The 144,179-nt window shown below is 35.6% G+C and overlaps 3 protein-coding genes across 6 annotated transcripts; all 3 read right to left on the bottom strand.

Moving 5' to 3' along the window:
• Window positions 1–4,272: 4,272 nt before the first annotated feature.
• LOC142350733 (uncharacterized) lies at window positions 4,273–19,196 on the bottom strand. Of its 4 annotated transcripts, XM_075402684.1 has the most exons (12): window positions 19,009–19,196; window positions 17,302–17,487; window positions 16,928–16,942; window positions 13,762–13,956; window positions 13,152–13,331; window positions 12,602–12,835; window positions 11,959–12,141; window positions 10,758–10,775; window positions 10,149–10,317; window positions 9,526–9,656; window positions 6,125–6,358; window positions 4,273–4,556 (listed from the first exon to the last, which is right to left on the bottom strand). In XM_075402684.1, the coding sequence occupies exons 1-12, from the start codon at window positions 19,067–19,069 to the stop codon at window positions 4,399–4,401; spliced, it is 1,764 nt and encodes a 587-aa protein (XP_075258799.1). In that variant the 5' UTR covers window positions 19,070–19,196; the 3' UTR covers window positions 4,273–4,398. The 4 variants fall into 4 exon arrangements, with proteins under 4 accessions (XP_075258799.1, XP_075258813.1, XP_075258806.1 ...); XM_075402698.1 differs by lacking the exon at window positions 10,758–10,775; XM_075402691.1 differs by lacking the exon at window positions 16,928–16,942 and having other exon boundaries at window positions 19,009–19,195.
• Window positions 19,197–34,319: 15,123 nt separating this feature from the next.
• LOC142341731 (endoplasmic reticulum transmembrane helix translocase-like) lies at window positions 34,320–124,230 on the bottom strand. The gene is made up of 16 exons (XM_075392905.1): window positions 124,217–124,230; window positions 100,104–100,469; window positions 89,470–89,981; window positions 88,895–89,117; window positions 88,152–88,365; window positions 87,347–87,672; window positions 86,673–87,104; window positions 85,861–86,080; window positions 64,324–64,508; window positions 61,994–62,540; window positions 61,366–61,545; window positions 58,672–58,712; window positions 58,388–58,600; window positions 51,275–51,735; window positions 35,132–35,387; window positions 34,320–34,727 (listed from the first exon to the last, which is right to left on the bottom strand). Exons 2-16 carry the CDS (start codon window positions 100,371–100,373, stop codon window positions 34,617–34,619), a joined length of 4,191 nt encoding a protein of 1,396 aa, XP_075249020.1. The 5' UTR covers window positions 100,374–100,469; window positions 124,217–124,230; the 3' UTR covers window positions 34,320–34,616.
• LOC142350725 (uncharacterized) lies at window positions 105,100–118,808 on the bottom strand. The gene is made up of 6 exons (XM_075402671.1): window positions 118,062–118,808; window positions 117,817–117,969; window positions 117,037–117,567; window positions 115,773–116,037; window positions 115,369–115,563; window positions 105,100–105,395 (listed from the first exon to the last, which is right to left on the bottom strand). Exons 1-6 carry the CDS (start codon window positions 118,311–118,313, stop codon window positions 105,223–105,225), a joined length of 1,569 nt encoding a protein of 522 aa, XP_075258786.1. The 5' UTR covers window positions 118,314–118,808; the 3' UTR covers window positions 105,100–105,222.
• Window positions 124,231–144,179: the final 19,949 nt, after the last annotated feature.

Raw genomic sequence — 144,179 nt, 5'->3', positions numbered from 1 at the left:
CAACGACCTTTTTGAATACAAACTAACACAAAATGAATTTAAGGAAATAATAGAGAGATCAGCAGAACGTAATCTGGAAATCTCTTGTGAATAAGTAGTAAAAATGGACGAATGCTGTGAATTAAATTAACCTCAACCGCAGCGTGAAAGTCAAGTTGGGATTATCGTACAACAACGTCAAAGCGAAAAAATCTTAACAACTCTCCATTGATCGATTAAAAATATTGAACTTTTTCCAATGGAGCCCCACAATTATCAGCCTAAAACGCAATGGCTTGTAATCACACGAAAACTTATTAATCAAAAATTGCCCCGAAATAAAAAAATTAAATCAGTTCTTCAAACAAAAAATTCTTTGCCCACGTTAAAAGCAGCTTTAATTTGTTTTACGTTTTTAAAGTACTCGTTCTTTTAACTTTTTACAATTCTATCGTTAAAAATATTACTGCTTCAGTTATATTTTTCATTATTTCACTTGTGGGGGAGGAACTATATACTCAAAAGGGTTTTTTGTTGAGATAATTTTGGCCGATCGATATATTCCTCGTAGAGAAATGTGAGTGGTATCAAAAGCTCGTCCAGCGTAGAATTGGCAATTAAAAAGGTTTTCAAGAATTTCGTTTTTTTTCCGAGGCGCAATCGAGGTTAAAAATTTCATGAGAACACGGGATATTTGGTTCATTTGTGCAATTTTAGCTTAATTTTTGTTCGAATTGACATCTTTTCTATAAATATTTTAATTCAAAAGTACTTTTCGCGCTACAAAGTGCATCAATTTGGTGTTCCTAATAGAGAAAAGAAGATTAAAAGCACTAGTTCTTGTCTCATAGGGAAATTTATTTTTAAAAAATCGAATTCTATTTGAGAGCTGTTTTAAAAGTCAATAAAAGAAAAGTGGCCTTTCATGTCAATTTTCCGTTAGTGACAAACCTCATTTACAGTCCAATGGCGCCCAATGAACAGAAAGTTCATATTTTCATGGCTTCGACACTTTTGTCTAATTTTTTAAGAAACTTTGTCTCATTTTTAAGCTGTTTTTTGCTTATTTATGTAGTCGTAAAACGCCGAAAGGTCTCATAGACCTCTTATTGAGGATTGAATGAATGATATTTTTCTATGCAGTCCAGTCATAGCGAATAGTCCTAAATTTGATATTATTCGTTTTCAACTTGTTTCATTTTTTCGGTTTTGTTATTAGTATAGTTTTGGAATATTTTTTGTTGTTCTTTTCGTCACCTTTTAATTTATTCTCATCATTGAGGGATCCCATCCAACTCCTTGTATTTCAAAAATTAAACTTTCTACTGTTATTATGTCGTAACTAATGTTTTGTTTGTGGGACATTATAGGTTTTGTGAGTGGTCAATAATTGTGATTTTTTCTCTTCTTTTACCACAAGAGTTTACGATAAAACTCTATTCAGTCAGTTCATAGCGAATAGTCTTAAAGTTCATGATATTAATCGTTTTTAAGTTTTTGATTTCAGTCTTTGTTGTTCTTTTCGTCAACTTGTAATATATTTTCATCATTGAGAGGTCCCATCCAATTCCATGTAACTCAAAGATTAAAGTTTCTGTTGATATTGTGTCATAACTGGTGTTTTGTTTCTAGGACAATATGGGATTTCATAATTGTTTTGTGGGTGTCAATATTTGTGTTTCTTTTTCTCTTCTTTTACCACATTCGCGTAAAAACGGAGCTCAATTATTTTCAAATGAAGCCCAAGTGAACTTATTTAATTGTTCAGTATAATTTTAGCTCGATTAGTATAGATAGCAGCTGAAATAAAGTACAATATTGAGATAATGTCTAATGATAATGGCTAATGGCTTCAATAACTTGTGTTTTCACAGATTGTTTGTAATTTCTTAAGTTTTTCGGCATCTTTAGTTCCTTTCGATGGCTTAGTCTATCCAAAGACAGGTCCTATCGGTTTCGTAATGACTTTTTAGTAAATTTCTCGAGATTTATTTTGTGAAAAGCTAATGAATTTTAGGAAGTTTGAATTTATTTGGTTTAAAAAATGTTGACAGATTTTTGAATTTAACCCCATTATTTTTTTTTACTTGTTACCTAGTCTCATTGTGGAAAAGTCCCATCGTCTGTACAGTTAAGCTAAAAGAAAATTTGGGCAGTTGAAATTTTATCTGATCTCATTTTGACGTTTTTTTGCTAGGTGCTTTTACACGTAGATATTTTAATTTTTGCGTTAATTTTTTAGTTTTGCTTATTTTGTTTGTTTTTTTCTCGTAGTCTTTTTACTGGCAGCTATGCTGCATTTGAATACTGGTGAATGCTGTAATGAGGCACGGCATTATGTAATTTATTCAGTAGTTTGGGTGTAAAACGATTTTTTAAAATCAAACATATATTTCTGGTTATCTCTTCATTTGGTTGACAATTAAGTCAGAAATGTAGATCAGCTCGGGTCGGAACTTCACGTGCGAACGCACATTTACGAGCCTCCTTGTTTACATTAAAGTCAAAAATAAGCGTGAAGACATAACTAAAGTACCAGGCTTGTCAATTTAATCCCAATCATTTTGAATGTAAAAACCACAATGAGACTAAATAGAATCTGGCTATTAGATTGCGTTTTTGTTAACGACAAGAATAGGTGTTTAATAGTGACATAATTGGGCAAAATGATCTGAAATTGGTCCAAAATTACGCCAAAAAAGTATATATATATATATATATATATATATATATATATATATATATATATATATATACATCGGTCGGCCACAATTGACTGGACAAAACATCGTTGAGCATATAGTCTCAATCTCATTTCTCTCTCTCTCTCTCTTTCTCTCTCTTTTTAATCAACGAGAATATTTCCGACAATGTTATTGCTATATTGTTTAAATTTTTGCTGTTATTTAATTCACTTTGTTTTATTTTTTTTTTGGAGATGGAGTATAAGCGCGGTATTTTTTACCGTATGCTCTGCTCAAAATCTCCTAGAGTGGTTTGTTTGTAACTCCGCCGTAGCCGGTCCCCAGCCTGGATGAGAAAGGAGGAGGGTAAAACCACCAAAAAACACGGGAAAATCTCAAAAAGATGGTTTTTAAATCAACTTGAGAATATTTCCGAGAATGTTATTGCTATATTGTTTAAATCTTTGCTGTTATTTTAATTGATTTGTTTTATTTTTTTTGGAGATGGAGTTTGAGCCCGGTTTTTTTTACCAAATGTTCTGCTCAAAATCTCTTATAGTTGTTTGGTTGCAACTCCGCCGTAGCCGGTCCCCAGCCCGGATGAGAAAGGAGGAGGGGAACACACCCAGAACATACTGGAAAAATCTCAAAGTCAGTTTTTTTAAACAGACTTGAGATAATTTTCTGACAGAAGTTTGCTATTTTATTTAAAACCATGTTTTTCAATTCCCCGGCGATTAAAAATGACGAGAATCTCACAAGAGAAAACGCCTATCTTGTAAGATTCTTGGAAGAGAAAACGCCTATCTTGTAAGATTCTTGCAAGATAAATCGCCTATCTTGTAAGTCTTTTACAAGATTACATGCTTATCTTGTAAGAGTCTTGCATTTAACGCCTATCTTGTAAGATTCTTGTAGGAGAAACGCCCATCTTGTAAGACTCTTGCAAGAGAAAACACCTATCTTGTAAGATTCTTGCAAGATAAATCGCCTATCTTGTAAGTCTCTTACAAGATTACATGCCTATCTTGTAAGAGTTTTGCATTTAACGCCTATCTTGTAAGATCTTGTAAGAATCTTGCGAGACTCTTTTAAGATTATACAATTTGGTACAAGAGTCTTGCAAGATTCTTACAAGATCATACAAGATAGGCGTGTAAGCTCGACTAGGGCCCCCTCCCCCACTAAATGGGGTCAGAAAATGTGCTTTTGGACTTGACACTTCAAGTAAAGATAAAACGGCCAACATTATGGTCAATAACAGATTCAAAATTTTAATTGTTAATTTATCCTGAGCGTTGTTAGTTAGCTTATGTACGTTGTTAGTATTGTCTATGACAAATTTGCAGGAAATTATGTATTTATGATTGCAATGACATTTAATAGGTTTCTTCAAGGGCGCTCATTCAATGACTCGGTTACTTTACGAACTGTGATTTAAACATGGCTGGATAGAAACGCATTGAACGTGATTATCATTCGAGATTTTTTCTAACATGATAATCACGTTCAGATTTTTTCTCAGATTTCACTCAGAACACGGTGTCAAATTCAATGAACTCACTGAACAATTGAGGGAAACGCGGGTCTCAAATAGAAGTGAAAGACATTTGGAATTTTCAAGTTAAATTAGACATTTCAGATACATTATATTCAGATATTGACCACCTTCAAACACCAGATTTAGATCTTATTAATTTATGTGCCGGTCTGTATTCATCGTTTCAACATTTCTCTATATCTGGGAGTAGAATCTTCTAGAATGTCTGTTAGCAATGATGCGGAATGCGAGGCCAGCGATGAGAGCAACCATGGCTACGATACCCAGAGCAGCACCCACTACAGTTGCACGGTTAGTCATCTTCACTCTGTACGTAGGCTGTTCTAGCTCAGCTAAAATGAAAAACAAACAAATAGAAACTGCAGGACAAAATGACAAAATCTTGCCAAGAGCTTGAAACGCCCAGAGTTCTTGGTATATCCTGTATAAGGCTTAATCAAAGTAAACAAAGCAAAATTCTTGACATTTGCTGAACACAATCTCGGTAAACCCAAGAAGCGCCGAAAAACCAAAGACTACGACAAAAAACTGTTTGCATACCTGATCAGTCTCACCTTGTATGAGTATTGCATTGTGAACTCTAAAATAACTGCGCCTCGTATGTATTGTAGACTATTAATGGGTGTTATCTATTGAGGCAACGACCTAAATGAGGGTTATGGCGATTTGTGACCATGTATGAATTGTTTATAATCCCATTATTTCATCGGAGTTGTATAAAAATATGTACAAAAATCAAAATTCAATTGTTTTTGTCAATGTGTAGCCTACATTGTACAAAATCTTTTTGTTCCTCAGTAAAGGTTTCGTGAATCCTATTTCAAATGTATTTGACGGCGATGTTGTTGAGTTTCTTTAATATTCTATCTTTTTCATAGCGGGGGCCTTCCCATTAGCAGTCCTATATACCGAGCTTGCATCCACTTAAGAATTTTATTATTCTTGTTGAGAAAAGTAGAACCTCAATTGCTGTTTAGAAACTATCGGAAACTGAGGTAACTCTCCAACACTTCTTGATAATTTTTGATGACTCTCAATAAATCTGGATAATTCTTGCTTAATCTTATGCTTTTGTACTGAATCCTGTTTAGAGTTGATTTTTAATTTTTACAACTTTGTATGTATCGCCATGTCATGGTTCATCCTTTATGAATGTCTTGCCAATATCTTATTGCTTGATACCCATGCAAATATCTGGCTAGTTTTTGCAAATCTTGCAATGTTCATAGCAAGGGAAATGTCACGATCTTGGAAAGATTTCCACTGTTTTTAGTATTTTTCCGAGCAAAGGTGTGTCAAGTTTCGATTCGCTGGCCACCAACTTCCGCTCCTAGAGTATATTTCCTAACTACGCCTTTGGTAAATCACAGCCTCCCATGTCGGAAATTTTTTTTAAAAAAACTTGCAATATTATGCAGGAATCATGCAAGTTTTTGATAACAATACGTAATTTATTACAAGATTCATGAAAAGTTTTGCAAAATTAGTAATCAGTTTTGTTTGCAAGATTCTATGTTTCTGACAGGCCTAATTATTGGCAACTCGGTGTTCCTAAGGGATTATGTGTTTATGTAGAAACCCTATTAAAGTGGAGCAAAATCAAGCTAGACAGAAAAAATTCGAGAACCAAGAACTTGCATGTAAATTTCCAAACATTTGCATGTAAATAAGCGATGCAGAAAAACCAGTAAATGAAAATTAACAAATTAACACTTTTACTGTTCAGATTATGCAGGGGAGATGCTTTTTGTGTAGAGGTAGTCATCACCTAGCCAACCCTCTTCGTACAACTTAATGGGACGAAATCCCAAGTGAACCCCTAATCAATATCAACAAAATCGCTTGCGGGCTATACGGGGCAAAATACAAAAAATGTTCCAGTTTTCAGAATTTTACTCACTTGCAGTCTGAATTTGTTTCATTGCCTCTCCCTGCTGGTGCAATCCAGCGCCCGAGGAGTCCTTGAGCATTAGGTTTAGGTTTCCAGGGTGGGCCACTAGGTTGTTGATCACTCCCAGACAGGTCTCCTTGCAGAAGACACTGGACACCACGTCATACACGCAGCCGAACTTCTTCATGTAGTCAGAGTTGCACACCTCTGGACTCTCGTAGTCGAACATCTCATCCGGAACTTCTGCAGAGAAGGATAAATGTGAAAACAGGGAATCAATATCGGGGAAACAAATAGCTGTTCATATGAAACAAATGGATCAGAGGTTTTTTGCACAAGATACATCATCTTATTCCATCTGAAATACGAGAGGTCACCCACTACCATCATTTAGCTCGTCTTGTCAATTTTTAAATAATCTTAAGATAAATGACATTTTTGCAAATTAATTAAGTACAAATTTTCCAACTCTTAAACTGAACATGTGATTTGCATTCTGCGTTCATTTATCTCAGATCCAATCTTTTTTGTATTTATTAAGTTAACTAGTAAGTAATTATTTTCATTCATATATTTAAATACACCGTAATTATGTCTTAATTTCTCACTCTCAAGATTTAGCCAACAAACCATTAATTGTGAAATAGACCCTAAAACAGGATGTAACATTTTGTTCATATTTCAATGTTAGTTTTCCTATTCATAATCCATCGTCACATGGTTTAAAGTTGACCTCGTTGACCTTCCGATATTTGATCAACTGGAAGAACAGGCCCTTCAAAGATTTGAACCTCAGCTGTTCATAATCTTATCGCAAAATATTTCAAGCTCCGACTTTAAGGGTCTTTTATGTCAAATTAAACGAAAAGTTTGAACTTGTTTTGCAATTTTAATAATTAAGTAATATTTAATATTTATGTGCGAATTTGCAGAAATTATCTGCAAAAGACCATTTAACTTTATAGTTCTGAACAATGAATTTTGTTTAATTCATGGTTAGTTCAAATAAAAAGTTGTAAGAGAGAATATCGCTCTTGAGTGCAAATAAAACATCTAAATGACGCAAATATCTGATAAATCTGTTCATCTAAGTGCCAGATATTTGCCATGGATACTATTTGGAGAAAAGTTCACAGTGAAACAACTTCAGATGGTCAAGCTAGTGTGAGCGAGCGTAGGCGGAACGAAGTCGTGGTCCTATTTATCATCGAATAGAAAAAGTCAGTTTAGAAAAGGCTTCTGTTAATACACTGCGGTCAAAATCCCAATACTGTTCCGCTACGTTTACTCAGACCAAAATTATCATTTGTAGAGCTAAGTAAACGATAAACTATTTTTTATCATAATCGCAAAAATTAATTGCCTCACATAACCTTATTTTGAGCCAGCGCAGTTTTAAAGCTAAACTTTTTGTTCCATCAGCTTTTGCTGATTACTAAGTTTTCCGTGGAAATGAACCTGAGAAGTTTGAACACCTGGATTACCATATTTCTTGAGACGCGAGGTTTCATTTTTTAACTGATTTTTTTGTGGTTTATGACTGCAAACTTAGGAAATAAGGTTTCTTTTGCTGTCTTTTTCCTCAAAGTCTATTTTGAGTTTTCATATTTTGTTCAATTTAATTGTGAATTTTATTGTGAATCAAAGCCTCCGGGTTTAGATTATATCATATAAATGAGAATAGCTCATTGAAAAAGTCAATAATTTTTACTTATAAAATAGACAACCCGATACTTTTTCAAAAGTTGGTGAGTTTCAGTTTTCGAAAGTCTCTGTAGTAAAAGCAAAAACACTTGAAAAGAAGAACAAATCTTCTTTTATTGTGCTCCGTCTAGTATCCAGAATTGTTCTAATTACAGAAATGATTTTAATTTTTTGTTAATTTATAATATTTCGTAATTATTAAACAGTAAAAAAATTTTTAAGGTTATTTTGTCATTTAATAAAGCAATCATTTCGCGGAGCACTTTTCAAAATTTTGTATCAAACGGACGACGTAAATAATTAATACATCCTTAATGTCAATATGCACTGATAATTTAGTCCTAGTTGACAAGGCGTTGAACGCACAAAAGTTATTGCGAGAATAACATGTTCGGTCGTGATAATTTTTCGGTTGTGATAGATTCATATCAAATCCCACGGGCCAGTATGGCATGACCATAGCTCAGAAGTCCTGGCCTTTTGCGTTTAATGTAGCCATTATGGATGCTTGTCAATATATTATGGATAAAACAGTCAAAATGTCAATGTGTTTAGCCACGACTAATATTGAGAATGCATTCAATTGTCGTCCAGTTCAAACAAAATTCAGTGTCATCCATTTGAAATGTCGTCCATCTGAACGGCCCCTTTATTTTTCCTTCAATTTTAAGTAGCCAAAATGTAAAGACCCTACAACTGATAAACCTTCCCATACCGAACTCCAAATGTTAATCAGTATGGGCAATTGTAAATGCAAGTTTCCCATGTAATATAATTTGCTCGCCTTCTCGCTTGAAATTTGATTCTTTGAAGCGCATTAGAACGGCGCAAAAGACATAATTTGAATAGTCGCCGTGGCGCAGTAAGAATGACAAATACCTAAGGAAATGGAGCGCGTGGGTTCGATCCCCGTACGTTACTTTATTTTTGCACTTGTATTAAGACTTGCCAAATCTGACAAGACTTAAATGTGTTATGATCATAGCTCTGAATCAGTACTGATATCTAGACTTGGACTCATACTTGCCCAGTGCTGATATTGACTTGGCGTTAAGTACGGGTAGCCATCTGACAATCATATTAGCTTATTCCATAGTTTTCCGAAAAATTGCTGATTGATTTATTAAACAGAAAATTGTTTGAAATCAAAACTATAACAAAAAAAAACATTTGAACCACTGAGTCAATGATCGAGAACATTTTTCAGTGTTTTCATGAAGGATTACAAATGTACAAGACCAAATTAATTAAATTTTAAATTACTTTGCTACTCGACTTCATTTCATCTGCATTAAATCAAAAAAAATTCTCGCCGTTAATTATCAATAACACTTTCATTCCCACAACAAAAATACAAATTTTTGTTTCTGGTTTAACTCAAAAACGGTGTTTTTCCATTAAAACAATTATTCATTGAACGCAAAAAAATTAACCTTATTTTTCTAATGTAGGTGAGATTTAGCTTCTTTGATGGCCAAAACAGCAGCTTAAAGTATTCGAAATGACTGAACAATTGAAATTCTTTGGCACCAGCTTGGTTTTGAATTATTTCATTTAACACTACTTAATTTCTGTTCTTTGGCAACTTAACCAAAGTTTGTAGCCTAACTCAAAATAATTCAGTAAATCGAGCGATGAGCTGACGTTATGTGTTTATGAGCGTTTGAGCAGAATCTCAAAGAAAAATAAAAATAAGAATGTCTTACGTTCTAGTTTGAGATAGTAGTGAGCCAGGAGTGCCTCTAGTTTCTGGAGGTCAGCTGATTTCAGAGAGTAGCTATTCATTGAGTCCAAGTCCTCTGGCATATCATCCTCAGCTGCGCTAGCCTGTGGCAACCTGCAACACAATGACAAAGAGTTTTTCAGATCAAATTAAGATGACGCCAATTTTTCTTTCGTATGTGTAATTATTTAACATCCACTTGTTCAATAAAATTCGCATATAACTACAGACATATTTTCAAAGTCTATTGAAGATTCCATTAGAAGTTGAGAAATTATTGAGAAATTGCGTTTATTAGAACTGAGACCGCCATTTCTCATACATTTTTTGCGGTTCCATAGCAGGACGGTTAACTGCTACGATCTTACGCTAAGATGTTATCTGCTAAGGGTAAAATGCACAATCTTTGCTAAGGGTTTATGCATTACTTCTAGGCATGCAAATAACTAAATAAGATACAAACCAGCTCCATATCAGCTACGAATAAAGATCCCCGCATGAACTTCTAAGAAATCAAAACTACTAAGAATCATTTATGTCCTTATTTGTCCGATCGCCAACACGGGGTAAAATATGGACGTGTTATCAACAAAAAGCTGTATGAACCCTTGTTGGACTAGCGGGAGAGGCCAGTGGTGGCTTCCGGGGCACTGATTGCAGGACTTGCGACATTTGCGGGAGAACCCGCTGGCCTTGTTTGCACAAGCGAACTTAGCCCAGAAGGCTTGACACATGAATGAAGGGTAGAGATCCTTGCAGTCGTTGGCGGGTTCAGCTGAAATGAGGTCAAATTATTGAAAACTAGTCAATTTCCTCAAAATTATTCCGCAAAATAATTTAATTTAAGTTTAAGCTCAAAGTTCGAAGAAAATTGAAATCTTTATTTTGATTATGAAGCCAATTCTAAATTTGGCAAAACTGGCAAAAAATAATTAGTGGTAGATGCTTGGTAGATGATAAATATCAGACATTTTCCGTTGAATCCCCACTCTAACTACAGGGCTATATAAGACGCTGCAATTGCTTTTTTAAGTAAAAGGGGGTATCAACGGAAACAACCGAAAATATCTACCATATTTTCTCATAAATGACTTTTCCAATATCTCCAAAAAACGGTCAAATTGGCATAACTTTGGGTACATTTTTTGTAGTATTTATACACGAAGTGAAGTTTACACAAAGCACTGCACAGACGTTTCCAGTCATATTACTTACTGACGGGACCCGTTTCAGCTAAATACAACTCAACATTAAATAGAACAGAAACTGAAAAAAGTGCCCAGGTTGGTTGGCTGGGATGAATAGCGAAAGATTGAACCAGCACATCCCTGGCGACTGCAGAGTTTATAAATAGTCTTGCATGAATTTGCAAGCAGTCAAGCAAGGGAGTGTATACTTCTTGCAAAGTTGTTGCAAGAATTGAATCTGCTTATAACAGGAGTGAGTCGGAGTGCGTTGACCTGCTTATAGTAAACGAAAGTTTTTATTTCGAAAAATTGATTCATTTGTCTATGGAAGCGTCTTTAGATCAGCTCCTAAGCAAGCTTGGTGATAAGTAGTTAACGTAGATTCTTCTTAGTTTTAAAGTTGATTTTAGAATACCGACTAGTTTAATTACAATTTGCGTGGTTATCAAAAATCGTACTTCAGTTTTGTGTTGCAGTTTTCAAATAAAGATCTTTGTCGAATCAAAAGTTTGAATCTTGTCTCGGGAGTTGTTGTTTCATATACTTTCTTCTTTAACTCAGCAGCAATTTCCCAATTACCTTCACATTCAGTGGGTGTAGATAACTGGGGTCACAAGCTTAAAAATTTAATGATAAAAAATTTCAGGAAAAATTTTCAATGCCCTTCAATGGTTTACTGAAGTCATATAAAAAAATATAACAGATCTCTGGATCTCTGAGCATAATTCCCCCAATGGCCTTATTATCATATTTTTTTCTGTTTAATTTTGCTCACTTCTTTTTAAGACTGAATAGTCTAAAATCAATTCAACTGACAGGTTTTGTAAGCTTCTTTTTTAAAGCTACCATTTCAAATTTGACTGTTGTAACATAAAAAGTGATATTTAGTGGAATCGTCGTCGCCAGAGATGAAGACCCGGCTTCAATATTTTACCATAACAAAAGCTCAGATTAAGTTTGAAAACTGCTCTTTGTATATTAGTTCTCGAAAGGGTACAAAAAGAATTACTATCATATTTCGTTACTAATTTTGTAATTGGTCTGTGGTAAAAGTCTTCACTTGATAATCTTAAAGTGGCCGCCAAAAAAGCCAAAAAACAATCCACAGCTTTAATTGGAAATATAGCAAGCTCGAGCCTCTAAACATATCTTGCTTGTTAATGCTGCACATTAAGGAGATATTACTCGGTTCAACAAAATGAGAAACCCTGATAAAATGCATGACTAACTGGTGGTGACTAGATCCTTCGGACAGAATCCACAGCTCTTCTTGCACTTCACTCGGAAGTCACTAGTGTTGTCGGTACATGCAAACTTAGCCCAGAATGCCTTGCACAAGAATGGGGGCAGGAGATCCTCACACTCTCCATTTGGGGCTTCAGTTGTAGTCTCGATTGTGGTCGTTTCGATTGCTGAAAAAATTCTTACATGGTCAGAGAAAAGAGGAATTAAAAAAGACGATTGATCAATTTTTCTCTCGAGGGGAATACTGGAATTTTAACGCATTATTTCGTACTTGAAAGTGTACTAAACCATCTTTGGTAGAATTTTGAAAAAAACTAATAAGTTATCTTCGGGTGAGAAAACATCACATGTAAGCGTTTTAAGTATATAGGCTGATAGTGGCAATGGAACACCAAAAGCTCAAAAACTACTAAGAGAGAGAATCTTTGAAACAGTTTTCTTTGATTATAGTGCTGTTACAAGGTAGGTGGAAAAAAGATTCTTTTTTGTTGTAAAACCGTAACAACTTGTACTGCACGTTAGAGACTTCGGGTCAGTCTAGACTTGATCCGAAAACAAATCGTGCCCTCTTTTGGCACCTCTTTTGTATCTGGATATTAACACAAAATAAAGGAAAAATAGACTGACTGCTGCTTCCGGCAGCAGTGGTGGTCTCATTATCAACATTGTAGTCCTCCTCCCCGCCAGCCAGGAACTCGTCTTCCAAGATCAGTTCCAGGTCAGTCAACTCGTTGGACTGAGGTCCAGGGCACAGACCGCACTTGGCCGCGCATTGGATCTGGACGCCTTGAAACGCACACATGCTGTTGGGAATCCACTGGCAAGAACTGGCCGAGAGATCACTACATCCAGCCTGGACCACTGAAAAACGAAGTTCAAATTCAAAATCGGAACCTGTTAGGCCCCGCTTTAATTAAGTGCATATAATAGTCAATGACGCTCACAAACCCCCTAAACAGCATTGGTGTGTGTGTGTGTGTGTGTGTGTGTGTGTGTGTGTGTGTGTGTGTGTGTGTGTGTGTGTGTGTGTGTGTGTGTGTGTGTGTGTGTGTGTGTGTGTGTGCAAGATTGTGCGTGCGTATGTGTGCGTATGCGTGCGTATGTGTGGATGTCTGTGCTTTCTGAAGGAAGAGATTACACGAAAAAACGTAAACAACAATATCATGGTCAGACTTACATGCTGAGGTGGTGGGCGGCTGGCAAATTCCACATGTCTGGGGGCATTGCTGTCTGAAATGAGGGTCATTGAGACAGGCGTACTGGGCATACACGGTGAAACAAATGGGCATGTGATCTCCGCAGGTAGGACTAATCGGCACATCCGCATACGGCATTGCCCTTATCAGGTTTGTACTACCTGAAAAAAAGTCAATGGGTCATGCCAAATCTAGTTGGTGAGTCTGTGCATATCCAGATTTCAATCCATGTAGTAGATAGTTAGACCAGTGAGAAAAGATAAAAAGCAAGGAATTCTGAGTTCCAAAGAAAAATCCGAGCGCCTTTTTAACGTTCAATAGTATCATAAAAAGACTGCTCGGGGGAGGAGTCTACTTATAGATGATGAGTTATTTTTTATCAAATGATGGATACATCAAACAACCAAAAAAATTGGAATATCATTTCAGGTTCAAATAGTGTTATACACTAGAAGGTGCTGAGACATTTTTTGGAATTCAACATCAATTTACGCCAAATAAAATCATTTTTCATACTTTCAACAGGTTTAACATGGGCTAAAGTTTAGGTTTGATAAAATCAATTTTTCTGCGTTGCAGATTTATTCTCACCTGGTGCACCTGAACCCGCAGCTTCGGGACTACTGCCAGCGTTGGATTTGGGACACAGACCACATGATTCTGGACACTGGGTCTGGACTATGGCACTGGTGGTGCATCGGAAGTAACCCCCAATGTTCACTGTGATAAGGGGACAATAGGGGGCTATGTCCCGACACACTTGCCCACTGCTCTCATCCACAGATGCTGAAAATAAACAAACAGTTGCAATTCAAATTAAACTAAAACAATAGAGAGTTCTACGCACAATGATTTTTAAACACATTTTAGCGCAGTTATTTTTATGCGAGACATTTTTAAACAAACGCAATAGCCAGGCTGTTGTAGGCGAAGCTGACAAAATTTTCATTTTTCAACATTTAGCAGATAGGTTGGGTTTTTACCTTGCTTTTGTGATTGATTATTTAATACTTATTTCCTCAAACCCTAGCTGGACTCTTTTGAGTTGAGCAGCATAGTTTGCAGAACAATTTTCTTTTGAATCAATTTCTAAATAGTCCTTTAAAGCAAGTCGACATGCTACAAGAAACATATCAATTCAAACACAATCAAATCGGCTTAATTAGAAGCTCAGCCAGGCAGTTGCCGAAACAATATGAGATGTCAGGAAATGAAATTCAAATGGACGGAAGAAAATCAAGAAAATCGATTAAAGGAATGAAAATTAAATCTGAATGCTAATATACTATTGGGCGAATAATATAGCTGATTTAATAAAAGTTTGGATGGGCTGGTGAACAGACAAAACAGTCCCAGACAAAACAGTCCCGGACAAAACAGTCCCAAATAGCAAAATATTCCCAGACAAAACAGTCCCAGACAAAATAGTCCCAAGAAACCAGACAAAACAGTCCCAGACAAAATAGTCCCAAGGCCATTATAATAGCTCTCACACGTATGATTTAACAAGCGGATAATTTAATCCCATGTTCGGTTGTGATAGTTTCATATCAAGTCCCACGGGCCCCTGAGGCATGGCCATGGCCATTAAGTATGTTAAAACATACGGATAATAGCGACTGCTAATTTGTTGTCAGATTATTGATCGCACATTTCAAAGTACATTGGATATAATGGCATTAGGTACATTTTATTTGGGACTATTTTGTCTGGGACTGTTTTGTCTGGTTTCTTGGGACTATTTTGTCTGGGACTGTTTTGTCTGGGAATATTTTGCAATTTGGGACTGTTTTGTCTGGGACTGTTTTGTCTGGGACTGTTTTGTCCGGACACGGGATGGGCTACCTTGTTCTATTTATGGTCTGATCATTAAAGACTACTAATGAGCAGAGAATTGGAATTGGACTCTGAAGGCACGCTTAAGTGAGCTCATATAGCAATTTTAGTCAAAATTGATTTTTTATTTTGTTGTCTTGAATGTTTGGTGAATTTTTCAGGTTAACTTCTACTTGGTGTTCTTTATGATTCATTATTTTTCATTATTCACAGCAACTATTGGGCTTTTTAACGAGGAAAAAACAAGTCATTTGATATTTCCCGTCAATAGTTTAATTTGTTTTCATGTTCGACACAAGTCCTTCCATTCTGCATCTTTATAGGTTTGTCGATCATATTGTGATATTATAAATAACTCTCAATAATAACTGGACCAATAGGATTGATATGACATTAATAAACTTTTATATTGTCCAAAATTAGTAGTTTAAGCTTTTTCTCACTTAGAAGTCGTTATCTTAGAAAGATATAATTGATCATTAATTCTTGCATACATTTATTGTTTTTCTTTTCAACTTGTATACTGGTCTCATTAAAGATTACTTCAATTTGTTATAGTGAAACCAGGTGATTATGTTTATGGTTTGTAGTTTTAATTCTACGATTCTAAAATCGACACTGTTTTTATATTTTGCACTTTTGAGTTTCATCCGTTTTTTTTTCGATGTCTTGTCTCATATTCTCAATAATGTCTCATAAGATTTCCTATGTGGTTTCGGTGTGTTTTCAGTAAAATTTTAGCGCTACAGTTATTAAAGATGACACCATTCAGTTTTGAAACCTTTAGTAATTTTTATAGTATTGCCTTAATTTCTCTTGCCTTAAACTGCCTTGTTCCTTTGTTGCCTCCTGGTTGTTATCTTCCTCCAATAAATCATTTTTGGAGTTCTCAATCTCATTAAAATGTAAAATTTACAGTAGTTTAAACGGAGATTAACTCCTCTAATATGACGTTGAAAAATCTCGTCTAAATTTTACGATATTAATTTTGCGATTAAGTTAAGCATACTATGTTTTGTTAGGATAAATATAATTTCAATAAATTTCGTAGGATAATAAGTTCTACTTTGTCTAGTCTCTTTTTTTTCTGTTTTATTTAGCATTTATGTTTTTTGTTGAACGGCGAGTCATTGAATCGTTGGTTTGCGGAGTGTTGATACGTGGTTTGTGATCTTACATTTCTTCAATCAGTTCTCTCGCTCAATTTCCTTTCCAAACAGCTGAGCCGGCTTCAAGAAGTCGAAGAGCTATTCTCCTGCTGATTTACAAAAGCATCAATTTGTGTGGCATGTTTTTTGTGTTTCATTTGAATTGGTAGATAAATTTTTATAGAGGGAGCAAAGTCTGAATAATTTATATAGGAGTTAACCAAGCTCCTTCATCATAAAGCTTTTTAACTTAAAACATCTTATCGGTAGATGTTTTGTTTGAAAATTGGATAGAGATTTAACTCTGAGCTCCATTTTTGGTGCTAGTCAAAATTGGGTGTTTATTTGACCAAACTGTTGTTTTTTATCATGAACTTTTATTTATTTTGATTTCTTTTTTCAACAAAATGTGAGAGAGTTCTTTAATTCTAGTCAAAGAACAAGCAACCAGACTTTATTGAACCTCACTTCTAATTCTCTCTCTCTCTCTCTCTCTCTCTCTCTCTCTCTCCTCTCTCTTTATTTGAGAATAAATTATTTTTAAGTAACGAATCATGATCTGCTCTTTGTTATTTTGACTATTTCTTATCACTGCTAGTTTCGGTAGATATTTAAACAAAAAATATGGATGAGCGAGGTCTGAAAATTATGTGCAAATGCACATTACCGAGCCTCCTCGTTCTATTTGACTATTCTGCTCTGCGCCCTTTCGATTCCCCCTTTCGTTCGCATCCTCCATTTTTGACAAAGAACACTTTTTAAAAAATGCGCACCTTCGATAGCTGGCGCTGTAAATAACACTTGACAGATGTGACAATTTGTACTTAAACACCAAAGATACAATAAAGACAATCGGTTCTTAAACACTTAAGATGTAAATTTCGAAGAGGAAGTGTCTTAGTTCAAAACTAATAAGAGAAAAATTATTTGCATTTCCTGCTCTTTGTTGTTTTTGTTCTTGTCTCAAATCTGATATTTCCAATCTAAATCCAATCATTGCCATCTTTTTTTTCATCAGCTTGATTGATATTTGATCGGACACTGCTTAACCGGAATAAATGCAAAAAATCAAATAATCAACAGTAGGTATCGGAAAACCAATAATTTTGGTATTGTTATTACAAGTAGAGTCGAGTTTGTATCATACCTGCGCTGAGAACCACGAGGGCGGGTAAGGAGAAGAGTTCAGGATATCCCACTTCCTCTTGCAGTCTGTGGGAGTGTTTGCATGCTTCCTTGCAGTGGTACTGGAAGTAGGGGTCAACCAGACATGAGATGCCCTTCTGGGGAGAGTCACACATGAAGGGTTCCCCCGAGTCAGAGCCACACCTAACTGCAAACAAACAAACAAAGGAGTGCTTGCATTGACATATTAGTTGGAACTGCCATTCATTTTCCTCATCAACAAAATTTCCGTTTTCATAAACCTGTGGGATAAGTTGTGAACAACTCAAACAGCCCATCACTGCTAGTGATTTAAATAGCCTCACTGCGATGCAGAGCCGTTCAGAATTAAACTTTGATTAAAGTTGTATCATGTTGCGAAGTTCTACAATGACCCCCGAAGAAATAGTCGAAAAATGGGGAAACTGCATGGCAAGCAAGAAAGTTCACAATATTGAGCAATATTTTTTCTGACCATATATAAAAAATTTCCAATACTTTTCTACAGGTGCTTTTAATTGAAGAATAAAATTAGGTTCACTTTTCTACAAATTCTATTAATTTGAACTTATAGCAATTAATTTGAACTCCCGCTCAGTCTCCAAAAGAAATAAAACTACTTTCAAATATTAAAGAAACTAATTAAAGAAAATTAAATAGATTAGGAGTGGATTTTTATAAGTTGATTGAAAAATGTTTAGAAGACATTTATCAAAAATCTTTGAGCTTATAATTCCCGATAAATTTCAAAAAGGCACATTTGTGGGTTCCTATCAAAATGATTGATAAATACAATGCAGTTTATTCTCAGAACGCCTGAAAATTGCCAATAAAAATTACAATTCCCGCTGACTGTTTCCAAAAAATTGAGGAATTCTTTTTTTTAAAGAAAAAAAACATTTCGGAAAAAAACATTATGGAATTTTTATTTCTCCATTATAAATTTGCGAGGACCTCTTTCTCTGTTCTCTTTGAGCTGAAATTTTTTTCCAAAAAGACTTTTTCTCAAAATACGTGGTTTCTAAATACTTTTATAAAATCATTTATTTTATATATATTTTGAATATTTCCAAAGCACATTGTAATTGCTTTAGTTTTATTTCTGTCCGCTTAATTGTTTATGTAAATCAGTTGTCTCAAAATGTTGTACTGATATCCATTTCAATTTTCTTTCTTTTTTGTGCACACATTAAAATCAGAAATAAATTCTCCAATTTGGATGAAAAATTCAGAATATTTCAGTAAATAGGTTTTATTTATATTTCAGTTACAGTGATGTTAGAGATTTTGAGTTTTTCATTAATTTTTAAAAAGTGCTTCTTTGTGAAAATGAGGAAGTGCTGGCACAACTAACTATTTCTCTGTGAGACAATATTTATTGGTATCGATCGTTGTTAGAAATGTTTTCAGTTGAAGTTGGAACATGCAACAACGATGTACTTTGAGAATTAACATTTCTCTGTCTGGTTTTAATGTTTTTTTTAATATTTATAACTCTATGGAGGTGCAGATTCTATTCAGCAAAACGCTGTCTTTTGTCACTTAATTTTTTGGTACCGACACGAGAAATTTAAAGAGCTGCTGAAGAGCTGCCCGAAACAGACAAAGTATCACGGAAAAAGTTGTTAAAATTGATCTCATTAAAAAGAATTTAAGAAATTGAAAAAATTTAATGTCAATGAACACACACCTGTATATAAGATGAACGGAACAAACAGGATCGGATGTAAAACTCGAACTAAAATCTCCATTTTGATGCAAACTATGATATTACCAGTACTACCTCTGCTACTCAATTTCAACAAGATATATCTCTTTCTGGCACTAGCACAAACACTAAACTAATTAACAGGATATAAATCAGTCCAAATGAAACCAAATTTGTCCCCCTTTTGGTATATATAACTCCGACGTTGTACTAACTAGTACTAACTATCTAGTTATCAGTCTTTAGTCAAAGTGACATTTGTTCACTATTATCACACCATTGTTGTTTCGGTGCCAGTGTTGTAGATTATAGCATGGACAGTTGACAAATCATCGCTAGTTTATAAACGCCATTAATGGGTGTAAAAAGAGGGTTTTGTATTTGCTAATGAGGTGACATCAAGATACTTCCGTTTATTTCAGTCAAGTTTTGGGCTAGAACAGGGCGCCAATGACCCCATAAAGTTTGTATCATTCCTACACATCATATTTGCAGAAATGGACAAACTATACCATTAACGCGAAACACGCCGAACAAAACAAACAAATTCGCATCTAAATTTCTAAATTTTCAAAGACTAGAAAGCAAAATTTTGTTCAAGGTGAAATATAATTGAGCCGCGTTCAGTTTGCTTAAGCAATTTAAATTGGTATAAGTTGCTTTTGCGCTATCCACTTTATTGTCAATTAGCAACTATGATAAATTTGTTTCCACCAAAACTGTGTTGCAAAAGTGATTCAAAGCGAAAGGTAGATTAGTAGTCTCTTAGATGTCCGACTACTTACCAAATTTAGTGAAAAATTAAATTTTACGGAACTCAATTCTAAAGCTATATTTGGTAACCGTTACACCTTTTCCGTATTACCGATTGTCTTGCAAAATTTCTTGGTAGAAATGAGTTTGGTTCCTGGCAGTGACAGATACGCCTTCGATGGAAATAGTTTCCCCAATAAAAGAGCAAAATCTGAAACAGAATAGCCACGTGAGGAATTTTAGAGCCAGTAATTAAGTTCGTGGGTATTACGTTCTTTGAGGCTCAGACTATATTATTTCAACCCTCCAAATTTATTTGGAGGCTAGGAACTGTAACCATAGTTCATTTTTTGTTGAGCAATTTTTGACCAACTGATATTTTTTTCCGTGAAATATAAATTTGGTGCCATTAGAAAACCTTTAAAAAATGAATCAATTTTTCAGAAGGACATTTACGATTCCCGACAAAAAAATGAGGTTTGAATGTACCAAAATTCTTCACTATTCTTTCTTCACCTTTCAAATTGGCGTTCTATTTTACCTCTTTTAGTAAAAATCGATGTAACATTAAGATCCGAAAATTTGCCATTTTTATAAGATCACTAGCAGTTGGAGTATTTGTTTCAAGCCACATAATATTTGTTAGCCGAGTCGAAAACAAAAGTTAATCTTGTTAGATCTTGCAAGATTCTTGCAAGATTCTTACAATACGTTGTTAAATCTTACAATATTCTTACAAGATTTTTTTTTCTCAAAAGATTCTTAGAAGATCAAATATTCCTTACAAGATTATGCAAAATTATTTTTTTTTCGAAAAAACATTCTAATAACCCTAGGAAAAATGCAAAATACGCCCAAGAATAGTCGGAAAAGACCTATTGTACGTTGTAGGAACTTATATACCGAAAAAACGCTCTCCTATGTCCTATACTATAGCGTGAAGAAAGTTGTCGCCAAGAATAAGAATCCAATTTAAAGACAAACAGAGAGAGACATGCAACTCAAGAAAAATAAAGGCATCGTATTATCAATCTATCATAAAAATAAAACAATAGAAGGTCCTTCGCTCTGTTGCTTTTTTTCTTCAATTCATTTTTCTGTTTTTTTTGTTTCTTTTTCTTCTTTTCAAATTTTTGGCACTTTTCTTTGTTTCTTAAGTCGTTTCCTCAATCCCAGATGTCCTCACCTTGTCATCGTTGTGTCGCAAATACTTAACAGAAAAAAAAATTAGGAACACAGAACAGCAAGAAAACTTCCATGCACAAAGGTGCATGGATACCCCCTCACGCAGCAAGCCTAGGAAGACAAACCAGAAAAAGGCAACAGCAAAGCCCAGCGCCAAACGGCTAAGTAGGAGGGAATGAAGCAAGCGCAAAAAGTATGAAACCTAAGTTGGCGCCGGCAAAGCGCTTTCATGTTGATCTAAGATCTTGGGACAACCATTTACTCTTTTAAATAAGACACATTTAGTCTTTTCATTGGGGAGGATTTTGGAATAGTTGATTTTGTCTACCAAAAAACGTTGAACAGCTTTTGTTTACAAGTCTCAAAAAATTTATCAATTTTTCGATAAATTTTTCGAGCATTTTTGTCCATGAGCCCAAAATAATCGAAAGAATTTTTGAAAACAAGTCTTAAATTGTCTATTGTTTTTTCGATAGATTATCGAGTATTTATTCCGAATACAATATGGATTTCAACAAATTTGGCTATTCATTATTCAACTACGTCAAGATACATGCTTCCAGGTACGAACACTTCAATTCTGAAGTCTAATTCCCTTCAAGAAGGGAAATTTTTGGAAGCTCACTGTGTGTTAACTGAAGACAATTTATGGCGCACTGAGAGTATAATCACAGCTCTGGTGAGGAATAAGACACTGGCAAAGCTCAAGACTAACTCTGAAGCTTTTAAGAAAAAAAGAAACAAAAATTAATCCTTGTTGATCTAAGAACTTGCGCTAAACAATTTCTGTTTTAGGAGAAAATATTTTGTTGCGTCGAGGAATGTTTTTGAGTATATAATTTTGACTAACCGATTTATTTGAAAGAATTTTTTATCGAAAGTCTGAAATTTCAAACGCCAACTGTCTTCTGAAATGAAGTTTTTGATTTCATATGAGTTAAACATCTTTCTACGGGATTGGTTTGTCAAGTTCCATTAGTTACAAGTAATTCGATAAAATCATAAAAGTCTTTAAAAATGTATCAATTTTTCGATAAACTATCGAGCATTTACGTCCAGTAAAACATCAATTTCATTCAAGTAGATCGGGAAGAAAGAAATTATTGATTTTCTTTTGGAAGACATGCGGAAAATAAAATTTATAGTTTACAATTTTTGCTTTAAAAAATCTTTTGCAAAAATTAAGTCTGATTCCCTCTCTGAAATTCTATTTTTTAACTCACTATGTGTTAACTGAAGATGAGTTATGGCGCACTGTCGGTGATGTCACCGCTGTTGTGATGAAAACGACACTGGGATGAATCAAAACCAATTCTGAAGTGTTTAAGAAAAAGAAACAAAGGCTATTCCGTGTTGAAATAAGAAATGGATACAACCATTTTCATTTTTGGAAACGACTCATTAAGTCTTATCGTGGAGGAGGGATTTGGAGTTGCTGATTTTGTCTAAAATAGTCGAAAAATTTTTTGTACACAAGTCCTAAATTGTCTATTCTTTTTTCGAATAATTATCGAGGATTTATTCCAAATAAAATAAGGATTTCAACAAAGTTGGCTATCCATTATTCAACTACGTCAAGATACATGCTTCCAGGTACGAACACTTCAATTCTGAAGTCTAATTCCCTTCAAGAAGGGAAATTTTTGGAAGCTCACTGTGTGTTAACTGAAGACAATTTATGGCGCACTGAGAGTATAATCACAGCTCTGGTGAGGAATAAGACACTGGCAAAGCTCAAGACTAACTCTGAAGCTTTTAAGAAAAAAAGAAACAAAAATTAATCCTTGTTGATCTAAGAACTTGCGCTAAACAATTTCTGTTTTAGGAGAAAATATTTTGTTGCGTCGAGGAATGTTTTTGAGTATATAATTTTGACTAACCGATTTATTTGAAAGAATTTTTTATCGAAAGTCTGAAATTTCAAACGCCAACTGTCTTCTGAAATGAAGTTTTTGATTTCATATGAGTTAAACATCTTTCTACGGGATTGGTTTGTCAAGTTCCATTAGTTACAAGTAATTCGATAAAATCATAAAAGTCTTTAAAAATGTATCAATTTTTCGATAAACTATCGAGCATTTACGTCCAGTAAAACATCAATTTCATTCAAGTAGATCGGGAAGAAAGAAATTATTGATTTTCTTTTGGAAGATATGCGAAAATAAAATTTATAGTTTATAATTTTTGCTTTAAAAAATCTTTTGCAAAAATTAAGTCTGATTCCCTCTCTGAAATTCTATTTTTTAACTCACTATGTGTTAACTGAAGATGAGTTATGGCGCACTGTCGGTGATGTCACCGCTGTTGTGATGAAAACGACACTGGGATGAATCAAAACCAATTCTGAAGTGTTTAAGAAAAAGAAACAAAGGCTATTCCGTGTTGAAATAAGAAATGGATACAACCATTTTCACTTTTGGAAACGACTCATTAAGTCTTATCGTGGAGGAGGGATTTGGAGTTGCTGATTTTGTCTAACAAAATAGTCGAAAAATTTTGTGTTCACAAGTCCTAAATTGTCTATTCTTTTTTCGAATAATTATCGAGGATTTGTTCCAAATAAAATAAGGATTTCAACAAAGTTGGCTATCCATTATTCAACTACGTCATTATACATGCTTCCAGGTACGAACACTTCACTTCTGAAGTCCAATTCCCTTCATGAAAGGAAATTTTTGGAAGCTCGCTGTGTGTTAACTGAAGACAATTTATGGCGCACTGAGACTATAATCACAGCTCTGGCGAGGAATAAGACACTGGCATAACTCAAGACTAACTCTGAAGCTTTTAAGAAACAAAAATTAATCCTTTTTGATCTAAAAACTTGGGTTAAACAATTTCTGTTTTAGGATAAAATATTTTTTTGCGTCGAGGAATGTTTTGGAGTATATAATTTTGACTAACCGATTTATTTGAAAGAATTTTTTATCGAAAGTCTGAAATTTCAAACGCCAACTGTCTTCTGAAATGAAGTTTTTCATTTCATATGAGTTAGACATCTTTCTACGGGATTGGTTTGTCAAGTTCCATTAGTTACAAGTAATTCGATAAAAGTATACAAGTCTTTAAAAATGTATCAATTGTTCGATAAACTATCGAGCATTCATGTCCAGTAAAATATCAATTTCATTAAAGTAGATCGGGAAGAATGAAATTATTAATTTTCTTTTGAAAGATATGCGAAAATAAAATTTACAGTTTAGTATTTTTGCTTTAAAGAATATTTTGCAAAATTTAAGTCTGATTCCGTATCTGAAATTCTATTTTTTAACGCCCTATGTGCTAACTGAAGATGAGTTATGGCGCACTGTCGGTGATGTCACCGCTGTTGTGATGAAAACGACACTGGGATGAATCAAAACCAATTCTGAAGTGTTTAAGAAAAAGAAACAAAGGCTATTCCGTGTTAAACTAAGAACTGGGTACAACCATTTTCATTTTTGGAAACGACTCATTAAGTCTTTTCGTGGAGGAGGTATTTGGAGTTGCTGATTTTGTCTAACAAAATAGTCGAAAAATTTTGTGTACACAAGTCCTAAATTGTCTATTCTTTTTTCGAATAATTATCGAGGATTTATTCCAAATAAAATAAGGATTTCAACAAAGTTGGCTATCCATTATTCAACTACGTCACTATACATGCTTCCAGGTACGAACACTTCACTTCTGAAGTCTAATTCCCTTCATGAAAGGAAATTTTTGGGAAGCTCACTGTGTGTTAACTGAAGACAATTTATGGCGCACTGAGACTATAATCACAGCTCTGGCAAGGAATAAGACACTGGCATAACTCAAGACTAACTCTGAAGCTTTTAAGAAAAAAAAAGAAACAAAAATTAATCCTTTTTGATCTAAGAACTTGGGTTAAACAATTTCTGTTTTAGGATAAAATATTTTTTTGCGTCGAGGAATGTTTTGGAGTATATAATTTTGACTAACCGATTTATTTGAAAGAATTTTTTATCGAAAGTCTGAAATTTCAAACGCCAACTGTCTTCTGAAATGAAGTTTTTCATTTCATATGAGTTAGACATCTTTCTACGGGATTGGTTTGTCAAGTTCCATTAGTTACAAGTAATTCGATAAAAGTATACAAGTCTTTAAAAATGTATCAATTGTTCGATAAACTATCGAGCATTCATGTCCAGTAAAATATCAATTTCATTAAAGTAGATCGGGAAGAATGAAATTATTAATTTTCTTTTGAAAGATATGCGAAAATAAAATTTACAGTTTAGTATTTTTGCTTTAAAGAATATTTTGCAAAATTTAAGTCTGATTCCGTATCTGAAATTCTATTTTTTAACGCACTATGTGCTAATTGAAGATGAGTTATGGCGCACTGTCGGTGATGTCACCGCTGTTGTGATGAAAACGACACTGGGATGAATCAAAACCAATTCTGAAGTGTTTAAGAAAAAGAAACAAAGGCTATTCCGTGTTGAAATAAGAAATGGATACAACCATTTTCATTTTTGGAAACGACTCATTAAGTCTTATCGTGGAGGAGGGATTTGGAGTTGCTGATTTTGTCTAAAATAGTCGAAAAATTTTTTGTACACAAGTCCTAAATTGTCTATTCTTTTTTCGAATAATTATCGAGGATTTATTCCAAATAAAATAAGGATTTCAACAAAGTTGGCTATCCATTATTCAACTACGTCATTATACATGCTTCCAGGTACGAACACTTCACTTCTGAAGTCTAATTCCCTTCATGAAAGGAAATTTTTGGAAGCTCACTATGTGTTAACTGAAGACAATTTATGGCGCACTGAGACTATAATCACAGCTCTGGCAAGGAATAAGACACTGGCATAACTCAAGACTAACTCTGAAGCTTTTAAGAAAAAAAAACAAAAATTAATCCTTTTTGATCTAAGAACTTGGGTTAAACAATTTCTGTTTTAGGATAAAATATTTTTTTGCGTCGAGGAATGTTTTGGAGTATATAATTTTGACTAACCGATTTATTTGAAAGAATTTTTTATCGAAAGTCTGAAATTTCAAACGCCAACTGTCTTCTGAAATGAAGTTTTTGATTTCATATGAGTTAAACATTTTTCTACGGGATTGGTTTGTCAAGTTCCATTAGTTACAAGTAATTCGATAAAAGTATACAAGTCTTAAAAAGTGTATCAATTTTTCGATAAATTTTCGAGCATTTATGTCCAGTAAAATATCAATTTCATTAAAGTAGATTGGGAAGAAAGAAATTATTATTTTTTTTGAAAGATATGCGAAAATAAAATTTATAGTTTATAATTTTTGCTTTAAAAAATCTTTTGCAAAATTTGAGTCTGATACCGTTTCTGAAATTCTATTTTTTAATTCACTATGTGTTAAATGAGGATGAGTTATGGCGCACTGTCGGTGATGTCACCGCTGTTGTGATGAAAACGACACTGGGATGAATCAAAATCAATTCTGAAGTTTCTAAGGAAAAGAAACAAAGGCTATTCCGTGATGAAACATCCGAAAATTTTCCATTTTTAGAAGATCACTACCAGTTGGAGTATTTGTTCTAAGCCACATTATATTTGTTAGCTGAGTCGAAAACAAAAGTTAATCTTGTTAGATCTTGCAAGATTCTTGCAAGATTCTTACAATACGTTGTTAAATCTTACAATATTCTTACAAGATTTTTTTCTCAAAAGATTCTTAGAAGATCAAATATTCCTTGCAAGATTATGCAAAATTAATTTTTTTTCGAAAAAACACTCTAAGAACCCTAGGAAAAATGCAAAATACGCCCAAGAATAGTCGGAAAAGACCTATTGTACGTTGTAGGAACTTATATACCGAAAAAACGCTCTCCTATGTCCTATACTATAGCGTGAAGAAAGTTGACGCCAGGAATAAGAATCCAATTTAAAGACAAACAGAGAAACATGCAACTCAAGAAAAATAAAGGCATCGTAATTTCAATCTATCACAAAAATAAAACAATAGAAGGTCCTTCGCTCTGTTGCTTTTTTTCTTCAATTCATTTTTTTGTTTTTTTGTTTCTTTTTCTTCTTTTCAAATTTTTGGCGCTTTTCTTTGTTTCTTAAGTCTTTTCCTCGATCCCAGATGTCCTCACCTTGTCATCGCTGTGTCGCAAACACTTAACAGAAAAAAATTAGGAACACAGAAAAGCAAGAAAACTTCCATGCACAAAGGTGCATGGATACCCCCTCACGCAGCAAGCCTAGGAAGACAAACCAGAAAAAGGCAACAGCAAAGCCTAGCTAAGGCCAGCACCAAACAGCTAAGTAGGAGAGAATGAAGCAAGCGCAAAAAGTATAAAGCCTAAGTTGGCGCCGGCAAAGCGCTTTCATGTTGATCTAAGAACTTGGGACAACCAGTTACTCTTTTAAACAAGACACATTTAGTCTTTTCATTGAGGAGGGTTTTGGAATAGTTGATTTTGTCTACCAAAAAACGTTGAACAACTTTTGTTTACAAGTCTCAAAAATTTTATCATTTTTTCGATAATTTTTTTTGAGCATTTATGTCCATGAGCCCAAAATAATCGAAAGAATTTTTGAAAACAAGTCTAAAATTGTCCATTCTTTTTTCGATAGATTATCGAGTATTTATTCCGAATACAATATGGATTTCAACAAAGTTGGCTATCCATTATTCAACTACGTCAATATACATGCTTCCAGGTACGAACACTTCAATTCTGAAGTCTAACTCCCATTGTGAAATGAAATTTTTCAAAGCTCAATATGTGTTAACTGAAGACAATTCATGGCACACTGAAAAAATAATTTGAGCTCTGTTGGGGAATAGGACACTGGGATAACTCAAGATAAATTCTGAAGCTTTTAAGAAAAAAGGAAACAAAAATAATCCTCGTTGATCTAAGAACTTGGGTTAAACAATTTCTGTTTTAGGAGAAAATATTTTTTTGCGTCGAGTAATGTTTTGGAGTATATAATTTTGACTAACCGATTTATTTGAAAGAATTTTTTATCGAAAGTCTGAAATTTCAAACGCCAACTGTCTTCTGAAATGAAGTTCTTGATTTCATTTGAGTTAAAGTTTTTTCTACGGGACTGTGTTGTCAAGTTACATTAGTTCCTTATTTTAACGTTTTCAGTTTTTTATCCTAATGGCGAGATTCTTCCAAAAGAAGTTAGTCTTGCAATATGCTTAGAAGATTGATTAATACCTGCAAGATCTGGGAAGTATAACTCTGTCTTGGAAGATATTATAAGATTAACTTTTCCGCAAGAATCTTGCAAGATCTTACAATAAAACTTTTTGTTTTCGACTCGGGTAGGCTCTGATTTCCACACTAGCACAGCTCTTTTGTGAATTGAAAGATGTCTGTTTTGGCAGCGAGTGCAAAGGTATCAATGACAAAATCGTGATAAAATGAATCAACACCAGTAAATTTTTCTTCTATTTTGTTTATTTGTTTACTGATGGGCCAAAATGAGGCTAGAATTTTCCAAAATTTTTTACTGTTTTCACCTTTTTACCCAGCCATATTGCTAGAAACTGTTCAAATTTAAAACCTGAAGGCAGCTGTGAGACTGAGCTTAGCACAGAATGTTCTAGCATGCGTCTTTTTCCAAAAAGTTTTTTTATGTATTTAGTGGAAATGACTTTTGATAATTAGTTTTTCGAAACACAATTAAAATAGGAAAACTGAAAAATTTCAGAATACACCTTTTTATTTAGTTTTACAAGATGTGAAACCAAATGTAAATTCATTTATTCTACAATATGAAACAGTTTATCACCGAAACGTAAACTTGAAATTGCGCAATCACTAAAGAACAAAATTTACTACTAACTAACACAAGCAGTAACTAGCAAAACAAATTAAAGCGATCAGCTTACTAGCTAGAGATGGCAAACAATTAAATGACTGGGCATGATCTTAAAGATTAGCATCAGAAATCATAGAGAAAATAAGACGTCAAAATCACTTTTACAAATAAATTTTCTATTTTAAATTATTTTTCACCTGAAAAACACCGACTTTGCCAATCAGTTTGATTCACGATCAATTTGAAAAAATTTTCCTCCCTGGTAGCTTTTGTAAATTGTGATTCAATCGCTTATGGACCAATTGCGGATATGGTGTTTTAAATTCCACCAAACTTCAATTAACCAAAATATCGCTGCAGTTTCCTAATTAATTATTATTACTTTCTTCCTGTCGCAAATTAACTCATGCTGTCATTTCAGTCAATTTGAGAGTAAAATGTAACCATTAAAAAACTTAAGGACCATTAAAAAATGTAACCATTAAAAAACTGCTGCTCCTGGCTAGTCTTTGGCAGCAATTGAAAAAAAGCAATTTCTCTACATAATTTCCGTTTACTGGAACTCCGAAGCGACATGAGAGCAACTGATTTTGGTGGATTTTAGATTCTGAATCACATTTTACAGATAGGAAATCGATTTTTTCCTCAAGTGGTTGAGTTTACTGTTGTTTTATTCCTGAATGGCCGTTAGTGATTCAGTTCTCTTACTTTATTCTATAGACATTTCTAAGCTTCTGAAGACATGGAAGCAGACTGAAACTGCTCAAAAAATTACCTGAAAAAATTGGTTTCTGCTTTTCCAAAGGATTTTCTGATTTGAGTCCATAATTTTTTTTTCAAAGCTAAATTATGCAAGATACTCGTTTACATTTAGCTGCTATTGAAATTACTGTTTATCTAGGCAAAGGTAAAATTTACTGTTTATCTAGGCAGAGGTAAATTTTTATTTTTAAAGTCAATTGAAACATCAGGATCAAGTAACAGACTAATAATTGAAGAAAATCCTTGAGTTGTAAATTCGATTTTCTAATGAGTTAGAAGAGAAAAGTCTAAAATAGATATTCCTTTTCAAGACTAAAATGTGATCTATCTTAAATCAAAAAATTATTAACGATGACGTTCCTAGACATTTTCCGCCAACTGAATTGGCCTTTGATATACAGGCTCTGTTTTGCTTGTCCATCAAAAAACTGTTTAGGAAGGCAGGGAATCCAGAACAAATATCCAGATAATATCGATTTTAATTAGATCTCTGGAGACACTGTTTTCCGAACATCATAAGGATAACATATTTTAGTTTTGGTACGGTTTCCTTAGCATGCAAGAGAATTAAATTGCCAGCTCAACTTTCGAAAACTGGTTAAATTTTAAGAAAAAGAAGGAAGATAAGTTTTTTGTTTTTTTCTGTTTAAACGAACCTTGGTATCTACTGAGTTTTTGGATTCAGGTTTTACGTAATTTTCCAAAATTTGCCTTTGGAATCCTCCTTTTTGACAAAAATGAAAAATCACTGAAATGAACTTAGAGGTAGAAAAAAACTTCGATTGTTAAATCTTTTTTTTTACTAAAGTTAAAATGAAACTACCACTTAGTATTGTTTTCAAACAAAATTTTTTTAAACCCAATATAGTTCATTCAACATAAATTTAATACTCCATTCCCTTTCATCCGCCTCAACTATCTTTTGCCTGTTTTCCAGCCTTTTTGGCATGAAAAATGCGTAAGTGAAAAACTTATAAATCAAAAGTAGCCACTAAGCTCTACAGAAAAATGTCTCAAGTTATCTACGATGCGTAAACAAAAAGTGAAAAACTGACTAAAGGTAAACAAAAGGCCGGGCTCGAATACATATTGCCCCTTTTCAAAAATTAGTCTGAAAGATAATTTCAAATGACATCTTTCACCTTTTTGGTTCGCTGCAAATAATTAAAAAAAATAATGAGATAAGAAAAATAATGCTTTGAGATCACTAAATGAAGTCGATGCTGTTCCTCAAACTTTTGTTTAAATTTATGACTACTTTTTGTGCCCCATGATTTGGGAACATCTAGAAAAACTTTAAAGATTTGAAAAACAGCTTACGGATTCGTTCCTTAATTTCGATTAAATAAACGTTGAGATTTTTTTTAAAAAAGGCAACAGCAAAGTTTTTTATCCAAATTGTCGATTTGTTCAATTATAAGTTTTTTAAAAACAATTGTATTTTCGACTACTATAATTTCAGATCCGATCACGGCTATTAGCCGCTCTTTATTGCCTCAAAACCTTTGAGAGCTGCATTAACAAAAGAGTTCATAATAGAAAGTTCTACGCCTTTTTGAAAAATCTGACTATCTACTTCAATATTGTACTTTGCGCTATTCGAGACAGCCTGCTTTGCTATTAAGATAAAGGTGCTCCTACTTTTCTGTTTTAGGTACTGTAGAGTTATATAATAGTTCTTCAGTTTTCAAAAAAAACATCGAAACAAATAGCCGCACCTTCCGACAGCAGCTGTCAATCAGAAAGATTTTCTATTGCTTTTGACAGGCTGACCTAGTCACTCCCGTGCAAGTCACTACTGGTGCTCATCATTGTGTCTTACCCGATGAAGTAGGGAGAACTTCAGTAGATGAATGAGCCAGACCAGAGAAACCTCTGAGAATATGTTTGAAACTCCTTGAAGCACGAGTTTTTATTCTTACCTGGCCAAAATGGGGAGCACAAATAGAAACACTTCATGTGTGGAAAAATGAAAGACTGACGATATGTGATTCATGAAACTGTTGATCTGTTGTATTGATAGCCGGAAGATTGCCGGAAAATAGCCTCGATAGACGCTTGAGGCCTTCCACGAATTGAAACAACTAAAGAGATTAGATAGACAGATCGACCACCAGTCCTTTAATAGACCACAAGACATTTTGTGTTAGCTGTGGACTGTCATTTTTATGAGACACATAAGCTCTATAAGGAGAAAGCCCTAATAGGGCTTTTCAAATTTAGGATTTTTGACGTTTGTGCCCCCTCGCTTAGTGGGCGCATATTTTTTGCTCCCCTCAGATGCACGTGCAAAATTTTTTACATAATGACTTACTATGTAATGGTACTTGCTATGTAACTGGGGGGGCGTATAAGGTACTGGGGGCACAAACGGAGAAGATCCCAATATTAATATTCAAAATTAAAAACTCAAGACTCTAATAATCAAGAATTAGGGCAAATATATTTGGCACTACTTAGATGCACGCTATTGACCTTTAATAAGTAAATGTTCAAAAAATTTAAAGTTCCATAAGTGAGTTCACAAGTCATTTTTGTAGTGAGTAAGTCAATGAAAAAGTCAATTCCAAGAAGTCAGGGTAAGACAAAACAAAAATCTGTTAGACGAAGTAAAAAAACATAGCAGGACAAGTCCTGACGTACAAACTTCAAAGAATTTTCATTGACTAAACAGCAAACTAGACCTAGAACGGACTATGAATGGAATGGGAAAACTATTTAGAAAAAAAATCCGATCAAATCGAAAACAGTAAAATTTAAAGTGAAGTTGCCGCATGTGAACCAAAAACCACTAGCCAGAAAGCGTATTTTTGTTCAAACACCGTTCTCTCTAACTTTCGAGTGAGAAATTTTCACGTCGCAAAACCACTCACTTTTTTTCTCCACTTCCTGTTTCGGCGTGACCAAAATCACTACTCGAATTTGACTTCAAAAATCATGGAAATGTGAACAGATCTTAAAAAAGGACAGCGCCACAATACAATTCAAATTCTTTGAATTGTAAAAATTCTTTGAATTGTAAAAAATTCTTTGAATTGTAAAAATTCTTTGAATTGTAAAAATTCTTTGAATTGTAAAAAAAAATTAGGCGTGCTATAATAGCCGCCTGGAATTGAGGACGCGGTAATTAATAACCATAGTTATGCACTAATTGTCATTTATACATTTTTCTCCGTACAAAATATTAGCTCCTACAACAAATTTACAAGCATACCCGGCAGATTGCCGGAAAATAGCCGCCGTTGATTCCAATAAGCATGATTGGGATTGAAATAACAGAAGATATTGAAAAAAAAAGATTTTTTGTACAAAAACATTTTTTTAAGTCCGATTTATTTTGATGGCATTTCGTAGTTGAACATACTTCTGTTTCTTAGAGAGAGGCTACAGGGGCTACTATCAATAACAATAAGCATTAGAGAGAGGTAACTAATACTTTTAGGAACGACGTCCAAATAGCGGGCATCTAAAATTGGGCTTTATGGGTTTATCCCGTTTCTATTTCTGACTTCAATTTTTTCTACTGACTCTGTTCATTTTGAATTGCTTTGCTGAGCAACTGATGTTCAAAATCACCTTTAGCAGAATGAGAGAAGAGAGAAACTAGCCTAGAGAAGTCAAAAAGATTTAACGCAAAATGTTGAAAAGGCGGCAAAATGAGGTAAAGCGAAACATTTTTGTTCGACGAAGTAAAAAAACATAGCAGGACAAGTCCTGACGTACAATTCAAAGAATTTTCATAGACTAAATAAAAAACTAGACCAAGAACGGACTATGAATGGATTGGAAAAACCATTTAGAAAAAAAATCCGATCCAAAAAATCGAAAAAACTGTAAAAATCAGAGAAATTGCCGCATGTGAACAAAAAAATCACTAGCGAGAAAGCGAATTTTTGTTCAAACCCCGTTTTCTCACTCTACTTTAAATTTAGAGCAAAAAAATTTCACGCCGCAAAACCACTAGCTTTTTCGCTCCACTTCCTGTTTCGGCGTGACCAAAATCACTTCTCCAATTTGACTTCAAATATCATGAAAATGTGTGAACAGATCTTAAAAAAAAGACAGCGCCCCAATACAATTCAAATTCTTTGAATTGTAAAAATAGGAGCGCTATTATAGCCGGCTGAGAAGATGAGGGCGGCTATTAATTAACCCTTTTCCTTTAAGCAATTGATCTCTGAAGGAGCTGAAGCCGTGCTTGGGGCAGAATTTGGAGCACTGTCTCATCGCCACTCAGTGGTCACATAAGGTTTCAAACCAAATTACTTATGGCATGTACTAACTGGAGCTCATGTTAATGAGTGCAAAACCAACCATGGAGAGCTTTCATATAGGCAATATGCGGAACTTTTACTCCACTTATATAACTTCTATCATTCAGTGCCACAAAAATATGGCAAACTTTCCTAGTAACTTCTATATTAGGCATGTTTAATTATTTTAAGTCCAGTGTCTTGCTTCGCCTCCAGATAAATGTTACCAACTTGCAAAATCAGAAATAGGTTTGTTCAACTGAAATAATGCCCGAGCGTAAATAGTCACAGTTTAACACAACGCCATAAGAAGGCTCAACTTTTGTTACATTTAAACCTATTGCCAGCTTTAACACTGCCAAAAGCCTTCCTACAGTCTGTAATGCTAAAAATTTCTCTCCAATCAAGCTATGTTGGTTATTTAGTTCCACCGATGCCAACTCAGTGATTTACTGCTTAAGCTTTTTCAAAAGCCAATGAGAGGATTAACCCGTTCTTAATAATAAAATATTGCTATAAATTAGCAATTAAATTCAAACTTTTGTTTACTTTCATCTTGTGTGACATACCATTAGATTGAATTTAAATTCAGTTTCAGGATAAAATATAAAATATACGGTAAACTTATTAAACACGAACGAAGCATACAATTTAAGGAATAATTTTTAAGATATCTGAAATAATGCACGAAACAAGCGTAAGATGCCGCATTAAGCCTTAGCTATAAAATATCCAAATTTTATTTCGAAAACAACCAGTTCATCAAGAGATTCGTCGAATTCACAGTAGAAATCAAAGATCACCCGCATTCCAGTCTCCAAATTAATTAGAGAAATTAGTTGTTATGGCGCATTTGTCTGATTCCATATTATCGCACAGACTTAAGAGTTCCTCTTCCCAGGAAAAATCGAAGAGATCGGTCCAGCAACCAACAGCCAGTGGCATCGGCAATGACCACCCAAACCATTGTATTACGTAGCTAAAACACGTCATTAAAAAGAAAAAAGATAACAGACTAACGTATGAACAACTCATCTCAAAAGACCAGCTCTGGGGGCGGGGGGTTCATGCAAGTAATAGCAGCCATTTAGAGCCTCGCCTCGTTAGAGAGGCATAAATAAATCTCAAAAAAATTAAACGCTTCAAGAAATTACAAACATGAATCGAAAATCACAAACATTAAATTATGTCATCCTACCAATTTCATCTCATCATAGCTTCACAGACTAGTGAAACTCACTCAGTGAACATCACTCAACACAATACCATCAGGCTTTCTTGGTATTACCGGCAGCCAAAATTATAGGCGCTGAGTGCCAAAAAAGAATAGGCCCAACGCTTTTTTCCATGGGTGGGGGAAGCGATTTTGAATAATTTCCACACCTCATTAGAGAATGGCACGAGCTGGAACCATTCAGTCAACTCCGGCATCAGATTGGCAGCCAGAACAAGAACCATTCCGTAGGTCACCATGAGGGAGTTGCGGAGTGGCTTGTGGGACCAGAGGGACTGCATGAAGGGTTCTCCTCTGTAGTTCACTGCAAATGTTGACACCTGCATGCCCATGTCCACCAAGTAGACCACGCTATTGAGGGTGTTTGGCTCAAACTCTTTTTCCAAGTCCACAAACTCACCTTCCCTGGAAGACGTTATGTTATAGTTAAAAGAACTACTTTTAGCCGAAAATTCTCCGAGCCTCTCTTTCTGCGAAGAGTTTTAACTAGCCCTGATTTTTTTTCCGACCCATGACCGCGCCATGTACCACTTGGATATTATTTAGACAAAACAGCAGTTGATAAAATTGTAGACAGCAGAGTTGAGAAGGAGATCAGCTAAGTATGTAGGCGTAAAAAGTAAAACTTCAAATAGATATAGTAATAGTCAGTAGTGGATAAAACAAGGATTCCAACCACCAGTAAAATTTGTCCCTTTCTCCTAACGCTAATCGCGCATATCGAATCGGGACAAATTTTACTGTTTGTTGAAATCCTTGTTTTATCCACTACTATATATTAGCTCTAAATTCAATAAAAAAATCAATTAAAATCAAAAATCAAAACAAAAATCAAAAAATCAAAGCAAAATTTACATTTCACTCTTTAAGAGTGATTCACTCTTATTCGGAGTGATCCCCAGTCGAAAAGATCGCTCTTTTTCGCTCTTAAAGAGTGCATCTCTCTTTTTTGATATATTTTTATTTTTTTATACTTTTTATTTCAAATTATCTATACTTTACAACAAATTTATATTTTCTTTTATTTTTTCTATATTTATTCCATTATTAATAAGAAATGATACAAAATTATAGTATTTACATGAACAACTTTCCTCTGTTTGGTTAATAACTAAAGGACTTACAGCTCTAGGACTTTGCCAACTAGGATTAATTGTTTTATCCGCGAAGCGGTTACACCGATCAGTTATATTTCTACTAAATCCTCGAGTCAATTCTATATCTGGATGTTGTTTCTTTACATGAGCCCGTATCCCATCATATCTCACAACAGAAGTACAATATGGACAATTAACTTTAGCTGAAGTACAACTTCTACATGTATACTTACCCTCATCAAAATTATTTAGTGGTTTTATGTAATTACACTTATTACAACATCTAGTTAATACTTCTGAGCTGGGGTTAAGGTTAGGGATAAGGTTAGTGTTAGGGATAAGGTTAGGGTTGGTATTAGGATCTGAGTTAGAGTTATAGTCTTAGATAGAACCAGAACTAGAGCTAGAACTGGGGTTAGAACCAGAACTAGAACTAGGGTTAGAACTAGAGTTAGAATTAGGGTTAGAACTAGAACTAGGGTTAGAACTAGAATTAGAACTAGGGTTAGAACTAGATTTAGAACTAGAACTAGATTCATTTTTTAAAGAACAACCCCATGGGGAAAAATCATTAGCACAAATACCACTTATTATATTACCACACATACATTTATCAGTTTTATCTTTATGAAATGATTCATAATGATATTTTAAAACAGCAATGTTTCCACATTTATAGTTACACTCTAAACATTGTAAAAGCATTTTTAATAGATAAAATTATCAGTGAACGAGCTTTGCTCGTGGTTCTCCAACGAAATTTGTTCGTGGTTTACCAAACTGCTTCGCAGATAATATTAGCTATGCTGTAGAATCGGTGTACAAATATGTGGATAATATTTAGCCATGATTTCAATTAAATCTTTAGTATTATCTTTAGATGTGATACACTCTGCTAAATATTTATTTCCTAAAGTTATTGAGTGTATTAGTTTTACATCTCTTATCTAAGATCAAATCAAGGCCTAATTCTTTTTTATCTTTAACAAAAATTATAATCTCTTCTCTAAATTCTTCATTATTTATATATAGTTTGTTTAAAAACTTTCCTCCCTTTCTATTCAAAATTCCCATCTCTTCATTGACGAAGTCACAGTTACACTGATCAGTATAACTGCTTCCCTGATCAGTATAACTGCTTCCCCGATCATGGAACCTGCTTCGCAGATCGAGGAATCGGACTTTGTCCGTGTTTCACCTTCCAACTCTTCTCCATATCCAACATTAACTAATGTATTTACTCTACTCAACATTGTGCTTGCTCCCATTGCTACAGTTCCAGCATTTCTTGATATTGAATCAGGATAAAAACAATTAAATATAAATAAACCTGTGCCTATAATTCCACCAATATTTGATGAAATTTTCATACCCTTTCCCTTAATCATCTCTTTTGTTAAAACATCATTCTGAATTTTAATATTATTTAAAGTAAGAAGTTTATTAAAATAAAACTGATAATTATCATGATTAATAACATTTCTATCTGTTGCATTAATCATTAGTGGTTTCATATATGCTATAAGTTTATTTATATCTTCTCTTTCTAAATCATCTTTTAAACTAAGAGCTTTTAAATCAAGGAAACCAACTCTTGAATCATATATCATTGTTCTATTACTACTACTAATAATAAAAGTATTTTCCTTTTTATTATATTTAATTATACCATAACGAAGTTCATCTGACATTCCATCTGTACAATTATAATAGTTACTATTTAATTCAATAATTATTTTATTGAAGTCATGTTCACATTTATATATCTCATTAAAGTTTTTAAATAGGTCAGGTCCATTATAAGTTGTTAAATAAATAGTATCACAACTCATTCTTGCTGTATTAATTATTTGAGCTCGTTTATGACACATTACAATCATTTGAATATTATAATGTCTACCTTCAGTAAAATATTAACCTATATCCTTATTGAACCTATCACCCATATCATCAAGTACTATTACACAATTTTGAAATTTATGCATATTATTTTTTGTGATCATATTTATATCACATTTATTAAACCCAGTATAAAACTTATTAGACTCAGGATCTATCCAGTCTCTGTCATCTTTACAAACTATAACTATGGACCTTTGGTCTTGATCTTGAACTTGATCTTGAACTTGATCTTGAACTTGATCTTGATCTTGATCTTGAACTTGATCTTGAACTTGATGTTGAACTTGATCTTGATCTTGAACTTGATCATGGTCTAAGTATAACTTTAAGTATTGTCTAATAAAATATGTTTTACCCGTTCCAGTTCCACCATAAACAATAGTATGTAGTGGTGACTTTTCATATTCAAATCTAACTAGACTCCTATTCATAAATCCACCAAAGCTTTCTTCTAGTTTTGTATATTTACTTGGTCTTGAATCATATGTTATAATAAATTCCAATAATAATAATAAAAATAAAAACGGCACTACCTGTTTCCATTTTTATATAATAAATATAGATTTGATTTAGATTAAGACTTAGACTTATAATTAGACTTAGATTTAATAAATTTATTATATAAAAATGCTCATCCTAACTTTTGAGGAATTCAATAAAAAATTTAATATTGATAATAATGCTATGAGTGATATCAGAATAAAAGATATAGGTAAAGATATAAGTCTAACACCAATTGAGATTGTAATGAGAGATCAAACTCCAGATAGTATCAGGGATCCTAACTTCAACATTATTGTAAATCTACATCCAACTGAAGGTACACATTGGGTTTTAGTTATAAGAAGAGAAGATACGCGAAGCGCTTGGGGAACCAAGACCGAAGGTCCTTCCACCGATGGCCCTGTGTATTACTTTGATAGTTTTGGTGTAGAAACCCCACCATTATTCCTAGAAGAATATGTTGATCTAGGCTCTAATGAGAGAATACAACAATATGATGAATCTTATTGTGGGGCTTATTGTTTATATATGATCTATCTTATTGATAGAGGATTTAGAATTAAAAGTGCTTTGAATATTCTAGTTAATCAATGTAAATATCCAGGAATATATAATGAGTGTTTTTGATTAAGTTGTAGTAGAGGTGGTGATAAAGATAAGGATAATGTTAATGATAATGTTAATGATCTACGAAGTAGCTTTGCTAATAATGATAATGATAATGTTAATGATAATGATAATGTTAATGATAAGGATAATGTCATTGATAATGATAATGATAATTTTATATATCTATATGATGAAAAATATCAAAGGAGTAAATCTAATAGGAATAGCAATAGTAATAGCATTAGTAATAGTCCTACTAATAATATATCTGTAAACATAAATGTTGATCTATATTTATGGTTAAATCATGATGATATAATTACTGAAGCCGCATTCCCAGATAACTTTAGATGTATAATATCTGGTCCTAGTGAATGTGGTAAGACATTCTTATTGAAAAAACTAATTCTAGCTAGTATATACTTTGATAAGCTATACATCATTGGACCTACTGGTGATCAGTACCATGGTATAGAAAGAATAAACCCAAAAGCAGATGTTGAATTGATTAAAGATATAAAAGATTTACCATCTCCTGATAAACTACCCAAAGACTTAAGAAACTAATGATATTTGATGATGTTAGAGCCAAAGAACCAGTTATTAATGAATACTTTGTAGAGGTAGACATAATAACTGTAATATGATATATCTTAATCAAAACCTGTTCTCTCTGGATAGGCAGAGTGTTAGAGAGAACTGTAATCTATTTATTTTATTTGAACAGAGAGGCAAAGTCCTCATATCTATATATCAAGATTTCTTTAATAATGTTGAACTTAGTTATAATGATTTTGCTGATATATGTAATAAGGTATGGAAAGAGCCTTATAATTATATTGTCATTGATATAACTAAAAATAAAAATATTAATGGTAAACTAAGAATTAATTGGGATCGGAGAGTTTTGTAGTTTAGTTTAAGTTTAACTATCAGGGGACCTGCTTCGCAGATAAGTGTAAGTCTAAGTACAAGTCTAAGTATAAGTATAAGTATCGGACACCTGCTTCGCAGATAAGTATAAGTATAAGTATCAGGGAAACTGCTTCACAGATAAGTCTAAGTGTAAGTATAAGTATAAGTCTAAATCAAATGTAAAGTAAAACTTAATACATCACCTTTAAAGTCTATAGGTCTTCCATGCTCATCTTTAATATGAAATTCTGTATATTCTATTCTATCTTTAGTTACATTTTGATACAAGATATTAGTTGGTATAATATTTATCAAGTAACCTGGTGGCTCAGTTAGATTAAAAGTATATAGTATGTCTGTATCTTTACCATTATCTTTAGCTCCAGATATCACATTACAGTGAATGTTAATAGTACTAAAACCATAATATCAATAATTTTCTGAGATTTATATCTACCTTTTTTATAAATTATTTTTCTAAATCCTAGTAATGAGGCTAGTGAGTTTTCTATATCAAAGCTGAGTGCTCCTTGTTTTATTTCCATTAAACATTTCATCGTATTCTTATCAGGTTCTATTATAACATTACCATCAGTTTCTTCTTTTATTAATTCTAGAGCTCTATATAGAGTTAAAGCTAATCCTGGTGCAGTTGCTAATGATGGTAATAAAGAAATTAGAGATATATCATGGTGTGTGCCTAGTATTGATCCTAGTACTGATAATAGAATTATTGTGCAAAAGGGTTTAAGTAAAAAAGAATAATGTAGACTTTAGTTATTATGAAAGAAAGACATTTTATAAGAGTGTACCCAATGCTACTAACTTCTTGTTTGATCTAGGTATGGAAAGTGGCATGGAAAGACCGCAATATATAATAGTTGGTTTTGAAAATAATAATGTTAATGAACAAACTCATGATGCAAGTACATTTGATGTAATGAATGTTACTGAAAGTTATTGTAAGATTGGTAGTGAGTTTTATCCCGAGGATAGAATGAATATTAATTATGGAATCAATAATTATAATGAGGCTTTTAAAGAGATTGTTAGCTTTAATAAAGATTATAATGGGCTACCACATAATACAAAACCATATATAAATCATAGAACATTCAGGAGTAGTTATAGAATATATGTATTTGATACTCGATATCAAAGTGATCATATAGGTCCACAACCAATACAACTTAATTTTAAATTTAGTGCTGCAGTTGCTGATGTAATATGTCATGCATTAGTATTAACTAGAAAGGTTATTAGTGTTAATAGTGATGGTAATAAGATGGTTGATATAATATCATAGATATATTTTAAGTCATAGATATAATTTAAGTCATAGATATAATTTAAGTCATAGATATAACTCTAGCGATAATTATAATTTTAGATATAACTCTAGCGATAATTATAATTTTATATATAACTCTAGCGATAATTATAATTTTAGATATAACTCTAGCGATAATTTATAATTATAGTATAATATAGTTATTGTTATAATTATATACTTATACTTATACATAACCATATGCTTATACTTATATTTATAGCTAGTCATCTCTAATTGTTACTCTTGTTAATACCAAACTATTTCTTATTAGTATTAACAAAACCTTTAGCATAAATAATGTCTAATTTCTTTTTATTCTCTAGAGCCAAGCCTCTAGCTTCAAGCTTAACCTTGGGCTTGGGCTTAACCTTAGACTTAGGCTCAGTCTTCGAGCTTCGCTCGCGGGTGGAACCCGTAGGCTTAGGCTTAATATTAACAAAGGGATTATACTATTTAACGTCATTATTTTCTTATATATAGTATTGAGTCTTTTAAATAAGTTCAAAACTAATTCATATTGTGTTGGAGGTAGACATTATAGTGGTACTGTTAATATAAAAGGAGCGATTACTTCAAAAGGAACTAAGATGTTAAAAGGTAATTGTGTTTTATGTAGAAGGAATAAATCAATGATAGTATCTGATGCAACAATAGAAGCAGAAGGACTTAAAGATTTCTTTAAAAGTGTTGGTAGGGCTACAGTTAACTTTGGAAAGAAAGTAGCTAATAATCCAGTAAGAGCATTAGAAATAGCAAGTAAAATAGGAAGTGCAGCTGCATCTAGAAACCCTAGAGCTGCTTTATCAGCCACACCTGATTTAATTAAATTTGCAACTACTGGTGAAGGTATAAAAGTAGTACAAAAAGGAAGAGGGTTATACTTAGGTACAAAGAAAAGATAATTATTTGATTATAATTATGATTACATTACGTTTATGATTATATTACTGTTTACTTAAAATATACATTTGTGAGTACTTTATTATTTTATTTCTAATTTTAGTATTAACTGTTTTTGATAATGAACCACGAACAGTTGCTGTAGCAAAAGCTGTTGGTATAGAATAAGGTAATCCTATACCTGTTAATGAAACTGATGTTGTGGTTGCAGTTGTTGCTATTGATGATAATACTATTTCTGTTATCCCAGCTATGTTAATATAATTCTTATATCTACTTAACTCCTTATTATAGTTATTAGTTTGTTTCATAATAATTTCTAATATCTTTTATAATGTTAATATTGTTGTTAAATTTATTATTAGCTTGAATCTTTTCCTTCATCAATCTTTCTGATACTGATGACAAATCTGGATATAGTAATCTCTCACTCGGTGCTGTTGGATTGGTCATTGCTTTGCTTATTTTCATTAGTAAAAATTCTTTCTATTTCTTTCATTATATCTTCTTGATTAAAACTATAATGCATCTCAGGTCTGTCTTTCTCTTTATTATCAAGTAACTTACTTTGTAAAAGTATAGCAATTATATATTGTACTAAAACACCTCTAAGAGATTTATTGTAATCTTTCATTTCTCTCAGACCGTTAGTAAACATTTCATCTAAGTGTATGTTAGTTATATTCTGATTAAACTTATTATTATCAAATTCTTGCTTTAATTGATTATATTTAGAGATAGTATCTGCTGCAACTTTATTACAAAACTTAACAGTATTTCTGACTTCATTTGTTGATTCAATAAACTCATTAATTAGTTCATTAAGTTTTGTTTCATTTAGTTGTAATGTTTTAGTTGTAACTTTATCAAAGTCACCCTTTCTTAGTTCAGTTATGTTTCTACTTAAAATGTCTATTTTATTAGAAGAGGATAATAAGTTATTGTCACAATACTCTTTATTAACAACATCTTTTTCATCTATCGGAGGATGTACATTTGTGATTTTATAGGTATCCTTCATATCAATATTATCAATATCTTCTAGGAATAACCCACGAGCCTTACTTAGTAATCAGTTGTTTGTTGATGTTGATTTATGTTTAGCTTGATTGAATCTATTTCTTGTCATCTTTGTATTTGTTTACCTATAATTAGAATAACAATTAGTGTTGTAATTAGACTTATAATTAGTCTTACAATTAGACTTAGACTTAGAATTATAATTAGACTTAGGACCGCAGGTCAATATTTAATGATTCCAAAACTTTATTATTAGATTCAAAATCAAACTCGGATTTCAATAGTTCCTGTTCATAATATTTGCCTTCTATTATCTCTCCATTAATATCTTCTATTTTATATGTTGGTGGATGTGTTTTTAGAACTTCATTCACTTTAAACAATTCTCTATTCCAATTAGAAGTGTAACTTTTAGAGAAGATATTACGTTCATCTACATTTCTAACATAATCACCAACTTTAAATTTTGGTGTTGCTTTGGTAGAATTAACATAGTATTTAACTTTATCAGGATTATTAGAAGCATCAACTGGTGTCATATTAATTCTTGAGTGAATGTTATTGTTATATGTTACAACAGCATCATTTAAAATATTTACCCAATTACCATCGCCATTGATGAACATGGGTTTATTTATTATGTGTAATAATGTTCTATTGAATCTCTCTATGAATACAGCGTTCAAATCACTAAGTAGAATATAGTTTTCTTTCATATTCTTTAAGTAAAGATTTAAATGTTTTATTGTAAAACTCACTACCTCTATCTACCCATAACTTTTCTGGTTTTCGTCCTTCTGATAGGATTGTTTTAAAACCATTAGTTATAGATAAACCAGATTTATTCTTTAATGGAATAGCCCATGCATATTTTGTGAATATATCTATAACTGTTAATATAAACTTATAATTATTATTGTATTTACTTAGAGATGACTTATCAATTAAATCAGCTGACCATGTTTCATCTTCATATAATGGTATTATTCTTTGTCTTTTAAACTTAGTTATTTGAGGACTGAATACTTCTTTAGCTAGTTGTTGTTGTTGTTTTTCTATCGTTTTATTTATGGACATAGTCATCTGCGAAGCAGGTTCCCTGATAGCTTCGCTCATTTACCATAATTAAAAACAAAATTATCTAGTTGCTCTTGATTAATAATATCCATAGATAATAGTTGCTTAGATATATCTAGCATTTCATCATGTAATCCATCATGACCAGCTTTTGTTTCTAGTATTAATAATTCTAATCTTTCTATTAAACTATTTGGGTCCACGTAGTGGTGGCAACTTCGTTGGTCTGGGTTGCTATTTAATCCCCTACCAAATACATCATCTTTTGCCCCCATTATACGTTTTATTGTTCTATATCTAGCACTTTTCTTATCCCCCTTTCCTAAATCATATCTAATATCAAATAAAAACCTTTTAATTTTGTATTCATCTTCCTCAATATTATCATCATATGTTACATTTGATTTAGTAAGAAAATCAGTAAATCCTTCTGAAAACTCATATATATTATCACTAACTAAAAATGCACCCTGCTCTAGAGTTATATCAACACCATTCATTTTATATCTCCTAGTAGTTAAATCTATGAGTTCTAATTTTAATTGAGGATTAGTTTGAGCCCCCATGTCATGAAGAAGTTTCGCTGTCTTTGTATCAACAAAAACTGGTGCTATATCTTGACTCCCCTTTAACGTTTCACCAATCTTGGAAGCAGTTTCATTAAACTGGGAACCAGCTTGCTCGATCATCTTAGTTTGTTTATCTAACTCTTGATTTTGCCAATCTATTGCTCTTAATGTTTGTTCACTTAATGCTAGATTCTGTTCATTGTTTGCGTTTAAAGTTTTGGTTAGAGGATCAAATAAATCTTTTATTTCACCATAATATTCTTGTTGTTTTAATTTATCTTCTAATCTATTTCTTCTGTTTTGTTTTTCTAGATTATTTAATTCTATAAGTTTATCTAGTTTAGTCATTTTATATGTAATGAAAAATTATAATAAGAGTAAAAAATGGATAATGAAAACAGCTTCTCTCTTAATCTAAAAAGATATTTAGCTTGTAAAAGACGTTGTAATACTATAGATGAGTTTATTGATCATATTAAGGAACCAAATCATGATGATTTAATAATTTCAACTTAAATATGTAGATGGGGCTAAGAAGATAATAAAATTTCTAGAATATAATAAAAATATAATAGCTGGAGCTACACTATATAAGAATACAATCATGGGAGACATTATGGAAGACTATAAGGCTCAGATAATGATTTATAATATACTAACTACCAACCATATGGATGTAATGAATGAATTAGGTCTATAATTATTGGTTATAAAAATTAACAAAGCTCATTATATAATATAATAGCAACTTCGATTAACTTTCTATCATCATTAATGGTTAGTTCTAGAATATTATTAACCAGTAGGTCTTTGTCTCCATCTAATGATGCTTGGCGGATCATTTTTATTAAATCTCTTTTGAATAGATATAGATTCTCATCATGAGGATAGTTTTTAATATTATTTACATTAAATCTTTTATCATCAAATGTGTTTAGACTAATCTTACTTGTTTTTGTTGTCATGTTATCACCAACTTTTTGTATTCTACATTCATCTACACTTCTCTCTGTGTTATACATTAGTGCATTATAATACTCCTCATGTTTAGCTTTGTTACAATTCTTTATTCCTTTCTCTTTAGTTTTGTTGGGATAATCTTTAAAGCTATATGTCTTTGGTGTTAGGGTCACAAACTCTTCTATGATATTACTTCCCATTTCATGTTTGAATTTACCAGGAACTTTATTATTTGTTTTGATTGGTCTTTCAAGATTACTTAAATCCATGTGTTCATTGTCGACATTACCCTCGCTAAAACTTAATACAAAACTATCAGTATCCATGTAATGGAGTTGTAGATCTTTAGGAAATGGTTGAAGAATATTATAGAATACATCATACATGTGTAATTTGCTTAATTCTAATATAGTAACACCTACATATACTGGAGAGTCATATTCTATTTTTTTCTTTATATATTCAATTTGGCTATAATCTTTATATCTAGTTATATTCTTAAATGTTGGTTTACTTATACTTTTCATTATCTTTTCTTCATCGTGTAAGAACTTACTTTGAAAGAAGTGCAAGGGATTCATGCACATTCTTCCATATAGTGAGTTGTTCATTAGTTTCCTTACATCCTTCTCTGCTTCAGTTTTAGCTGTTGCTCTTTTGTTAGTGTTGTTTTGGATATAATCTCTACATATGTAGTCTTGTTTAATTTTAATTACTCTATGTATTTTTGTTACTTTTACCCCTATCTTAACATAGAACTTTAACATCCTATAATGAACCATATATTCTGTTTTGTTGTTTTGGTCTAAGATTAATTTCTCTGATCTTGCTTTACTTTTCTCTCTTTGTCGGTATCCCAATTCATTATCATTTATCTTTCTCTTATTAGGCATTAGTGCTAACTGTTCTGTTCTCTCTTTACATTCATTAGTATAATCAATATCACAAACTATATAGTAACCATGATCACTATCATCTGGAGTATTCAATATTGTATCGAGGAACCCGCTTCGCGGATCTAGAGTAGTAGTAGTAATAAACTCAAAATCCTTATAAGGTAACTTTTGCATCATTGCATAACCATATAGGTTGTTTGCGTCTATGTACCATATATTTCTATTAATAACTTTATCATTAGTATTAGTACTAGTATTAGTATTATCATTAATATTAGCATTAGTATTAGTATTACTAATATTTATATATCTATCTCCCATTCTTCCACGTATATCACCTCTCTTTGCTCCAACAAAATCATCTAGCATTTGTTTATCTTGTAATGTATCTAATGTAACACCACTTGACATTAACCAACAATCAAAACTATAATCTGGGAGACTTACATAATGTAGTGGGTTGAGCTTGAATTCTTTCAAACTTAGTTTAACATATTCATTCATGCAATAGTCTAATATTTCGACATCATTCTGTCAATACTCTATAGTTAGATCTTTACCAGTTTTATGACTGTTTTCATTATTAAAGATATCGACTTCTTCTTGTGTTGGTAATTTTTTATGTAGTGAGGATTTTAATTTTTCTATTTTTAGATTACCTATAAGATTATTATAGGAGTCTAAACCAAAGTATTCATATGGATAATGTTTTAGTTTTACACCCATATATCTTTGCCATTTGATCTAGAGGCATAGCTAGGAAGTTATAGCTATCTAAGAATTTGAGACAACCAATGCTAAACATCTTAGACTTACCAGCAGCTAGGGGTATGTTATCTACTTTTCTTTTATCATTATTCTGTTTAAAGTGTTCACTGTATAGTAGGTTGAAGTCATAGCCAGAGCCATTATGGAATATTACTGGAATGAAGTTTTGTTGTTTGTATCTTAGATTACATATTTTACAAGCTGGTCCTCTATATTTACCAGTTTCATGACAATGATCTCTTACTTTACTAATACATGTTTTGCTGCAGATATGACACGTGTTATTAGTTTCATGATATAATTTATCTTCTTCTGTGAATATCATCTTTTCATTATGTTACCGAAGTAGTGTTTGAAGTTACCTTGCCAGGTGTAACCCACAGCTATTGCAATATGTTCAGCTATTACATATTTTAAATCATTAGTTGAGACTTCAACAATGCAACATTCTATATCGACAGTTATAATATTTTTTAAATTCTGACGTTTATGTTCATTTACAAAATTATTATGTTTTTTCTCAGGACAAACAATCTCTGGTTTGAATGAGTTGTTGCATTCGTGTTTATCATATTTAATTTGTGAGTTAAACCAATAGGTACACCTATCACAATAATAGTATTTTATGTTATTTTTATTCGGTCGTTCTAACAGGGTTTCTATATTTTTTATTAGGGCACAGTGTTCTATTTGACCATTACTCCAAACTAGTATTCTTACATCTTTTCTATCTTTATTAAAATCATCCACTTAAACAATTCTATTTTACCATTACCACAAGGTGTGTATATCCAAATATTAATATTATACAAATTCTGTATTATTATATAAGCAAAATCATCTTCATGTTGTTGTCTTGGTTCAATTAGTTTATCTACATATTTACTTTCTCGAGTTGCATGGTGTGGGGCGGGATTTAGCCAACCAGTAATAGTTAGTTGTAAGCAGTTGTATTTATAACTACGTATATTTAATATCGATTTAGAGTTTTTGAGATCAGGAGGTAAATCTATATAACTACCAATAGATGCTTTAGTTGATTCAATGTTTAACTGAATACTTCTTATTCCAAGAAACTCAAAATCATAACCATAACCTTCATATATTGCCTTTTCGAAATCTAGCCACCGATTGAAGTCACCATATTCATATAATGCATTATTATTAATATAATCAGTATTGAAAAATATTTTAGTAGTTTTAACTTCTTTGGTTCTCTTCTTATAATCACATTCAGCCGTGATCTTATATTTAAAACTCTTAACTTTACGAAACTGGTAAGTTTTTAATTTCTTCTAAAGAGTAATTAGTTGCTTCATCTATATCTTCAATGTAATTCCCACCTTTATCAGTAATATAAAATTCTCTCATGTTCTGACTTGAGTTTATATCGAAGTCTTCTGTGTTTTCTAGATACATGCGATTGTGACTATATGAATGAGTAGTTAGAGCTACTTTAGTTCTAAATTCTTCATGACATTCTTTACATTCATACTTAATTCTGGTGTAGATATCCTCTTCAGTTTTAGTTTTAGGTTTGGTGGCTGGTTTAGTTTTAATAATATAATCATCTTCATCCAAAATATACACCCTCTCCGAGATTTCCTCTTCTTCAGACTCAAACATTTTCTCATATAGTTCCTTATGTTTGAGATCGTATGATTGATGCCTGTATAAAGCCTTCTTTGATTCAAAGGATAGATTACAGACATCGCAGAAGTTTATGACACTAGTATTAGTTGATTGAGACATGATGTATTTTTTTAGGGAAATAATCAAAAAATAACTTTTCGAAAAATGAAAATGAAATGCGATAAGTGTATAAATAAACCTTGGAAAGAATGTTGTAATAATTGTAAAGAATTAGAATATTCTTGTTATGTATGTAAAAATATGGTTAAGGTTAAAGATTATATAGAACATTTGGGATATCATTATTCTGATCCTGATCAATATCTAACGTGTAGTATGTGTAATGTTTATAAACATATATCATTATATAGATTTAGAAATAGGAAATGTAGACTGTGTATTTATCTTCATAGATATAGATATGGTCACACTAGAAACCAATTCAGAGAGCATGTTTATAAGTATAATATTCAAGAAGACATAGAAAAACACTAATCACTGTGTTTCCACCGATCTCAGTGTTTTTGACTGGGCTATTATTGTTCGCTTTCTTTCATATTTAGCAACCGCTAATAGTATAAGAAGTCAACAAGCTTGGTTTAACATCGCATTACACTGCTTAGCAGATCGAATGAAAAGTGCATGTCATGCTAAAATGGCCGCCGCCATTGACAAAGAAAGCCACCACCACTAACAGAATGAAAACAAGTGAAAATTTCGAATATAAGATACCCTTAAAAATTAGCTAGTAAAGTGAGTATTTATTAAAATCTTAATTTAATTTTTAATAGATTATACAAATCATTCAATTTAATAGAAGGATTTAATTATTATTTTACTTTAAAACATGTACTTACTTGGGAAATGATAACTAATTTTAAGTTAAAAATCATGTCAGAATATTCTAGAAAAAAGAATGTTCTAGAATAATTCTCCACGTGGGGACCTTTATTCTCCACGGCACTTTTTGGCTATTCATCATGAGTTTCACTTCACTACAAAAACTGTAAAATGATACATTAATATTGTTCAGTCAGCTTAATATTAGACTTCAGTCAGCCTAATAATTAAAATTAAAAGTGTTCAAGCATTCTGTAGTTGCACCCTCCCCCACAGTTGCCATTAAGAAAGGTCGAGCAGTACTGCCGTAGCGTGGTAAAGGCGAGTCAAACCTTTTATCAAGACCTCCCAAGACTCGGCTCAAAAATGTAACCAGGTACATAGAATCACTCAGTTAAACATCATAGATCAATCGTCTCCTGGTTAAAGTCAAAAATTTTAAAGAAACTTGTTTCTTATTATCCAATTCTAAGCAATTTTGAGTTATTTTCAGTCCATCCGATTCTATTGAAAAAAAACTTTGAGATGATTAACCTGATTTATTTCAGTATAGTCTTAAATCTAGCTTTGAGAACTTTTGGATATTAGTGTATGAATTGCATAAATTATACTAGGTATGTACATTTTTGTACACAATTGTGCGCGTAGTATGTATTTATAGTGGTGAATATAGTAGTGGATAAAACAAGGATTCCAACAACAGTAAAATTTGTCCCGATTCGACATGCGCAATTAGCGTTAGGAGAAAGGGACAAATTTTACTGGTGGTTGGAATCCTTGTTTTATCCACTACTATAGTCACAGAAATAAACATGACAGTAGTGTTGCAACGGATGGCAGAGCTATCTGATGAAGACTACTAAAATACATGTTTGATCCCGACAGCGTATGTCATGCTTGTTTCGAAAGACGGCATAAAATTCTTGAGGCTCTGGGGACACAATCCCTCAATCATTGATGCTCCCAGATCAGCAATGCACCTAAGCTCTGGTCTTTTTGTTTGAATTCATTCCTCTAAAAGTCAGTAGACTAAATAGTAGCCAAGGCCTCGGTTTCTAGAGTAATTTTAAAACTGCTGACGAAGGAGAAAAGCTGCCAATTGACTACACAACATACATGTATATGCAAAACATACATGTAGTAGCGAAATAGCTCTTCTCGGAGGAGACTTACAAAGAGGGCGGAACGTATAGCAAACTATCATTTAAACCGATTCTTATTGCCATCAATTGGAGACTACAGTTTCGGAGAAATTAATAAATTAACTTACTGCAATGGAGTCTGTCCAGCTTTCGCAGCTTTGACCACGTACACTAAACTCGAGAAATGTACACAGAACTGGGCGAACACAGTCATGATAGTGTAGAAATTGAAGATATTTGGAAGAGGGCGCTCTTTAGACAACACTTTCAGTGGCTGAGATCTGGACACGAATAAAAAGCATCCAGCCAGAAGAAGCCCTTGCAACGTCGCTTGCGTATCTGAGAACTTGACACCGTCCAGGTACAGTACACTCTGACCGTATGCAAAGATAAGAGCGTTTAATGCCAGTATTTTGAACATTTGTAAAGTTGTTACTAAAGTGCAGCGCCCTTGCTTCATGATATGACAAACACTCTCGATTGAGGAGGCCTTTGAGGTAAACGGAGACGCGATAGAGGCATCGCCTAACTTCACAATGCTGGGTCCTTCAGCATCTTCCAGGTCTTTCATCAGTTTCTGAGCCAATGCCTGAAATTATTGTCCAATACGAGTTAAGTAAAAAAAAATAGCGTGACAAGACCTGAAATACAAAGAAGAAATGAATAAAAAAAACTTAAAACTAAGGTACCTGATCCGCAGAGCAATTGAACAATGACAGCCGAACACGGTTAGAAAAATTTTGAGCAAAACAAAAAGAATTCAAAGTGTATATACTTATGGGATCATTGTAAAAAATATAAAAACAATAGCAGAAAACTCGACAAATATGAAAAAATGCTTCGTATTTAAGAGGCTATCGGAGACACAAAACAACAAATAAACATAACAGACTAACGTCGGGCGAATTGCTCTCAAACAACCGGCGAGCGGTTGGCTAAGTCAGTTTAGCCATGGTTTAGTGAGTCTAGCGTTAGCTTGATTCGAATTTGCAACTTTTAGTTTTCTAGCTTTGTTAGTAAACAAATAAAAAAACTGAAATTCAAAAAATTTGCAAAATATTGCAAAATTTAAAAGAAAAGCTTTCAGATTTCGCAGTGAAAAAGTTCAAAACTACTTTTTCTCTCCGGAGTTATGTCAACTAACCCATCTGAAAGACTTCAGAAACTTCGTTGGCCAGTAATGATCGTTAGACTCAGAAAAGGACAAAAATACCCAAAAATTTTACTATTACTAAAATTTTAACTATCGCAAATTTTAACAAAATCTTGCTAAAATTCAAGATATCAAAATCTTCCAAACAATTCAATTGTCTCGAGAGACTATCCAGTATCACTATTTCAAGCTTTAAATAGTTTCACCAGCTCATAAAGATCCATTAACTTGGAACATGATAATAATTTTCCAAAAAATTGAAAAAAATAAAATTTTATCAAAAAAGTGCTAAAGCTGGAGTCATTAAAATATTGATTACCATTCCAATAACTCTAGAAACTAATCAAGAGCTTACAATGAAGCCTTGGAGGAGGTTCGTAGGACACTGGTGCCGGAAAAAAAGATAGAAAACTCAAAAAGATTCAAAAACTTGAAAAAATTTAATATTTTTAAAAATCTGATATTAAAATCTTGAAAAACATTCCATTACATCTAGAAGCTATGCAGTAACCTATAATCAATTGCTAGAGGAGGTTATGTGGCTCTTGAGGTTGGAGAAACAAAAAATGACAAAAAATTTCAAATGCATAAAAAACTGCAAAAATTTGTGATAATAAAAGTTGTAACTAATCCATGGCCAACAAACATTTTTCAGTAGCTTATTATCAAACTCTAATGGAGGTTTTCTGTTAGGCTGAAAAACCTGAAAAATGACTATAAATGTTAAAAAAAATTTAAAAAAACTGCAAAATTTGTAAACAAAAAATGCTAAAATTCTTGGTGTTGAAATCTTGAAAAACGATCCATTACATTTAGAAACTATACAGTAACCTATGTTTAAAACCTGGAGGAGGTTTCTCGGCTCTTCAGGCTGACGAAACCTAAAAACTGACAAAAATTTTTGAAAAAGTATTAAAAATTGAAAGCTATTCCATGGCAAATCAAATGTTTTCAGTAACTTAGTAACAAACCCTTGACGAGGTTTTCTGGCCCCTGCGTCTAGAGAGAATTGAATAATGAAAAATAAACGTCAAAAAATGAAAAAAATTTGTATGTTTTGTCGAAAAAAATGCTGGAATTCGTGATGTTAAAACGTTGAAACCATTCCACTACCACTAGAAACTATGCAGTAACCTAATATAAAACCCCTAGTGGAGGTTCCTTGATACCTAGGGCTGAAAAAAATCAAATTTTAATAAACCTAGAAAAAAATGTGAAAAATAGTATAAAATTGAGTGTTCTTAGCGATCGGTTGTTCGCTAGGAGCCACGGGGAGTGGGGGGTGGTGCACCGGTGGCTGATGGAGAGGCAGGGGGTGGGGGTGGACAACAGCGCGGTGGGAGCAATTGGGGGAGGGTTCAACAGTGGGGGTGTTGTCAACCTCTAAGAATCACCCTTCACAACATAAGTATAAGTCTCCAAAACAGTTTGAGCTGAAACAGAGCTGAGAGGCTCTAAGAGCACTTAATGCCCACTGAGCGCTACATGTTTATCCCTTTTTTGAGGACGAAAAGTCAAAAGCGTCAGACGAAAAATCGGTAAAGCGAAAAATCGCATAAAAGACCGACAGGACTAATATGATTGCTACAAACTTCGTTTTTGAGAGCAATTAATAAAGACTATTCGGAATAATAAATACAAATAGAATAATGAACTAGATTAATTACCAACTAATGCCAGGCGAATGATCCCAAACGACCAGTGAGCTGTTGGTTTAAGAATAAGCCAGCTGAGGCGGGGATTAGGGGGGGGGGGGGGGGAACTGGACGAGAGGGGGTACACATTACAAGTGGGAGGAAGTTTAACTGGCGAATGCGTGTGTCTGTGTGTGTGTGTGTGGGTGACTGGGTGGACTGAGAGGTGGGGCTGACTGAGAGGGTTAAAGATCATGAAATGTGAAAAATATCTTTAAAAAGACACTGGAACAAGCTCGAGTTATTCACTATGGCCCCAGCAAACCACTCATTAAATGGTTTTGGTCTATTAATTATTTTAAACTGACAAATTTTCAAAAAAAAAACGAAAAAATAGCAAAAATTAGTATCATTTTGCGTGTTTGTGTTTGTAGTACCAAAACATATAAGCTCATAAAATGGTCATAACAAGTAATTTTGTCTCGCAAAAATAGCAGTAGTAGTAGTTGTAAAAGACTTCAATTTACCAATATAAGGGGTTTCAACATATCGTTTGATGAAAATCTAAGAATATGGTATTGATACAAAAAATTTAAAAAATTATATTTTACAAAGTTAAGATCGACAGAACGTACATCGGCATCTAATGGACCAAGTGCATGTGTTGTTTAAATCAAACTGAGAGTCACGAAGGTTAATGAAGAACTCTCTCAGGAGTCGTTTGTGGTCCGCTGGTGGTTTTAAAATATTGAAAGGCCCCATCTCGTTAAAATCATTTACATAAACCTGTACCCTTTTGAAATAGGACTTCGATGTTCATTGCTTTATTGTTGGGTTGATGACAAGTTGATTAGAGTGTTCGCTTCTTAAAATCCTGGAATTGATCTTTAGCGTGAAAAATTCCTCAAACTTAATACAAGTTTTCCCTAACATAATGGAAATAAAAAATCGAAGATCTCGCTCAATAAGCTGATAGCAGATGGGTATGTTGTCTGAAGATTGTACGGCTGAAATGTAATTGCGTTTTCCATAACACCAGCACAATCCTCTCCAGTAGAATTTTTCTAATAATCTCAAGTGATCAATATCGGGAAACCACGCTACAGAGGCGTATAGGAGAATAGATAAAACGCAGGATGTGTACAAATTTTGCTTGACTTTGTTTGGTAGGCTATATGGCACATTGTGTCTGAGACAATTGAAACTTCTTTGAGCTTTCGTTAGCTTATTACGTATATGCCTACTCCACTTCAAATTGCTACAAATTTCAACACCTAAATCGGTTGTATTGTGCACTTTCTGTAAAGAAATCTCGTCTATCTTGAAATCGCATTTATGTGCTTCTGAGATATGAATATAAACACATTTCTCTGCGTTAAATTTCAAAGAATTTTCTGAAGACCAGTCTACAAGTTTATTGAGATCTCTCTGACAGTCAGTAAAAAAGTCAGAGGTGGCACATGACAACTTGGTATCATCTGCAAAACAAAAACAGCTTGAACTTTCCGGTAGTGATGACATTACATCGATGTTAATTAAAAATAGCAGAGGTCCAAGAACACTACCTTGACGGACACCACTGGTAATCGTAACTTCATCTGACAATATTCCATTGATGTTAACACGCTGGTTTCTTCCGGTTAAGTATGAGAACATAAGCTGCAAGAAATCATGGTCAAGACCGTACAACGATAGCTTTTTAAGCAATATTGCATGGTCTACATTGTCAAAAGCTTTCGCAAAATCCAAGTAAATGATAACCTGTTCGACGTTCTTGTCATAGTTTGTATAAATTTCGTCAAGAAAAACGAGCAGTTGAGTAATTGTTGAGTGCCTTTTTTTGAAGCCGTGCTGCCTACTGCTCAATTTATAGTTGACTTTCGAGTAAAGGAAGTCAAATAGAATTTTCTCCAATATTAAAGATAATCGAAGTAATATGGAAATGGGTCTATAATTCTCAACTCTGTTTTTTGACTTCTTCTTGTGGATTGGGGTTATGAAGGAACACTTCCAAATTGTTGGCCACTTACGGAGAAATAGGATGTTACTGAACACTAAATGAACTAGAGGAGCTAATGTAACAGCGCAGTTCTTGAGAACGAATGGGGGAATACCGTCTGCAACAGCGATAGTGCTTGGAGGGACGTTTTCAAGTAAAATGCCGACCTGTGCAGGTGTCACGAGTAAATCAGACAGCTGGATATCAGGACTTTCAACTTCATTCGTTTGCGCTAATTTCTGAACACTCCTTATCATTTGTCGAGCTGGACGGCGAAGTTCCCTTAATGACAAGATTGAGAAACCATTACACTACCACTAGAAACTATGCAGTAACCTAATATAAAACCCCTAGTGGAGGTTCCTTGATACCTAGGGCTGAAAAAAATCAAAGAAAAATTTTCATAAACCTTGAAAAAAAATTGAAAATTAGTATAAAATTGAGTGCTCTTAGCGATCGGTTGTTCGTCAGGAGCCACGGGGAGTGGAGGGGGGGGGGGGTGGTGCACCGGTGCCTGATGGGGAGGCAGGGGGTGGGGGTGGACAACGTGGGGTGTGGGGGCAACAGCGCGGTGGGAGCAATTGGGGAGAGGGTTCAACATTGGGGGTGTCGTCAACCTCTAAGAATCGCCCTTCACAACATAAGTATAAGTCTCCAAAACAGTTTGAGCTGAAACAGAGCTGAGAGGCTCTAAGAGCACTTAAAGCCCACTGGGCGCTACATGTTTATCCCTTTTTTGAGGACGAAAAGTCAAAAGCGTCAGACGAAAAATCGGTCCAGCGAAAAATCGCACAAAAGACCGACAGGACTATTATGATTGCTACAAAATTCGTTTTTGAGAGCAATTAATACAGACTATTCGGAATAATAAATAGAAAGAGAATAATGAACTAGAATAATTACCGACTAATGCCAGGCGAATGATCCCAAACGACCAGTGAGCAGTTGGTTTAAGAATAAGCCAGCTGAGGCAGGGATGCTAGCATTAGGGGGGAGGGGAACTGGACGAGAGAGGGTACACATTACAAGTGGGAGGAAATTTAACTGGCGAATGCGTGTGTCTGTGTGTGTGTGTGTGGGGGGGGGGGTGACTGGGTGGACTGAGAGGTGGGGCTGACTGAGAGGGTTGAAGATCATGAAATGTGAAAAATATCTTTAAAAAGAAACTGGAACATGCTCGAGTTATTCACTATGGCCCCAGCAAACCACTCACTAAATGGTTTGGGTCTATTAATTATTTTAAACTGACAAATTTTCAAAAAAAAACGAAAAAATAGCAAAAATTAGTATCATTTTGCGTGTTTGTGTTTGTAGTACCAAAACATGTAGCTCATAAAATGGTCATAACAAGCAATTTTGTCTCGCAAAAGACCTTCATATCAACTTTTAAAAACTTCAACCTATGACTAATCATAAAAATAACACAAAAAAAAATAGCAAAAAACATGAAAAATCGCACCAATTTGAGCGCAAAAACTCCTAAAAATGACCTTTTAAGCTTAGATTAAGGCCATCCCAGCAGCTGCACCACTCTAAGCACTTGAAGGACTACTGAAGCCCACTTTGGGCTTTCAGCCTCAAATGACACTTAATGCCCGCTGGGCTTTACCTGCTTATCCCGTTTTGAAAGACCAAAGTAATTGAAAAATGTGTAAAAACATCATTGAAAAAATAGCGCCCTAATACAATTAACATTCTTTGAATTGTAAAAAACCCAAGAGAAGGCCAAGAATAGCCCCAGCTATCGCTATGCGGTTATTAATGAATGAAATTTCAAACATAACCGACTAAAGTCGGGCGAATTGCTCTCAAACGACCGGCGAGGTTGGCTTGGTCAGTAGCTAGCCACGGGGGGGGGGGGGGGGGGGGGGGGCAAAAGCGCGGTGGGGGGGGGGGGGGTGGAGCCAATAGTGGGGGTGGGGGGTCAACAAAGGGGGGGGGGAGTGTCAACCTCTAAGAACCGCCCCTCACACCATAAGTATAAGTATAAGTCTCCAAGACAGTTTGAGCTGAAACAGACCTGAAAGGCTCTAAGAGCACATAATGCCCGCTGGGCGCTACCTGTTTATCCCGTTTTTGAGGACGAAAAGTCAAAAGCGTCAGACGAAAAATTGGTCAAGCGAAAAATCGCATAAAAAAAAGACCGACAGGACTAATATAATTGCTACAAACTTCGTTTGAGAGCAATTAAAAATATCAATTCCAAGAAGTCAGGTCGCAAGAATCATCGATGGAGACGACGAATTAAAAAACCACGATGTCCCCAATAATAGCCGCTATCGCTTCGCGGCTATTAACAACCGCAATATTACTTGACTATTTTCAGTTCAAAGATAAAAAGAAATAGGATGTTCAACGGGATGCTTTGGATAAAAGATCAGAGACCCTGAATTTTCTTCATCTCTAATGATTTCAAGTGCTGATTAATACAAATTTTGCACTAAAGAATACTTACTGATTTTTTCATAATTTCATCCGCCTTGGCTTGTGCCCTGGCATTGGCTTGATTTCTGTGGCTCACAGCGTTATTGGTTAAGCTGGTACTACCATGGACTCCAGGTCTTTGTCTTCCTGAGGGGTTGTGCTGGACTGCAGGATTAGAGCCAGAAGATTGCGACGAGCCATTCTGGGTGGCCAAGGACATGTCTAAGAGCGGATTCGTAGATTTCTGCAAAATTAGTTTGTTGTAATCGAGAATCGGTCAATACTTAATAGGCCATAATAAGTTCCACCACTTACTCTAGCTGGTAGTTTGAGAGGTTTGGATAACAAGGCGACACCTGAAACAGAAAAACTCTAGCACATAAATCGGACTTAAAATACATCTTCTTTTAACTTCATTGATTATTTGCACATTTCAAGAGTTCAGGTGTCAAATAACAATTTAACTGCTGTGGCAATGTGATTTTGGCATTAATTTAACAGGTATACTGTTAACAAGACGGCTTACGCGATTCTGTGAGTGATACAGAAAATTCCTACATTTGAATTCGACTGCATTTGGTTGGCAAGCATACAAGCGCCAAAATTTATACAATTTTGTTTTATCAGGCTGCAAGAAAATTATTTTCGGTTATCACAGTAAAACAGTCTCTAAGTTCCAATCTTTTTCATATATTGGGAACTTGGGGCCATTTATATTCGAAATTTACGTATAAAAACGAACAGCTTAACATGAATTATGCGTTCAAATTTCTAATGATACAACGTGATTTGAATCATATGCATTGAAATGTAAATGGTTACCCTTTGATTATAGTCCACAAATTCAAATGATTGAATTGAAAAAAAAAATGGTTTGACTGCGCTTCATCAGTCCATCCTGTCTGTTTTTTTAACTTTTAACCGAGCTTCCAAGATTTTTCGAGTTAAAATTTGTGCATTTGGCCGCAGGAAAGAAATTTTGGGCAACTTTTTCTGAATGTGTTATGATTGCGATTTGGCAATTGCTTCTTAGTTTTATTCTCAAAAAAGCTAGCTTCTATTTGGAAGAAAGTTTCGTAACGTTTTTCGCCTGCCATATGCATTCTTTGATTAAAAATTGAGATTGAAAATGCTGCCAATATCGACCAATAAAATTTCATTTCAGCTATTAAAACTTAACATCTAACTGCTATATGAAAACATAACCGACTAAACGTCGGAAGAATTGCTCTCAAACGACTAGTGGGAGCTCTAATTAATTGCAGCCTGCTTCAGTCGGGCGGGGGGAGCCAAAATAGGACTAAAAAGTTCAATAGTGGGCTTCAAATAACCACATTAGAGGTTAATATATACCACTAAGATTTAAAGTGAAAAATGGCACCAAATTCGGCCCATTTTTCATTTGACTTTGAGTACTAAATTGCCGCCAATTGAGTTCAGCTGCTTAAAATTTTGATTCAGAGAGAATTTTAGATCACTGGAAACGCAAAAAGTCAAGGCCGTAACAGTCACTCGAAAAGTCAAAACCGTCAAGCAAAAATTTTGCATAAAAAGGACACACACGTTTACAATAATTGCTTCTCTACGAGAGCAATTGAACAACTGTTATCCACATCTGAAAAAAATGTACAATTTTGAACAACTGACACTAACTGAAAAAGTCAGGTTATGAAAGTTCCACGAGACTTCATCCCATCAATGTATTTGAATTATGTAATTATGTCTATTATAGATGTCCTTTTAGTTCATAAAAAAACTCAACTTCACCAAAATAGTTTTTATCGTGTTATTGAAACAAGCCATGTTAATTGTTATGTCAGCTACTTTAATATCGAAAATTCTCTCATTGAAAAAGAGTTTTGAATTACGTCTTGTTTGCTCAACTGCAAAAAACAAAGTGCACAAAAATTGTATTCAGCGGCATTTACTTGATAAAATTGTAGCAACCTAACGAGACTACAATTTTCCGTTCAAATCTTAACTTCCTAGTGTTAAGCGTTGTCTAGCACAACCACAGCTGTACAACTCCCTCAGGAAACTTGCGAAGAATTGAACCATTTTTTGAAAAACTCTATTTTCTTTGTTTCTAATGTGGCCAAGAATCTACATTTAGGAGCAAGGTGCTTGATTACCAGAATTTTTTATTTGTAGCTGCCTCTGAAGTTTTGCCTGTAAATTACGAACGACTTCAAAACGGGACTTTCTTATAACTTGGAAAATATAGCCGCAAATTCTTCTTTTCTCAATTTCTAATTTGATTTTTTTTTCAAAAAAACATTAGCATTTAGACAGCAAACTTTTGGCAGAATTACCCAGAAAGACGTGGTGGGTGCAAAAAAAAACAAATTGTTCAGAAACTGGAGAATTGTCCTGAGAATTTTGAATAAAAGTCGAAAATGGGCGAAATGAGTCGACTTTTTTGTCTAGATTTTTTTCTAGATGAAAACTCTTGATATTTCTCTTTGTAGTGATGAACTAGGAGCAGTTTTCTTGTCGTTTGCCATGACACAAAAATTTTGCAATGAGCTGAAATTAAGGTTTTTTAAAAAAGAGTTAAAATTGTTTAAAATGTGCTAAAATCTGTCAAATTTATTGTTGTCTTTTATCAGTAAGCTAATGCTTAGGCCAAGAACTCTTTGCAAAAAAGTGTCGTAAAAGATTCCACTGAGAACTTTTGTCTGATAAATTTGGTCAAAATTTAAACCAAATTAACTCGGCATGTGGCCAAAAATTGTTTAAAAATTTTTGCCAAAAAAGCTTGGTAATGAAATTCCCTTTGCAATGAAATTGTAGGCGTAGAGAACTTTTAAATGATACCACATAATTTAGTCTGCGATGCCTTCAAAAAGCCAAAAATTGTTTTAACAGAAAAACCGTCGGGCTGGCATGTAGTTCTCCTTTTTTTCGAAAAATGTGGGAGCAATAACAACGTTTATTAGAACTTAAACCTGACATCATATACTTTGTTGTTATGACTAAGAACTCTTAAACATATAGGTGTTCACGTACCACAATGAGCGTGCTTGAGCGCACCGACATCATTGGTTCCGTCTCCGCACATGAGAGTGTGGTATCCCAATTGTTTCAACAGAGTCACCACATCCTCCTTCTGCTGAGGAGACACACGTGCAAACACGCTGACTCTCGGAACCCACCTCGATAACAATTGTGAAGCACCTTTACTCTCACCTGGGCACAAGGCATAACGATTGATGATACAGTTATGGAAGGAAATATGACTTGGCTGAGAAGCTAATACGAAAGTGCTTCTCCATGAGGATTCCTTTCTACGCGATCATGAGATTTGCGCTTAATCTGGGATCACAATTACCGCGTTTCCGCTCGCTCAAACAAACTGATTCTACGTGTTCCCAAATCTACCAATAAACTGGTTTCTTGATTTTGATAATTTTTGGAGCAGTAACGATTTAAAATTTGCTGCTGATTTTTTTATCGAATTGTTTGCCAAAATTGCCGTTGCTAGTATAGTAATATTGGCTATTTTTTTCATCAATAATTAGTGAGGAATAAATAGTAAAGAAGCCGATTGACAACGCATTGATAATAAGTCATCAAATGTTCGAACGACGAAAATAAAAAAAACTACACCATCCAAAAATCCTTTGATATTACTTACTTGCACTGATGTCCTGAAGATACTGAAGTCCACTTCCAGTAAGACAGAAGCTATATCTCTTCCACCACATTGGACCATTGCTCTTAGTGGCATTGCGTTCATCCTTTTCTAACGGAATCATATGACTGTCATCAATTGACATCCAAGCCCATTTCTCATTTATCATTGATCTATCATCACTTGCTCTGTTAGCGTTGTCTACAACCTTCAAAACCATAACACGGCTGTGATCTTTCTCTTTCTGAATGATTCTTAACTCTTTCGCAACATGACAAGCCGTTAATTCGTTATCTCCAGTGATCATTGCTACATGATGCGAAGAATCGAGGATGTCTTTCATGACAGACTTGCTGTCTGACTTCAAAGGACACGATACGACAAGAAATCCTCCGAATTCAAGACTACATTCAAGCTCTGCTCGAGTCAATTGCTTCGCAGCAGACATAGTTGCATTTTGAATATATTTGTAGCCAATAGCCAGCACCCGAGATCCACTGAGAGTCATTTGACGACACACATCATCGTAGTAGTCGGGAGGTGATTCAAACTGAAAAACGGTTCGGTTAATATAATTTCTACAACCATAGTTTGAGAGCAGTTAAACATAAACGACTAGCGTCCGCCGAAATGGATGGGAGTCCGGGCGGCAGGGGTCAAACTCTAAAAACATCCTTTCAGAGCATTGTTTCGCTGAATCGCATTCTTAGAGACTATTAAAGCTCTGGGAAAACTGCTCAGCGACTTAATGGTCTCTGACCTCAATCTGTTTTCCTATTTTTGCGGACAAAAAAAACAAATGGTCCGACGAAAAAAAACATCGATCAGACGAAAAGTCGGTAATACAAAAACATAGCCGGCAGATTGCCGGAATAGCTGCGAAAAAGACTTGCGTGCCGTAAAATACAGATGGAAAAAGATACAGAAGTGAGTTGATAATAGTTATCGCCGCCGCCTATAAAACTTACAAGTTTATTTCAAAGGAGGTTGTTTTTGGGTGCAAAAAATTTTCCCTGTCGCGTCTCGAACCGGCGATCTCCGGATTAACCGCCAGTCGCCTTAACCACTCGGCTGTCGGACCATACAATCTGTTTTCTTACAATCAAATTTGTTTTAGGAACAGATTCTGTTTCTGAATAACCGCAATTTAGGTCACGCAGAAAGCGTGAAATCAAGCGCGAAAAATCCATTTAAGCAGTGACGAGACAGAATGTTCTAGAACAAATGTAAAACGAAAATGAAGCGTCAGACGACGAAACAAAAAAACATAGCAGGACAAGTCCTGACGTACAATTCAAAGAATTTTCATTGACTAAACAGAAAAACCAGACCTAGAATGGACTAAGAGTGAATTGAGAAAACCATTTTTAAAAAATTCTGATAAAAAAAACAGCAAAACAATGTGAAAATGCCGCATGTGAACAAAAAACCACTAACGAGAAATGAAAATTTAATTCACACAAAAAACTAGGCCTAGAATGAGCTTTGAATGGATTGGGAAAACCTTTTAGAAAAAAATCCGATCCAAAAAATCGAAAAAACAGTAAAAATCAGAGTGAAATTGCCGCATGTGAACAAAAAACCACTACCGAGAAACCGAATTTTTGTTCAAACACCATTTTCTCACTCTACTTTAAAATTAGAGCGAAAAAAATTCATGCCGCAAAACCACTCGCTTTTTAGCTCCATTTCCTGTTTCGGCGTGACCAAAATCACTACTCCAATTTGACTTCAAAAATCATGAAAATGTGTGAACAGATCTTAAAAAAAAAAGACAGCGCCCCAATACAATTCAAATTCTTTGAATTGTAAAAAACCAAGAGCACCGCAATATAGCTACGCTCAGCTTACAGCTTCGCAGCTATAAAAAATCTCAATAAAGACCAGCAGGACTAACATAATTGCTACAAACTTGTTTGAGAGCAAGTAATACCAGTAGAGTTGAGCAGATACCTCTATAAATTCTTTACAATCAGATCACTTTCCACGGCTTCAGAAGTTACAAGATAACTGAGGTAGAGTATGATAAGGCTAGAGAACGCACGAGACTAATTTTAATTATAAGTTCACTTTTTTATGCAGCAATAAATCCGTAAAGCCCCGCTTTTCATTTGAAGTACTAAGCAGTTGTTCTTAAGAACGCACATCTGCTCATTGTGTTCTTTCGGAACACTACAATTAGTTCTGTCGAAAGCAGTGTACAAAGCAATAAACTTATTTAGTCATTTCGCAATATTAGCAGCATGGTTGACATCGGAAAACTAGAGATCTGTTATGTTAATTCTGTCATCCGTTAGTAGCTCCGACCGTTTTCAGAAACTTTTGATGCTCACCATGCTCTTGAGTGTCTCGGGCGCACCCTTGACGGCGGCCAGGAGCATAGTCTCCCCACTGTAGGATGTCTGCGCAGAGAGAGTGGTCATCCTTTTTAGCTTGGAGGTGAAGTGGAACCGAGTTATGATCTGCCACGGCTTCATGTCTCTGTGAGATCCACCACTCGGAGGTGACACAACATCATCTTTAAAAAAAGTTAATGAAATCTCCAAGAAGTAGTCGTGATTCCATTGATTATTATCACTCTGATTCAAGATTAAATTACTATTTGAACTAAAATGCTGCCACGCACAAAAATAGCTACGGTAGACTTAGTAATGATTTCTGATTTCAGTAAATATTTAATTTGATAAATTTTCATTTATCAACTCAAACTAATTATTAATATGGAATTGCCCTAATATCTCAAGAGCTCGTAATATCAAGTTACACTCTAATTCTCTAGTTTCACTCTGGCAGCGTTTTTCTGCCGAAGAATGCAAAAATTTTCACACATCCGTATGGGGAGATAGGAACGATCGATGAGTCGTATTAGAACAACGCCAGCCAAGGAAAGTCGCTAAACATCGACAATCACTCAATAAATGGTCATCAACCACTTCTAAAAAGTTTTGCCTCCAAAGATCACAATCACTTGCCCATTATGCCACGTATTTCCTCCAAATATTGTCATAAATTTTTCTATATGTTGTTCTCATAAAGAAACTTATTCTGACCTGACCTATGCAACATCACAGTTGTCTCTCTCAAGCTCGGCATACATGCAGCAACATATAACAAAATTCTGGTGCATCCTCGGTTTCAAAACCGAAGCATCGCCCTAAAAACAAGCCACTTTTCTGAGTTGTAATTTTTCACCTAAACATTGAAAAACCCCACTAATAAGCTGAATTTAACGTGCTATAGATTTTTCAATCTTATATCAGCACTTCCAGGCATTCCAATTAGGCACGCAGTCAGCTCACGACCGTCCTCTAGTCGCTGCGGCAAGAGGTCCCACATTACCTGGGGAGGACAAGGTTTTACATTTCATAAATAAATGAGTGACTGGGTATTAGCACGATAGACTGCAAGTTCTTTCCTTAACACAACAGACGGGTAAAGTCGAACATATTTACACATAAGTATCTTAGCCTGAGCTTTCCCAAATTATAGCACGTTCATGTTCAGCTAAAACTATCTGACCTGAATACATTTCAGCAGTTACCTTATTACTCCAATGCAATTCGGGAATTAGGACCTCCTGCCACCCAAGTGCAAAAATGAATTATATTTTAAGCTAAGATCTTTAGAGAAGGAAAAACCATATCCTTCCTAGGTTCGGCTGTTTATCAGCGATCATGGTCAAATCTCCAAACGCTGGGAGTTCATGAAACATTGAAAAAGAGCATTTAAGCTAGATTTCCTAAAACCAAGACAACCCAACCGCAGATATCCGTTCGTTCATTACTCGAGATCTGTCCCAATTTGCAGTAAGCATAAGAACACATGAAACAGTTCATAAGTAAACACCTAGGCATAAAATAACAAACTGAACTCCTAAACTTAGGTATTGCCAGAAAAGACAAAACAAAGCGCCAAAGCAGTGCTTAAAAAAGTCGAGGTTGAAAGTCATAATTGGAAAATTTAGACCTGTTCGAGGAGCAACCCAAAGAGACGATAGACAAAGTGACGATAGAATAGACCTTCGTGGAGCCCTCGAGCTTCGTTTACAGAAGAAGGAACTTAGCCGCATGCGCAGTAAACTCATGAGGCATCAGCTAACATCAGTCGAATTTGATAACATAGCCGAGTAATCTGCCAAGAGAAGCAGCTCATGGCTGCGAGCAACGCAAAGATGCTGAAACTAATAAGACCTATGATTCTGTTGGTATTACTCACGTGAGCAAGGAAAGATCTGCACCAAAGTTGTTCTCAGTGGAGCTGAACGCCCTCAATCATTGACAACATCACAGCGAATCAACTCTCAGCAAAACCACTGAAAGGGAATTAATGGTACCAAATTCTCAAAGAAACTATTCAAGAAAATCAAGCAGTGTATAAGGTTCAAAGAATAACTTGCTCAACTCAGTCACTAAAAAGCAGGTTTCATTTGCCGGCGCAACGGTGACATCAATGGTGACTCATTGTACGAGCTGAAGAAGGTGGAAAATCACAAGTAGTCACCGACTACCGGACACAACTTAAGCAACGGCCTACACCCAGAATGGAACACCCTATCAACTTTCTCATATTCTCTTTTCTAAGAGGTTTGGTTCAGACATTTAGTATCCACAATTTTAAGATAATTGCTGGAGAAGTATTGCCGAGTTCAATGATGAATCACGGGAATCAACATGCCGATAAATTACAGCTAAATCAACACATTTTGAATATTGTAAAAGATTGACAATATTCTTTGGAAATTGTTGCCATTTTTGGCACCAACTCTGCCGCGATCTTTTGCCCCTCGCTAAGCAGCCAAAGGTCGTATCCGTTACGCTACCGCTGCACCTAGCTATTATCTCCTGCCCTCTAAATATCAGCAAAATATTGGAGAATGGCGTTTTTCACTTGCTTGTTCTTGATCTGCCCCACACTTAAAAAGCGCACAAAAATGTGCAGATTAGGAGCTTCAATATGGCGGTAAATCTCGCCTCAAAAAGCATGTATTACGATTGGCTCTATGGTTAAAGACCGTTAAAACATGTGGCGATAGGAGCAGAGTTAAACCATTGAGCTCAAGTGCCACTTAGGTATATTATAAAAGATATATAGATAGATGGAGAGAGAGGAAAGGAGGAAGATCAACAATTAGCCAACTATAGGGCCAAGAAAATTGTAGCCACTTTTTGGCACCAACTCGGCCGCGAACAAATTCCCTATCTTAACAGCTATAGGTCTTATTCGTTACGCTTTCGATGCGCATTGCTATTGTCTCTTGCACTTTGTACATCAGCAAATTTTGGTCACTGTATGTTTTTTGGCTCGGTTTCTTTTTGCAATGCGGCAAGCTTAAAGAGCGCAAAAACAAGTGCTGATTATGAGCTTAAACATTGCGGTATAGTCTGTCTAAGAACACATATATTACGCTAGGCTTCATGTTTATGGACCGTTAACATATGATGATAGGAGCGCCCAAGAGTCAATTACATTTAATATGAAATACATTTAAAATAATAATATAACACAGAGATAAAAACGTTTTTAAAAGACAGAGAGACAAACAAAGGACTGGATTGAAAACAACTACCCATTTTTGAGCCAAGAAAAAAGGATTCTTATTTGATATAAAAAAATCAGTTTCGAACCCATGCTTCACCGCTCAAGAACCATAGGTCTTTTTCCTCGCGCTACCAAAGCGTATTGCTAATATCTTTTGCACTTTGCACATCAGCAAATTTGGGTAAATGATTTTTGGCTCGCGGTTTTCCATACCGCATGCTTGATGCGGCATAAAAATGATGGTATAGAGATTCTCAAAACGCATATATTACGCTAGGCTTAAAGTTTAGTGACCATTAAAACATGTAAAGATAAGACTCCTGTTAACTATTCCGCTGAATTGCGACTTAGACTTAATATAATAGATATACAGAAAAAAGAAAACTAACAAAAAACAAAAAGGAATTCAAATGAAAGTGAGAAAGATAGAAAGAATAAAAAGAGGACAATTCGAAGAGAACATTTACCCATTTCTGTATCGAGCAAATAGGACCCATTAGGTCAACAACTCGGGCGCGAACTCATGCCCATCGCTTAACACCCGAAGGTTTTATCTATTACAGTACCCATGCGCATCGCTATGGTCTGTTGCACGTAATACGTAAGCCACTTTTTGGCCCATGGCCATTGGGGCCCGATTGTTTTTGGTACGCTGCAAGCTTAATAAGCACAAAAACGTGAGCAGATCAGCTTAAATATGGCAGTAAAGTTCTCAAAACGTAATGTGTGTGTTACGCTAGTTAGCATGATTACGGACCGAAAAAAAACGTAATAGGAGCGCTATCAACCATTGCGCTCAGGTGCTACTTAATTTTTTTATAAAAAGAAAAAACTTATAACCTGGAAAAATAAAAAAGTAATTGAAGAGAAAGACAGACAGAAAGACTCAAGCACTCTCAGAAAAAATTTGAGCCATTTTTGACCCGAGAATCTTGTACGCACTTTTGGCAACAAGTCAAGCGTGAAACCAGGCCCCTCCTTTATGATCCATCGGTCTTATCCCCTCACGATACTGATGGGTACTGCTTTTTACTGCCCTTTCTAGACCCGCAAACTTACGGTCAAAAGCTTCTTTGGTATGCTTGTTTTTGCTAAGCCAGATGCTCAATGAGCGTAAAAACATCAACAGATTATAAGCTAAAACATGACAGTACAGCTCGTCTCAAAACGTCTGTGTATTACAATAGGCAGCATGCTTAAGGAATGTTAACAAGCGTAATAGGGTCTCCGTTAAACATTGCGCTCAAGTAAGAATTACAATTAACACGAGGAAGGAAAAGTATTATAGCAAAGAAAGATAAGAACAAACCAAAGAGAAAAAGAAAAAGACAGACAGACTGGACTGTATTAAAAAAATTTCCCATCCTTTAGCCAATTCCGGCACCAACTCGGCCGCAAAGGTATACACCTCGCTTAAGAGAAGGTCTTATCCGTTACGCCACCTATGCGCATTGCTATTGTCTCTTGCACTTTTTACATTAGCAAAATTTGGTCACTGGCTTTTCCCACTCGCTCCATTTTGAAATGCGACATGCTTAACGTGCAGAGCGCAAAAACATGTACTGATTAGATATTTAAACAGAGCTGTAGAGCGCGTCTTAAAATGCATATATTACGCTGGCTACTTGTTTATGGACATTTACAACATGTGAAGACATAAACACTGTTACACCATTGCACTCAAGTGCCACTTACATTTATTATAAAAGACATTTAGAAGAAAAAGTTACAACAAAAAATAAAAAGCATTAGAGATAGAGAGATAGATAGACAGGAGTGGAGGAATAACAACAATTAACCAATTTTTGCGCAACAAAAAATGCAGCAGCTTTTGGCACAAACTCGGCTGCGAACCCATGCCCCTCACTTAACAGCCATGGGTCTTATCGGATACGTGACCACTAATTGTTGTTGTCTCTTGCCCTCTCTACATTCGAAAATTTCTGGACAATGGCGCTTTGACATGCTTGTTCTTGCTATGCCCAATGCTTATTAAACGCAAACTGTGCAGAAAAAACTTAAATATGACGATAGAGCGAGTCACAAAACCCAATTACAACGCTGTTTCATTGTAAATTTTGGGATAATGGTGAAGAAGCGGAAATCAACAGCTATAAAAAACCTCAACATGTCCGTAACCAAACGAAACCGTGGAGGAGAGACACAGCTCCATTTGATTCTACTAATTCAGCCTGATTGTAGCTCTTGGATATATTCTGTTTCGACCTCCAGTTTCTTGGGGGGATGCTCAACCGGTTTTCTTATACAGTTAAGTTTGGACAATCGATACATTCAGCGTGCAAAGTTGTCAGAGAAAGAAAAAAAGAAAGCCAGAGAAAGAAGGAATACATAGAAAAGGAAACAATGAGTGAGAGAGTAGAAGAGAGAGAAAAGCGAAACACGCACAGAGAAACAGAGAGAAACGGAGAGAGTAGAGAGAAACGGAGAGAGTAAAAGAAAAAGACAGAACGAAAGCGAGAGAAAAAGACAGAAACTAAAGAGAAAGCGAGAAATAAGGAAAAAAAGAAAATGTGTGTGATAAATAATTGCTCAAAAATTTGTTTCGGAGCAACAATAATGGAAAAGATCTCCACCGGTTTTTACAAAACAAAACACCGTTCAAACAACAAAATTTAAACATAGCCGACTAAAGTCGGGCGAATTGCTCTCAAACGACCGGCGACCGGTTGGCTTCGTCAGTAGCTAGCCAAGGTCCATTGAAGCTAGCTTGATTCGACTCTTCAACTTTTAGTTTTCTAGCTTTGTTAAACAAATCAAATAGAAAACTGATATTTAAAAAATTCGCAAAATATTGCAAAAAAAGCTAGCTTCCAGATTTCGGAGTGAAAATTTTCAAAACTATTTTTTTTCCTGAGTTATGTCAAGTAACCCATCTGCAAGAGTTAAAAATCTTCGTTGGCCATTAATGATAGTTAAACTCATAAAAGGACAAAAACACTCAAAAATTTTTTAAAACGATCGCAAACTTTAACAAAATCTTGCTAAAATTCAAGACATTAGAATCTTCACAACCATATTATTGACTATCCAGTTTTACTATTTCAAGCTTTAATTAGTTTTACTGGCTCAAAAACATCCATAAACTTGGAACATGTTAATTTTTCGAAAAGTTAAAAAATTAAATTTTATCAAAAAAAGTGCTAAAGCTGGAGTCATTTAAATATTGATAACAATTCCATGAATCTAGAAACTATGCGACAGCTTTTCATGAAGACTTGGAGGAGTTCCCTAGGATCCTGGTGCCGGAAAAAATGATAAATGATAAAAAAGATTAAAAACTTGAAAAAAATGCAAATAATTTTAAAAATTGCTCTTGCTCATCTTAAAATCTTGAAAAACCTTCCATTACATCTTGAAGGTATGCAGTAAACTCAGCTCAAACTCTAGAGGAGGTTATGTGGCTGTTGAGGTCGGAAACCAAGAAAATGACAAAAAATTGAGGCAAAGTCTTGAGGCTGGAGAAACCTAAAAACCAACAAAAACTTGAAAACGCAAATTTTATCAAAAATTGATAAAATTTGTCATATTAAGAAAAATTGAAAGCTATTCCATGGCAAATAAAACTGTTTCAATAACTTATTATCAAACCCTTAGGACGTTTTCTGGCCCCTGCGTCCGGGAAAGAAGTGGATAATAAAAAATAAATGTCAAAAAATTGAAAATATTTGCACGTTTTGTAGAAAAAAAGCTAAAATGCGTGATATTTAAATGTTGACGTCCACTACCATTAGAAACTATGCAGTAAAATAATATAAACCCCTAGACGAGGCTTCTTGATACCTAGGGCTGAAAAAACACAAAAAATGACAAAATTTTCAAAAAAACTTGGGAAAATTTGTGAAAATTAGTAAAAAAAAGTCGTGGCGCTACCTGTTCATCCCGTTTTTAAGGACGAAAAGACGAAAAATCGGTCAAGAGAAAAATCGCATAAAAAAGACCGACAGGACTAATGTAATTGCTACAAACTTCGTTTGAGAGCAATTAAAAAAGAAGGGACGAAGACACCGGACAAAAATTGCTACAAAGCAAAAAACGATTTCCATTTTTTAATTCCCCCAAATACACACACTGACACTCATACACAAAAACATAAACCGACTAACTTTGCAAGAATTGATCTCGAACGCCAGACGGCATAATGTAGATTAAAAATTTTCCAAGGCTAGAAAAGTGAAGGTACCCGACACGGGTTCGAAGCCTCGACCCTTAGATTAGCACTCCATCTTCGCAACTGTACTATAAACGCTACAAACCACCATCTCTCACAATCGCTTTTATGTTATCAATAAAAATATTCAAGACTGAAAGCAACTCAGATGACGCAGAAATAAAAAAGTAAAGCGTGAAAAACTTACTTGAAAATGAAGATTGTTCTAGAAAAGCGCGGAATCTGTGACGCTTAAGTTTTACAAAAAAGGTTTAAAATTATTAATTCAGACTTAGTTCGGGAGCAATTAAAAAATGTAGTATCTAGGACAGTACATCATCGCTCTGTGCGAGCATTCTTTCAAGCCCTCATAGCCTCGTGGTAAGTCTTTTGTCCCGGGTTCGGTTCTCACCTATTTACTTTTAGCCTTTTAGGTCAATAACCTCTCTCGATATGTTCGCTTAACCATGCTGCTCGATACGGCTCTTGAAATGCGCTTCGAGATGCTTCTTAAACATGCAAAAATTTTGTCCCATTTTAGAGCTCACGCGTTTAATATATAGGATTTTTATACAAATCAACTGAATTGTAAGTATCTTAGCTGCACAATTGAATTCTGGGTAATCAAGCAAATAATCAGTCTAAGCCATTGGGCAGCATATCACTCCTTGGACATTTCTCGTTCTACATCAATTGGTATCTATCGTTTTTTGCAGAGTTTTGTGACTTAAATCAAATTGGTTTAAACAGTCTTTCCGCTCACGTAACCATTATGGTCTACTCTCATTTAATGACAAAAGAAACCCTTACTCCCCTCCAGTTGGATATGCATTTAATGAGAAAACTCTGCACTAATCAGGTAAAAGCATCTGTTGTCATTAGTTAGGCTAATCGGGTAATTATCATATTTGCGTTCCCACGAATTAATTGGTTTGAAATTGATTAAGTCAATCGGTTGATCGCAACGCTAGAACCTTCCAAGAAAGCATCTCTTCCGTCACCCAGACAAGCTATTCTCTTTATTTTCCTTTGAGGTTTCAGACCAACCACGAACTTCAGATGACAGCGGCAAGAATTTCACTCCGGTTTCTCGGCAGTCAGCGGAATGGGCAGCTAGTTTGCGGTCGCCAGCATATGTTAACGCGTAACCGATTTTATCCGCCCCATTTTCAATGATTGCTGATTGCAGGGATGACACCACTGTTACCTCAAGCGCTGCTGGTTTTCCTTGTGTCCAGGAGTGTAAAAATACGTCTGCAGGTTGGGATTGGCTGCTTTTTCTTCGAGCGAAGGGCTCAAACTTGGAAAGACACAGGTAGAGAAAACTTTATCTCTGAGACGGTCGTAACGATGAATATTATCTCCTCGTCCTCCACATGTTAAAGAATGGTCCCCGTATATATCAATGACACCATTTCTACAGCAGGGACAGTTTCGGGTAGCATCATATATAGGGATACCCAGCATATATTTGACGCAACTGTGGAACTCTTCCGCTTCCAAATGCAGTCCCAGTGCGGAAATAGGAGGCGTGGTTAACCAAGCACCCGCATTAGGAGCAACAAGAGACTGCAAACGAGCTTCCTCGCACATTTTTGATCAAACTTTCTCTGAATTTTCCTCTGAATTCTCCTATCTACATCTTGAAATCCAACAAGACAATTCGCGTTAACTTCATTTTCCAGAGTGGGTTTCATCCCAACAATAGCTTTCACTATAGACGAAACGGACTCCACTGAACTAATAAAAGCAGCTAGAAGTTGATCACTTGAGCATCTCAAACCCCATCCACAACTTGATGGGCAGGTTTGCTTGTTTCCATTTGTTGCACGTAACGTTTCCCTTGATTAGTGTTTCTAGACAATCCCTCTGTGAACTGTCAAACTGAAGTAAAACTTTAGTAACTGAGGGGCTTGGTTAAACTCTGCGTAGAGAGTACAACAATTTGAGAGTACCAATACAAATTTTAAGTATGCCATAAGCTGCATGAGGATCGTCAAGTTGCTGTAAGCGATCTAGGAGAGGCTCAGTTTTCCCACCTTTTTGGATAAGACTTTTGCATGACCAGTCTCCGTTCCAATTGGCGCCCCGAGTACTTCAAAACCTTCAGGATCAGCACGCTTAATGTTTTGATCTGAACTGCTCATGGTTTGGGGGGACCACAACGTACATTTTGAGGTCTTTACGTTGAATCCCAATTCTTTGCCTTCACTTTCCATAATATCAAAGCTATGCATTAGTTCGGCTTTAGTTCCCGCCAAAATGCGGTCGTTAAGATACCAAGAGTTCTGCAAGAGCATGGGGACTTCCTGCTTAATCTTGTTAATGAGAGGCATGAGAGCCAAGGGAAACAAAAGTGGCCCAGAGGATACACCCTGTTGAACCCCACTTTCACTCTTTATTGCTTGCCCGTTGTAGAACAGTGAACTACTGTGTTTTGCGTAGCACGAGCTAACAAACGGATATATACATGGTATTTGTTTCAGGCATTCTAATAAAACTCCCTGTCGTTTTCAAAATCTATCTGGAGGACTCCTAAGCCTTCTCCCTCTCCATATATTAGTTTTGTTGCGTGGACAATAGATTCCACGCCTCCCTAATGGCAACTCCAAGTTGATTGGGACAGAAAATTTCATATGCTTCCTCCTTTGCAAATGAAACAAGACATTTAGCCACAAGATGGCGGAAAACTTCTCCGACATCAATAGTTCGTACACCTGTTTTCTTTTTCTTCAGAGCTGTTAGAGAGGCATTGCAGAAAGTTGCTATATCTCCAGGAGTTGGCTTCATCAAGAAAATTGGAGACCCGTCCAAACTGCTTAACCACGGCCGTTTGCCATTTTGTCTCAAAACGAGGATACCCTGGCGTTCTTTTTTTTACGACAAGTACCAAAAAGAAGACAAGTCGCAACTAAAATAATCTTCAATTTTCGCATGAGAATGGACAACAGTACAATTGACGATCAGCCCTCCTCGAGCACACAATTTTGACGCAGTGTGGTAAAAACCAATTCACACAGCCAGACTGCTTGTCTCGCCTCCATAAAGGTTGTCCATCAATGACTACAAAACAACAAACCCTTCATGAAAATTATAGGGAAGAGACTTTATTAAATGCATACCACAGCTCAGAGGCAAACCAAAGAGCAATAAAACTTATGTTGATCTGAAGGAAAATAAATCGTTTCGCTCTACAAATAGTACAATCCCAGGGCAATTTGACAAATGGTTCCACCCAATTTGGCACACGCGAGTAAAAACATAGCTGGCGGATTGTCAGAAACTAACCGCAATAGCTTCGTAGATCTGCAGTCTCGGAAAAGAGTAAAAAATGACAGACCAAAAAAATTTGAATCTTTTCATTGAAGGCTGAGAAGTTATATTTTGATTAAGAATCTGTATAAGTTATTGCTGCCTCTATTCGATTCTCTCAAATAACCGTCATTTAGAGTGACACATATTCACTTGACCGTATCTCTTTGAATTAAAATAAATAAAAGTCAATTTAAAGCCAGGAAGTCACTTTTGAGAGTGAGGTAAGTCACGTGTGACCAAAAATTTAACCACGCGAATGAACAAAAAACTCATTCCACTAAGAGCGAAAAATGAAGTCACGCACGCACTTCAGTTAAACATACATGAACGAATGAACAAAAAGCAGATTCGAAGTGGTTGTGACGTCATGTCATATGGTCGTAACAAAACTCTTGACGACGAAATCATAGCAGGACAAGTCCTGACGTACATTTCAAAGAATTTTCATTGACTAAACAGAAAATTGGACCTAGAAGGGACTATGAATGAATTGGAAAGGACATTTAGAAAATCCAATCCAAAAAATCGAAAAAAAGTAAGAATCAAAGTGAAATTGCCGCATGTGAACAAAAAACCACTAGCGAGAAAGCTTTTGTTCAAACACCGTTTTATCACTCTACTTTAAAAATAGAGCAAAAAACATTCACTCCGCAAAACCACTCGCTTTTTCGCTTTACTTCCGGTTTCGGCGTGACCAAAATCACTACTCCATTTGACTTCAAAAATCAAGAAAATGTGTGAACGGATCTTGACAGTCGGAAGAATTCAAGAAACGACTCAGATAAAATTGCCCAGACTTATGACTAAACAACTACAACTATTGTGAACCACAAACCTCCACAAATGCAATAAAAAATTTGAGAAACAAGACATTTAGCCATAAGACCGCGGAAAACTTCTCCGACATCAATAGTTCGTACACCTAATTTCTTTTTCAGAGCTGTTAGAGAGGCATTGCAGAAAGTTGCTATATCTGCACGAGTCGGCTTCATCAAGAAAACTGGAGACCCGTGCAGGCTGCTTAACCACGGTCGTTTGCCATTTTGTCTCAAAACGAGGATACCCTGGCGTTCTTTTTTACGAAAAGTACCGAAAGGAATACAAGTCGCAACTAATATAATCTTCAATTTTCGCAGGAGAATGGACAACAGTACAATTGACGGTCACCGCTCCTCGAGCACAAAATTTTGACGCAGTGTGGTAAAAACCAATTCACACAGCCAGACTGCTTGTCCTCGCCTCCATAAAGGTTGTCCATCAATGACTACAAAACAACAAACCCTTCATGAAAATTATAGGGCTGAGACTTTATTAAGTTCGTACCACAGCTCAGCAGTAAACCAAAGAGCAATAACACTAACGTTGATCTGAAGGAAAATAAATCGGCAATTTGACAAATGGTTCAACCCAATTTGGCACACGCGAGTAAAAATATAGCTGGCAGATTGTCAGAAAATAGCCGCAATAGCTTCGTAAATCTGCAGTCTCGGAAAAGAGTAAAAAATGACAGACCAAAAAATTTGAATCTTTTCATTGAAGGCTGAGATGTTATATTTTGATTAAGAATCTGTATAAGTTATTGCTGCCTCTATTCGATGCTCTCAAATAACCGTCATTTAGAGTGACACATATTCACTTGGCCTTATCTCTTTCAATTAAAATAAACAAAAGTCAATTTAAAGTCAGGAAGTCACTTTTGAGAGTGAGGTAAGTCACGTGTGACCAAAAATTTAACCACGCGAATGAACAAAAAACTCATTCCACTGAGAGCGAAAAATGAAGTCACGCACGCACTTCAGTTAAACATGCATGAACGAATGAACAAAAAGCAGATTTGAATTGGTTTTGACGTCATATGGTCGTAAAAAAACTCTTGACGACGAAATCATAGCAGCACAAGTCCTGACGTACATTTCAATGAATTTTCATTGACTAAACAGAAAATTGGACCTAGAAAGGACTATGAATGGATTGAAAACATTTAGAAAACCCAATCCAAATAATCGAAAACAAGTAAAAATCAAAGTGAAATTACCGCATGTGAACAAAAAACAACTAGCGAGAAAGCGAACTTTTGTTCAAACACCGATTTATCACTCTACTTTAAAAATAGAGCAAAAAATATTCACGCCGCAAAACCACTCGCTTTTTCGCTTTACTTCCGGTTTCGGCGTGACCAAAATCACTACTCCAATTTGACTTCAAAAATCATGAAATTTTGTGAACGGATCTTAAAAAACAGTCGGAGGATTTCAGGAAACGACTCAAGTAAAATTGACCAAACTTATGACTAAACAACTACAACAACTATTGTGAACCACAAACCTCCACAAATGCCATAAAAAATTTGAGAAACAAGACATTTAGCCACAAGACCGCGGAAAACTTCTCCGACATCAATAGTTCGGTTCGTACACCTGTTTTCTTTTTCTTCAGACTTGTTAGAGAGGCATTGCAGAAAGTTGCTATATCTGCACGAGTCGGCTTCATCAAGAAAACTGGAGACCCGTCCAGACTGCTTAACCACGGCCGTTTGCAATTTCGTCTCAAAACGAGGATACCCTGGCGTTCTTTTTTACGAAAAGCACCATAAAGAATACAAGTCGCAACTAATATAATCTTTAATTTTCGCAGGAGAATGGACAACAGTACAATTGACGGTCAGCCCTCCTCGAGCACAAAATTTTGACGCAGTGTGGTAGAAACCAATTCACACAGCCAGACTTCTTGTCCTCGCCTCCATAAAGGTTGTCCATCAATGACTACAAAACAACAAACCCTTCATGAAAATTATAGGGCTGAGACTTTATTAAGTTCGTACCACAGCTCAGCGGCAAGCCAAAGAGCAATAAATTTAATGTTGATCTGAAGGAAAATAAATCGTTTCACTCTACAAATAGTACAATCCCAGGGCAATTTGACAAATGGTTCCACCCAATTTGGCACACGCGAGTAAAAACATAGCTGGCAGATTGTCAGAAACTAACCGCAATAGCTTCGTAGATCTGCAGTCTCGGAAAAGAGTAAAAAATGACAGACCAAAAAAATTCGTCTTTTCATTGAAGGCTGATCTGTTATATTTTGATTAAAAATCTGTATAAGTTATTGCTGCCTCTATTAGCTGATCTCAAATAACCGTCATTTAGAGTGACACATATTCACTTGACCTTATCTCTGAATTAAAATAAATAAAAGTCAATTTAAAGCCAGGAAGTCACTTTTGAGAGAGGTAAGTCACGTGTGACCAAAAATTTAACCACGCGAATGAACAAAAAACTCATTCCACTGAGAGCGAAAAATGAAGTCACGCACGCACTTCAGTTGAAAATGCATGAACGAATGAACAAAAAGCAGATCTGAAGTGGATGTGACGTCATATGGTCATAACAAAACTCTTGACGACGAAATCATTGCAGGACAAGTCCTGACCTACACTTCAAAGAATTTTCATTGACTAAACAGAAAATTAGACCTAGAAGGGACAATGAATGGATTGGAAAAAAACATTTAGAAAAAAATCCAATAGAAAAAAATCGAAAAAAGTAAAAATCAAAGTGAAATTGCCACATGTGAACAAAAAACCACTAGCGAGAAAGCGAACTTTTGTTCAAACACCGTTTTATCACTCTACTTTAAAAATAGAGCAAAAAACATTAACGCCGCAAAGCCACTCGCTTTTTCGCTTTACTTCCTGTTTCGGCGTGACCAAAATCACTACTACAATTTGACTTCAAAAATCATGAAAAAGTGTGAACGGATCTTAAAAGAACATAGTCGGAAGAATTCAGGAAACGACTCAGATAAAATTGCCCATACTTATGACTAAGCAACTACAACAACTATTGTGAACCACAAACCTCCACAAAGGCCATAAAAAATTTGAGAAAGAATAGAAACGGCATTCAAAAACCAAAAACAAATTGAAAAAAAAGAAAAACTTAATGACTTTTTTTAATAGTACGAGGAAACCAAGTCGAAAAAAGTTTTTTTTGCAATAAGTGCAATGAAAAGCTTGCAAAACAATGGGCAAGTCATAATAGGCTAAGAATCTAAAACACAGAAAAACTGCAAAAATAAGAAATGGTTAAATATTTCAATTTTTCCGTGAATTTTCTTAAGAAAAAAAGAATTTATACCAAAAAACCTTAGCCTGAATATTCTTTAAGTAACAAGCTTTTATTCAAATCCCACTTAAAGCATTAAAACACCGTCTAAAATCGTCTAAAAATCAGCAAAACTGATCACAAACTTTCAAATTAGCATCAAACTCAAATTAACTATTTGAAACCTTCAATTCCTATCGGAACAAGCCTAAAACTAATACAATACCATAATCAAACCTCATAACCATCGAAAGTTGCAAAAGAACTGCTTTTATAAGCCGCACATGAAAAAAAATTCAATCGCTTAGAGAAAATTTTTTCACACATCAATTTCTCGCTCTCTCAAAAACAGCGGTTTGAACAAAAACCACTCTCTTTTCGCTCCGCTCTTCACTTTTGTTCAGAACCAAAATCACTCCAAATTTTTTCACGCGTTTCATTTCCCGCTTCAAAAATCACTCCAATAAAATTGATTAAAAAAGGACTTCTCCAATACTCCTCTTCGAGTCGTAAAAAAAGACAGCGCCCCAATCCAATTCAGATTCTATAAATTGTAAAAAGCAAGAGAACGCCAATAATAGCGCCAGCTATCGCTGTGCGGCTATTAAAAACATAACCGACTACCGTCGGGCCAATTGCTCTCAAACGACCGGCGAGAAGCTGGCTTCGTCAGTAGCTAGCCACGGTTTAGTGAGTCTAGCGTTAGCTTGATTCGACTCTGCAACTTTTATTTTTCTAGCTTTTAGTAAACAAATCAAAAAACTGAAATTCAAAAAAATTGCAAAATATTGCAAAATTTAAAAGAAAGCTTCCAGATTTCGCAGTGAAAAGATTTAAAACTACCTTTTCTCTCCGGAGTTATGTCAAGTAACCCATCTGCAAGACTTCAGAAACTTCGTTGGCCAGTAATGATCGTTAGACTCAGAAAAGGACAAAAATACCCAAAAATTTTGAAAACTATCGCAAATTTTAACTATCGCTCTCAAACGACCGGCGAGAAGCTGGCTTCGTCAGTAGCTAGCCACGGTTTAGTGAGGCTGGCTTCAGCTTGATTCGACTCTGCTTCTTCTTGCTAGTAAATAAATCAAATCAAATCTGATATTTTAAAACCTGAAAATTGCAAAATTTAAAAGAAAAGCTTCCAGATTTCGCAGTGAAAACGTTCAAAACAACTTTTAGTCTCTGCAGTTATGTCAAGCAAACCATTTGCAAGAATTGAAAAGCTTCGTTGGCCAGTAATGATCTTTAAACTCGGAAAAGGATAAAAATATTCAAAAATTTTAAAAACATTCGCAACTTTTAACAAAATCTTGCTAAAATTCAAGATAATAAAATCTTCAAAACCATTTCATTGTCTCAAGAGACTATCCAGTTTCCATATTTCAAGTTTTGAATAGTTTCACTGGCTCAAAGATTCATAATCTTGGAACACAATTATTTTCCAAAAAATTGAAATAAAATTTATCAAAAAATTGCTAAAACGGGAGTCATTAAATATTGATAACCATACTATTAACTCTAGAAACTATGCAACAGTTTATCATCAAACCTTGGAGGAGTTCCCTAAGACCCTGGTGCCGGAAAAATGATAAAACATCCAAAAAGATTCAAAAAAAATTGAAAAATTGCAATTATATATAAAAATTGCTGATATTAAATTCTTGAAAGACATTCCATTACAGCTAGAAGCTATGCAGTAACCAATAACCAAAACATAGAGGAGGTTTTTTGGCTCTTGAAGCTAGATACACCTATAAAAAAATTTCAGAAAACTTAAAAAATTGCTAATATCAAAAAAATGCTAAAATTTGTGATATTAAAACGTTGATAACTATTTCATGGTCCATAAAATTTTTCAGTAACTTATTTTTAAACCCTTAAGGAGTTTTTTCTGGCCCCTGGGTCTTGAAACACTTGAATAAGTCAAAAACAGTCACTTAATGTCAAAAAAATTGAAAAAAATTGCACGTTTTGTCAAAAAATGCTAAAATTCGTGATGTTAAATGTTGAAATCATTCCCCTACCACTAGAAACTATGCAGTAGCCTATTATGAAATTTTAGAAGAGGTTCCTTGACAACTATGGCTGAAATAACTCAGAAACAGACAAAAATTTAAAAAAAACTTGAAAAAATTGTGAAAATTAGTATTAAATTGCGTGTTTATAGCGATCGGTTGTTCGTCAGTAGCCACGGGGGGGGGGGGGGGGGGGGTGCTTATGGGAAGGGAGAAGGGTGGGTAACGGTGGCGTGGGGGGCAACATTGCGGTAGGGGGCAATATTGGGGGGGGGGGTCAACAGTGGGGGTGTCTTCCTTCAACCTCTAAGAACCGCCCTTCACATCATGAGTATAAGTCTCCAAAACAGTTTGAGCTGAAACAGACCTGAAAGGCTCTAAGAGCACTTAATGCCCGCTGGGCGCTGCCTGTTTATCCCGTTTTTAAAGGACGAAAAGTCAAAAGCGTCAGACGAAAAATCAGTCAAGCGAAAAATCGCATTAAAAGACCGACAGGACTAATATAATTGCTACAAACTTTGTTTGAGAGCAATTAAAAACCAAGAGAAGGCCAATAAGAGTCCCAGCTATCGCTGTGCGGCTATTAAACAAAATTTCTAGAAGCTTTAACATTCAAACGAGCACTGGTTTTGTACAACGCACGGCAGTCCGACTAGAAAAAGTCTTTGAAAATCAAGGTGCTACTTCTCAGGGAGCGACTGAGAGCCAAAGGTTGCTAATTCCATTAGCTCAGCAAGAGAAAGAAGAATCGAAACTGAAACAACAACAATCTAAACATTAAAATTTCTGTAGTACAATTAAGATGCTGATAGTTCAGATTCATTCAATCAAAATAGTGCTTCAACTCTGATGTTTCTTGACGGGAGTGTAAACGGTAGGTAACCACTTAACCCGCAACCATCCCCCAAAGCAATACATTCCCAATTCACATAGGTCATCTACATATTCTCTGCGGAATTCATATCTGAGCTTGGTTTTTCTTGACTTCGAAGGTCAAGTTTTTCAATTTCCATTCAAAATTTTTGCATAAATTCTAACAAGCCTTACTCATTCATCCTGAAATTACGGGCTTATACCAATTTTTGGAACTCATATATAAATAATCCTACTGACGTATACAGTGTCACTCAACAGAATTCGCTATTACAAAACAGTTCTCTCGCAAGCTCGACATACAGGGAACAACATAGCCAGCAGATTGCCGGAATAGCTGCGAAAGAATAGACCTGCGTGCCGTATAATAGAGATAGAAACAGAGAAAGATCTAAATTGAAAAAAAATGACGCATCTCAAAAAGACGCATCATCTAAAAACTTGTTAAAATTCATCCCGCAGAAGCCTCTTATTAGGGACCTTTACTGTACATATGAGTTCCTTTGACCTTAAACAAATTCAAATTAAAGTTAAGTTATAAAGTTCAAAAAATATTTAATTGAGTGAGGTAAGTCACGTATGATCAAAATCTAATCACGCAAAAAAATTACAATGTAAGAAAATAGCACGTGGGTCTGGGGGTCATTAAAAATTTATGCTCAGTAAGCTGGGGGGGGGGCGAAACAGAAGAGATCCGAAAATTCTTTGAATTGTACGTCAGGACTTGTCCTGCTATATTTTTTGTTTCGTCGTCTGACGCTCTTTTTCGTTTTACATTCTTTCACACAGCAAAGCTGAAAAAGTACAATTTTCTGAATGACTTCTTCTTCTCACTAACGGCATTTGCGCGCGTGACGCCATTTCTCACTCGCTTTTGAAAAAGTTTTTAGGTTATTTGCGTGATTAGATTTTGATCATACGTGACTTACCTCACTCAATAAAATGACTTTTGCACTTTGAAACTTAAGTTAAGTTTGAATTTATTTAAGGTCAAAGGAACTCATTTGTGCAGTAAAGGTCCCTAATAAGAGGCTTCTGCGGAATGAATTTTAACTAGCTTTGTTAATTTATCGCTGAATGTTTTTTACCTCTTTAAAAATTGATATGAAGGTCTTTTGCGAGACAAAATTACTTGTTATGACCATTTTATGAGCTATATGTTTTGGTACTACAAACACAAACACGCAAACTGATACTAATTTTTGCTATTTTCGTTTTTTTTTGAAAATTTGTCAGTTTGAAATTTTTAATAGACCCAAACCATTTAGTGAGTGGTTTGCTGGGGCCATAGTGAATAACTCGACCATGTTCCAGTGACTTTTTAAAGATATTTTTCACATTTTTCATGATCTTTAGCCCTCTCAGTCAGCCCCATTTCTCAAGTACAATTTTCTGAATGACTTCTTCTTCTCACTAACGGCATTTGCGCGCGTGACGCCATTTCTCACTCGCTTTTGAAAAAGTTTTTAGGTTATTTGCGTGATTAGATTTTGATCATACGTGACTTACCTCACTCAATAAAATGACTTTTGCACTTTGAAACTTAAGTTAAGTTTGAATTTATTTAAGGTCAAAGGAACTCATTTGTGCAGTAAAGGTCCCTAATAAGAGGCTTCTGCGGAATGAATTTTAACTAGCTTTGTTAATTTATCGCTGAATGTTTTTTACCTCTTTAAAAATTGATATGAAGGTCTTTTGCGAGACAAAATTACTTGTTATGACCATTTTATGAGCTATATGTTTTGGTACTACAAACACAAACACGCAAACTGATACTAATTTTTGCTATTTTCGTTTTTTTTTGAAAATTTGTCAGTTTGAAATTTTTAATAGACCCAAACCATTTAGTGAGTGGTTTGCTGGGGCCATAGTGAATAACTCGACCATGTTCCAGTGACTTTTTAAAGATATTTTTCACATTTTTCATGATCTTTAGCCCTCTCAGTCAGCCCCATTTCTCAAGTACAATTTTCTGAATGACTTCTTCCACTCACTAACGGCGTTTGCGCGCGTGACGTCTTTTCTCACTCTGTTTAGTAAAAGTTTGCTAAAGAGAGTGAGAAATGACGTCACGCGCGCAAACGCCGTTAGTGAATGGAAGAAGTCATTCAAAAAAATTTACTTTTTCAGCTTTGGTGTGTGAACGAACGTAAAACGAAAAAAAGCGTCAGACGACGAAACAAAAAATATAACAGGACAAGTCCAGACGTACAATACAAAGAATTTTTATTGACTAAACAGAAAACTAGACCTAGAACGGACTATGAACGGATTGGAAAAACCATTTAGAACAAAATCCGATCCAAAAAATAAAAAAAACCGTAAAAATCAGAGTGAAATTGCCGCATGTGAAAAAAAACCACTAGCGAGAAACCCAATTTTTGTTCAAACACCTTTTTCTCACTCTACTTTAAATTTTGAGCGAAAAAATTTCACGCTGCAAAATCACTCGCTTTTTCGCTCCACTTCCTGCTTTGACCAAAATCACTTCTCCAATTTGACTTCAAAAATCATGAAAATGTTTGAACAGATCTTAAAAATAAAAACATAGCCGGCAGATTGCCGGAATAGCTGCGAAAGAGTAGACCTGCGTGCCAAATAAGAGATAGAAACAGATACAGATCTAAATTGAAAAAATATCGACTCCGCTCAAAAAACTAGGCTAAGAAATATTCAGCGATAAATTAATAAAGCTTATTAAAATTCATTCCAGAAGCCTAATTCAAATTAAACTTAAGTTTTAAAGTGCAAAGTCTTTTTATTGAGTGAGGTAAGTCACGTATGATCAAAATCTAATCACGCAAATAACCTAAAAACTTTCGCTAAAGCTAATGAGAAAAGACGTCAGTCACGCACGCAAACGCGGTTAGTGAGAGGAAGAAGTCATTCAAAAAATTTGACTTTTTTAGCTTTGCTGTGTGAACAAATTTAAAACGAAAAAAGAGCATCAGACGACTAAACAAAAAAACATAGCAGGACAAGTCCTGACGTACAATTCAAAGAATTTTAATTGACTAAACAGAAAAACTAGACCTAGAATGGACTATAAGTGAATTGAGAAAACCACTTTAAATCAGAAAAAAACAGAAAATCAATGTCAAAATGCCGCATGTGAACAAAAAAAACACTAGCGAGAAATGAAAATTTAATTAAATTCAAACAAAAAAACTAGGTCTAGAATGAGCTGTGAATGGATTGGGAAAACCACTTAGAAAAAAAATCATATCCAAAAAAACGAAAAACAGTAAAAATCGGAGTGAAATTGCCGCATGTGAACAAAAAGCCACAAGCGAGAAAGCGAATTTTTGTTCAAACATCGTTTTCTCACTCTACTTTAAATTTAGAGCGAAACAATTTCACGCCGCAAAACCACTCGCTTTTTCGCTCCATTTCCTGTTTCGGCTTGACCAAAATCACTACTCCAATTTGACTTCAAAAATCATGAAAATGTGTGAACAGATCTTAAAAAAAGACAGCGCCCCAATACAATTCAAATTCTTTGAATTGTAAAAAACCAAGAGCACCGCAATATAGCTACGCTCAGCTTACAGCTTCGCAGCTTTAAAAAAGACAGCGCCCGAATACAATTCAAATTCTTTTAATTGTAAAAAAAAACCAAGAGCAACGCAATATAGCTACGCTCAGCTTACAGCTTCGCAGCTATAAAAATATAACAGAGTCATAAGTTAACTAAGTATGAGGGAAATAAAACTCCTCATTCGCTATTGCAAGTATAGGCAAAATTGTCACATAGCCATCCGTATTATGGGGAAACCGTTGTTCTGATTACACAGATGTATATTGGCTAAGGAACCTATCTTGATAATCCAGGACAGGCATTTGAAAAAGAAGTCTTACTTTTAGACAAGGAAAACTGTATGGCTGTAAAAGTTGCCTTCTCTAGCGGGTCCCCAATTAGTGTACTGCTGGCGTCTTTGCCCGACTTATTGCTCGATGATAAATTTGCGTCTGATGCAGCCGTGGAAGTCATGTGACCCAGACTGTGGCAAGTCGCCAAGGCCTCTAAGGTTGCTTTAGGGAGTTCATTAACTGAAGCTATTCTTCTTTCATGAGCCAGCTGAAAGAGAGGCCAACTTCAAATTAGGTCTGTTTTAAAATTTGCAAGTCACTTGGAAATTATTAGAATCTTTCATACATTTGTCGAATAAATAGCAATTTGTAACGTCAATGCACTAGTGCATTGCCGTCCGTATCAATTTTTTCGTGATGTTAAAATGTTGAAAATAATTCCATTACCACTAGAAAAACCTCAAAAAATTGACAAAAATTCAACAGTCAGTTGTTAGTAATTAGAATCTTTTTTACATTCGTCGAATAAATAGCAATTTGTGACGTCAATGCACTAGTTAAGCCAACCGTATCAATTTTTTTGTAATTGTGGTGTTCAATATAGCCATTGAAGCCTTTGCGTTATAAAGTCGAGAATTGTATTTTTAAGAAAAACTCTTTTCGTTATAAAGTCGAGAATTGTATTTTTAAGAAAAACTCTTTTCGTTATAAAGTCGAGAATTGTATTTTTAAGAAAAACTCTTTTCGTTATAAAGTCGAGAATTGTATTTTTAAGAAAAACTCTTCGAGTATCCTTTTAACATGGAGGAAGTTTTGACAATGCTATTTTAATTATTTTTTTAAAAAAAAACGGAACAAACCTCTTTCAAATCGGAACTTGGCTCCTGGTTCGACTCCTCTATAGACTTTAGTCCCGCAACGCCCTCAACGTTGAAAGTGTCCGAGGTCAAGGTGCCCGTCTTGTCAAAGCAACAGAAGTCAATCTTGCCCGCGAACGGAATTCTAAAAGGCTCTGTGCAAAATATGGCAACTTTAGCTAGAGCGATCATGGAGGAGTTCACTGCAAGGGACAGTTCTATAGGCAATTCCGGAGGAACTACCGAAGTTATTATTAGAGTGCATTCCAGGAGCAGTTTGTATCTGCTTCTAGCAGGGTTCTTTGTGCCCTGCACCCACACATAGCTTGCAGCTGAGACTGCGAATACGAGCAGAAAGAGAATGAAGAAGAAGGTCTCCAAGTTGTTGGCCGTGATGCGTTTCACACCAAACAGGATTGTACGCAACAGTTTTCCCTGAGCAAAAAAGATAATTAAGCTGGACTTCACTTGAAAGCTCTTGAAACCGTGTTTTAAACTTGCATTGCATGGATACTGATACATTATTTCTCCATATGCATTGCTTCATGAGTATCGCCAGACCGACCATTAATTAATTGAATTCTGCTCAATACTGAGCAAATGATGTTAACTGTCAGTCAGCTTCAAAAATTTGGCCTAGGGCTACAGTGAAAAACACGAAAACTAAACGAGATTACCTGAGATGTATTGAATCCAGTTCTTAGCACAAAACAAATGCAACCATGGTCTGGCGGTGACTTGATGCTAGCAAGACCACCATAGATCGCCGATGATGACAAATTCTCCCCAGAAGAATTGCTGCTGTTAGAAGACTTGGATGAGAAACTGCTCTGGAGTACTTTGGTGCCTCCGTAGATGACATGCAGCTTTCCATGAGTGGATAGATTGAAATGCGATTCGTCGGTTGAAACTTCATTGTTTGTCCCTGGTGGATCATTATGAGACTGCTTTAGATTGAGAAGCTGATCGCTGATTGGCTCTTTCATTTGAGGCACCGATTCTCCTACAAATTTAAGGCATGACAACTCAGATGACATTTTTAGACATGAGTTACAGTCTATTTTGATAAATTCCTTCCCTTTAACTACTGATACGCTTGGTGCAGATACCCCATCACCCCCCCCCCCCCCCTCGTTCGCCTTAAATAAACATTAATAGAATCAAATTAGAGTTGTTTGGACCAAACTCCTCCTGCTTTGGCAAAACGTTCAATTTAGTCCGAAATGAACAAAGTCCCAAATGAACAACTTTTTATCTCAAAAGTTATTTTTAGCATTCACTGCATCACTTGCGTTCCTGTCAAGAGATTTCAGCATTTTATTTCAACCTTTAAGAATTTATCAATATAAGACTAAATTTTTTGCATTAAATTACTGACGCGTCACTGCTTTGTGTGGTTTTGTCGACATATATTGTCTGAAATTGATTTCGGTCTATTTTTTAACTGTTTATATGTGGATATGGAGTTTCAGTCTATTTTACCTGTTAGCATGGCTTCATCCACAATGCACTGTCCTCTGAGTAACAGCAAATCACACGACACCGATCCACCACTTGCACCACCACCTCCTTTTTTGCCCAATCCGGATACCTGGCTGGAAGTGATCGTAGGAACTGTGGAGACTGATATGATGTCCCCAGACACTATCTCGTTACTCAGAGCTACCTCCCACTTCTTGTTGCGATAAACATAAACCTGTAAAAACAACTAGGCTTCGTCTTTCAGTATATAACTTTGAGAAACTATCAAGAAATGTAACTCACGGTGCCTAAAATTTATCATGTAAATTTGCGGATAAACTGTTAATATAGCAATCCATTGATTTAAATCCAAACAGCAGCCAGAGCCTTAGTGTAGAAAACTAGCTGTGGCATCCATGTATTGTGAGTCCTGCTACTAGGTTTCTCATGTTACTGTAAGCAGGCCAACAGCTTATTCGGTTAACTTTTGATTCAATATTTTGCTAAGTTTTTTTTGAGTGCGTGGTTTCGAGGCAAAACTTTCTGATTTCTGCTAAGTTGAATTCTAAGTAATTCCTCGGTGCTATATGAACCACCTGGATAGTGTAGTGGTAGTATTATCAACTAACTTTATGAAATTTTACCGCATGAATTATTAGTAGCTTAATTCACAGGATGCTAACACTGGATCAATGACATGCCCGATGTACATGATGCGATGAAACAAATTAGATCCAAATACAGGGGTATAATCTTCGATGTACCTGACTGGGTTTGTTGCCCATGTCTCTGATGGTGGACATGTTTCTGATCTGTTGCTGCACGAGAGTCGCCTCGAACACCACCAGCATGAACAGAGTGAAGAGGGAGTAGTACACAGCTTCGTCTAGACACCACAAACCAACGCAGAACACTTGGAACACAAAAAAGGGCGCAGTCGCTCTCTCCGCCATCAGACTCTTGAATTTGGGTAGCACCATCTCCATGCTAAACACACATGTAACGTTAAAAATGACAAAAAGGTACACAAATAAAACTATAGCATCAATTGCAAGTTCAAAAAACCTCTCTAACAACGGAAACGATTCTAAGAAACCAACTCATAACTCAGCGATTGTTTAATTTTTGTATCTTCCAGCGCCTTATTTCTGCACCAATAGATTGATATATAAAACTTTCGTTGATCAATAACAACTTCGGTATCTCTCCAGTTATCAAAATGCACGAAGATCGCATAATGGAATCAATTGCAAGAAATTGAGAGGTAAACAATGTCCTTCATTCCTATTTTGCTGCAGTATCTCAAAGACTTAGAAGGTTCAATCCGCATAAGACTAACTCATTCTGTCCATATTTCACTCTGGCCTCGTTTAGCTTCTCCACATTCTCATACCCTTTCCAGTTTGAGTACGCTTTAAAACTCCAATCGATAGGGAAAGAAACTGGTTCAAACTGTCCTTTGCTCTCATCTTCACATACCAGTACCGTCTTCTGAAACTCTATCCAGTGCATGTACTCATTCTGTTGACTACTACTATCGGATCCAACTTTCATACGTTTCTGGATAGGAACCAGCTCTTCAAATCCGTTGTTCGGAGTCGGAACAACTTTTGCACACTCTGCTTGGTTCAACCTTTTAACTCGGTTGCATGTCACAAGGCATCGTATGTGTACACTCCATACACAGGACAAGCACAATAGCATATGCAAAATGCCCAATAAAGAGGCACCGACCAGCCATAGCTCGTCTGGAGATAAGTTAGAAATATCTGGTAGATCATTAGCAGCCTCTATTGCCTGTGCCGTTTCATTATGAGACGTTGAGTTGGGGGACGTTGATGTACTTGTAGCCTGAAACAAACATCCGCTATATCCAAGACAATTAACCATCATCTCCATGAAAGATAGCAGAATATAGCTGCGAAATATACATTAGAACCGTAGAATATAACCAGTATACAGAACCTAGTTGAGGAAGTTATCGCCACGACTACACAACCCAAAATTCTAATTGAATTGATTAATTGATATTGCTTGCTCAATTTCATTGCACAAAAAAGCCTTTCGTTAGAGAGCTTCATTACTCAAGTGAGTTTCTTTCACAATAAACAAATTTAATTTAACTTCAGTTTCACACTCTTTTGTTGAGTGAGGTAAGGCAAGCATGATCACAATCTAATGACACAAATTAAGGGGCAGGTGTACGATATTAGTCGAAATTTCGATTAGGTAAAGCGATTAGGTAGCCATTAGGCGGAAATTTTCAACTAACTATTTGTGGAAATTAGACGAGAACGAATTAAAACACGCAGACGGAACCTCAATTACCACTTGTCGCCATAAAGTACTCAAGTAACCCTAACAGTTGCAACATGAGAGCTAACGAAGTTTTTTTTTTAAATTATGGATTTGCAGCATTTCAGTTCAGTTCCATCCCACAATTATCCCAAAATTTTCTTCACATTTTCAAGTTTCTCCCGCCCCATAATTCTAAACTACTTAAAATTTCGAAATTCTTCACCCATTCCGCTATAACTATTTGAAAAAATCCTTTTTATCAGATATTGCCGAGGGTTGAAAAAACTGTAAATCTTTGAGAAATAGTACATATTACTTGTAATCATTTTCATGTTATGACAATTCTTAGTGACACTTGAGTACTTTGTAGCGTCAAGTGGCCTTTGAAGTTCCGCCTGCAAGTTTTAAATGGTTTTCGCCTAATGGCTACAGAGATTGGATTCGCGTAATTGAGCCACCGCCTAATATCCCATCACCATAAATAACGTAAAACGATTTGATAAGAATAAAGAATTTACGTCATGCATGCAAATAAGTCAGAGAACTAAAAACTTTTCGGATGTTATGAAAAAGATTACAAAACTTCAAAATCTATGACCTGGCCAGCCGACCAGTAGAACATTACGAGCCAAATACAAAAATAACTTAATAATACACACGAAAAATAACTTGTCCGCTCACGGAAAAGATTGCTTGACTTAATAGACAAGCTTAAGATAACACAAAAACCATCAAATTGGAAATAGCAAAAACTTCCATAAGACCCCCTAAGTTTTGGTTTGATTTCTTCAAAAGCCAAACTGAGCTTGAAAGCTACACATCAGTAGCCGCAGAGATTCTAACTCACACAATTTATTTGTTCTTTGAACTCGAAACCACAAAGGGCAAAATTTTAATTTTCCAAAAAATAATTTGTATGATAAAGCTAACTTTACTGTTAATTTATTTATTTTTAATGTCTTTTCAACATACAATTTTTTTGCCAAAATTGGAAACAAAAATATTGTCCTACAGGCTATCATAAAACTGTCAGTACCTAACATTGAAAACAGTGGAATATACTACAGAAAGTTGTAGCAACCAAAATTCTCGATGATAACGACTTCAAAAAACACCAAGTAAAATAATTAAAAATGACAAACTTTAAAAACATTCCAAAACTCATTTCAGTTTGCATTACTCATTCATATACATACTAAAAACACACACACACACACACATAAAAGAAAATCCATCTTGGACAAAAACTTGAGGAACTGTGTAAAAACGTCAATTGAAGACGCATTTAACAAGAAACTCGACCTTTTAATCACGAACTGATGCTTTCCCAGCATTTTCTGCAAAGTAGGCATTTCAGGGACCATTCAGTCGTTTTAACTCTTATCAACTTAATGGCTCTAACTATTTGTCCCGTTTTGAAAGCAAAGTCATAAAAAATGTGTAAACACATCTTAGAAAAAAGACAATGCACCAATACAATCCAAAATTTTTGGATTGTAATTAGAGTCTTTCATAACCCATTAAAACTTGACAAACCAAAATAAACCTTTAGAGAAAAGTTAATTTTATATGGATTCACTGTGGAATTTCACTGGAAAACGATCAAATCAAACGCAGTCAACAAAAAAAAACATTTGAAAAAATCTAAGAAAAATAAGGCTGAAATCTTGAATGAGCAAACTGAAATCCTGAGCAAATAAAACTCACAATTCCAGCCAGTTTCTCATTAAACAACCGCAAAAAAAATAGTTGCTGAGAACTAGAACACAGAGGTACACGTACGCACACGAAAAAGGCAACTTATAAATTAGGAACAAAAACAGAAAACTAAAACAAAAACAAGTAAATTTGTTTAGTATTTAAATTCACTTATGGGGCTTCAAATAATGTCATTTTTGCTCACTTTCAATTCGACTTTTAGTAGTAAACTTCCGCCACTTGAGTTCAGCTGCTGGCACTTGTGAATGATAGATAAATTTAGATCACACAAAACGAAAATGTCAAAGGCATAAAAAACACTCGTAAAGCCAAAACGTTCAAGCAAAAATTTTTCATTAAAGAAGACCAAGAAAAATACGTTTAGATTAATTACTAGAAACTTTGTTCGAGAGCAATTAAAAACCTTTGCAATAGTCACTCCTCACAAAGAAAAGTCCATTCAGTTCGAAGGTTAAACATAGCCCGCAAATTGCCGGAAAATAGCCACCGTTAACGCGATCGATGCACACTGGGATTGCAACAGAAAAAGAAGAAGAAACTGACTAATTGTTTTCCATTTCTTTTTAGTGTTAAAAAGTTCTTAATTGGCTCGCAGTTTCAGTTAGATTCTAAAATATACTTAATTCAGCTTCTCTAAACTGAAAGCTTAATACTAATGTTAGCTAGCAATCACTCTAATGAACTTTGATAACCTGATGCCCTGACTAATGACCGGGCATTATCGGTTTATCCCGTTTTTTAATTTTCTCTTGTGACATTGGCCGTATTCACTAAATTGCGTGAAAGAATATAAAATCCATTCAGTTGAAAAAGCGAGTGCGGCAAGTCAGAAGTCAAGCGTGAAAATTCTGACTTATGTAAAATGAAAAACATGATCAAAAGGTAAGAGAAACTTAACAATAGGTGAGCGCCTAAATAAAAACCGATGAGAGACTGACGGCGGCTATTAAAAATGTTTTGGGCCAATTTTGCTATGAAACACTAGATACACTAGATAATTCATTTTTTATGAAAGTTCACATAAAAGCTAAAACATTGTTCAGTACAACTGATAGTAAAAACATTGTTTGGGCAAACTCAAGATCTAGAACAATAATCGCTTACAATAATCGGAACAATAATCAAGAAAGGCTACCAAACTACAATTTTTTACCAAAACAAAAGTTCGAGAAACGGACAAAAACAGCTATATTTTTCTAAATCTTTTGTCATTTTTCCCTATAAACAACTACGAAAAATACAACAGTTAGTTATAAAAAATTCCTACTAGCAAAAGACTTCACTTATGTCTCAACAGATGCAATAGAACAAAAACTTGCTATAAAACACTGTCACGCACTCAGAACAAAAATAACAAAAATTCGCTATAAAAGACTGTCGCGCGCCCCAGCCCGCTCTTCACACGATATAGCCCTATTTAATGCGCTGATAATCTTTGTAAGTCTCGACATTATTTTGCTCTTAATTCATTAGTTCCAAGGCCATATTTGGTTTTAATTTCCATATAGGACAACAATATTTATGTTATTCGATAACAACCGAACGGCCACTTAATTATTTTCTACGTAGTATGTACCAAATTACTCAAATATAGCTGGCAGATTGCCGGAAAATAGCCGCGATAGACGCTTGTGGCCTACCATGAATTGAAACAACAAAAGAAATAAGATTGACAGATAGACCACCAGCTTTTTAATTGACCACTAGACTTTCTGGGTTAGAGTTGGACTGTCATTTTATGAGACACATTTCCTCTACAAGGAAAAAGTCCTAATGGAGCTTTTTCAAAACTAGTATTCGATATTAACACTCAAGACTCTATTACTCAGTAATTAGGTCATATAAGTTTGTCACTACTTGGATGCACTATTGACCTTTAATTAGTAAATGTTCATAAAATTTGAAATTTCATAAGTGAGTTCAGAAGTAATTTTCTGAGTGATTTAAGTCACGTAATTGACCTAAAAGCAGAAATGACGTCACGAACACAAATTTTGAGTGCAAAGCAGTAGAAGTCACTGAAGTCATTGAAAAAGTCAATTGCAAAAAAGTCAGGGCAGGACGAAACAAAAATTTGTTAGACGAAGTAAAAAAAATTAGGAGCGCAGAAATAGCCGTCTGGAATTGCTGACGCGGCTATTAAAAATTTCCATTAAATTTCTTGATAATAATTTAAATAATTGGTAAAGACTCTTGGTAGAAATAAAATACTTGGCAAAGAAATTATACCGATAAAGTAGGTGCCAATATTCGTTTTTTTATATTTACTCAATGAAAACCAAGAAGCGTGAAAACCAGATAAAGGCCCGCTTGCGAGAACAGCAAAAATTTACGCTTCAGTATGAGGTACAGATCTACAGAACAACCGAAGAACAGTATTGGAGAAACTGTTACAGAAATATCCAACTATACAGCTTTAATCATATCAGTATGAACTGCAGGCGCAAAGAAAGAAGTCTGAAAAAAGATAGATCAGCGATAAACATAAACCAATTAATGTCGGAAGAATTGCTCTCGAACAACAGGCGATGCAATTTGATTCAGGGGCTCTAGCCTAGATAAATTTTTCTTTATAGGAGCAAAAATTGTTAAACACGCCGGATTCGAAACATTGACCTACCACTCCCTCACCAAAAGCACTGCCCACTCGGCTATCAGGCCCTCCTTGATGCTATGCTGGAATCGGTTTCATTCTAGCAACAGGCTTTACTTCGGAGTGAGAGCAATAGAGATCACTCAAAAATGGAGAACGAAAGCGTGAAAAAGTCACTTGAGAAGTCAAAGAATGTTCTAGAAGAAATGCGCAAAATGGTCACGTGAAAGATTTGCATAAAAAGGACCAACACGTTTGCAATAATTACTACAAACTTCGTTCAAGAGCAGCTAATTAAATTAGACGAACATTACCGAATAAAGTCGGGTGAATTGCTCTCAAACAGCCGGCGAGCGGTTGGCTTTGTCCCTAGCTAGGCACGGTTTAGTGAGGCTTTGTTGGAGAGCAATTAAACATAAGAGCATTCTAAATTTGACAATTGGACCATGATTAAGCTGCCTCTAGACATCTTAGATTTTCTAAAAAAAAACCTAGCAAGAGACAGCTAATGACAAAAACGCAAATAAGAGGCTAGAAAATTGAAAGAAGCAAAAAACCAGAAGACAAATAAATAGTCGAACTCCATCAAAAAATTTTAAATTTGCGCAATACAGTCACGCCTATATTCTCTTCATTCCCATGAATTGATCTATTAACGTGAAGTGACAAACAAGAGATGCTGAAGAAAAAACGTCGGGCGAATTGCCCTGAAACAACCGGCGACAGGTTGGCTTCGTCAGTAGCTGGCCACGGTTTAAGGAGACTAGCTTTAGCTTAACTGGACGGTCAATTTCTAAGATCCGCCCTTTATAAGTCTCCATAACAGCTTCTGTGAATAGTCTACTTGCAAACTAGTGAGCTGAAAGGCTCTAACAAAACTTAATTCCCGCTGGGGGCTACCTGTTTATCCAGTTTCTGAGGACGAAAAGTCAAATGGGTCAGACGAAAAATCAGACAAGCGAAAAATCGCATAAAGAAGACCAACATGACTAATATAATTTAGCCATTAATGACACACTAATAACACCAAACATATCAAAAGTGCTCAGCAATACAAAAGCGGCACAAGTCCGATTCAAAATAAGCAATTCTTATCGACAAAAACAACTTAAAGTCCACTCAAGCTCAATTTGACCAATGCCAAAGGCAACTAACTCCTTAAAGAAAATATTTACTTCACTATACTCTTCAATTTGAAAAAAATAAAACGAAAAGAAATAAGTCAAATGTTTCTACAGAAGTAATTGTTCTCAAGTAAATCAGCACAAATTGCAACTTCAAGAAATTTGTTATCAGCGTACCGTGGGATACCATTTTGAATCAATGACCAGCTAGAAATTTAGAACACAGCCGACAGACTACCGCTCCAGCTGCGGAATAGTCTTGCCTGCCATAGAAAAAGATTGATACAGAAATGAGTTATAAAATTTACGACTGCTTCAACAAATATGTAAAAAAAAATGCTAGGGGAGAAAGAAACAACCCCAGGCGCGCAAATTCATTCAACAAAATTTAACTTTTTCAGTTCGGTTATGCGAACAACGGTAAAAACAAAAAGAGCACCAGCCGACGAAAAAGTAGAGTAGCGCAATATAGCTACGCTCAGCTTACACCTATAAAAGAACAATAAGAGCGATACATAAGAAAACCGAGGACGGAAGAAAAAGAAAACAATAAAATCTTTGTATAATATGCGATGTTCAAACGATTATTCTTTTGAGAAATGCAGCAACCGTTCTAGCTCAATGACGACCCACAAAATAAGGCATTTTCAACCGCAAAAAAAACAAGAGCACAAACTTGGTTAAAAACCGGAAAAAAAGCTAATTTATTTTAGTGCAAACATTACTAATAAACGTTTGATTGCTTCCACACTGTAACAATATTCATATAACACTCCAGAATAAGCAATCAAAACACCCGGTAGATTGCCGGAAAATAGTCGCGATAGACGCTTGTGGCCTACCATGAATTGAAACAACAAAAGAAATAAGATTGACAGATAGACCACCAGCCTTTTAATAGACCACTAGACTTATTGGGTTAGATTCGGACAGTCATTTTATGAGACACATTTCCTCTACAAGGAAAAGCCCTAATGGAGCCTTTTCAAATCTAGTATTCGATATTAACACTCAAGACTCTATTACTCAGTAATTAGGTCATATAAGTTTGTCACTACTTAGATGCACACTATTGACCTTTAAATAGTAAATGTTCATAAAATTTGAAGTTTCATAATTGAGTTCAGAAGTAATTTTTTTGAGTGAGGCAAGTCAAGCAATTGACCTAAAAGCAGAAATGACGTCACGAACACAAAATTTAACTGCAAAGCAGTACAAGTCACTGAAGTCATTGAAAAAGTCAATTGCAAAGAAGTCAGGGTAAGACGAAACAAAAATCTGCTAGACGAAGTTAAAAAAAAACAAGACGCGTTATAATAGTCGCCTAGAATTGCTGACGCGGCTATTAATTATAGAACGTATTCAACAATATATACACAGAAAAAAATAAGCAGAAATCTTTAAAATTAAATAACAGTCCGAATATAGATTTCATTGTATCAATTTGCTTCGACAAAAATAACTAAAAATTACAAATAAAATCAACGGATAATCAAAGCTACCAGAAACAATATTTGAAACTTAAAAAATACCGCAGACTGAAGAAGGTGAGGAAACAAAAACCGCACAATCTGTCTAAAATGGCAAAATTACAAAAATAGTACAACATTGCATCTTAAAGTCTAATTGTCCTAACAATGGTAGAACACATCAAAACGCGCCATTACTCGTCAAATTTGCAATGAAAGTTGCTTGGGCTCGAGCTAAAAGTCACAGATAAAAAAACCTAATCGTCGACTTTTCTAGCTCTCGATCGCAATGCACGAACAAAAACAAGTCTAATTCTCTCTTCTTTTTTTTTTCAACAGATTAGCATTAATCTTGTTTTCAATTGCAGCATTGTCTTTTGCATCCTGTTTCAGTGACACTTGAAACAGAAGATCACCATACGTTTCTCGGGGTTCGTGAACCTATTTGGTTCGTAAAAAAAACGCTTCTTCAAAACTGCTCTTCGCGTCTCATAGCTTCTACATAGCTTCAATACAATTCAAACTATTGAAGCTCAGCTATTAAAAAACATAGCCTGCAGATTGCCGTAAAATAGCCGCGATATACCCTTGTGGCCTACCATGAACTAAAACAACTAAAGAAATAAGGTTTTTAATAATCCACTAGACTTTTTGGGTTAGATTCGGACTGTCATTTTTATGAGATACATTTGCTCTAAAAGAAAAAAACCAAGCAAGTATTAAAACTCAAGACTCTATTACTCAGGAATTAGGCCATATAAGTTTGGCACTACTTAGATAAACCTTATTGACCTTTAATTAGTAAATGTTCATAAAATTTAAGTTGCATAAGTGTTCAGAAGTCATTTTTCGAGTGAGGTAAGTCACGCAATTGAACGGAAAGCAAAAATGACGCCACGAAAACAAATTTCAACTGCAAAGCAGTAGAAGTCACTGAAGTCATTGAAAAAGTCAATTCCAAGAAGTAAGGGTAAGACGAAACAAAAATCTGTTAGACGAAGTAAAAAAACATAGCAGGACAAGTCCTGAAATACAATTCAAAGAATTGAATGAAAAACTTAAAGTACTGTACCTGAGCAGCAGATCAATTAAAAAATGCCAGCCAAAACACAAACAAAATTGTCTCAAAAATTGAGAAACTAAAACAATCAAATAAACTAAACAAAAATATGCTCATTACTAAAACTCTTGAAGCTTTTACCCCTTAGGCAAAGTTTCATCCCTTTAAATATACCTATTTCAAAAACATGTTCAAGACCAATTTTTGTTTCTGAAATCGGTCCAGTATTATATCTGCATGACCTGAAAACATTCATTGGCCCTTGAAGATCGATTAACTCGAAAAAGACCAAAAAAATTTAAAAATGAAATCAATTGCAAACTTTAACGAAATTTTGCTGAAAATCGTGATAAAAATCGTTAAGAATTATTTCTGTACCTTTAGAGGCTATCCATTAACCCATTTCCAAGCATTCATTGGCTCAAAGATCAAAAGTCAAAAAATTTTTAGAAAACATCTCAAATTTCAAAAACAGAAATTCGTTCTATTAAAATGTTGAAAACCGTTCAATTGCCCCTTAGCAACTATCTAATAACATTCTATCAAACCCTGGATGAGGTTAGCTGGCTACTGAGGCAAGAAAAACTGAATAGAAGACAAATGTTTTGAAAAAAAAGTGAAAGAAAAAATCTTGAAAATTGCAAATTTTATCAAAAAATTTCCAAAATTTAAAGGTTAAATTGTTGAAAAAAAGGCATTGCAACTAACAACCATGCAGTAACCTTTTATCAGACCGCGGTAGAGAAAAAGTGACAAAAACTTGAAGAAACTTTGAAAAAATTGCCGATTTTATAAAAAAAAATGCCGAATTTCGAGACAATAAAATGTTGAAAGCCAATCCATTATTACTAAATCTATGCAGTGCTCTATTATCAAACAGCAAAGGACATTTCCTGGCCCCTGAAGCTGGAAAAACTCCAAAAATGAAAAAATATTTTCAAAAAACTTGAAAAAAGTGCAAAAATTATTATCATTTTCCGCGTTTGTATTTGTAGTACTAAAACATATAACTCATAAAATGGTCATAACAAGTAATTTTGTCTCGCAAAATGCCTTCATCATTTTTCAACCTAAGACTAATCCAACCTAAGACTAATCCAACCTAAGACTTCAACCTAAGACTAATCCAACAAAAATCTCAAAAAAATCACAAAAAACATGAAAAAATGCAAAATTTTGAGCCCAAAAACTCCTAAAAATGACCTTTTAACCTTAACTTAAGGCCATCCCAGCAGCTCCACCACTCTAAGCACTTGAAGGACTACTGAAGCCCAATTTGGGCCTCTAATGAAACTTAATGCCCGCTGAGCTTTACCTGTCTATCCCATTTTGAAAGCTCAAAGTCATTGAAAAATGTGTGAACACATCTTAAAAAAAAACAGCGCCCCAATACAATTCAAATTCTTTGAATTGTAAAATTATGAGCGCAATAATAGCCGTCTGGAATTGCTGACGCGGCAATTAAAAATCATTATGATTGCCCATTTGACATTTCTGAACATGTGTTTAACTTCACGGCAGTGCTTGTTGTTTCGTGTTTCCTTCAAACATCAGCCAGCCATGACATTCCAAACATATTAAAACTGACATTCAAAAGGAAAGATGGCACGCTTTTTTCTGAAACCCAGCACGCATTATAAGGAACAATTTTTGGTGAAAAGTTAGCACTAATGTTTTATATAAATTAAAGGAAGCGAATGAGCCTCTAACTTGGTTTTCATCCCCAGTAGCCACCTGTTCCATTCCCATAATCCCCTCATCAGATGTCCCATTGGCATTCAAAGGATTAAACAATGTCAACCTATTCACACCCTCGGGATTCATGTGGAAGTAGAACCCTCCCCATAGTAGGTAGAGCATGGCAAATGGCACTGCATACAGGTGTAGCAATACATGCCTGTGTCTGTACAGAGTTACAGATTGGACATCCTCGCTGATCCGGGAGGATTTTTTGGAACCACCAAGAGTCGAAGGGATCATTCTGCCAATTAGCAAGTATGCCACGACAACTAATTGATGATTCAACTAATAAATCATTGAGTCGAAAGCAATGTTGAGAGGCGCATACATCCACCTTAAAAAACAGCAGTTAGAGTAAACATTTTCTATGTTCAGTGAAAAGAAACCAGTACACACAGTAAACCTACAACTTACAATTTCCACATTCAGTGCCTTATCTTATTATTTGAAATACCCTAGACAAAAAGCAGAAACAATTGCGATGAACCATATAGACATCTACCTATAAATCATAGGTTAGCGACAATAAAAAAGAAATAAAATCTTTTGCAACATACCAGTTGCACTCACTCAAATCCTGACGCTCAAAATGAGAGTCTAATTTCCAGCAAGTTCATTTCAACAGCAACTCGGTATGACTAAAAACCAGTCATGTCTAAGACATTCCATGAGATCAATTAAATTATTCAAACGCAATGTTAAATTTATAAGAACTCTCGTTAGCAATCAAAAGGGACAGGAGTGCAAAACAGCAACAAAATTTATTAAATATGATTCAGAGTAGTAAATACAATTTACAAAGTGAAAAAGTGTAATAGCTGAATAAGCGATTATGAAACTACTAGAAAATAATTTACAGATTTGAAAATTGTAGAATAAATTAGAACAGCTTTAGGCAGCACAACGCAAACAAGGCCACAAAACGAAAATTTATGACTAACTCCTCAAACAGAATGCCCGAAGAAAACTACTCTTCTCTCTGCTCTCAGAATTTGTCGTTAAAAGCAGTGCTTTATCGCTTATTTCTACCTCTGAACCTCCAGTTCATTTCGCTCATTTAAAACTACCCACCTTGAACCCGGCGTCTTAAAAACATGCTCAGCCAATACTCATTTTGTGGTCTTAAAAAGGGGCCTAAAACAATTTAAATTCTTTGAAGTGCAAAAAGACAGAGCACTAATACAATCCAAATTCTAGGTGTCCCAAATTGAAATTTTGCACCAATAAAAACCAAAACCTTTTTAGGTTGTAAAAATCGAGGACCAATAATCCTTCCCCCGTCGTAAAACGGCTGGCATTTATGTTCATCAATTTCTTGGAAATGTTGGAGCAAAAATTTCAACAGAACCAATAAACGTCGGGCGAATTGCTCTCAAACGACCGGCGAGCGGTTGGCTTCGTCAACCGCTAGCCACGGTTTAGTGACCTCAGGGCACTACATCTTTATCCCGTTTCTGAAGACGAAAGTCAAATGGGTCAGACGAAAAATCGGCCAAGCGATAAATTGCATAAAAGACAAATAGGGTAGTAAATTTGCTACAAATTGCTTTTGAGAGCAATTAAAAATGGTTTCCTAAAAATTGCTTGTTAGATAAGTTATGATAAAAAACATTTCAACTATAACTCATTGATAATGAGGATCAGAGATGATGACATTACGCAAAGATGACATTACGCCAGACATTAATATCTTAAGAACCAATTCATAGTCTCAATAGACTATTCGGTATCCCTGTTTCAAGCCAGAAATAGTTTCACAGGCTCATAAAGATCCATACACTTGGAACATACAAATTTTCCAAAAATTTGAAAAGTTTAAGTTTTACCCAAAAATTACTAAAACTGGAGTCAAAAAAAGTTGATCACCAACCCTTTAACTCTAGAAACTATGCAGCAGCTTATTATCAAACCATGGAGGAGGTTCGAGGGCCTCTGTTGAAGGAAAAAAATCAAAAACATGAAAAATTGCAAATATTTTAAAAAAGTGCTTAAATTCGTGATATTAAAAATCTTGAAGAACATTCCATTACATCTCTAAATTATGCAGTAATAAATTATCAAACCTTAGAGGAATTTCCGTGGCACTTGAGGCTAGAGAAACCTAAGAAAAGACAAAAATTTTTAAACTTCAAAAAATTGAAAGTTGTATAAAAAAACTGCTATAACTTGATATTAAAAAGATGAAAATTATTCCATGACCAACAAAAATTTTCCAGTAATTTAATATCAAACCCTAACGGAGGCTTTCTGACCTTTGAGGTTCAAAAAATTTGAATAATTAGTAAATGTCAAAAAAAATTGGAAAAAATGGCTAAAAATATCAAAAATATGCTAATATTCGAGATGTTAAAGTCTTGCAAGACATTCCATTTAATCTAAAAACATAACCGACTAACGTCGAGCGAATTGCCCTCAAGCGACCGGGGAGCGGTTGGCTTCGTCAGTAGCTAGCCGCGGTTTAGTGAGGCTAGCTTTAGTTTGATTCGACTCTTCAACTTTTAGTTTTCTAGCCTTGCTAGTAAATAAATCAAATAAAAAGCTGGTATTTTAAAAATTTGCAATATATTGTAAAATTTAAAAAGCTTTCAGATTTCACATCGAAAATGTTAAAAACTAATTTTTGTATCTAGAGTTATGTTAAGACACCCGTCTGCAAGACTTGAAAAGCTTCGTTGGCCAGTAATGATAGTTGAACTCAGAAAAGGACAAAAATATTCAACAAAATTGAAAACAATCGGAAATTTTAACAAAGTCTTGCTAAAATTCAAGATATTAAAATCTTCAAAACCATTTCAAAGTCTTAAGAGACTATCCATTATCCCTATTTCAAGCTTTAATTAGTTTCACTGGAAAAATTAAATTTTAAGGAGTCATTAAAATATTGATAACCATTCCATTAACTTTAAAAACTATGCGACTGCTTATCATCAAACCTTGGTCCCTGGTGCTGGAAAAAATGAAAAAATTAAAAACTTGAAAAAATTGCAAATATTTTTTAAAAATTGCCCCATTGTCCCATTAACCCATTGTCAAACCCTAGAGAGAGGAGATTCGTCCGCTCTTTAGGCTGGAAAAACCTAAAAAACGACAAAAAAAATGCAAGTTTTATCAAAAAGATCGCTAAAATTTGTCATATTAAAAAACTCAAAGCTATTTTATGGCGAATAACATTTTTTCAGTAGCTAATTATCAAACCTTTAAGTAAGTTTTCTGGCCCCTAAATCTGAAAAGAAGTGAATAATGAAAATCAAGTGTCAAAAAATTTAAAAATTTGCACGTTTTGTCAAAAAAAAATGCTAAAACTCGTGAGGTTAAAATGTAGAAACAATTCCAATGCCACTAGAAACTATGCAGTAACCCATATAATACCCTAGATGAGGTTTTTTGACACCTAGGGCTGAAAAAACTCAAATAATGACAAACATTTTTAAAAAACCTGAAAAAAATTGTGAAAAGCAGTATAAAATTGCTTGTTTTTAGCGATCGGTTGTTCGAACGGAGCCACGAGGGTGCACCGCGGGGCTGATTGGGAGGGGCGTGAGGGAGGGGTGGGTGGACAACGGTTGGTTGGGGGTCAACAGCAAGTTGCGGGGGAGGAGGTTGCGGCAAAAGTGGTGGGGGTCAAAAGTGGGGGTGGAGTGTCTTCAAACTCTAGGAACCGCCCTTCACACCATAAGTATAAGTCTCCAAAACAGTTTTAGATGAAGCAGAGCTGAAAAGCTCTAACAGCACTTAATTCCCGCTGGGCGCTACCTGTTTATCCCGTTTTTGAGGACGAAAAGTCAAAAGCGTCAGACGCAAAATCGGTAAGGCGAAAAATCGCATGAGACCGACAGGACTAATAAAATTGCTACAAACTTCGTTTGAGAGCAATTAATTATTCAGTAAACTATTGTCAAACCCTAGAGGAGGCTCCTCGGCTCCTAAGGCTAAAAAACTCTAAAAAGCTACAAAAAAATTCAAAAAAACTTGAAAAAGCAAGTTTTATCAAAAAATTGCTAAAATTTGTGACATTAAAAAGTTTAAAAACTATTCCATGGCCATTAAAATTTGTCGGTAACTTATTATCAACCCCCTTAGGATGTTTTCTTGCCCCTGGGTCTGGAAAGACCTGAATAGGGGAAAAAATGTCAAAAAATTAAAAAAAAATTGCACGTTTTGTCAAAAAAATGCTAAAATTCGTGGTGTTAAAATGTAGAAATCATTCTACCACGAGAAACAATGCAGTAACCTATTATCAAACCCTAGAGGAGGTTCTTTGACACCTAGGGCTGATAAAAGTCAAAAAATGTCAAGAATTGTCTGCACTGGGGACAGATTGGGGGGGGGGGGGCAACACTGGGGTGGGGGCAACAGCGCGGTTGGGGGGGGGGGGGCAATATGGGGAGGGGGGGCAATATTGGGAGGGGGGTTCAACAGTGGGGGTGTCTTCGGGTGAAGAACCGCCCTTTACACCATAAGTATAAGTATCAGTCTCCAAAACAGTTTGATCTGAAACAGAGCTGAAGAGCTCTAAGAGCACTTAATGCCCGCTGGGCGCTACCTGTTTATACCGTTTTTGAGGACGAAAAGTCAGAAGCGTCAGACGAAAAATCGGTCAAGCGAAAAATCGCATAAAAAAGACCGACAGGACTAATATAATTGCTACAAACTTCCTTTGAGAGCAATTAAAAATGTTTCAGCACTAAAATTGCATCTCATTTTAGTCAGCCACTGATAAATAACTCTTAACGATAGATGCGCTATTCTGAACTCAAAGACGGAGGGAGGGGAGAAAAGCTAGAACATTTTTGAGAAACACTGAGCACGCCATTTTTCGGGGAGCGCGTTTAAAATATAATAGATTATTTTTTAACGTATATCACACTGCCATTAAATTCATATGTAAAAATCAAAGGGTTAAGTGGGGCATTTCTTCTCACATAAATAGCTTCCTAATAACCAACGAATCATCGCCCCACCCACGCTGCATTACAAATACATTTCATCATCGGTTGTTATTCAAGAAACGTTGCCTTGTTTGCGATGTGAATAATCAAGTAAAATGGAACCAGAAGTTCAGAAGAAAAGATATAAGTAATCGCTCCTCTCATTGAATCGTGAAAGTTGGTTCCTGAGACTGGAGTGAGGTGTGTGCTGAAGAGTATGCTGCCAGTTTGCGGACCATTGTCACTGCTTCCTCCCAAATCTCCATCTGCCGATCACGAGACTGACCCCCAAGCGGAGTGCACATTTGGTCCAGTGGTTTTGAGAGATCCAGATCTGCAAGCAGTCAACGCAAAGAATAAATTTCTCAATCATGAACTTCAAATGCAATGCCAATTTTAACAATCAAAACCGGTATTTTTAAACAAAACTAACTAAGGTCGGTCAAACTACTATCCAGCGACGAGCGGGGAGCCAACTCCGCCCTACTTCAGCCGGGAGAGGCAACAGGATCAAAGTCACGATATTACATCTTTTTATAGACAACTCAGAATTAACAAGAAAAATTAAACTAATTTTGACGCTCTTTTCATTCGATTTTTAGTAGTTAACTATTGCGATAGCGCATCATAGAAAATAAGAAAGCGCATTTATTATTCCCAAACCACCATTTCTTCGAAACAATGTTCTATTTTCAGTTTTTGCATTTCTATTGCACTAAGGTCTATTTTACACAACTCGATTCTCTTCTAGAATACGTATATTTTATCAGTCATTGAATATGGTTTGATTCTCTTTTCTGGGGCATCAAGAACTAATTTCAAGGAAATTTGCAAGCAATAAAAACAAATAGATTTATGAGAAGTTTGATGACTTGAAAAATAAGATAGTTGCAATTAAAATGTCACCAGTTTTTAAACTTAATAGTCTTTGGGAGAGTATTTATTATATTTCTAAATAGTCCCCACTTGCACCAGGGAGGCTATTATAATTCGCTTCAGCTTTCTGTGTTTTTATTTAATGTGTATTCAGATCCCGGACATTCGGCAGCCCCAATTCCAGCGAACAAAATAATTTTGCCAAACAACTTTGTTTGCAGCCTGGATGATTTGAGTGATAAATCTCTGCATCTACTGGATTCGTAATTTGGCGTTGGTGTTGCTTGCTCTGCAACTGTTTGATAATTTCCCAGCCCTAGCGTGCTTTTACCTATTGTACCGCTAGGCCCCAAATTTGACCCAAAGTAGAAATAACAGCATCACCACCACCCACTGAGCCGCAATGCGTTATTTGTAAGCAGCGATGTAATCCACAAACAACCACAAATCGTGTAAATTGCTATAAAGTAGACTTTCATCATGCCTGCTTGGGTATCACCAAATGTTCACTTTTACAGGTAATGCTTTTCTGGCCGTGAAAACCATGCTCGACAAGCTTTGCCACTGAGCTCTCAGCCCCTTGACAGAATAACAGCTATTAAAAAGGAACCGAAACGCGTAGATTCCTTAATCAAGGAAGTAACTCTACACCGAAATGAAGAGACGTTGCACAGAAAATCGACATTTCCCCTCCACAACTGATTTTCTTACCAACAAAAATGACAGCTCTTTGAGTTCTCAGGCACCAAAAAGCGGACGGATACTTTGTTTGTTGAAACCTACCAAAAGTTTGTTGAAACCTACCAAAAGAAACTAAGGTCTTCTGAGGAAGTGAAGACGGGACAAAACTAGTCTCTGAAAATTATCAGGTTTCAAAAAATCCGCGACGTTAAGGTATATCTGAGAGAGAACAGATAGCACATTACTGCTGGAGATGACAGAGATTTGCGCTACAAAATTTGTAGAACTTTCCTACATGCGCCAGACTTCGGAACCAGGGTCACCGATTAAATCTTTCCATTATTTTTAAGTTCGATGACGAGAAATTTGGTTCGAGCGATTTTTGGCCCGCCAATCTTACTGTATTGTACAAGGCTATCTAGTGTTGATCAACGATCTTAACATAATTCCCGAAAAAAAAACTTGCCAAAAACTTTTCTTACACAAGGCTTGTTCGGTTCGTAATAAGATGAAAGAAGTAAGTGCCATTTTAGAGATAATTGAAACCTATGTTGTAGATTGTGTCGAATCATGGATTATTTCATCTGATGACAATTATAAAATCCAACCAAGAGCATTGCTAAAGTGCAATCTCACTAAGTTCCGACCGATCTCATCCAGAATATTCTCTCAAATAACTACCAATTGAAGCACAGAGACTCCAAATTAGTCCACATTTTATTTCAAAATTGATATCAAAATAAACATCCGAATTAATATCTCTAAGACATACGTCTCCACTAATAATTTCGACTAAATTTCAAAATCTCAATTTAGGTTGATAAGTGAGTACAGATGTAAATAAGTTCTTCACTGCGAATTTATAAACCTAAACTGGGAATGCAAAATCAAATCAAGTTCAATTAAAGTTAACCAAGCTGTAATTCACGATTGACGTAAGACATATTTGCTCTTCGAATTTATCAAAAGATATTTCCAGCGAATGGTTCATCACTTATATCACGAATATATCAGGAATCAAAATAAAAGAAAAGGGCGAGAATAAAACTTCAAGTCAATTGAACAAAGTTGATGCCAATCAAATGCAACCTCATATTGAAATCCAGAAAAAAATTAAGCAGAAGAACAATTTTGACTATGAAGCAGCTAGGACATATTCTCATATCTTCTTAAGGAGAATAACTTGAGTTGGCAATACATTATTGAGGGACAAATTTTTTCCCTTTGAAAACTATCGGTTCTCGAATCGACAGGTTCAGAATTTCAATTATGCTTCCTCGGAAAACCAATTGTTCTTTTCAGCAAAAATGATGAGTCCAATTGTAGACAACCAAATTCAGCTATTAGTCAAGAGTTTCCTCGCCTGGCAGGTGTTTAAAGGCGGTCATGGATTGACAACTCACTGTCGTTTCAATCTCGGGAATCGAAATGCAGCTGATTAAAATATTTCTCTGCACTTTACAAAAACTAAGTACTACTTTTTAAAAGTTTAAGGGCTAGACGATCCGTTCCGGCTCGTTTACAAGATGCAGTGAAGAAGCAGCATCAGGTTGTCTTTCGTAGGACAAGTCCACTAACCAGTCCCAATTTCATCCTCTATCAGTGGTTTAGCGCTCGTAAAATTTATTCGTATTTTTTAAAGTTAAATATTTTCTGAAATATGAAAAACCTCACCGAGTTTGAAAAACCACACCAAAAATGTATATTTCTTGCAAGAAAAGCAAATATTTTGGAATTCAACTTTTAGGAATTTCTGAAAACTTAGGTGAAAAATTGAAAAACTCAATTAAAATTGCTAAAAGAAGTAATTTTCCCCCCTTCTTTAAAAACATGCCTGCATTTTAACTACCTGGATGAACAATTGGTTTCTAAGAACATCAGTAGCCCAATTTCGTTAGCAGTAATAATTCACTTTTTGTGACTTTGTGCTTCCCAAAGGTTGAAAAAACTTTATCACAAACTTTGAGGATCGTACGTCCAAACAAAAATTCCGGGAACCTCATTACTTTTTCGCGGAAGACACTTTTATCCTTGGCAACTCTGGTCAGCTGTCCGTTGTCTTGGAGAAAAACAAAAATCACCAAAATTGTCGAAACTCTTTTTTGGAAAAATTTGAGTTCTGCTACTTTTTTGCGTTTCATAGCACCACTTTCTTTGCCTGCTGAACTTCCACTAAAAATAGTCTCAAAAAAGCTTTGCGGGGATAGCTTTTTCCAAAAAAAATGCATTTTGACCCCATCCTGCGAAATCTCCACAAGCATATTTGGAGTTTTCATCTATCGTGGCTGCGTATAACGTTTTTTTTTCAAAAAGTTAAGGTCAAGTTTAAGAGAACGCGGGAGATTTTGAGCACTTAGCCCCATGTTAATGGAAACTTTATTGGAAGGTCAACACAAAAATATATGAACAAAAACAGTCAATTCAAAACTCACTTAAATTTTTGAAAAGCACTGGCTAATAAAAGAAGCTATACATCCAGTCATTCATAAGACTCCTTTTTACAACTACTTCAATCAATGACACCCTTCAGCACTCGGATTGTACAGATTGAACAAAAATCTAAAGTCAAAACCCACAAACTTACTAAACTTTTACTAAAACAAATAATTTCAGATTTCAATGCCATGAAGAATGAAAAATAGGCTCATTAGACCCTTTAGAACATCAACGAGAATCAGTTTTCCGCTGACCAGGAGCATTTATGCACCCTTAACCAAAAGATCGCATTTGCTAAACTCAGTAGATCATGTTTGATTATTTAACCAGGCATATTCTTAAAACAGATCTGAGTACAAAAAAGGGGGTTAAAAACCAGTGAGACCAATATTCTTCGTTGCGCAAAAATGAGCACTAGAACAGATCGAAGGACAGACATAGAAAACAATTAATTTCAAAAATATCAAACTAACTATGGAACATGTAAGTTTATTAGACCTCAGTAAACTTCAACCAGGCCTGTGTTGTGATTTGGTAGAAATACAAAAAATGGGCGACAATCTAAACTGCACAATAAGCTCTGAACAATATTAGTTCCTTTAGACCTCGTGAGATCGTCAGCGAGACCTGATGGTTTTAGAACTCAATCAGCATAAAAATGACAGTTGACGCCAAGTTGCTCAAATAGTGCGTCCAGAAGAACAAGATAGCACAAAAACAGAATGTGACCTAGAACAGATCGTTGAGGTACACCCGTTTCTATAATTGTTGGCATTGTTTCAAGACCTACCATTCAGAAAAAACTTTTTAAAGATCAGACTTCTAATTTCAAACATAAGCAGGTTTCAAGAATCAAAAGAAACAATTCGTGATCCATGGTGTCGATGCAGCTGATCAGTCCAGGCCAATATATTAAAAATGACGAGTAACTCATTCGAAACCTTAAATAGTGCTGTTTCTGTCCAGAGAAATTCTTGTAGGCACACCGGTATTTACCAAACAGACCACAAGGTGTTCAAGCAGTTGTATAAAAACCGCTCGCTCTTATAGTTTCGACATATAATTTAGGTTTCAGATTGTACAATAATTTGAAAAACCTTCACAAATTGATTTTGCTTTCTTCGAATGAGTCTTAACTAGGGACATTTTAAACAACGTTGGAAAAGGTCCCGCTTTCATCGAAATATTAAGAAGTTTTAGCAGGTTGAGAAAATAGGGTTCTGGAAAAGACTTAACAAAATGTATGAATATTGTAGTGAGCATGTACTACTTGATGACGTGGAGATCATATCTTTCAGCTGTTTTATTGGCAGTTGAACGAATTCATCCCGGAGCTCGATAAACGGCGATTACTAAATAAGAAACATACTCAACAATTATAGCGACATGAGAGCATTTAAAAAAGGAACTAAACGGTTGATTGCTTTCCAAATAAGATCACATCTGCAGAGCAAGCAAATTATACCTTCCCTCTTATTAACCCTACGAGCACTATAGAAAAAAACCTGAAGGACAATAGTGCTTAAGACCAAAAGGTCATCCGAGTTGTTCGTAATCCACGATTGCACGGAGACTACGAAACTAATATCATGTAGTTCCAAGACTGGATTTAGTTCTTTCGTATTGTTTCGAACAGAGTGAACTATGTACAAAACACTTCAGTTCCGTTGATTCTCGTTTCAATTTTCGTTGAGTTTTAGCAGTGGCTAGTAGTCAATTATTCTCCAATTTATTCAGCCAAGTGCCAGCAGCTTCATCCAGGTAAAATCCTGACACGGTATTATTTGCAAGCCAGAAATCGGATAACTCAGTTTCTCCTCATCGAACTTAAAACATAATGAAAAGATTTTAACTGATCTTCTGCCTTCGAAATTTGGCAATTATGAAGCAGATTAGCGTATTTTTTGAGCAGTGCTCCTCCATTTTTAATGGATGATAGAAAATACAAACATAGCTGGCAGATTGCCAGAAAATAGCCGCAATAGATTCGTAGATCGGCAGTCTAAAAAAACAGTAAAGACAGACCAAAAAAATTCGTCTTTTCATTGAAGGCTGATCTGTTATATTTTGATTAAAAATCTGTATGCTGAGTTTTGCTGCCTCTATTAGTTGATCTCAAATAACCTTCATTTAGAGTGACACACGCCAATTTGACCTTATCTCTTTGAATTAAACTAAATAAAAGTCAATTTCAAAGTGAGGAAGTCATTTTTGAGAGTGAGGTAAGTCAAGTGTGACCGAAAATTTAGTCACGCGCATGAACAAAAAAACTCGCTCCACTAAGAGCGAAAAATGACGTCACACATGCAATTCAGTTGAAATTGCATGAACGAATGAACAAAAAGTGGCTGTGACGTCATATGGTTGTAACCAAAATCATGACGACGAAATAAAAAAACAGCCGGAAGATTTCCGGAAGCGACTCGAAGCACCAAAACTTCACGAAAAGCTGAAGCCATTACCTTTTGTATTAAACCATTAACTCATTACCTCATCCCGGGTCTGATCTAAAAATCGGTGAAATTTAAACCACTGTCACCAAGAGAAAGAAAATGCAGCAAAATTTTATTATTGAAAACGTTTGGTAACGTGAAAAAAGTCTGAAATTTTTAGGATGGTCAAAAAACTGATAGCCTGACAAAGCTGAGAGGGCCATCAATTGCCCTCAGATAATTAATGATTCTAATCTCAAAAAGATCGCGAAAGCAAACGGCAGATAAAAACTTTTCAAAAAAGACAGGAAAGTCAAAATTATTCAAAAAAGTGCTCAAAATTAAGAATCAGAGAACCACTACAATTAGATTACTAATCACGGCAATTAAGATAAAAATAATACCTAATTCTTCCTTGTTGTATATATGCTAGACAACATGATTTCATGCTAATTCAAAAATTAAATTAATCAGAAAAAAAGCAATACCAAGCGTCTAAAAACAATACCAAGCCCGGAAGAAAGTTGCACTGAATAGTAATAAGTAGAAATGTTGGAAAAGACTTTCTAGCAAAGTCCCAGTACTGCCTTATTTTGAATTAAATCAATTGCAAACCGAAGAAACCAAGATCTAAGAAAAAGCTGAATTCATTCAATTTTTTAACAACTGAAAAAATCAATATAACGAATAAAAAAGTAGGTGCAAGGACAAAACTAGAATGATACAAACGAGAATGTGAAGAATATGGACACAATGTTAGGAACACCGTAACAAAAAGTCCAATTCTTGATTTTTGAAAGTTAAAAATCAAATTTAAAAAAATCAAGAAAAACGAGTACATTTCATTGATCAGCATTCGAGACATAGAAAAGACAACGAGTCATTCGAGACCAAATCCAATTTGCTGAACAGAATAAAACAAGAAAAAGCAGAATTCAGACATACGAAACAATGAAAAATTTTGCAAAAAAAGTGGTCAAAAAATATTTAAGACTGCATTTATGAAAAAAAATTATCTGTTTTTTCAAAAACTTAACATCACAAAAATGATTGAAATTTTATTGAAACGAAATTAAAGTCCCTCATGTTCCCCAAAAAACTATTTCTAGTAATTAAAAGCAAAATACAAACAAAAAAGTGAAAAAAATTGCCAAAAAACTACGAAAATCGGATTAGCAAATGTACAATTTTATGAAACAAAATTACATCGAGGTAGAAAGAGGCATTGAGTATATGAATTATCAAAGGGAAGTTGCCATATTAACTGATTTTTGACAAAAAACAGCTAAAAGATCCAAAAATGAAGAAATTAATAAAAATAAAGTCAAAAATTAACTAAAAAATCAAGAAATATGTGCCAATTTCGCATTTGAAACGCAATTTCAGGCTATGCAAAATACTGTGCTATCAATTTCCGGGGTTTACATTTCAACATAGCATCAATTAAAAGTTATTTCTACAAAAAAAACAAATTACAAGCAAAAAAACTAGGCCACTTAGACGAAAAAACGGCTAAAAACCGTTATCTATATGTGCCATTCAGTCAAAAACTACTTTTCAATGTCAAAAAGTCATTCACTAAACGCAGCGCATGATCAAAAAACTTCTCTCGCTCAGAAAAAATTAGTTCACACTGCAATTTTACTCGCTTTCGCTTTTAGGTCAAAACATCGTCTGAACGAATAGTACTTCCGGTAAAAAAAAAACATAGCCGGAAGAATTCCGGAAGCGACTCGAAGCACCAAAACTTTACAAAAAGCTGAAGCCATTACCTTTTGTATTAAACCATTAACTCATTACCTCCCCGGATCTGATCTAAAAATCGGTGAAATTTAAACCACTGTCACCAAGAGAAAGAAAATGCAGCAAAATTTTATTATTGAAAACGTTTGGTAACGTTATAAAAGTCTAAAATTTTTAGGATGGTAAAAAAACTCATACCCGAATAAGCTCACAGGGCCATCAGTTGCCCTCAGATAATTCATGATTCTAATCTCAAAAAGATCGCGAAAGCAAACGGCAGATAAAAATTTTTTCAAAAACGACAGTAAATTTAAAATTATTCAAAAAAGAGTGCTCAAACTTAAGAATCAGAGAACCATCACAACTAGATTTCTAATCACGGCAATTAAGACAAAAATAATACATGATTCTTCCTTGTTGTATATATGCTAGACAACATGATTTCATACTAATTCAAAAATTAAATTAATCATAGAGAAACAAAAGCAACAGAATAATATTCAAAGGCAAAAAATCGTCCAAAAACAATACCAAGCCCGGAAGAAAATTGCAATGAATAATGATAAGTAGAGAGGTTGAAAAAGACTTACTAGCAAACTCCCAGTACTGCCTTATTTTGAATTAAATCAATTGCAAACCGAAGAAACCAAGATCTAAATAAAAGCTGAATTCGTTCAATTTTTTAACAACTGAAAAAATCAATATAACGAAAAGTAGGTGCCAGGACAAAACTAGAATGATATAAACGAGAACGTGAAGAAAATGGACACAATGTTAGGAACACCGTAACAAAAAGACCAATTCTTGATTTTTGAAAGTTAAAAATCAAATTAAAAAAATCAAGAAAAACGAGTACATTTCATTGATCAGCATTCGAGACATAGAAAAGACAACGAGTCATTCGATACAAAAATCCAACTTGCTGAACAGAATAAAACAAGAAAAAGCAGAATTCAGACATACGAAGCAATGAAACATTTTGCAAAAAAGTGGTCAAAAAAATTTAAGACTGCATTTATGAAAACAATTTATCTGTTTTTTCAAAACCTAACACCAAAAAATGATTGAATTGTTATTGAAACAAAACTAAAGTCCCTAATGTTCCCCAAAATACTATTTCTAGTAATTAAAAGCAAAATACAAACAAAAAAACTGAAAAAAATTGGCAAAAAACTACGAAAATCGGATTAGCAAATTTACAAATTTATGAAACAAAATTACAACGAGATAGAAAGAGGCATTGAGTATATGAATTATCAAAGGGAAGTTGCCATATTAACTGATTTTTGACAAAAAACAGCTAAAAGATCCAAAAATGAAGAAATTAATAGAAAAAAAGCCAAAAATTAAGTAAAAACTCAGGAAATATGTGCCAATTTCGCATTTGAAACGCAATTTCAGGCTATGCAAAATACTGTGCTATCAATTTCCGGGGTTTACATTTCCACCTAGCATCGATTAAAAATTATTTCTACAAAAAACCAAATTACAAGCAAAAAAACTAGGCCACTTAGACGAAAAAACGGCTAAAAACGGTTATCTCTATGTGCCATTCAGTCAAAAACTACTTTTCAATGTCAAAAAGTCATTCACTAAACGCAGCGCATGATCAAAAAACTTCTCTCGCTCAGAAAAAACTAGTTCACACTGCAATTTTACTCGCTTTCGCTTTTAGGTCAAAACATCGTCTGAACGAATAGTACACTTCCGGTAAAAAAAAAAAAACCTTAAGAAAACCAATACTCCTCTTCGAGTCGTAAAAAACCTTAAGAAAACCAATACTCCTCTTCGAGTCGTAAAAACCAAGAGAAGGCCAATAATAGCCCCAGCTATCGCTGTGCGGCTATTAATAATTCAAAATTGGCGAGAAATGACCAGCTGAAACCGGGGGTGTAGTTAAGCTCTTTAACAAATGAGACGAGAGGCTCAAATAATTTATCGTCAACAAATAAACGCTTGATTGTTAAAAGAGTAGTAAAAAGTTCCGCGCCCTTTCCGCATGAATTTCTAATAAAATATAGCCAGGAAAACTTTTTTAGCTGCGAATTGATATCCTGAACTTGAAATAACACCATGAATCAATACATTACAAATTCTAACCAGATTTCTGAATAGATAAAGTAGAACCGGTACACTTACTGCAAGGAAGTAGTTTGTTGGGCATGTCATTGAGCACAGTGAATGATGAAGGCACTCTGACGCCCTGAGCTGAGAACTGAGGCGGTCGTTGAGAAGGCGGCAAAGGAATCACAAAGTCTTTCGCGGGTTCCAGCATCTTCCGAACGAATTCAGCCAGTTCGGCAGGACTACGCTTCTCCGGTTTTATTTTAGCACCTGAAATTTTAGTTGCCTTTAATGCTTTTAAACTTGGCTAAAATGGACAATAATAATAATAGACCTAACATTACCAGTAATTACATTTTTATTAGCTCTTCCTAAGCAGAAAGCTCCAAGAGTACTCATTTGATTAAATGTGCTAAAGAATATTCACTATAGCGCGTGAATGTGGTAGAATGATTTGGCTACATTACATTTAGCTGCACCTTTTGAAGTTATGGTTGGAGTTAATTTCGACTGCTCAGCATATGCAATGACGACAGCTGATGGCGAAGGTATTGAAGAAGATGAAGTAGTTGCACATTCTTCCTCCGATTCAGTTTTCATTATTTCTTCCTTACTTGGGTTACCCTCTGTGCCTGCGCGGTCTCCTCCCTCTTTCTCAGCCTGCTGTCTTTGCTCCTCTTGCAATTCTTCTAGATTGTCATCGATCGGCTGGTCAGTGAATATCTTGCTCACCATTGCTTCTACCTAGTTCAAAGTAAACAACTTCCATAAACACTTTAAAGAAGATTTCCAATAGCTGACTTCTTATTGTTGAAATGGGAGGCTATTCTATTAAAAAATATGTAAAGAAAATGAATGCGATTGCAAAGTCGATTATTCATTTTGCAGCTGATTCTTTTGTCAAACAATCATCGCCAAAATGAACAAACGATTTCCTATCCTATATAGCCGACTAACAACGGACGAATTGCTCTCGAATTACTGGCATTCTATTCTATTGTACACTGTTTATTTCGGGGAGCTTTTTTGGGGGGTTGCAATTGCTTAGTCGTAAGTCTCTATATATGGCAGATAAAGAAAACGTCGTCCATTTAGAAGCTCAAAAAGCTGTCAATAAAGCAACCTCCACCTGTAATAGTTACCAAAGGCGAACAGGCTCCATCAAGCTTTCATGCAATTTGATTTAAAATAATTTGATTTAAAGTTCTATTTACAAGGATTGTAGATTATTCTGTCCAAAATGTAATTTCTGTACAAAGTGAAATTTTCCTCATTCAGTTCAGTTCAGAGAGCACAAAAAAGCCACAAGGTAATAAAATAACCGACTAAACGTCGGAAGAATTGCTCTCGAACGACTAGTGGGAGCTCTTAACAATTTCAGCCTGCTTCAGTCGGGGGGGGGGGGGGGGTGAAGGAAGGGAGGGGGAGCCTAAATGGGACTACGAAGTTCAATAGTGAGCTTCAAATAACCACATTAGAGGTTAAGATATACCACAATTAAGATTTAAAGTGAAAAAGGGCACCAGTTTCGGCGCACTTTTCATTTGACTTTTAGTATTACATTGCCGCCAATTGAGTTCAGCTGCTTGAAATTTTGATTGAGAGAGAATTTTAGATCACTCGAAAGTCAAGGCCGTAAAAGTTACTAAATTTTGCATAAAAAACGACACACGTTTACAATAATTGCTATGAACTTCGTTCAAGAGCAACTAATAACATTCTTTAACATTGTTACATCAATACCTTTTTCGCCATCTTGTGTTGATATGTATGCATGTGCTCCTTGAACTGCCGTCTGTGATTCCAAGGTCCCTGGTCGGGGCAGAGACTGCACGAGTACAGCTTATTCTTTCTTTTTTCTTTCTCCATGTGGATCTGTTCTTGAGCTTTGTGGTCTTTGCTTTCTAAGTGTATTTGATATGTAGTCTGCATTGAGAATTGACAATCGCACAGAGAACAGTAAGGCAATGGAGAATCAGAGCTACTGAATGTTGAATGGAATTGAGAGGTCATTGTTGATCTGGAACCGTGAACTGGCGATGCAGATCCTCCAGGCTGAGAACTGTTCCTGGGTGAAGGCGCATTACGAGTTGATGAAACTAACGCATTTGAAGTTGTGGGGCTAGTTTTGGTTGCCTTTTCGCGCTTAGTTCTAGCAGGCTGCTCCGATACCGTTGCAGCGCCTCTTCCTCTCGACTTCTTCCCACCACGTTTTCCAACTTTTGTTTCAGTTGCTGTCGGCACTTTTGTTTTACCACCACGAGTACGGCCCCTCTGAAATAAAAATTAGTAGTAGAGAGAGCGCTTTCGGGGGCTTTTTAGCCAAGGTAATATTTCGCCTCAGTTTCTAATTAATAACGTTTAAATGATTTAAATTTTCTGTTTGCGGTGGAGTTTCACAACAAGATAATAGTTTCTATGACCAAACAATTTTCGGACGCGTCAAAAAAATAAAGCAAAATAAAGTCTACGTTAATTCTCGAAAAAGTATCACCTAACAAAAAAGTTGAACTACATGCTTACCGTTGCACCCGATCTTGTTGCCCTAGCTTTGGCCGGTGCTTTGCTCGCAGATGTGGAACCACCGGCTGATGTAGAGGCTCTGCAACTCTTCAAATGACGCAAATACTCTTTGCCTTCTACGAAAGACTCGCAGCAAAGTTTGCATCGGATGGTCTGAACGAAAACATTTGACTACATCAGTAAAACTTTGCCCATGTACTAACTGAATAACAGAACTTGATTAATAATTATGCAGAAAATCTCACCGATGACTTTTTCTTCCCATCCACTGACGAAGGCGAGGCTTGTGCTGGTTCAGAAGTATGCGAAGAGGTTGAAATAGCAAGAGAGTGCGGTTTGTATATCACACTCGAGATGAAATCTTCATCAGTGAACACCTTGTCTCTATGGCTGGACTCAAGATGGTCTCGAATGGCAGCAAGAGATATGCTAGGGTGGTTGCAAAATGAGCATATATATGTGCCTACTCCAGGTGATGATGTTCTTGGTTCAGTCATAACTGAAAGTCACTAGATAATTAGATTATCATTCTCGTCTGATGGAAAGAGAGGAAACCTCTCATTATTAGAACTAGATTAGATTTCAAGTCGTGCGTCTAGGGGTTTCCCTCGAGGCTATGTGGCGTCATTTCTTGACCATTGGCTTAGAATTTCCACAATCGCAGTTTACTCCAAAAGAACACAGACCATTTTCGGCATCGCGTTTACAAACATTACCGACTAACGTCGTGGGGCGAATTCCTCTCCAACGACTGGAGCGGTTGGCATCGTCGGTAGCCAGCTGCAGCCTAGGGACGGAGACTAGCCTTAGCTCAATTGACGGGGGCGAGAATGCGCAGTTAAGAGGGTGGGGTGAAGAGTAGGTTAGTGGAGTGGGGCGGGTTGTATGGGGGGTGAGACATGAATTTATCTCTTAAACAGTTTCGCTGAATCACGTACTAAGAGACCAGTGAACCGTAAAAAAACTTTACCTGTTTATCCCATTTTTGAGTAGGAAAAATCAAATGGTCAGATAAAAAAAACGATAAACAAAAAGTCGGTAGAAAAGAAATTCGCATGAAATGACCAGCAGGAATAAAATATAATTGCTACCAACTTCGTTTAAGAAAACTTGATAATTATACCCCATTATGGAAACTTTACAGTAATTGAGGAGCAATATGTTTCAATACCACTAAGCTGGAGGGGGAGGAGGGCAATTTTGGGAGATAACCAACTTCGAAGAAATTCAAACCAATCACAATCGAGTATGAGATCCGGTTTCGCATTACACTCATTGCCAAAAGTAAATGTTCAAATTGCAAAATTACGTGGCCCACTGTCTTTTTTAGTGCAATTTGAATATCAATCTGATCTTCCCTCCCCTGCATTTCTATATAAGTCAAGCAAAAATTGGTAGAAAATTAAAGGTTCTAAGGTAAGTACGTAATGAAAAGAGTCGAAAAATTTTACGTTTAACCAACACCTACATCGAGATTATAAGACTACTTCATCATGATTCCTGAAAATAAATTAAAAATGCGCTTGTTTGTGCAAAAGTCGGTCAATTTCTGAAAACAATAGTTTTAGTAGTAGTAGTAGTAGAAAAAGATTATGAGCAATCAGCTCAAGGGTTTGCACCCATTCACAATATCCAATTTAATTTAGTTTTAGTTTATCGAGTGCAATGCAGTGTCCACATCTGCACATGATTTTCCATGTGCACTTTTCGTCTACGTTGAAAAATTTGTCAAATAAACGATGGTAGATTCTTTTCAGTGTAGTTTTGTTCAGGAACGTTCTGTAGTCCTTGTAAACTCGGAAGACGAAGCTGAACAGTATTTTGGTTCGTCGAAAAAAGTTGTCGTCAGTTTTACGGAGTCGACTATTCGGAACTCTGAAATCATCTCTGTGCTTATCGCGTCAGCAGATTCATAAGATTCAGGATGAATTCTTATGTCATACTGGTTTTTGAGGAGCCAGAAGGAAAAGTAAGTCGTGTATTTCGATGTAAAGCAAGAGGAGGAGTAAATTAAGCTCTAGGAGTTGGTTTTTGTATGCTGCATTTGTTGCCAAGATCCATTTGGTTGCCACTTTTGGATATGATCACTTTCCTGAAGGTTTTGCCTAATTGGACACCAAGCTTGAGAGGCAGAGGTAACGATTGGAACAATATAAACAGTGTATGTGTCAAATTTTGCTTTAACAGAGCAATTTACAGCAAGTCTTCTCTTAATTTGGAAGAGGGCACTCTGGGTTTTTGCTGATCTTTGATGACAGTTGGAATTCCAGGTTAGGTTACAACTTAATATCAAACCGAGGTCTCTTTGCTCTTTGCAAGGTTCAATGCAATTATCGAGAAGACGGGCAGTTATTTCGCTTTTGATGTTGAGCAAGTGTGTTTTCTCGAAGTTAGGTTTCATTTGATTTTCATTAAGCCATTTTCCCATTTCTGCTGTTACGAAGTTCAATTCATTTTGACTGGAGACGAATGCTTTAAAATCGTCAGCATATCCGAAGCTCTGTATAACCTGTAGTGACACGGGCAAATCGTTAATGGAAAGCAGAAAGTGTAGCAGGCCCATTATGGAGCCCTGAGGGACACCAATTGTAACTACGCGATTGCTCGATCAGGAATTGTTGATTTTGACAAATTGGAGCCGTTTGGAGAGCTAAGAATCTATGAGTTCGAAAAGTTTGCCACCAATACCGAAGGTTGCAAGTTTTTTTATGAGTAGGGCATGGTGGGCAGTATCAAAAGCTTTAGCAAAGTCTAGACACAAGACAGCCAAGTGATCAGTTGCTATTGCTTCATTGTCTTCGCAGACTTTGTCCAGAAAGAAGAGGAGCTGTAAGGTAGCAGATATCCTTTTTCTTCAGCCAAACTGATTTTCATGAAGTGCTTTTCTGACAAATTTGTATAATACATCAAAAAAGACCTTCTCGAAGACTTTCGAGCAACAACAGAGCAAACTAATTGGTCGGTAATTGTTGACGCGGCTTTGTTACCCGCTTTGAAACAGGCAATAAATTGAAACGCTTTCCAACAAGTGGGGCAAGTGTTTTTGTTTATACAGGTTTGGACGTTTTGTGGCAAAACTTTGCCCAGGGATTTATGACACATTTTGAGAATGTTATTCCTAAAATTTTTATCACCAGTTGATTTCTTCGGGTTAAGTCTTATAAGTATTCGGCTTACTCTTTCGGGTGTTCCCTTTAGGGAATTACGTAGAGAGTTGTCTATTTCAATTCTGGTTGAGTCTTTTCTACCAAACATGTTAGTGAAGTATTTATTGAACAGCGCGGCTTTAGCAACGTCTTCGGTTGCAACACAATCGTTTAAATTTACAGTAGGAGGGATGGACGGAAATTTTCTTATACATTTCAAGTACTTTTAGGTTTCACTGAAATTTCGGTTGTTGAAGACACTACTTTCAAATTCATTTAGATCGTTGTTAAATACAGTGCGGATCTGTTTCTCTATTTTATTGATATTCAAGGCTCTCTGAAGGTTGTTTACAATTTTGAACTTTAATGTTTATAGTCTTTTGATGAGAAATTAGGTTGAACTGCTAATCCAATGATATAACACAGCCCATTGGAGGGTGACCTTGGGATAAATTTGTCAAATTTGCCACAGCCATTGTTTAACCAGTTGGTCAATATTACTGTAACAGTAAGGATTGAAGGGGTTTTTTCTGATGTCCGAGTTTAGGGAGTCCCAGTCGGCTCTTTTAACGGCATATTTGAAGGATCAAATTGTATTGCAATTGTTCCTAGCAAATTGAATATGTGTTACAATTTTCTTGTGATCAGAGCAGAGCTTGTTAATTATTTGATATTTGTGGTAGAAGTCGAGATCGACACTTGACTTTTTTCAGGTGTTGGGATTTTTGCAGAGTAGAACGTCCAGCTGAGAACTACTGAAATTTGACAAGTTCAATTCGATAAGTTTTCCCAAGCAGTTGCTTTCATAAACGTTTTCAGAGGACATATTGTCCCAATTGGTATTGTAGAAGTTGAGATCGCCAGTAATAACAATGCTGTCACAGAAGTGAGTTTCGGCTAACGAATGGAGTTTTTGAAGCAGACGAAAAAATTCAGTTTGTTCCCATTGACAGATACTTTGAGCGGGAGCATTATAAATATAACAGACTAAGATAGATTGAGTTGATGACAAGAGTTTGAGCACACAATGATCGGGATTCTTGATATCTGTTTCCAGAATTTCGTGGAATACACTGAAGTGGAATGCTATTAGCAAACAACCCTGTTTTGTCATGTGAGAGACATCAATTGGACGATCACTTCCGGAGATATGATATGATGGCAAGAAAAGTGCTGAGTTAGGAAATTCGGAAGTGAGCCACGTTTCAGTAATCCGAAATACCTTCGGGCTGATGGAAGTTGGACAGTTTGAAAATTGCATTCGGCGCTTAAGGTCTAGAAGACTTCTTACGTTAAAGGTTAGAAATGACAATGTTGATAGTCTTTTCTGACCCTGTTTATCTGTTTTGCTGCTTTGAGTACTTTTGGAACACCGAGTTTTGTCGAGAGGTGACCAGGTGGAGTTTTCCAGGACCACAAGGCTCATGTTTCGAATACGTAGGTTCTTCGCGGTAAGGGAGTTGTTAAGGTCGTCAAGAATTTCGCCGCGTGTTTTCAGGTACTCGTCGTGCTTTTTTGTGTCCTCACTATTCAGTTCAGGACTGATGAAGACAGGGTGGTCATCAGTACTGAAGTGCTTCAACTTGTGCGCAGATTTCAGTATCAGATTTTTGCTGATGTCAGAGGCAGTTCTTACAAACAGGGGACGATTTTTCTTGCGGACCTTGCAATTGTTTACAAGTCGAACCGTTTTAGTAAGCTTTCGATCTTCGATGTCGAGAAAACTCAGATTTGCATCGACTTTAGCAAGTTCGGTGTTCATTCGGTCGATGGGTTTAACTTGTTCATACCTCTGATAATGATTCCGAATGTTGATTTGTCGGCTTTCTCGGGAACGGACACACTTCCAGGAGTGACATTTTTGAATGCTTTGCGGAATCTAGTGCTCTGAGCCTTTTTAAGCTCGCGCATTTCTTTCTTAACATCAGACACCTGATTTTTAGAGTCCTCAATTCTCTGCCTGAGTGATTCCATTTGTTTTTGTAGGGCTCGCATTTGGGAGTCAATGTTAGAGTCAGTGCTGGTGTCGGTTCTCAGAAAGTCTTTTTTCCCGGTGCAGCTGTTGCAGATGTGGAAAAAATTTTTATCCAGTTTGCAGAGGACTTCGATGTTTGCTTGATCGAACTCAGTGCAAGCAGTCGTGAGGTGCATGATCTTCCTACAGAAGAAGCAGGAGAACCTTGGCCCCTGGACCTTTTTGCCGCAAGTGGAACAGTCGTCTCGTGTCATAGTACCGGTCTTATGAGATTCGAGTAGGCTTTTTATTCGTTAACATTTTTGAGGTTTATTGATGGTGTTTAAATTTATGGGGGGATTCGTATACCGTAGTTCTCACAAAGTGCAACCTGAAGGTGCGTTTAGAGAACCAAAATTGCCTAGGGGATCTTATATTTCTCACCAAGTGCACCTGAAAGTACGTTTAGTGAAATACAAGTGGAGGGTGGACAATGATTCTAGTATCTATTTCCAGTAGCACCTGAAAGTACTTTTAGAGAAAGCGACTAGAGTTTTTAATAAAGAGATTACTACTTCCACTAGTGACTGGAGTTCCCAGAGGCACAGGGACTGACGCAGGAGTTCGTGTTGCAGGTGATGACTTCAGTGTTGCCTGCCAGATGGATTTCACGTAAGTACTGCTTGTACAAGACTTTCTCTTTGATCAGGTTTTTGATGTTATTTAAGCCATCGCCGTTGAGATGTATCTTGTCCTTTCTGAAGTATCGCTCTCCTGAGACGTATGTACTCACGCTTTTGAACTTCCAAGCGACTTGGGGTTTCCCTCTGGGCTTAGGTGCGGCAGTAGCTTCCAATATGTCAGCGACAGCTTTGGACCTCGGCTTATTTTCGTCACGTTCGGATGTGCCAACTGAGATTACTTTCTTTGCTTGCACGCTCGGACAAATAGTTTGCTAGTTCAATGATATCGTTCGCTATTTTTGAGGCCGGGTGGAAGGTGCTTGAAAGCCGTCGTACCAGTTATTACCTCCGACGAAGAGATGATGAGCTCAAAACTGTCCTTCATGGGTAGGAAGTCGCAGACGTGCTCGATACCAGCTCCAGGAAGCAAGATTTTCGGCGTCAATATGGCGAGCCTGGAAGTCAGCAATCAGCAGAGTTTTGGTGGGTGCTGTCCTCTATATGTGACACCTTGACTTTCTCAACTTCTCATTAGACAAACACGAGCCTTGCCACTAAACCATCCCATTGGAATTCTCCAGCACAAGGATTTTGCCATAAATCTATTTAATAAGTCTATTTAATAAGTTTAGCAAGCATCTAGAATCTCTCTTGATCACAATAGCAACGCATTGATGATTTTGCACAAAATCCAGACAACCTTTGCGGAAGAATTTAAAACATAGATACATCTTTAGAGTGCCAGTGTCAGCAGGAGCAGCACTCACCCTTTGTCGCACGATCGATGCAGAAAGTTGCAATCTTACCTCAAAACTGTCTTCATGCAAAACAAATGAGGTCAGCAACATGGACTTGGTAACCAATCAAAAAGTAAAACTTATAAAAAAGTTCCGTATAATAACAATGCCCTCCGGGCTTTACTTGTTCAGAGCTCCGCTTTTGAGTACGAAAAGTCAAAGGGTCAGAAGAAAAAACGATTAATTTAAAAGTCGTTAGAGAGGAAACTAGCTCAAAAAGACAAGCAGGATTAAAAAACAATTGCTAGAAACTTCGTAAAGATAAATTATTAAATTCTGTTTTTTGTAAAGGACGTTTCCACAATTTTGGCACATTATTTTGATCAACTCACATAATTTTATCAATCAATTGCAATAACTTCTCGGGTGTTCACCATTATACCACCCCAAAAAACTTCAGCCCCATCATGGCAAGTTTACAGAACTGAGGGGCAATATGGTTTAAAATCACCAAGCTGGGGGAGAGGTAGGCGATAATGAGAAATAACGGATTTCACAGAAAACCGTAAACCGTGATTTTTGATACACTCATTGCCAAAAGCTAAAGTTCTAATTGCAAAATTTTTGGAGTACAATGTTGAAACCACGAAATCTCATAATAACAGAACTTCAATTTTGATATAGTCTTAACCAGAACCAGAAAAAAAGAGGTGTCTATAAAATGTTTTTTCAATAGTGTTTTCAGTATATCACATTTCTTCCTCATTTGTTAAAAGGCCAATTAAAAGAAAGCCCCTCCCCTAAAAGGGTAGTCGCTCAACTCGGCGGCAGCAAGTCAACTCCTATGTGTATTTATAAATCCTGACAGAAGCCAAAAATTGAAGCATCAGATGAAAAAGTTAAGGAAAATAAAAAACCAGAATTATAATCAGAAGAGATATGATAAATATCAGTTAAAGTACAATGTGCAGTGATTTTGAATCCAGATAAGATAAAAAATAAAGCATTTAGCACACCAGCCTCCTTTAGCACACCAGCCTCCTATACAGTGGTTCGTATTGACGCTTCTACTGCAGGGCTCCTGCGCATGAAGCCCGCACCACGGCGGCAGAGTATGGAGCTACTCAAAAGAGCAAAACCTAATTTTGTCCTTATGTACGTTCTCACGTCCTAATATGAATCTTCCTTCTTATCAATGATCTTGGAAGCCAATATCTGTTTGGCCTTTGATGCTGATGGACCAGCTCCTCTTGAACATGAAAAGATTAACGGACAGAAGGTGGCGTTCGGCATGCTTCTTGGGTAACCCTTCGCATACGGATAAAACATTTTTACATCAAAGAAGTTTCTGCCGAAAGTTGAATCGAAAAAAAATAGCTTTGATATCTAGTCGAGCGTCGTCATCAATAAAAATATATCTATTTGCGGAGGTTCCCCCTCGCAATAATTGAAGACAGAGCTCTATTTTGACATCATCGCAGACCTCATTGAGCAAGTTGGCAAGAGAATCACGGATCTCATTGTCTTATGCGCGTATAGCCACCTTTTGGACAATGAAGAGCATGCGCTACATTAAAGTTTTCTCGACATGCGTATCTTGATCGCATTTTACGGGATCCCATTCATATCTGAGAGCAATTCCATCTAATAACTCTCCCATGGTTAAATTCAAACGATACATTTTCAATGAAAACGCGTTTAGCCAGCATGAGGCTCCTTTTCTATAGCCAAATCTAGAGAATATGCTTCTCTATCATTGTTGAGATCTTTGTTTGCCAATGTTTTCGATCAAGGTTTTTCTGTTTTTCTTCTCTGATTTTCTGAAGAATTTTGTGAAACTCTGCAACTATAGCGTTATGATTCTGTAACGGCTCACAGATCCGATTAGATCTTTCATATTCGTTTGCGCTGTCTTCAGTAAGACGAATGCTTAGGCCATCCTCTGCAACCGACAGAGAGAAAACCTTCCGGTAATTGTCATTTCAAGAAGGACCATTTAACAATGAAGGTACAGAAATCTTATCAATTGTTTTTCGGGCTTCCCTCAGCAGCCTGTCCGAGTTCGGAGTAGTACTAGCAATTAAAGTCAATTCATGCTGCAATTCGTTGGTAATCGATTTGTACTTATTGTGAGGGGCACTATACTATGTTTGGCGAGCTTCTCAAGAAATTTAGAGTACTTCAATGACTTTTTTTTTGAAAATTGTTGCAGTTTTCATCAGAACTAAAAACTGAATAACTGAACCCAGAATTCGATAACCTTCAGTAGAATCAACATCCCATACCGAAAAAACTTTTTTCGCGTCCTGAACAAACTCAGGGTTTGTACTGAGATGACGTTTGATCACATTATAATTGAAATCACCGTCATGTTCATAGAGCTTATCTAGCACGATTCGCAGTGATTCAAGGCTACCGGCCACATTACCATCATCTGCGTACTATCTTTATGAGTCAAATTTTGATCATTGAGCATGTCGATGGGAGGAACTGTAGCCACTCCGTACATTGCCATGGCTATTGCATCACCCTGTGTTGTTCCTTCCTGAGACTTGATTACTCTTTTATCAATGAAAAGATCTGACGGGGTCTTATACGAGTTTTGGATTGCTGTATAAATTGAGGTGCAAAACTTTTTGGTGTTTTTCAGAGCCAAATCTCTATTCAAGCTTTTAAACGCGTTCCGGACATCAATCAGTTGGATCCATTCAGTGCGATCTTCAAAAAGCGCCGCCGGATAGCATATTCGATGCCACTGTTTTGATCAAGGCACATCTGTACGTTTCCCCCAAGTAATTGGAGATCTCGTTCAGCATACTTCACTATAACCTTACCTATATTTCGTCTAAGGACCTCTGCAATGCCAATTGGTCGAACCCAGGGAATTAATCTAATGCAATCAGACAACAAAGAATTCAAGAATATTGGCTGTCCAGTGTCAATTCTGATTGCAAATTTGGACACCATTTCGCACAGAGGATTTGTATGATGTCAAATTTAGTTTTTTTTCGCCTGCATCAAGAACAGATGGGCCATGGCTGCCATTTGTTTTCATTGCGGCGCGTTTTATTTCGAAGCCATTATTTTTTCATTAACAGAAGGATGGAGCTGCAAATCCCGATTTTTTAGATTGGTTACTACTTATTTAAGATCGCCTTGCAGACTACATGGGTGCTCTTCTTGTAGAACATCGAGTAAGTTGCAGTTTATTCCTTTGATGGTCACTTTATCAGATGTTGATACAACACTGCCTTTTGCATTGTCTGAAAGACATCGTAAAGTATTCGATATCTTACCAGACTTCATTTGCTTGTCGAAGGCTTTATACTCATCCACTTCTCGTTTTCTATTTATATTCTTTAAACGGTCCTGAAGTGCCTTGGTCTCAACAAACAGGTCGTCGAAATTGCACCAGAACCAGATTAACATATTGAACATTCTAGACAACGTTTTTGTTATTAAGGCACCATTTTCACATTTGGATCTTGCGAGAAGCAAATGCGGCATTATCATTGTACAAATCATAGTGCATTCTGTCTGAGGCCCATCTTCAAGAGTCCTGGTGAGAATGATGTTCATTATATGTGCAGTCTGGAAGCCTACGTTATTCATTAGTGATGAATTCAAACATTACTTTAATTGCGCAAAAAATATGGAAAAACATATCTAATGTCGCCATACATAGTGGAGCGAAGCCTTGACTGCGGAATAATCATAGGAAAGAAAAAATTAGTCCTTTGAATAAGTAATTTTTCTTCATTTTCACCATGTTCAAGACTAGCAAAAACAAGTGCTTTTTGTAACGAGATCAAATCATATCCAATAAAAAAATTCTGACCTGTCAAAAACTCAAAACTTTGGCTGGTTTTTTGAAAAAATGTTGCCAATTAATTCAACAACTTTTTTCACAAATGATTTAACACCCGATGGCTAAAACGGCGGTTTCACTCTAAAAAATAAAACATTTTTTACACAAAAAAATATATTTAAAAATGTTGAAAACAGATTGAATAATCACCGATTATTTCTTTGGGAAATACTTAGAAAATTGACCAGACTTCATTGCAATTTTAAGTGCCTCACTCAATTTCCTGAAGATGTAGACATCTAATAACATCATCAATTGAATTGAATGAGATTTCCGTATCGCGATAATCTTTCTAGAAATTTAAAAAGCGTTTATGAGCAGACGCAAATCCTACAGCCGACGTGATGAAACAATAGTCGGTTGTCTCGCAAGTAGGATGGCGTAACGTAAATAAAAAAGAATGTGTTTGACTCCTGATACCCACCTTTATAGCAAGTTCTTTCAATGAGACGCTCAAAACAACGGAATTCAAATAAAACATGTAAGTAATATAGACATGACAAATTTCTCACAGAGCAATACTGGAATTTGCAAACATCGCAACCGGAGAGTGATTTTCCGAAGAATTCTGTAGAATGAAAATCACGCGAAAAGTGGATACTAGCAGATAGCAAATGAGGAATCCGCCAACAGGATATTGTTTGGATTTTTACGTATTGCAGCAAACAACGTACGCAGGGTGGAACGACGGATGAAATTATTGAAAACGTACGTAGATGAAATTATCTGAACAGTTCTTGGTGACCCGGCCGAGTACTTAAAAATTGTAAATTCATTAGACAAAAAATCTGCAATTTTGCTTAAAAAAGTGAAAATGGAAGTGAAGTTCGCTTTTCCTGATATCAACGTTATTAGGAGCAAGGAAAAAAAGATCCATTGTTGGTATCAAAAACCATTTGACACCAGAACTAAACTGAAATTTCTCAGCTGTGCACCGCAGAAAAATGTGATTCAAGGGCCGGCTCACAAGGAAAGCAACATCAAATTGGTTGTCCTTAAATCAGGCGCTTGAAAAGAACAAGACATATTAGACGAAAAATCAGTGTCTAAATGAATGGATTTCAAAAATATTAAAACAAAGGACAGCAAAGATCAATAACAATAAAAACAACACCAAGAAGCAAAAAAGCAAGTCTAAATCTCATGATAAACCAACAATTTTTCTACAAAACAGAGGCAACATTATTCAAAACTTTGCAACCAAATTGAAAAATCCATGCACCTTGCAAGTTGTTTTCTGGAGGCTAAAATTAAGATCATGCCTCACAAGCATCATTTGATAGAGACCTGCACTCCCACGTGGTATATAAGATTAAACGTTATGCATGCGGATCCATCTCTATGAACAGACAAGCCGGAATGTTACAACTAGGATATTAGAACATCAAAAGGAGGATTCAGAGGTGGGTCAACATGTTAATGAATTTACTAGCTCCACGAATGATATTAAATGGAAAATTCTGGATGCCTGTAGCACAGTAGAGAAACACATGACCATCGAAGCTATATACATCAGCAAATTGAAGCAGGGACTAAACACACGCGATAAATATAGAAGGCGGGAATTCAGGCTAACAAATTAGTTCAAATCGTATTTTTGAGTTGGGAACAGAAAATAGGGGAGGAATTTTTTGCATGACAAAATGAATTTTGCAAAACCCCTCAAAAAGAATACTTAGGGTTATGGCAAATTCGGAATTACCAAAAACATGAAAAAGACGGAATTGGAATGTTTTTAAAAAAATTGATAACAGCTGTAGTTATGAGTTATATATAAGCTAAAAATGTGTAAATGGAAAAAAATTTTGAGAATTTTTTTTGGATATTTGCTAGACTTTTTTAAATTGCGTTCATGGACAAACGTAAATACATATTCATTTCATCCATTAACAATTTGTGAAACAGTTTTTAACCTGACGATGAAACTAAACTTCAGAAAGGAATCCAATGAAGCCTGCGAATATGCAACATAGGCCAAAAGAAGATCTACGTAGCAAAAATTCTTCAATTTTACGATCACTCCAGAAATTGAAAAGTTAAGAAGTGCTCTCAGAGCTAAGTTTCAAAATCTAAACAATGACTAAAGTAATATACAAGCATGGGCCGTATTAGCAACTCTGTTTAATAAAAACTGTCTGCTGGCCAGCTCAGCCAACACCGAACAAAGTAGAAACACTTCTTAACAGAAAGTTAGCGCATAAGCTATACCTTTCAGAAAATTCTGAGAAAGTCATGTAAAAGTTATTCCGGGCAACCGTTTCGAACGTAACAAGAAAGTGAGCTGCCCCAGCATTAGTCAGTACCAAGATATATAATCAAGCAACGACTTGGATAAAACATTGCAGCGCTAAAAAATAATCTCAAAGGAACCAGCGAGTTCAAAAGACTTCTGCACAGATTCCAAGGAAGCTGAGCATTGATTAACTAAAAGAATCTTGAAATCTGGGAAAAACTTGGAAAAAGTGCCGTTCCTAAAAAGGTCAAAGCACTTGAAGAAGAATTAGTTCTCCTTGCAAAAGTGTTTCAGAATATCTAGACAGGGATAAGAAGACCGCCCCAAGAAAATAAGGTCGCAGAAGAAAATAGTTTCTTCAGGAAAGCGCTGAAGTCTAACCTGAACATCTATTGGTTCTTATTTTTGCTAGATGTAGAAGTAAAACGCAAGATCATCAAAAGCAGGATTGAAGGGAGAACCGATTACTAACTGGAAAAGGAACAGTTTGGCTTCAGCAAAGGATGAAGCACACTGCAAGCAACATGGGGCTTGCAAGGGATCATAGAAACTCTAGAGAATCAAAAATTCAGTAATGGTCTTTGTTGACATTGACAAAGCGTTTGATTAGGTTGATAGAGAAGCCATGATGAGATCTCTGAAATCATTCCTACTTGAATATTAGAAGACTGAAATGGCAAATTCATGAAAATGATAAAGACCAACTAAATTCAGAACAATTTCAGACTCTAAAGAAGGGCCACACATGGATGCGTCCTTGGTCCTCAAATATTCAGTTTAACATTGACACCGTCTGAAAAAGAGTAACCCATAAAGATCATGTTGTTATGCAGATGATTTAGTGACACTAGCAGAAATTGAGAACAAAGCGCAGAGCAAGCTAATGAAATTAAACGTGGAGGTAGATTACGGCGGCGTGAAAATATCCAAAGACTGAAGTTATGGCAGTAAGGATGAACATAGCACGTAATGTCAGCCTCCAGTGTAAATTACTGAAAAAATTCAATGAGGTTTTGTATCCGGGTTCGATACTAAATGGCTAATCGGTCCTAGAGAATGCTTTGAAGAGCAACTGCTCTAATGATCTAAAGATTGACCTGCTTCAGTAAACTGAGATCAACGCTAGTCTGCTCTACTTTTAATGGAGATCAAATGTTGGCTAAGTGTATTTTGTGTGTCAAGACATTACTACTCTATGGGTTGGAAACAGAAATAACGAAATAGAAGGTTGTCGATAAAAAGATCCCAGTTATCAGCAAAAACTGTCTAAGGGTCCTTAAGACATGAAACAAGAAAGCGCGCTCAAGTATGCATGCAGTGAAAAACCCTCTAGAATAATCAGGATCAAGTTTGCAGTAGGAAAATCGAAGCTTTGGCTGATCCTCAAGAACCTGCTCGACAGATTGCTCACAACATGGAAGAAAAGTTACGCCAAAGATTGGCTGCGCGCACTCACGCTTGATCTAAAGAGACTGCAATTACGGAACATAAATAAATGGGTTGATAATCCATCAATGATTTAGTACACCAGCAATGTGAATAATCAGATCACTCGGCAGGAGAGATCAAATTGCTTTCAACTGAGCTAGGCACTTGCCAACAAAATATTGTTCAAATTCTCAGGAAGGATCTTGAAGGTGTCGATGGATTGGATATGACTCTTTTCCAAGCAACTAGGCACAATAGCATAATATCACTGAGGTAAATGTCCAATCAGCAGAACCTCAAAGCACTTAACTCAGTTGCAAGACAGTAAATCAAAGCGACGAAGCCGATTTTCAGTGCCCGCTATGCCCTTGCACATTTAAACTCGTTAAAGGTATTCAGCACCACTGCTCGACCAAACCGAGGGTCGTAAGACAAGAACAGCCCAATTGATGGTGACTGGAGGCTCTCTATCCTGAACTAACTCTAACCCTTATGACGGGGACACACATTGTGGCTCCTCCGAGGCCCCCAGACCTTCAATGCCGTCCTCGAAGGTCTGGAGACATATAACCAGCGGTTTCGGGTTGCTTGCGCCCTCAACCAATGTGCGGGGTACCAAACAATAATACAGACATTTCATAGGAATTTTAAAGCAGCTAAAGAACTTCTTTAGAATGCCGAACAATTGTTCCTGGGAAAATTGAAAAAAAAAGAAATTGAACGATGTTTGACAGTTTTTGGACAATTTAATTACAGTTACAATGAGCTGAGAGATTAGATTGAATAACGTCAAAGCTGCTGACTTAGATCTGTCAAAACTACATTGATACAATTTTAATAACAAAAAAGTAAAACTTCTTTTGTATAGTAAAATAGTCGGTGACTTAAAATTTGACACAAACAACATTTTAAAAATCAATTTAATACCAAACTATATTTGAGCTCTTTTTAAAAGTGGATGAATTCTCTGTTTGTATCCGATAGATTACTCGTTATATATTTATCCCAAGTATGAACCAAGAACGAACGTGGTATTAGTTTCTAGGAGCACAGAAGTAATTAGTAAATTCTTCAAGAGGAGTAAAAGTCACGAGAGGACAAAATTGAGCTATTTAGCATCATAAATTGGTTAAAATGATTTAAAAAGATAATGCTTTGATGTTGGCATTTTCGGTAGTGATTTTGCAAAGACCCACTTTTTTATACATATTTGTTCCTCCAGTTTTATCTCACTGCGAGAAATATCAATAGATAAAAATCAAACAATGCAATGAATGAGATAAACTGCTCTTGTATATCTGGAAATGTCGCTCAAATACAAGTTAGAGAACTGTTTTAAATGTCCAAAATGAGAAAATCAAATGAAAGATTTGAGATGACGGAATATATTTGAGGTGTGATAGACCTGCCACAATTCGGCACGCCTTTTGAATCATTTTTCTAATTGCCTTAGAACACCTTATCGTTAATGAACAAAGTAGAACCAAAAACACGACGATCTGATACATTCTTGTGCCAAAGATTAGTGTGGCCTGTTATCTGCATGTTCGGATTTTTTTTTGCAGTTTGTGCCCCCACAATACGTCATGCCCCCCGTGAGAGAGCACGTGCATTTACATAGTAAATCACAATACGAAATTATGTCAAATGCGTCGGGGGTGCAATAATCTGCGCCCACTGAACTAGGGGCACAAACCTGAAAGATCCAAATTTTCTAATTGGGAAAAACAAGGTCAAAGGAGAACGTTAAATTAGAGTAAACATCATGTGGTTGAAAGAATAAAAGAGCATTCTGAAAGTAGTGAGACTGACAGGCATTGCTACAAAACACTTTTAAAGAAACTAAAAGCCATTTAGTCTGATCCTAAATTTCAAAACCAACGTTTCCGCTGTAATTAGAATCGTCAGGTTATCAACTTTACTGTATGAGTGTTTTAACCAAATTGAAAATATATCTACAATTATTATATTTTTAAAATTTCAGTTTTTATCGAGTTCTTGGAACTTCAAGTTCTTGGAACTCGAAGTTTTAGAACTTACAAAAATCTTTGATTGTTTCAAAAAGTATCCCTAATTTTTACTTTTGAAACTTGGAGGGACTGTTTTACATTCGCGTAATTTGTCGCATTTTTTGCTTTTGGTTCAATAGATATTTTTGAAAAAGTTGACTCACATGTCAGACTAAAATTTGAGTGTCTTATTTTTTGATTTTCGATTTATTTGATTTTCGTTATTTTTGATTTTCGTTGCCTTATGTGAAATAACTTTTTTATCAATTTTTTTTTTCGCTGCACAAGCCAATGGTACGGCAAATATAGCCATTGACGAATCACAGCAGTCGCTAAAGTGGTAAAATCCTCGTGGTAGAATGACAAAAAATGTGATCGACATAGGTGGGTTCACGTCCATAACCAGAAATTTCATAAAGCACGTGAGATTTTAGATTTTCATGGCAAAATGACTCGAGCGAAGTCAAGCAAGTTTTCGTAGTAAAATTAATTTTCAACAAAATTTCATTTATTTTTTGGTTGCAATCGCTCGCTTAAATTTCCTCCGTATTCCATCAAAAAAGCGGAGACTTGCTTTTGATTACTTTTTTCTATTTATATATTTTTTATCGGTATCTGAAGCTTTCTGTTTTCCTAAAACAAGCGTTTTGAAAGTTTCGTATGCAATTTTTGCAGTCCAAATTTCAGAGAACTGATTTTTCAACCATATCTGGTTTGTTCCAAAGGCCTCTACAAAACTTTTCCAATTACTCGTGCAACGTAAAATCCTATGCAGAGTGTCTTGACTTATTTTTTTTGTTGCATTGGGGCATGACTATGAAAATTCAGACTGTTAGAAGTATCGGCAGGTTTACGTTACGGCACGGTTTGCAAGAATTTTTATTTTCATTGGAAACACATATATTGATGGCAAGAAAAGCCTGTTTGCTTCTACATTTTCTAATGAACACTAAAGATTTCTGATGCAATCCGCCAATTTTTTGAGCAAATCTCCGCTTGTTGAATTTGTGGTACATAAAACATCGTCAAAAAAACTTCCTCTCTAACTTAAGTTCTGTTTTGGGTAATTTGTTGCAGTGACTAGGGACCTGGCAGAGGCATCTTATAGCTATTTCTATCGTTTCCGAAACTAGCAAATTCATGTATTGTTCTTGGTATCTCCCTACAAATTAGCGCAAGGAATTTGTTCATGCTGTTGTAACTACTCACAGGAATCAACAGAACCGGTCTCAGTGGCGTGTCGATTTTGTAAACGTTTGCTAAACTATACAGACGAGCAGGTTGCGCTCTTGTTGCTCGGAGTCTGTAGTAAAACCGTTCACTTTTTAATTTCTAATATTTAATCGATCTCACTTTTCATTTTTACGTTTTCGCAGAACATGTTTCATCTAATAGACCGGAAACATTGGTCGCCTTGATGCGACCTACATAATACGTGTGCATTCAGTTAAGGTTGCGCTTTTTTGGAAACATACAATCAAGTTAAAGTATTCATATTATACTCGTGTACTCCTAGGGCAACTACACTATACAAAGTGGTAGGAAAACTGGCCAACAAGGCGTTTCATTGAAAAAAATGAAAAATTTAGACGACAGGTTCATCATAATTGGTTAAAAATCTCATTGGTCTATAAATCAGTAATTGGATGGAACATTATCTTTTGTGTGCAGTTGGGTTGCGTTCCACTTGGCGTCTCCATGGCCGCAACCCTGGGGGGGGGGGTTTGGAACCACAGATAGACCTTCGTTACTCTAATTGATAAAAAAAATCTGCGTTATTTTTGTTCGCTAATGAGTTGGTCTTTAAATTGGCCAATTACAGCCTCAGAATATTTTTATCGCTCATTTTACCTAAACTGTCGGCTAAATTTCTCATTTGTTGGTTGTCGGCTAGTCGCCCGCTCGGTAAAAACAGCGGTTACTCGTATGTAGTCTAGTCCAGCATAATTTCCTCGCAAAGAAAAAATTTGCATCATAATGGGTTTGAGGCCAAATTCAAAATTTATACTGCTGCTGTCAAAATGATTATAGAGTGCGTTTCTGATACTGACAGATGAAGAAATTTGAAGAAATTAATTGTCACTAGAATTAAATAGAAAACAAATGACATAAAACGGGCTGTGTTTATGATGTACAAGTACAAGATTTTTCTTGAAAGAATTACCGTTAACAAAACTGAATCGATCTAAGTTTTTGGCACATCGTTGATGGTGTTCAGGATGAATAAATTGGGCACTAACTTTATGAATAGTTTCGTAGAAAGAATGTTAAGCGTCTTAACGTGCACGATAAGCGGAAAATGAATAGTAGACAATGTTCAATTGTCTTAAAAATAAAGTTTGATGAGCGCGTGTAACGAACGTTTACGACAGGCTCATAAGACGACTAGTATTCTTTTAGAAGAATGTTTTCTCAAACATGATATCTTGTCCGGCATCTAGATTTAGATGTTTTTATTTAGGATGTGTATGTTGCGTAAAAAGAGTGCTTCCAGGTATCGGGTAACATGGTCTTGCTTCATGTAAATTACTATAAGCTAGATTTGAAACTGAAGGTCCGGAAACTTGAGGTGGACTGATTGGAGACAAAATACTTGCGTTCTGGTCCTCGATTGCGTTTTGCACTGGTTTTTAATGTTAATCTTTGGGAGTTGGGTAGAATTTAGCTGATTCTTGAGGTAACGGGTTGAGCAGAAATTGCTCAATCATTGTTTGCGATTCTTTGGAGCTCCGATATGAATGAGTAGAACTGTGAAATGCACGCCAATCGCTCAAAAATTCTGAGTTGGGGAATAATAGCTTGTAACGCTTTGTTGAAGTCAGATTCTTTATTGGACAATTTGTTATATGTATGTTTGTCACTCGAGGATTGCGCATAGATTTTTTGCTGTGTTGTCTTCTTGAATTTCCTAGCACTGATTCGCGAAACATTTGTAGTACTGTCAGTAGCAAGTCGAGGAAGATCTGACCTCTTTGGCGGGCCAATTTAACTGATCAGTTGACTTTAGATACCTAATGTACTGATCTCTGGGTAGCTGTTTGGGAGTAATAGCTCATGTTGATTTTTGGTTTGTTTCTTTTTTGGTACGCAAACTTGCTAGGCGCATTGCACACTATACCTTTGGTCTTTATAAGGACCACATGAGAAGAGCAGTGAGTGGACTGTCCTCTTCCTTTAAGGAGAAGTGTGAGCAGATGTTCTTAAACAGATCACTACAGAGCTGTGGTACATTTTCTTCTCTATATATGCCATAAGTTGTGATTTCTTCGGACCGTTCTTCACGGACACCAATTTTTTTTCTGAGAACTGCTGTTTCTAACATTGACAACGGGATATTCATTATTGAATCCCATTTCAGTTCCCAATTATTGGGTTTGCATGCTAATAAGCTAATTAATGGATTGTTAGTGCGTCTGTCAGAGTGGGCAATTGAATAATGATTTTTTGAATAGCGCAGCTCAAAAATTCTGAGTTGGGGAATAATAGCTTATAACGCTTTGTTGAAGTCAGATTCTTTATAAGACAATTTGTTATATGTATGGTTGTCACTCGAGGATTGCGTATAGATTTTTTGCTCTGATGTAAATACTAATTCTTTTTGTGGCTACCAGAATATAGAATTGCCTACGTCGTCTGGAGACAGGTCAAATTGAAACCTAAGTGTAACTCTTCAATATGTTCAGGGCATTTAGTCCTAGGATGAAGTGCGCGACCCAAGCCAGCTCTAATCAGACTATCCAGACCAAAATCAGCTCTGATCAGCTGATCCAGACCAAAATTGTCTCTAATCAGACAGATTTGAGTTGCGCACGGGGGGTGTCAGACAGACTTGAGTCGTGCACTGCGGGTACGAGACTGACTTCAGTCGCGCACTGGGGTTGACAGACCGACTTGAGTCGCGCACTGGTGTGCCACACCCACTTCGGTCGGGCACTGGGGGTGCCAGACCCACTTCGGTCGTGCATTGGCGGTACCCCGACGGAAACTTTTATTTGTTGAAGTAGCATTAATCATTGGTATGATATAATTTTTTTAGAAATATATACGTTATTTTATGGATACGGTTTATGAGTTTTTCGGTATAAAAATATTATTATTAGGCAAAAGTTGTCTTCAGCCCAACAACAATTATCAAAACTTCGTCGTTGGCGTGGTCTTTGATATTCATCAAGTAAAATGGGGAAGTACTCTTCAAAAAACAGTCCCAGGGGGTTTAACTATATCCTCTTTAATCGGGGGAATTGCTGTTTTTTCGGCTGGAACTCATGGTTCTGATCACACTTTCCAGACTCTTGAAAGATTTCTGATTAGCCCGTACAGACACTGGAAAGAGCTCTATTCAGGCTATCTAGACTATACCACAGAATTAATCAGACCCTAGACAACGTTAGGATCAGACCATCCAGGCTCTGGGGTCCTGATCAGACTATCAAGACCGTAGACGGTGATGCCAGACTCTTTGGAGTGGTCGCGTTTTAACCCCCGTGTGCGACCCAAGTCGGTCTGATTAGGGCTGGTTTGGGTCGCGCACCTCATCCTGGGTTCAGATGGTTAAATTTTCGGTGATGAATAGCGGTTTGCATATTCTCACCAATTAAGGTGCATGGTGGTTCTTGAGTAAATCGGGTCTCATATGCGACGACTAAGCGTTTGATAGAACGTTGACCATTCTCCATTTACCAAGATAGACGGATTGAAATGATTCAATCATAGCGTCTTTAAAAATATGTGGATTTGCCACTTTGTCATCCGGACAAAGATATCCGTATCTCACAATTATTCATCCTGGGGTAAATCTTTGAGAACCTCAATTTTAATTTCAAACTTGCAATTAGGTTTTTTTTGAAAATAGTGTCTAGTTCTTCCAGGAAATCGGTGACGCTAGATTAATGTACGGAGTTCAACTTCTATGACTGAATGCCATTGATTGTAGTGCTCGTATCGAAAGAAGAAAATAATTTTTCTACCGTTTAGATAGCCGAGTATTTAATGAATTATACATAAAAAATGTGTTTGAACAGATAATTTTCTAGTAAGCATGTGAGTAATCACCCCGAAGTGACGAAAAATGTAAGAGTGTGAAAATATGAGATAGTCAAGTAACTTGTTTGATGCTAAAATAGGAGACAGTGGACTAAAAATAATGGATTGACAAAAAATTTTGCGAAATTGATCGAAAGTGAGAGAGTATAACGTCTCAGTGCTTTAAATGAAAATTGATTCTACTAATTAAAAAAAAACAATTTTGCTTATTTTCTATCGCTAATTTAACATTTAAATTTTCGTTTCAATTTTTATCTGGTTTGCTTTCTTCATGGGACATGTGACGTGAATTTTAAGTTACTAAATTGCTAAAAAAATGTTTGCGTATATGATATGAGCAGAAATTTTGGTTAGACGGATTTTTAATCATGTATTTTTTAACGACTACAAATTTTTCGTCGTGTTTTGAAATCTTATGAGCAGGAACCGGAATACGTTAAGGTAGTTTACTGCAGTCAGGCATTTGTTTATTTCATATCAAATTCATCTAATCTAATCTAATCTAATTCACTTGGAGTGTGTGATTCAAGTACAGCGACTTAACCTTCTTTGACGCCTTGGACTTTAATAGCTTAAACGAATTGTTGGCAAAATGAAAGTTTTTTTTAACGACATTTCTGTTTTGTCTATATTAAATAACAAAAAATAACTTTGACTAGATTGCAACAGCATACAGACATTTGCATTTTTTAAGTAACTTTCTGAAAAGATGAAATGAAGTGGCCAATTTCGGTTTAAAAAATAATGATTTTTTATATTGATCCCATGAATAATCTCAATCGTTTGAAGTGTTTAGAGCATGACAGATATGAAAAGGCTGCCGTTTTTGACATTAATAACATTAATTCTGTTAATTATGTTTTCTTTGCTGGGGTAGCCTAACCATTCTTTTGACTGTTAATCAAAGTGACATTTTGAGAAGTTTATTCATGGGTTTTCTTTGTCCAGCAGCTTCAGAAACACACATAGATCTTTTCTACAATCAAATTTTGATCATCGGGTAACAATATTTATATCGTCCGGGAAACATTACGTGTTAGTTCTTAAGAACTGCTAGTGTAATTTCCACATAGCCTTCTAGAGTTAGGCTGGCATAACTGTTTGGAGTAAAAAGCTGTCTTAAATCTGTTTGTTGCACAGCATTCACCGCCGACTATTTCATAGTTACAATGTTTGGCCGCTTCAGGATGGAGACTTTGGTTACTGTAATTGTATTTAAAATCCAATTAGCTGAACCATATTGTCCTTTAGCACTTCAGTTTTGGACAATTAATACATTTTCTTATGTAACGCTTTATTTAGGACCTTCGAGTCAAATTCAATTTTAGTCAATTTATCTTTTTAACCCCTATGATGAATGACGAGGTGAACTATGTTTCTGGTTAGCTGTGTAGTTGTTGAATATGACTTTCAGAAAAACCTTTGAGAGTTCATGACGGTTTTGATTTATTGTGAACTTTCAGTGAGAAGCTGCAAAATTCGGTTTTAAATTTGACCTTAAGTGATTTTTTGGATTGCCTCTTCAAAAAATAATTTGCAAAACTTCATGATGATCTCAAAATTTTTGAGAGGGTACTTTTTTGAAAAATACTTATGGTGATTTTACTTTGAACCTCCGACATGATCAGGTTTTAGTTTCTTCCTTTCTGTTGTTGATAACCAGCGGGTTATTCAAGATGTAATAGGACATTGGTCATAGGAGATGATTTTTTTATTGATAGTTGCCGCTGGAGGATCATACTTTGAGAGTTACATTATTTTATGTATGAACAACTGTGCTTGGCTTGAGGCAGTGAATATTGTATCTGCGGAGTACATAGCTGAGTAGTTATCCGAGGTATGCAGACTTGTGCAGAGAGGTTACGTTTATTGCATTTCCTGCATAATTGACATATAGCTGAACAAAGTCCTTCTCGAAGGTTAAACCAGAAATCCTACATTTGACACGTGAGAAGCTCGTTTGGCCTAGTAAATGTTTAAAACTGTTGTTTCCCGATGTTCGCACGTTGGGTGCAGAAACCGTCTTTAATTTTGCACTTTGATATTGAGCATGTTGATGTGATTTTCATTTTGTTCTGATTTTTAAAACCACGTTCAAAACTCTTTACTTTTTGTACAGTTGGTTCTGGGCTACCAGTTTTTTCGAGTACCTGCATCTAAATGTCACGAATACTCATATTAAATGCAAATACATCTCCTATAAGTTCACCTTCTAAGTCATATAGTTGTTTGTTTCCTGGAATTGCGGTTATGACAACAACAATTTGCTCCATATTTTCATCCACTCTTTCTTCTCTTCCCTAGATAGTAAATCTGTCAAAAAAAAATTTTCATGAGCAAATTCCGTCGTAAAACTCCGCGGTAATAGCTCCCACAGAACATTCGGCGTGCTGGTCGTGTTGATTCAATTGTCTACGTCTTTTCCTTTTTGCAAAACCAAGTATTGTTATCAAATGGTTTTTTGATTGGCTGGTTTCCAAGGCTTATTTCACAACACGATGCTTCATTAAATTGTCTTAAGATATCTGCTTTCCCAGTTTTTTCACAGTTTGCATAATTCTAATTCTCTTTACTCGCCGCGTGAATTGAGTTGGATCTATGAATTGTTCTTCGTAAATTGACTTTGATGGGAGGGTCACGTCTTTAGGCATTGGTCCTAGCAGAATTGATAAATCAGGTTTTTCTCGAACAAGCACTGCCTTTTCCAGAGTAGCTCTGCCATTTTACCTAGAAAGCAAAGCGGAGGATCTTGAATCGGGCGTTCCCAAAACGGCTTGATTCCTAAAAGGGGTGCGGTATTGATTTTTGACCTCTGACTGCGCCATAAAGTAATTGAAAGATGTAAAATCACGGAGTTGAAATCATGAACAACTTCATGGTTACAAAATTTTTTGCAGAGCCTAGGCTACAATACCGTAGGAGCCTAACCGTTATAAGCCATGCACAATACTATCACTAGATGTAAAAAGCGTTGAATTATGCACAATTTTGGAAGAGTTTGGGTTCAAAAACTACAGTATTTTGTAACGTCAAGGCACGAATTTGTAATCTGTGTTTCTATATAACATTGCATGTTAGAAGGTTGAGAGAAAACAACCTAATGTAAACTGTGCATAAGATCACCCTGACATAGCTTGACAAGAAGTTCCACTTGTCCAACGTATACTTGGCTAGAGAAATGAAGCCTCGAGGAACAAGAAAGAACGTGATAACGGGTTAGAAGAGATGCCGACGTTCGAGAGCTTAAGACCAGTTGATGTAAATGGGTACCACACTATGTTTGCAAGTAAGAGATGCTGGCTCTATAATACAGTATTGGTCCACCTTCACATAGACTCCCTAACATTGTACTTTTTGCAAAAGGGGTGGAGTAGAAACTTTTTGCTTGTTGAGTTGTTTAGGGCAGCACAAAAATTTCAAATTGTTCCTATTACCTCTGATTAAAAATTGGCTGTTAGAGAAAACAGATAACGCAAGATGTTTTATCATATTCATTTGCAGGGACAATCAAGAGGAGATAACGTCTAATTGTTCCGACCCCTCTTGAGGGGGGAGGAACTATATACTCAAATGGTTTTTTTTATTCAGTCAATTTTCGCCGACCGATATATTCATCGTAGAGAATTGAGTCTGGTATCATTAGAAAGCTCGGCCAGCGTAGAATATGGAATTAAAAAGATTTTTTCAATTTTCGTTTTCTACAGGGAGTTATCGAGGTTTAAACTTCTGAAAAAAGTAGAGTGAATTAACGTTGTTTTATTCACATTTTCCAAATATTTTGCCTGATTTTTCGTCAATTGTGCTAAAATTTGTTGAACTTTTTAAGAATAGAGTTATTGATTTTATTTTTAAGGAGAAACAAGCCTTGTTGATTATTCTGATTTAATTTTTTTGGTCAAAAACTCTGGATAAATATTTCAAAAATCAGACTTTTTCATCAAAAGCAGATCAAAATAAGCTACTTTAGTCCCCATTGATAAAATTTGCCGGCACTACACCCCCAAACAACACTAATACAATTTTTGTGGACTCAGAAAGGGGCTATTTCTACTTCAAATTCCGCTGAGAGTGCTCTGTAAATAAAATTTTTCCGTTTTTTGCTAGCTTTACTCGTTTATTATCAAAAATGCAGAATATTTTTTTGAGTTTTTAACTATAAAATTATCTATATCTACAATATTAAAAAAATCAATAGTTCCTAACGGACATTAAGCATTAGCAGGGCTGGTTTTGGGCCAATCTTGGACTGTTACAATCCAAAACGAATTCGGATTGCAATCAGTCGGTCTTTTTTTTGAAAAACGACTTTTTTTTAATAATAAAGAACAGAACATGTCAAATGAGAGCTCAGGAGTGCTTGGTCCAATTGGCTTCCTAAGCAGCTCCAAGCTAATGCATTTAGTTTTTCCTCCATTTTTTCTCCTAATTTGGTCAACTTGCAGCGTAGTGTCAGCAAAGAAAGAATGCTTCTTCATTCTACTGATTTGAAATTTAGTCTCGATTGCGTTTTTAAGCCTGAATATATTGTTTTCTGGCTTTGATACTACTAGATTTCAGATTTTTGTTTTGTTTTTAAAAATTTTTAGAACAACAATGGAGCTGTTTTGTTAGATTAAAATTAATGAATAAATCATGCATAGGAGGTGTTGATTATTCAGAGAACAATTTCAATTTTCTTATTCAGTTATTATGGACTTCTTTCAGACTACCCCATTTCACGTCTATACGGTACACGAATAGTTTTCTGATTGCAGATATAAATGACTTTTTGGTAGTTAATTTGGCTGGAGTTCAAAACATCTGTTGTCATTTGACATTTGAGCTATTGAACAGTTTTATTAATGGATAGGTGAGTTATTGGACCCTTTCATGACATTGTCATGTATATGTGTGTACTATACTTTCAATCAGTACTACTAATTTTTAACAGTCAATTTTACTGATTCCTTTTGGCCTTCGATCTCGTTTCAGTTAATTATTAACTCGAGTCGGAAACAAAGCTTAATCTTGCAAGGTGTTGCAAGATTAACTTTTCTTGCGAGATCTTGCAAGAATCTTGCAAGTTTATAGTTCTTGGAAGAAAAAAATTGGCTCGACAAAAACGTAGAAAAAAATACAAAAACGCTCAGTAAAAGCCCAAAGAGCCCTGTCCTAGGACCTATCTTATCCTAAGTCCTACCCTAGGAACAAAAAATTTTGGATGCGTCAAGATTTGAATGTAAAAAATTTAAAAAAGCATCATAAAAAGAAACAAAGGCATCG

The sequence above is a fragment of the Convolutriloba macropyga genome, chromosome 1 (assembly GCF_964194025.1).
Source record: "Convolutriloba macropyga chromosome 1, txConMacr16.3, whole genome shotgun sequence".
NCBI lineage: Eukaryota > Metazoa > Xenacoelomorpha > Acoela > Convolutidae > Convolutriloba > Convolutriloba macropyga.
Note: the sequence above shows the minus strand (reverse complement) of the source record. Positions and strands in the feature narration are given on the sequence as shown.

Coding starts and splice junctions, on each gene's coding strand:
- LOC142350733 (XM_075402684.1), bottom strand. CDS start 19,069: ATGGAGATTTTAGTTCGAGTTTTACATCCGATCCTGTTTGTTCCGTTC. Junction 6,359..9,525: donor CTACTATCTCAAACTAGAAC/GTAAGACATTCT, acceptor CCTTCTCTGCAG/AAGTTCCGGATGAGATGTTC. Junction 4,557..6,124: donor GAAACAAATTCAGACTGCAA/GTGAGTAAAATT, acceptor TTTTCATTTTAG/CTGAGCTAGAACAGCCTACG.
- LOC142341731 (XM_075392905.1), bottom strand. CDS start 100,373: ATGATCCCTTCGACTCTTGGTGGTTCCAAAAAATCCTCCCGGATCAGC. Junction 87,105..87,346: donor CTGGATTCAATACATCTCAG/GTAATCTCGTTT, acceptor TTTTTTGCTCAG/GGAAAACTGTTGCGTACAAT. Junction 35,388..51,274: donor GCTGGACAGACTCCATTGCA/GTAAGTTAATTT, acceptor AACGTCTTCCAG/GGAAGGTGAGTTTGTGGACT.
- LOC142350725 (XM_075402671.1), bottom strand. CDS start 118,313: ATGACTGAACCAAGAACATCATCACCTGGAGTAGGCACATATATATGC. Junction 117,970..118,061: donor ATGGGAAGAAAAAGTCATCG/GTGAGATTTTCT, acceptor GTTTTCGTTCAG/ACCATCCGATGCAAACTTTG. Junction 117,568..117,816: donor CAACAAGATCGGGTGCAACG/GTAAGCATGTAG, acceptor TTTTTATTTCAG/AGGGGCCGTACTCGTGGTGG.